At 41.5% G+C, this 144,179-nt stretch overlaps 6 protein-coding genes and 8 pseudogenes across 17 annotated transcripts; 7 read left to right on the top strand and 7 right to left on the bottom strand.

The window, feature by feature from the left end:
- Positions 1-33,277: 33,277 nt before the first annotated feature.
- Positions 33,278-38,907, bottom strand: LOC311133441 (annotated as a pseudogene). Its single transcript has 5 exons — positions 38,663-38,907; positions 38,109-38,536; positions 34,013-34,199; positions 33,823-33,898; positions 33,278-33,700 (listed from the first exon to the last, which is right to left on the bottom strand). The product of its transcript is annotated as an uncharacterized misc_RNA (transcript).
- Positions 38,908-45,332: 6,425 nt separating this feature from the next.
- Positions 45,333-46,009, bottom strand: LOC311133270 (transcription factor HES-5-like; annotated as a pseudogene). The gene is made up of 2 exons: positions 45,887-46,009; positions 45,333-45,764 (listed from the first exon to the last, which is right to left on the bottom strand). The product of its transcript is annotated as a transcription factor HES-5-like (transcript).
- Positions 46,010-49,775: 3,766 nt separating this feature from the next.
- Positions 49,776-50,454, bottom strand: LOC311134199 (transcription factor HES-5-like; annotated as a pseudogene). Its single transcript has 2 exons — positions 50,330-50,454; positions 49,776-50,207 (listed from the first exon to the last, which is right to left on the bottom strand). The product of its transcript is annotated as a transcription factor HES-5-like (transcript).
- A 3,572-nt stretch (positions 50,455-54,026) lies between these two features.
- LOC311134201 (transcription factor HES-5-like) lies at positions 54,027-55,191 on the bottom strand (annotated as a pseudogene). The gene is made up of 2 exons: positions 55,067-55,191; positions 54,027-54,450 (listed from the first exon to the last, which is right to left on the bottom strand). The product of its transcript is annotated as a transcription factor HES-5-like (transcript).
- Positions 55,192-67,584: 12,393 nt separating this feature from the next.
- Positions 67,585-68,254, top strand: LOC311133541 (transcription factor HES-5-like; annotated as a pseudogene). Its single transcript has 2 exons — positions 67,585-67,709; positions 67,832-68,254. The product of its transcript is annotated as a transcription factor HES-5-like (transcript).
- A 4,058-nt stretch (positions 68,255-72,312) lies between these two features.
- Positions 72,313-72,991, top strand: LOC311133375 (transcription factor HES-5-like; annotated as a pseudogene). Its single transcript has 2 exons — positions 72,313-72,437; positions 72,560-72,991. The product of its transcript is annotated as a transcription factor HES-5-like (transcript).
- A 4,036-nt stretch (positions 72,992-77,027) lies between these two features.
- LOC311133339 (transcription factor HES-5-like) lies at positions 77,028-77,706 on the top strand (annotated as a pseudogene). The gene is made up of 2 exons: positions 77,028-77,152; positions 77,275-77,706. The product of its transcript is annotated as a transcription factor HES-5-like (transcript).
- A 4,094-nt stretch (positions 77,707-81,800) lies between these two features.
- LOC311133340 (transcription factor HES-5-like) lies at positions 81,801-82,470 on the top strand (annotated as a pseudogene). The gene is made up of 2 exons: positions 81,801-81,925; positions 82,039-82,470. The product of its transcript is annotated as a transcription factor HES-5-like (transcript).
- A 4,051-nt stretch (positions 82,471-86,521) lies between these two features.
- Positions 86,522-98,593, top strand: LOC311133728 (bactericidal permeability-increasing protein-like). Its single transcript, XM_084167268.1, has 16 exons — positions 86,522-86,568; positions 91,303-91,420; positions 91,514-91,628; positions 91,810-91,941; positions 92,278-92,433; positions 92,583-92,646; positions 92,784-92,844; positions 92,939-93,030; positions 93,158-93,334; positions 93,426-93,485; positions 93,681-93,848; positions 93,951-94,018; positions 94,110-94,152; positions 94,239-94,302; positions 96,610-96,686; positions 96,811-98,593. Exons 2-16 carry the CDS (start codon positions 91,318-91,320, stop codon positions 96,850-96,852), a joined length of 1,422 nt encoding a protein of 473 aa, XP_084023394.1. The 5' UTR covers positions 86,522-86,568; positions 91,303-91,317; the 3' UTR covers positions 96,853-98,593.
- Positions 98,594-98,598: 5 nt separating this feature from the next.
- On the bottom strand, positions 98,599-102,943 carry cdk5rap1 (CDK5 regulatory subunit associated protein 1). The gene is made up of 13 exons (XM_084167267.1): positions 102,307-102,943; positions 102,112-102,215; positions 101,977-102,011; positions 101,785-101,885; positions 101,455-101,665; positions 101,108-101,228; positions 100,763-100,993; positions 100,427-100,524; positions 100,258-100,313; positions 99,925-100,055; positions 99,581-99,730; positions 99,037-99,189; positions 98,599-98,959 (listed from the first exon to the last, which is right to left on the bottom strand). Exons 1-13 carry the CDS (start codon positions 102,593-102,595, stop codon positions 98,828-98,830), a joined length of 1,812 nt encoding a protein of 603 aa, XP_084023393.1. The 5' UTR covers positions 102,596-102,943; the 3' UTR covers positions 98,599-98,827.
- A 1,022-nt stretch (positions 102,944-103,965) lies between these two features.
- On the top strand, positions 103,966-107,351 carry LOC311133440 (VIP peptides-like; the record flags this gene model as incomplete). Its single annotated transcript, XM_084166929.1, has 5 exons — positions 103,966-104,045; positions 106,558-106,644; positions 106,731-106,835; positions 106,978-107,106; positions 107,291-107,351. 5 exons carry the CDS (start codon positions 103,966-103,968, stop codon positions 107,349-107,351), a joined length of 462 nt encoding a protein of 153 aa, XP_084023055.1.
- Positions 107,352-107,678: 327 nt separating this feature from the next.
- Positions 107,679-117,497, bottom strand: rpn2 (ribophorin II; the record flags this gene model as incomplete). 2 transcript variants are annotated; one of them, XM_084166874.1, is made up of 16 exons in its annotated part: positions 107,679-108,306; positions 110,370-110,499; positions 110,612-110,687; positions 111,045-111,140; positions 111,521-111,802; positions 111,913-112,027; positions 112,188-112,279; positions 114,164-114,269; positions 114,417-114,535; positions 114,914-115,090; positions 115,305-115,439; positions 115,580-115,655; positions 115,894-116,069; positions 116,239-116,334; positions 116,538-116,725; positions 117,411-117,497. In XM_084166874.1, 16 exons carry the CDS (start codon positions 117,421-117,423, stop codon positions 108,291-108,293), a joined length of 1,893 nt encoding a protein of 630 aa, XP_084023000.1. In that variant the 3' UTR covers positions 107,679-108,290. The 2 variants fall into 2 exon arrangements, with proteins under 2 accessions (XP_084023000.1, XP_084022999.1); XM_084166873.1 differs by lacking the exon at positions 117,411-117,497 and having other exon boundaries at positions 116,538-116,741.
- A 541-nt stretch (positions 117,498-118,038) lies between these two features.
- On the bottom strand, positions 118,039-127,973 carry LOC311133698 (myb-related protein B-like; the record flags this gene model as incomplete). The annotated part of the gene is made up of 15 exons (XM_084167235.1): positions 118,039-119,541; positions 119,641-119,772; positions 119,859-119,975; positions 120,101-120,208; positions 120,314-120,413; positions 120,531-120,703; positions 123,757-124,029; positions 124,229-124,435; positions 124,675-124,728; positions 124,831-124,975; positions 125,202-125,422; positions 126,883-126,975; positions 127,142-127,213; positions 127,317-127,413; positions 127,954-127,973. 15 exons carry the CDS (start codon positions 127,971-127,973, stop codon positions 119,413-119,415), a joined length of 1,941 nt encoding a protein of 646 aa, XP_084023361.1. The 3' UTR covers positions 118,039-119,412.
- A 9,634-nt stretch (positions 127,974-137,607) lies between these two features.
- LOC311133269 (intraflagellar transport protein 52 homolog) lies at positions 137,608-143,161 on the top strand. Of its 3 annotated transcripts, none has more exons than XM_084166758.1 (14): positions 137,608-137,693; positions 138,442-138,573; positions 138,709-138,796; positions 139,044-139,173; positions 139,289-139,364; positions 139,552-139,623; positions 139,894-140,020; positions 140,138-140,221; positions 140,620-140,688; positions 140,771-140,925; positions 141,954-142,041; positions 142,275-142,383; positions 142,494-142,639; positions 142,756-143,161. In XM_084166758.1, exons 2-14 carry the CDS (start codon positions 138,455-138,457, stop codon positions 142,795-142,797), a joined length of 1,305 nt encoding a protein of 434 aa, XP_084022884.1. In that variant the 5' UTR covers positions 137,608-137,693; positions 138,442-138,454; the 3' UTR covers positions 142,798-143,161. The 3 variants fall into 3 exon arrangements, with proteins under 3 accessions (XP_084022884.1, XP_084022883.1, XP_084022882.1); XM_084166757.1 differs by lacking the exon at positions 137,608-137,693 and adding an exon at positions 138,130-138,332; XM_084166756.1 differs by lacking the exon at positions 137,608-137,693 and adding an exon at positions 138,133-138,168.
- Positions 143,162-144,179: the final 1,018 nt, after the last annotated feature.

Here is a 144,179-nt window from a genome sequence, read left to right as displayed (position 1 = left end):
GTATCATTTTACTGCAAGAAATGATTAATTATGCAGGAGTTAATATTAAGGCTATGTGAGAGGTTATAGACCTACAGTCAGTGTCTAAATTTCAGTTTCCATTTTAACCCATCTGAACAGTAAGCTACAGTTCCCTTGATGTGCCATAGGCCTATTTAAAGTCCCCCTCTTGTAACTGTCAAATTTGTATAAAGCCTCATAATCATCACACATACAGTGCATTCGGTAAGTATTCAGACCCCTTGACTTGTTCCACATTTTGTTATGTTACAGCCTTATTCTAAAATGGATTTATTTATTTATTCCCTCATCAATCTACACACAATACCCCATAATGACAAAGCAAAAACAGGTTTGTAGACATTTTAGCAAATGTATAAAAAATATTAAACGGAAATATTACATTTACATAAGTATTCAGACCCTTTACTCAGTACTTTGTTGAAGCACCTTTGGCAGCGATTACAGCCTTGAGTCTTCTTGTGTATGACGCTACAAGCTTGGCACGCCTGTATTTGGGGAGTTTCTCCCATTCTTCTCTGCAGATCCTCTCAAGCTCTATCAGGTTGGATGGGGAGCGTCACTGCACAGCTATTTTCAGGTCTCTCCAGAGATGTTCGATCGGGTTTAAGTCCAGGCTCTGGCTGGGCCACTCAAGGACATTCAGAGACTTGTTCGAAGCCACTCCTGTGTTGTCTTGGCTGTGTGATTAGGGTTGTTGTCCTGTTTGAAGGTGAACCTTCGCCCCAGTCTGAGGTCCTGAGCGCTCTGGAGCACGTTTTCATCAATAATCTCTCTGTACTTTGCTCTGTTAATCTTTCCCTCGATCCTGACTAGTCTCCCAATCCCTGCCGCTGAAAAACATCCCCACATTATGATGCTGCCACCACCATGCTTCACCATAGGGATGGTGCCAGGTTTTCTCCAGACGTGACGCTTGGCATTCAGGCCAAAGAGTTCAATCTTGGTTTCATCAAACCAGAGAATCTTGTTTCTCATGGTCTGAGAGTCCTTTAGGTGCCTTTTGGCAAACTCCAAGCGGGCTGTCATGTGCCTTTTACTGAGGAGTGGCTTCCGTCTGGCCACTCTACCATAAAGGCCTGATTGGTGGAGTGCTGCAGAGATGGTTGTCCTTTTGGAAGGTTCTCCCAGCTCCACAGAGAAACTCTGGAGCTCTGTCAAAGTGGCCATCGGGTTCTTGGTCACCTCCCTGACCAAGGCCCTTCTCCCCCGATTGCTAAATTTGGCCGGGCGGCCAGCTCTAGGAAGAGTCTTGGTGGTTCCAAACTTCTTCCATTTAAGAATGATGGAGGGGACCTTCAATGCTGCAGAAATATTTTGGTACCCTTCCCCAGATCTGTGCCTCGACACAATCATGTCTCGGAGCTGTACAGACAATTCCTTCGATCTCATGGCTTGGATTTTGCTCTGACATGCACTGTCAACTGCGGGACCTTATATAGATAGGTGTGTGCCTTTCCAAATCATGTCCAATCAATTGAATTTACCACAGGTGGACTCCAATCAAGTTGTAGAAACATCTCAAGGATGATTCATGGAAACAGGATGCACCTGAGCGCAATTTTGAGTCTCATTGCAAAGGGTCTGAATACTTAAGGTATTTCCGTACGATTATTTTTTTATACATTTGCAAACATTTGTAAAAACCTGTTTTCACTTTGTCATTATGGGGTATTGTGTGTAGATTGATGAGCTTGTTGATGAGGAAAAACATTTATTTAATCCATTTTAGAATAAGGCGTAACAAAATGTGGAAAAAGTCAAGGGGTCTGAATACTTTCCAAATGCACTGCTATCATCCTCTTTTACCACTTCACCAAACTTTTCTGGCCCTCCCTTCTCTTTATTTTCATCTCTCCATTTCACAGCTTTTCTCTTATTGAATTAAACTCTGGCATTGTCCTTTATGCCTCTGTGAATTGAGGTTAACATTTTCTGCCTGTTCCCAAAAGCATTTGTCAATTAGCGTGTAGGCTATTTGACACGCGTACAGCTAGGCCCTAAAATGTAGGCTTATGCACTAATGCCAGATAGCTTAAAATAATGAAAGAAAAACTTCAATGTAGCCTATAGATATAAATTGCACAAGAATTATACATTTATGGATTTTTTAAGGTAGGCTATTATTTTCTCTTTATTTAACTCTCCAGCCACCCACCCGCCCTTCATCCACACAATATTGAATGACCCTAAACCTGTCCACCCCTATTTCCACAGGGATGTGGGTTATGAGTTGACCCATGCATCACTAGTAGACGTAACATAGTAAATGTAAATCTGTCTCCCTCAATTTAGTATGATATGTTATGTTTCATATGGTATGTATTAATTTCTGGATGTCCATCATCTATTTTGTATGATATGTTCGAATTCCAATTTGTTGTGGCTAACACTAGCTAGGGTGCTAGGTGGCTAACGTTAACATTAGCTAGGTGGCTAACGTTAGCTAGGCTAGGGGTTAGGGTTAAGGTTAGGTTAAAGGGTTGAGGTTAGGGTTAGGGGAAGGGGAAGGATTAGCTAACATGCTAAGTAGTTGCATTGTAGCTAAAAAGTAGTAAGTAGTTGCAAAGTTGCTAATCAGCTAAAATGCTTAAGTTGTCTGATGAGATTCAAACATGCAACCTTTGGGTTATTAGACGTTTGCGTTATATGCCGACCCAACCACCCTGCTTTGTTTTTGACTTAAGTAACCTTCTGTCTTATGTAACCATACCAAACGTAACATATCATATTAATTTCAGTCTGCCGGATTTATATTTACTATGTTACGTCTAGTCTATAAGACCAGGCTAGTCTATTGTTAGGCCTATCAAATCCAGTGTATTTTAGGAAAATAAACTATTTCATGCCATGCAGGATGTTCTCATGTAGCGTAGCAGTAATGATGAAAACAGAGCAGACACTTACAGTAGGCCTGTCATAGCCTACTCACTGGTTTAGATCATTTCCTACTTTCCCCTCTTTCTCTGGGCTGTAGATAATGTAAATAATGATTTACTGCCTTCTTAGAAGCACTGATCTATGCTTAGAACTCCCCTTGCCCTACAAACATTAATAAGCATGCGTCACTGAGTGTGTTTACCTTCAAACAGACCAGTACCACTGTGGAAAAGTACAGCGTCTGTCCACTCAGTGTAGCTGCGAGGGAGTAAGGACACACTTGCAGTCAGCAGCCAGCAGGATGATGAAATCACTAGCTGTATACCACTGCACATCAATATGTATCAATATGTTAAGCATGCAGTCAGTGAGAGGCCTGTCACTCTCAATCTGTGATTTAGACCATCCATGTTTCAGATTAGCACTGTTTCTGTTGGACTATACAGGAGTATAAAGTCAGCACACAACTCCCATCCCCCCTGCCTACCCTTACGAAAGCAGATTGCAGTCAGAGCGCGTGTTTAACTGAAGTACACTGCAGTATAACTGCAGTATGCAGCAAATACTGCGTCCAAAATAACACCGTTTTTTTTTAGTGCTGTAATTTTGCAGTGTAACCGCAGTTCAACTGCAGTACACTACCGTTATTCTGCAATTGCTGCATCCAAAATACCACAGTCGACTGCAGTTACTGCACTTTTACTACAGTTTCAAAACTGCAATCTTTTTTTGTAAGGGTAACCTCTATAGGGGGCAGTAATGTGACCCTGCCTCTTGTGAAGGCGTTTGGGAATGAGTGGTGGCTGGCTACCACATAAATCACCAGGTTCTAAAATTCTAAAACAAAGACATGTTCAAGGACACATCAGACCTCCCTCAGTTGAAGGAATTCGGTTTTGACTCAGAGATTTACGTTGACATTTTTCAACATGGCAAGTCCCAATCAGCCTGCTATGAAGCACGTCATCCGGGTTAGGTTAAGGCTAGGGTTTGGTACTCTGTATCAGAATTCTTTGGTAAAATGATGTAGTATCAGAAATGTAGATGCAGCCCCTCTGCTGCTGCTAGCCTTAGTGGAGTGTTTTTAGAGTGCTCTTCAAAACCTTTGAAATCTTCTCATCCAGAGCTGCCAACTCTCACGTATTGGCCGTGAGACACACGCATTTATATATCACACACGCATTTATACATCACGCATTGGAAATTACAGCGCGTTAACTTTTCAACTGTGCTCCAAAACTTTTTGAAATCGGAGCATCTGCGCCTGCAATTTAACATCACGAGCAGAACTTATTGTCCTGTCTTGCCGCTGCACTGTGAACAGTGACACATTGAGTATATGTTTGGTCTAGACTAGTTATGTAAGGGATCGAGGGAATTGGATGCAGGATTTAAAGAAACGCCCCTCAAGATTAAAGTGGAGTTGAATGGAGAGAGAGAACATTCTCTGCTGAGTTTATAAAACTGTAAATAGAGTAGCATGGTAGCGCTGTTTTCTGTACAATTGTCAGCAAAATTAGGTTGCTGTTACTCCCGTCCATAAATATATTGCAGAATGCAGCCTTTTGACAGCATGTACTAAAATCGATGTAATCCACACTTGCATTAGTCCCCTCATTTGGTGATTGGCATTTAGGCTGTGACAACAAAAAGGCAGCAGACAGACCTACAATATGTTTTAGCAGGGTTTGGTAGGGTAACCTGATTTGTAACTATGACAATAATTTTGTCAAACAGATTATGTGAACCCAAAAGTGTCAATTTGATTCTAGAGGGGGGACAATAAATATAACAATAATTTGGTTAGGGTGTTGGATTAGATTTATGTAATCTTGTTTTCAGGAGATTTTATTATCTATTTACTTGATTTAGTCTGATCATTGGATAATTCTCATTCTTAACAATGGGCTAAAATATAAGGTAATTCTTGTGCTTGTCAGCAAGAACACTACTGTTATTCCCCACACTTATTTTATTATTCCACTTCTTCCCAATTTTGCCAGTGTAATCACATATTTGAAATCTAATATGCCTACTTGTGTCTTTGAAAATGAATTACATGAGGCTATGTATTTTTGCAGCTATTCATGGACAGTTTTGAATAAGTCATACAAATAAGCATTGGATATTAAATGCTCCAGGAATCAAATATAATTTGACATTTTAGCATTGTGCACATGCTAGGCAACTCATAAAGACATCATATTTTCTCTATGTAGAGTAAGATGATGGCAAGGAACTTCAACTAGTAGGCATAAACCACCTGAATATTGATATTCATTAGATTTTTCTTGAAGGTTTGGTGATTTTGAGAAATTAATTGTTACAACAATAAAATGTTCAAACACCCAGCACTTGAGAAAAAATGTGATTTTAATGCAGGAAAACTAAAATCAGTTTTACCTCATTTCTACCAGCATGCAGTGGTGTAAAATCATTTAAAGTACTACTTAAGTAGTTTTTTGGGGGGTATCTGTACTTCATTATTTATATTTTTTGCAACTTTTACTTCACTCCTTAAAAATAAAAAACTTTTCATGATATCCATCGCTGCAACTCCCGTATGAGAGAGAGGCGAAGGTCAAGAGCCATGTGTCCTTCCAAAACACAACCCCGCCAAGCTGCACACTGCTTGCTTAACCCGGAAGTTAGCCGCACTAATATGTCAGAGGAACACTGTACAACTGGCAACCGAAGTCAGCATGCATGTGCCCGGCCCGCCACAAGGAGTCGCAAGAGCGCGATGGGACAAGGACATCCCGGCAGGCAAAACCCTCCCTTAACCTGGACGACACTGGGCCAATTGTGTGCCGCCTCATTGCCAGCTGCGACACAGCCTGGGATTGAACACGGGTCTGTAGTGACACCTCAAGCACTGTGATGCAGTGCCTTAGACTGCTGTGCCACTCGGGAGGCTACTGCACTACATTCCTAAAGAACATAATGTACTTTTTACTCCATACATTTTCCCTGACACCCAAAAGTACTCGTTACATTTTGAATGCTTAGCAAGACAGGAAAATGGTCCAATTCACGCACTTGTCAAGAGAACATCCCGGGTCATCCCTACAGCTTCTGATCTGGCGGACTCACTAAACATAAATGCTTTGTTTGTAAATGATGTCTGAGTGATGGAGTGTGCCCCTGGCTATCCATAAATAACAAATAAAAAATGTATAAAAATGTTCCTTCTTGTATGCTTAATATAAGCAATATAAGTATATTTTTGCAATTACATTTACTTTTGATACTAAACTATATTTCAAACCAAATACTTTTAGACTTTTACTCAAGTAGTATATTACTGGGTGACTTTCCCTTTTAATTGAGTCATTTTCTATTAAGGTATCTTTACTTTTACTCAAGTATGACAATTGGGTACTATTTCCACCAATGCCAGCATGTCACCTCTGCAACTAGAGGGAAAACAACTCTAGATCACCTTTACCCCACACAAAGAGACGCATACAAAGCTCTCCCTCGCCCTTCGTTTGGAAAATATGACCATAACTCTATCCTCCTGATTCCTGCTTACAAGCAAAAACTCAAACAGGAAGTACCATGGACGCGCTCAATACAGAAATGGTCAGATGAAGCGGATGCTAAGCTAAAGGACTGTTTCGCTAGCACAAACTGGAATATGTTCCGGGATTCATTCGATGGCACTGAGGAGTTTACCACATTAGTCACCGGCGCCATTAATAAGTGCATCGACAACGTCATTCCCATAGTGACCGTATGTACATATCCCAACCAAAAGCCATGGATTAAAGGCAACATCCGCACTGAGCTAAAGGCTAGAGCTGCCGCTTATAAGAAATCCCGCTGTGCCCTCAGACAAAGTGTCAATACAGGACTATGATCGAATCCTACTACACCGGCTCTCACGCTCATTGGATGTGGCAGGGCTATCACAGATTACAAAGGGAAACCCAGCTGAGAGCTGCCCAGAGATGCAAGCCTACCAGATAGCTAAATGCCTTCTATGCTCACTTCGAGGCAAGCAACACTGAACCATGCGTGAGTAAGACCTTTAAACAGCTTAATATTCACAAGGCCGCAGGGCCAGACAAATTACCAGGACGCATACTCAGAGCATGCGCTGACCAGCTGGCAAGTGTCTTCACTGACATTTTCAACCTCTCCTTGACCCAGTCTGTAATACGTACATGTTTCAAGCCAACCACCATAGTCCCTGTGCCCAAGAACGCCAAGGTAACCTGTCTAAATGACTACTGCCCCATAGCACTCACATCTTTATCCATGAAATGCTTTGAATGGCTGGTCATGGCTCACATCAACACCATCATCCCAGAAACCCTGGACCCACTCCAATTCGCATACCGCCCCAACAGATCCACAGATGACGCAATTTCTATTGCATTCCACACTGCCCTTCCCACACTTCCTACACTGCCCTTTTTTTTAAGATGGCGGTGCAGTGGGGTTGTGTTTTTTTCTGTGTCCCTGTGTAAATAGCCCGTTTTTTAGTTTTTTGTCTATTTTGTGTATATTTCTCAAAATCACTTTTCATTCTTTAACTAAATATACTTTCCTGCAACCCGCCTCACACAACGTGGAAAGGATTATATTATTTCTTTATAACTTTTATCAAGAACCTTCAGCTGAAACTAGTCTAGCTGCAACCAAATGGCTACTTGCTATTAGCCACCGTTAGCGTCTTCACCATTGTCAGTGGCCTGCACTACCCACCAGCCAGCTCTAGCTCTAGCCTGGAAAGTTTGTCGGCCAGTCTGCAGGAATCACTGGACCCTAGCGCCGGATCATCGCAACCAGCTATCTGCAACCAAATGGCTGTTGTCGTTGGCTAATTATCATTGCCCCTTAGCAAGCACCAGTTAGCCTTGAGCTAGCCTCGAGCCAGGCCCATCTCCCGGCTATCTACCTCTCTGTCAACCGGACGGGACCTCCTAGTGTTGACACGGAGCCCCGCCGATCCAACACGACTGGTTTGCCGACGAAATCGTCTGATGTGGTTTCAACAGGCTTCCCGTTACGACGTCGACCACGAAGCTGGGCCTCTTGCTCGCCAGTGCTGTAGCAGCCCCCGAACTACTTCCGAACTCTCCTATTGCTGTTCACCGGACCTTATGATAACTCAGCTACACAGCTGATGCCTGCTGGACTGTTCCTTTACATGGTACCGCATCCTGTTTATGTTTAGCCTCAGCCCAAACATTGTTGCCATTACCAGCTGTTGTCTTAGCTCTCTCGAATAACAACTGTGATTGCTTTATGGCTCTCTCCCATGTCAATATGCCTTGCTTATTGCTGTTTTGGTTATTTCTTATTGTACTATTTCACTGTAGAGCCCCCAGCCCAGCTCAACCTGCCTTAGACAGCTCCTTTGTCCCACCCGCCATACACGCGGAGACTGACTCAATCGGTGCCTCCAGTGATGCTATCTCTTTCATCGTTACCCAATGCTTAGGTTTACCTCCACTGTACTCATATCCTTCCATATCCTTGTCTGTACATAATGCCCTGAATCTTTTCTACAACGCCCGGAAATCTGCCCCTTTTTTTCTCTGTACCAAACGCACTAGAAGACCAGTTCTTAAAGCCTTTAGCCGTATCCTTATTCTACTCCTCCTCTGTTCCTCTGGTGATGTAGAGGTTAACTCAGGCCCTGTAGCCCCCTGTATCACTCCTACTCCCCAGGCGTTATCATTTGTTGACTTCTGTAACCGTAAAAGCCTTGTTTTTTTGCATGTTAACATCTGAAGCCTCCTCCCTAAGTTTGAGTTATTCACTGCCTTTAGCAAACTCCGCCAACCCTGATGTTCTAGCAGTGCCTGAATCCTGGCTTAGGAAGGCCACCAAAAATTCAGAAATGTCCATCCCCAACTACAACATTTTCCATCTCGATAGAACTGCCAAAGGGGGTGGGGTTGCAATCTACTGTAGAGATAGATATCCTCAGAGTTTGTACTGCTTGGTGACCTAAACTGGGATATGCTTAACACCCCGGCCAACCTACAATCTAAACTAGATGCCCTCAATCTCACACAAATTATCAACGAACCTACCAGGTACAACCCAAAATCTGTAAACATGGGCACCCTCATAGATATCATCCTGACAAATGTACTCTCTAAATACACCTCCGCTGTCTTCAACAAGGATCTCAGCGATCACTGCCTTATTGCCTGCGTCCGTAATGGGTCGCGGTCAAACGACCACCCCTCATCACTGTCAAACGCTCCCTAAAACACTTTAGCAAGCAGGTCTTTCTAATTGACCTGGCCCGGGTATCCTGGATGGATATTGAACTCATTACGTCAGTAGAGGATGCCTGGTTGTTCTTTAAAAGTGCTTTCCTCTCAATCTTAAATAAGCATGCCCCATTCAAAAAAATCAGAACTAAGAACAGATATAGTCCCTGGTTCTCCTCAGACTTGACTGCCCTTGACCAGCACAAAAACATCCTGTGGCGTACTGCATTAGCATCGAACAGACCCCGCGATATGCAACTTTTCAGGGAAGTCAGGAACCAATATACACAATCAGTTAGGAAAGCAAAGGCTAGCTTTTTCAAACAGAAATTTGCATCCTGTAGCACTACCTCCAAAAAGTTTTGGGACACTGTAAAGTCCATGGAGAATAAGAGCACCTCCTCCCAACTGCCCACTGCACTGAGGCTTGGAAACACTGTCACCACCGATAAATCTACAGTAATCGAGAATTTCAACAAGCATTTTGCAACAGCTGGCCATGCTTTCCACCTGGCTACCCCTACCCCGGCCACCAGCTCTGCACCCTCCGCTGCAACTTGCCCATGTCAAATCGGAGGGCCTGTTGTCTGGACCTCTGGCAGTCTCTATGGGGGTGCCACAGGGTTCAAATCTCGGGCCGACTCTATTCTCTGTGTATATCAATGATGTCACTCTTGCTGCTGGTGACGCTCAGATCCACCTCTATGCGGACGACACCATTTTGTATACATCTGGCCCTTCATTGGACACTGTGTTAACAAACCTCCAAATGAGCTTCAACGCCATACAACACTCCTTCCGTAGCCTCCAACTGCTCTTAAACACTAGTAAAACTAAATGCATGCTCTTCAACCGAACGCTGCTTGCACCCACCCACCCGACTAGAATCACTACTCTCGGCGGGTCTGACCTAGAGTATGTGGACAACTACAAATACCTAGGTGTCTGGTTAGACTGTAAACTCTCCTTCCAGACTCACATTAAGCATCTCCAATCAAAAGTTAGATCTAGAATCGGCTTCCTATTTCGCAACAAAGCCTCCTTCACTCATGCTGCCAAACATGCCCTCGTAAAACGGACTATCCTACCGATCCTTGACTTCGGCGATGTCATTTACAAAATAGCCTCCAACACTCTACTCAGTAAATTGGATGTAGTCTATCACAGTGCCATCCGTTTTGTCACCAAAGCCCCATATACTACCCACCATTGTGACCTGTACGCTCTTGTTGGCTGGCCCTCAATACATATTCGTCGCCAAACCCACTGGCTCCAGGTCATCTATAAATCACTGCTAGGCAAATCCCCGTCTTATCTTAGCTCACTGGTCACCATAGCAACACCCACCCGTAGTCTGCGCTCCAGCAGGTATATCTCACTGGTCATCCCCAAAGCCAACACCTCCTTTGGCCGCCATTCCTTCCAGTTCTCTGCTGCCAATGACTGGAACGAACTGCAAAAATCTCTGAAGCTGGAGACTCTTATCTCCCTCACAAACTTTAGGCGTCAGTTGTCAGAGCAGCTTACCGATCACTGCACCTGTACACAGCCCATCTGTAATTAGCCCATTGAACTACCTCATCCCCATATTGTTATTTATTTTGCTCATTTGCACCCCAGTATCTCTATTTGCACATCATCTTTTGCACATCTATCATTCCAGTGTTAATACGAAATTGTAACTATTTTGCACTATGGCCTATTAATTGCCTTACCTCCATAATTTACTACATTCGCACACACTGTATATATATATTTTCTGTTGTATTTTTGACTTTATGTTTTGTTTATCCCATATGTAACTGTGTTGTTGTTTTTATCGCACTGTTTGCTTTATCTTGGCCAGGTCGCAGTTGTAAATGAGAACTTGTTCTCAACTGGCTTACCTGGTTAAATAAAGGTGAAATAAAAATAAATGTAAAAAAAATAAAAAAACATAGGGCCCTCCAAGCTCATCACTAAGATAAGGATCCTGGGACTGAACACCTCCCTCTGCAAATGGATCCTGGACGTCCTGACGGACCGCCTCCAGGTATTGGGGTAGGAAACAACACATCCACCACTCTGACCCTCAACACGGGGGCCCCTCAGTTTTGCGTGCTCAGTCCCCTCTTGTACTCCCTGGATGCTGCAGAGCACTTCAAAACTGAAAAGCCATTCAGAAAGTGTAAAAGATTCACATCTATCAATACTTTTTATCAATACTTTTTATCCCTTGATTTCTTCGCTTTGAAGTTCTGATCAGAGCCTGAAGGTACGGAGGTGCCGTTCCCCTCACAGCTCCGTAGGCAAGCACCATGGTCTTGTAGCAGATGCGAGCTTCAACTGGAAGCCAGTGGAGTGTGCAGAGGAGCGGGGTGACGTGAGAGAACTTGGGAAGGTTGAACACCAGACGGGCTGTGGCATTCTGGATGAGTTGTAGGGGTTTAATGGCACAGGCAGGGAGCCCAGCCATCAGCGAGTTGCAGTAATCCAGACGGGAGATGACAAGTGCCTGGATTAGGACCTGTGCCGCTTCCTGTGTAAGGCAGGGTCGTACTCTCCGAATGTTGTAGAGCATGAACCTACAGGATCGGGTCATCGCCTTGATGTTAGCGGAGAACGACAGGGTGTTGTCCAGGGTCACGCCAAGGCTCTTTGCACTCTGGGAGGAGGACACAATGGAGTTGTCAACCATGATGGCGAGATTATGGAACGGGCAGTCCTTCCCCGGGAGGAAGAGCAGCTCCGTCTTGCCGAGGTTCGGCTTGAGGTGGTGATCCGTCATCCACACTGATATGTCTTCCAGACATGCAGAGATGCGATTCGCCACCTGGTTATCAGAAGGGGGAAGTTGTGTGTCGTCTGCGTAGCAATGATAGGAGAGGCCATGTGAGGATATGACAGAGCCAAGTGACTTGGTGTATAGCGAGAATAGGAGAGGGCCTAGAACTGAGCCCTGGGGGACACCAGTGGTGAGAGCACGTGGTGCGGAGACAGATTCTCGCCACGCCACTTGGTAGGAGCGACCTGTCAGATAGAACGCAATCCAAGAGTGAGCCGCGCCGGAGACGCCCAACTCGGAGAGGGTGGAGAGGAGGATCTGATGGTTCACAGTATCAAAGGCAGCAGACAGGTCTAGAAGGACAAGAGCAGAGGAGAGAGAGTTAGCTTTAGCAGTGCGGAGAGCCTCCGTGACACAGAGAAGAGCAGACTCAGTTGAATGACCAGTCTTGAAACCTGACTGGTTTGGATCAAGAAAGTCATTCTGAGAGAGATAGCAAGAGAGTTGGCTAAAGATGGCACGCTCAAGAGTTTTGGAGAGAAAAGAAAGAAGGCATACTGGTCTGTAGTTGTTGACATTGGAGGGATCGAGTGTAGGTTTTTTGAGAAGGGGTGCAACTCTCGCTCTCTTGAAGACGGAAGGGACATAGCCAGCAGTCAAGGATGAGTTGATGAGCGAGGTGAGGTAAGGGAGAAGGTCTCCGGAAATGGTCTGGAGAAGAGAGGAGGGGATAGGGTCAAGCGGGCAGGTTGTTGGGCGGCCAGCCGTCACAAGTCGCAAGATTTCATCTGGAGAGAGAGGGGAGAAAGAAGTCAAAGCATAGGGTAGGGCAGTGTGAGCAGGACCAGCAGTGTCTTTTGACTTAACAAACGAGGATCGGATGTCGTCAACCTTCTTTTCAAAATGGTTGACGAAGTCATCCACAGAGAGGGGGTGGGGGGGGGGGGGGTGGGGGGGGGGAGGATTCAGCAGGGAGGAGAAGGTGGCAAAGAGCTTCCTAGGGTTAGAGGCAGATGCTTGGAATTTAGAGTGGTAGAAAGTGGCTTTAGCAGCAGAAACAGAGGAAGAAAATGTAGAGAGGAGGGAGTGAAAAGATGCCAGGTCCGCAGGGAGTCTAGTTTTCCTCCATTTCCGCTCGGCTGCCCGGAGCCCTGTTCTGTGAGCTCGCAATGAGTCGTCAAGCCACGGAGCAGGAGGGGAGGACCGAGCCGGCCGGGAGGATAGGGGACATAGAGAGTCAAAGGATGCAAAAAGAGAGGAGGGTTGAGGAGGCAGAATCAGGAGATTGGAGGGAGAAGGATTGAGCAGAGGGAAGAGATGATAGGATGGAAGAGGAGAGAGTAGCAGGAGAGAGAGAGCGAAGGTTGCGACGGCGCATTACCATCTGAGTAGGGGCAAAGTGAGTAGTGTTAGAGAAGAGCGAGAGAGAAAAGGATACAAAGTAGTGGTCAGAGACATGGAGGGGAGCTGCAGTGAGATTAGTAGAAGAACAGCATCTAGTAAAGATTAGGTCAAGCGTATTGCCTGCCTTGTGAGTAGGGGGGGACGGTGAGAGGGTGAGGTCAAAAGAGGAGAGGAGTGGAAAGAAGGAGGCAGAGAGAAATAAGTCAAAGGTAGACGTAGGGAGGTTAAAGTCACCCAGAACTGTGAGGGGTGAGCCATCCTCAGGAAAGGAACTTATCAAGGCGTCAAGCTCATTGATGAACTCTCCAAGGGAACCTGGAGGGCGATAAATGATATGGATGTTAAGCTTGAATGGGCTAGTGACTGTGACAGCATGGAATTCAAATGAGGAGATAGACAGATGGGTCAGGGGAAAAAGAGAGAATGTCCACTTGGGAGAGATGAGGATTCCTGTGCCACCACCCCGCTGACCAGATGCTCTCGGGGTATGCGTGAACACATGGTCAGACGAGGAGAGAGCAGTAGGAGTAGCAGTGTTTTCAGTGGTAATCCATGTTTCTGTCAGCGCCAAGAAGTCGAGGGACTGGAGGGTAGCATAGGCTGAGATGAACTCTGCCTTGTTGGTCGCAGAACGGCAGTTCCAGAGGCTGCCGGAGACCTGGAACTCCACGTGGGTCGTGCGCGCAGGGACCACCAGGTTAGAGTGGCAGCAGCCACGCAGCAGCCAGGCGTTTGTATAGCCTGTGCGGAGAGGAGAGAACACGGATAGACAGACGCATAGTTGACAGGCTACAGAAAATGGCTACAATAATGCAAAGGAGATCGGAATGAAATGAACTAAACATCTGGGAAAGCGAGAGAGCGGGGCCTCCCTCACTTACGTTTCACTGAAACACCCAAATATAACTCTCCCAACTTCCACCTCAGAAACTATAATTGTTGTAAACTACAGCGGTTCAATGTTTTCTAGGAATAGACTAACTTTGTTTATTCAGCTAGCTAACTTGGTATAGTATTCTTCAGTGAAAACCGTCCAGGGCACTGAATCCTATGACGCCACAGCCAACTAGCATGCCAGCCTCCAACAACACAGTTTAGCACCAATACTCGGCCACAACAAACCACCAGTGTGTCAACACGCCAAGCAGATAATTAGTGTCCGTGTCTAACGTTGTGGGTTAGTCCCGACAGCTTGAGCGAGTCCGTCGTCAACTTATTCAGCCAGTTAGTTAGCTAGAATAGTTAGCATACTAGCTAGCCATTGCTTTCTGCCAATGAAAAAACCCCTCCTCCCACGGCATGAACACACAGAGAGAGCCAAGCTAACGTTAACTAGTCACCCATGTCCCGAATTCCCTTGAACGACTCTGGTTACCAGTATGTAAAAACAAAACACAAATGTAGGTTATAACTTACCCCTAGCAGCTACTGTTAGCTAGCCAAGTGCAAAGCTAGCCACTGAATCGACTCAGCCAGTTCGCGTCTGTTCGCTAGGTCGTTCCAGCTATTGTTTAGTAGCTATCCAGGTAGCAACAAGCTAGCTATATTTCGAGCACAGTAGCTACTAACTACCTAACGTTAACGCTTCAGACAATGAGGTTAGAAAAACAGCTGAATAGTAGGCAGCTAGCTGGCGTAATTACAGGTACTCTCAAGCGTAAAACAACTATCCACAGTTGCTAATAGTTACCAGTAGCTACCCGCTAGCTTGTCCAGGTAATATAAACATTATATTGTTAGATTATAAGAGTAACTCTGGTAGGCCTAGAACATTCTTCCACACCTCAAGTTCAACTGTCGGAGTCATTTGGAGCGCCTGTGCGCACTGCCGTCCTACCATAGGCCTGCAGTATAAGGCAGGTAAGTAGGTAAGTAGTACAAGGCAAGTAGGTAGCTATAGCGGTAAAGCGCATTGGGTCAGAAACCGAAACATCACTGGTTCAAATCCCAGAGCCGACTATGTGAAAAATCTGTCGATGTGCCCTTGAGCAAGGCACTTAACCCTAATTGCTCATGTAAGTCGCTCTAGATAAGAGTGTCTGCAAAAAAATAAAAATGTAATAGCCAAACCTTAATGAAAGTTTGTAAACTTTATCAGAGTAAGTCAAGCCATAGTTTATATAGAAAATACGAGCAGGATATTATATTGCAGAAAACACAACATTAGAGTTGGAACTTAATTTGGCCAAAAAAAATGGCTTAACAGAATGAAACAAAACACTTGCGAACTGGTTTAAACCTTCACAAAAGAAAATGTCTCAAACAAATGAAACACGTTTTTCATATTTAAAGAACTTAAAAAACTGGTTTGGATTAATAAATAGGCCTACAATAATACCAATGATATGCAATAATAATAATGATAAAACATATGATTATAAATACTAAATAAATAATAAATAAAACTTTGACAATTGCATCCTACCTGAATAGCGAGTTGCACAATAGCATGCTTTGCCACGCCAACATTCTTCTCATCTTTGTCCACTACAATATTACAACTTTTCCATACGGAGGACATTCCCCTTGTAACTGGGCTCCAGACTAACATTTTCCCGTGCTGGCACTGGTGCCGCTAAGTTTTTCAGTTGGTGACACCAGCCCATGATTTGGTCGCATCCATTTTTTTCTTTGCACCATCACGCAATAGAAAAAATTTGTAGGCCTATCATCTTATAGCTTTGTTAAAAAGTTTAATAGACTACTGAGATGGTATTGAAGAAATAGGTTATTTCATTATCTTGTGATGTTGTGATTCTAAATATTTTAATGCACAACCTAATCCAGTGATTGTCATGCATTTTGGGTAGACAATTGCTATTGTTGTTATATTTTACTGTTGAAATAGGGCTCCAGAATTTTCTGATTTGTTCAATAGAGAAGAATTTGCATCCGTCTTTATGTGCTCTAATATCATAGGCTAATTTATTTGGGTCTAATTCGCCACCTGAGTAAGTGGAAACTCAAAACACATTAGCTAGATCACTAACTCTAAAGATAATACCCACTCATATTAGCCATGTATTTTTTTATTTTTTTATTTGCAGTTGTAGCCTACCATCCAATGAGGCCTATGCACTTGCATTGGCCAATGTGCATTTCGTGCGCTCTGTATCTCAAAGCCATTTCAAATATCTTTGTAAAATAATTGCTACTGAGCTCATAATTGAGAGTTGAGAAATTAAAAATATACCTACAGAAAGATGAGAACATCCTCTCTCCATCTGTAACAACAGGATAGCTGTGTTCTCCCAGCAATTGGATTTTAAATCAGAACACTTTTCTTTCTCCAGAAGCATTTTTTCCCCCTGGGAAAGGAGAAAGAGTGTGGCTGGCTGGACTCAGCAGCAGGCCCCATGCAGCAAGACAGGTACAGGGGCAGGCAGGCAGACACTTTCATTATAGGAATCATGAGGATAATGTACTTTACTGTTTGACCAAATCATGGTTTTAGCCTCCTTTCTAGTGAGGTGAATGAATGTCCAGCCCGCATCAATGCATTTTTTAATTCCCACAGCCAGTTGTCAAAGGGTCACAAAATGTGACTAAATCGTTTCAGACTGGAGCCCTGCCTTGTAGGTTTTTTACTGTATGCATACTCTCTAACTTTCATTTTACTTCAATGAAAAAGGCCTCCATCTTCGCAATCAACAGTAGCCTAGGCCAAGACTCCTCCCTCGCTTTCTCTCTCTCCTCAGCAGCAGGGCAGTTCCAGACAATTTGGCCAGCTTGAATTGTATTTACTAGCTTTTCATTTATTTTATTGGCCAAAAGCTGTCAATTGCCTGCTAATGGAAACCCTGAGCCCCAGTGGCTTTCCATAGCCCCACTACACACACCGCAGCATGTTCTGTCCATTGTGCTGACAGCGCAACGGAAATACAGGTTTTGCGCCAACCTGTCACTATAGGGACATAAAACTAAAACTGAGGGGGCACAAGTTTCAGTTTTGACCCCTCGTGGAGCCGGGTAAGCCCACAGCATTATCGAACCTCCCCTATAAGTATTTTCTTTGAAAGCTTAATTTGGTCATTGGCAAACACAGGAAGACCCCAGTGCTAAAGGAGACACAAGAACCCCTGATTGAACTTCTCAAAAACCCACCTAAACAAGCTTAAATACTGGGGGAAAATATTTTGTGGACCAACAAAACACAATTAGAGCTCTTTGGAAAGACAGATCAGCGCTGTGTTTATTGACGACCAAATTAATTAAAATAACACCCTCCCTAAAATCAAAGATGGGGGAGGTTTGTTAATGCTGTGGGGTCGCTTTGCTGCCTATAGTACTGGGGACCTTGTATGTGCGCAAGGTATCATGAAATCAGCAGATTATCAGGTGTTTTGTAGTCCATTGTTCAACCCAGTGTCTGAAAATTGGGCCTCCATTGAAGGTTGTGGGACTTCCAACAGGACAACAACCCCAAACACACATAAAAAAGCACACAGGAAGGGTTAAGATATGCTGGACTGTTCTGGAGTGACCAGTGAAGAGTCCAGATCTGAATCACATCCAAAACGCGAGATCTGAATACAGTAATTGGTGGGGGGCACCCCTTAAATATAGAAGAATTAGAGCAGTTTGCTGCTGAAAAGTGGGCCAAATTGTCAGTAGAAATGTGCAGCACGCTCATTGATGGCTACAAGAAGCGCGTGTCTGCAGTTATCTTGGCCAAAGGCTGTGCAACCAAGTACTAGCTCCGGGGTGACAATAATGTTGTCCATGCCACTTTTTTTCCTAAATTAGTTTACAAATATATAAAACTGGTTCTGCAATGTTGAAAATCCAAAAGCCTAACAAGGTGTGGTGACCTTTTTTTCCCCCAACTTATTTGAGAAGAAATAGGGAATTATTTAAAAAAGTACAAGGGTGCCAATATATTTGGCCGCATCTGAATGCTCACTGTGTGTGTGCATCTTTGTACCCATATACTGTATGTACGTGTGGATATAATTATGTGCCTACTCTGGTAGATGTGTATTTTTTTTTTAGTCATTTAGCAGTCGCTCTTATCCAGAGCAACTTACAGTTAGTGAGTGCATACATGATATATATATTTTATTTTTTTCATATCCCAGTGGGAATTGAACCCACAACCCTGGCATTGCAAACACCATGCTCTACCAACTGAGCTACATCCCTGCCGGCCATTCCCTCCCCTACCCTAGACAACGCTGGGCCAATTGTGCGCCACCCCATGGGTCTCCCGGTCACGGCCAGCTACGACAGAGCCTGGATTCGAACCAGGATCTCTAGTGGCACAGCTAGCACTGCGATGCAGTGCCTTAGACCACTGCGCCACTCGGGAGACACGTGTATGTGGGTGTTTGCACACGGACATATCCAGGGTTGTTTTGAGTACCTGTTTGTGGTTGTTTTGGGTTGTAATGGGTACTTTTGGGTTGTTTTGTGTACATGTGTGAGGTTGTTTGAGGTTGTTCAGGGTTGTTTTGAGTACTTTGGGGTTTTTGGGGCACATGTTTGGGGTTGTATGGGGTTGTTCTGGGTACTTTTGGGTTGTTTTGGGTACTTTGGGGTTATTTCGGGTACTTTTGGGTTTGGGGTTTGGGTTTGGTGTTGTTTTGGGTTGTTTGGGGCAGTGGTGTCATTAGTCCTGGACTTCCGGCGCTTCAGCCCCGGATGTTTTTGATCCAGCCCCGAACCTTTTGATGGTCTATGAGTTTCCATAACCACACATCACTTCTGCTGTGCAGTATTAATATATTTTTTTACTGACACATTTCTATGAAAAAAAGAAACAAAACAATATATATACAGCGCAAGGCAGTAGCAGGCACTACAATAATCCACTGGAGTGACACGGGATGCTGTGATTTGTTGAGATTTCATAACGCAGTGGACCGCTCACGTCACTTGACCGCTTCCTCACGCCTTACAGCACCGTTTAGATGTCAATGCCGTCACTCAGAAAAACGCCTGTCATTCAGTCAGTCTGCAGCATAGCACAGAGCAAATATGGATATTCAGAACTTTTTCCAAAAGAGTGTCAAAAAAAGCTAGCAAGTTGAGGCAGCCGGGAATGAGGTGGAGAGGGCCGAACAGCCAGAAAGTCAAAGTGCAGCAGCAGCAGCATAAGGGTTGGCTAATGCTAATAAGCTAGCATTAGCACTCAGCATCCTTAATCTATTGGGTGACAGACAAGAGTTATTTAACATTGTATTTTGTGAATATGCAAGCTAAGGATGTTGATATAAGTCATGATATTAGGAAAAGTGTTTATTTCCAGTGAGTGTATTTGATGGGTTTCGTTTCTGTAGCTAGCTTGGCTGGCTAGCCACTTCATTAGCTACTGGCTGGCTAGCTAGCTGAGACTGAAGAGATGAGAGAAAGTTTCTGACTGAAGCACTTATCTTCTGACAGTGACAAAGTGCTCCCCTGTGGACTGAAGCTGAACTTTGCTACAACATTATATTTAACCCTGTTTAAAATTAGCAATGTTGAGGTGGTAAAACGGACTAAATGAAATTATTCTTATAAGCTATTCCATTCTACAGGTAAACATCATTGGCTCATGTCTGTTATTTCCTATGTAACTATTTGTAAAAAAAAAAAAAAAAAAATGCCCATTATTAAATTGGTGAAATTATTTAATTGAGCTTTTATTTCTTATTACTCTTTTTATTCACTTAGCTACTTACTTGTTCTATTGTGGTTGCATTGTTGGGAGCTTAACCTGCAAGTAAGCATATCATTGCACTGTTTACTCCATGTATATCATGTGGTCCTCTGTAGCTCAGCTGGTAGAGCACGGCGCTTAGCTCAGCTGGTAGAGCACGGCGCTTGAAACGCCAAGGTAGTGGGTTCGATCCCCGGGACCACCCATACACAAAAATGTATGCACGCATGACTGTAAGTCGCTTTGGATAAAAGCGTCTGCTAAATGGCATATTATTATTATTATTATGTGTATATGACAAATAAACAAACTTGAACTTAGAAGGGAAGTGGGAGGGCAGCCACAAAGAGAGGGGAAAAGATGTCCAGGTTTGTGTTAAGATTGTAGGTGAACAAAACATTGAAAATACATAGGCCCTGAAGTTAGGTGTCCTCAAATGTTATGTAATGTACAAATCTCACATTAGCTGGTAGAACTGATTAAATGAATCATAGACGTCTTATAACTTATTACGTTCTACAGTTATGTTTTTGAGCTCATGTCTCTTATATTCATATATCCTAGGGAGCTTCTTATCTGTCATGTTTGGAGTTGTGTTGCGCTGTTATGCGGACACTTGAATTTTTCTTTACAGTTGAGTTGCCCTAGTCGTGTCAGTATACAGTAACGTTAAAGAGCAACTGCCCCTAATAACCAACTTCTCGTTTAGAAAACAGCCTATGTAGCATCAATATAAGTCAGAAACATTTATTCTACTGTCAAAATTGACAACAAAGTGTAAATAGGATAATTTAGTCATAAATTCAGTTTCGTCCAGAACTCAGTTTTGTGAGACGTGGTCGTGACTGCATCAAAACGTAAATCAAGGTTGGGTTTGTTTCAATCCTGCCCACAGCACACAAGTAATCCGCAATTCGGAGTGCAGCTGCACACGACCTGAGCGTAATGCGTCTGATAAATGTGGGTTAACTTTGGATATCCCTATGGGGCTAGTTAGGGACCATCGGTAAATTACAATATGTAACAATTCATATACAAATATTGAAAGCATTTAATGAGAAATAAAAGGTATACAACATGAAAATATTGTCTCATTTACATTGTGTAATTTATTGACGGGCCCTAACTAGCCCCAGAGATAGGCTATCCAAAGTCAAAGTCAGGTTGCACACCAGCCGGCTGAAGCTTATTGGTTAAATAATTTGGCTAACTCTTCGCACCTGTGAACACATGAGCTGCCCACATCAAACCACACCCTGAAAATAACTCACGTTTAATTTCAGTCATGGCCACTAGCATTTCTTAAACAAATCCAAATCAGAAAGTGCAGTTGTCACAGCTGTGACTGAATTGCATGTTCAACCTAACAAGCATTTCTATTGGTTAATTGCCTGGTCATGTGACTTGAGCTGCATATATTTAAACCCCCCTGTTTTGTGTTTCTTGGTGGCTGCCAACAAGAAGAGAATGCAGTCTGGAGGCATGGTGCAGTCTAGGTTTTGCCAGCGCATGTGATTACTTTTTTTGGTAAAAGCATGTAGCTAATGGAGTTGTTTGAGCTGAAGTGATATCTTTAAGAAACTGGATGCCTGCCTGCTGGGCTGCATTGCTTTCTGTGGCCCTTTTTGTTTCTTTGGTTTGCATGTCTGATTTTAACTAGCATGGTTTTTAGAATTAAATTATATTTATGAAATGTTTGGAAACAAAGCAAATGACTGCAAAGGAGAAACTGGAGTGTGTTGAAATGGTACGATGGAAAACCATGCCTTAAAATGTGTTAAACTGTATTTTGTCTTCTGCCTCTGCCTCATGCTGCCTGCTCAGTACCACACCTAGAACCTGTCACCTTTCCACCTCTTTACACAATCACTCTTTAAAACTAATGGCATGTTGCACCTCTACCTTGCTACCTCTCAGATGAGCCAAGGAGGAGGAAAGATGAGAACAGCAGGCCAGTGGAGTACTTAGAACAGCAGCAGCCAGGGGCAAATGGTAGGGAAGAGGAGGTTTTGGTGACCCCGACACAGGCCCAAAACAAGTTAACCTACCCCAGTATCCCCTGGACCGTTTTGGATTGAAAAACTAAAGCGACACACCAGACAAGACACAGAGACAGCAACAGAAGAATAGGATATGATGGAGAGAGACACCAGAAGAACAGAACAGGCCATAACATAAGAGGATAGACAAAGGAGACCGTAAACAAACAAGAACCTGCAACAGACAAGAAACAGAAAGTGACAGAAGACTGCAGATGGAGAGAGAACAGAGTCAGATTGAGCACACAATAGACTATCACAACAAGCTGCTTATAGATTCCAATTAGATTGATTTATTTCCAGTGGTGTAAAGTACTTAAGTAAAAATACTTGAAAGTACTATTTGAGTAGTTTTATGGGGTATCTTTACTATTTCTATTTTTGACTACTTTTACTTTTACTTCACTACATTCGTAAAGAAAATTATGTACTTTTTACTCCATACATTTTTCCTGACACTCAAAAGTACTCATTGCATTTTGAATAGTAAGCAGGACAGAAATATTTTCTAATTCACACACTTATCAAGAAAACATCCCTGGTCATCTCTACTGCCTCTGATCTGGTGGACTCACTAAACACATTCTTTGTTTGTAAATTATGTCTGAGTGTTGGAGCATGACCCTGGCTATTGGTAAATAAAAAAATAAAATGGTGCCGCCTGGTTTGCTTTATATACGGAATTTGAAAATATTTATACTTCTACTTTTACTTTTGATAGTTAAGTATATTTTAGCAATTACATTTACTTTTGATACTTAAGTATATTTAAAAACAAATACTTTTACTCAAGTAGAATTTCACTGGGTGACTTTCACTTTTACTTGAGTCATTTTCTATTAAGGTATCTTTACTTTTACTCAAGTATGACAATTGGGTACTTTTTCCACCACTGTTTATTTGCACAAATTATAAGAGGTGAAATACAGACAGTGAAAAGTAAAACATGGTTTACAAAGAACTTGCAGGTGAGGTGAAAAAGGCGTGAAATTACTAAATAAATGTGAAATTACTATTAAAACAATTGTTTACTTTTACACTTTTTACAACCAGGACAGGTTGAGAGAGGAGGGTAGACAAGAGACAGCAACATAGTGTTTGGGTACTGTTGGATTGTTTAATCAGTTTGGTTCATTGGACAGGTCAAAGTCTATGTTTGAAGTTGTTGAGTGGTTTTTGGCAATACACTGTAGATGTACAGTGGGGAGAACAAGTATTTGATACACTGCCGATTTTGCAGGTTTTCCTACTTACAAAGCATGTAGAGGTCTGTAATTTTTATCATAGGTACACTTCACCTGTGAGAGACGGAATCTAAAACAAAAATCCAGAAAATCACATTGTATGATTTTTAAGTAATTAATTTGCATTTTATTGCATGACATGAGTATTTGATACATCAGAAAAGCAGAACTTAATATTTGGTACAGAAACCTTTGTTTGCAGTTACAGAGATCATACGTTTCCTGTAGGTCTTGACCAGGTTTGCACACACTGCAGCAGGGATTTTGGCCCACTCCTCCATACAGACCTTCTCCAGATCCTTCAGGTTTCGGGGCTGTCGCTGGGCAATACAGACTTTCAGCTCCCTCCAAAGATTTTCTATTGGGTTCAGGTCTGGAGACTGGCTAGGCCACTCCAGGACCTTGAGATGCTTCTTACGGAGCCACTCCTTAGTTGCCCTGGCTGTGTGTTTTGGGTCGTTGTCATGCTGGAAGACCCAGCCACGACCCATCTTCAATGCTCTTACTGAGGGAAGGAGGTTGTTGGCCAAGATCTCGCAATACATGGCCCCATCCATCCTCCCCTCAATACGGTGCAGTCGTCCTGTCCCCTTTGCAGAAAAGCATCCCCAAAGAATGATGTTTCCACCTCCATGCTTCACGGTTGGGATGGTGTTCTTGGGGTTGTACTCATCCTTCTTCTTCCTCCAAACACGGCGAGTGGATTTTAGACCAAAAAGCTCTATTTTTGTCTCATCAGACCACATGACCTTCTCCCATTCCTCCTCTGGATCATACAGATGGTCATTGGCAAACTTCAGATGGGCCTGGACATGCGCTGGCTTGAGCAGGGGGACCTTGCGTGCGCTGCAGGATTTTAATCCATGATGGCGTAATGTGTTAATAATGATTTTCTTTGAGACTGTGGTCCCAGCTCTCTTCAGGTCATTGACCAGGTCCTGCCGTGTAGTTCCTTACACAGCTCTCTGGTCTTGGCCATTGTGGAGAGGTTGGAGTCTGTTTGATTGAGTGTGTGGACAGGTGTCTTTTATACAGGTAACGAGTTCAAACAGGTGCAGTTAATACAGGTAATGAGTGGAGAACAGGAGGGCTTCTTAAAGAAAAACTAACAGGTCTGTGAGAGCCGGAATTCTTATTGGTTGGTAGGTGACCAAATACTTATGTCATGCAATAAAATGCAAATTAATTACATAAAAATCATACAATGTGATTTTCTGGATTTTTGTTTTAGATTCCGTCTCTCACAGTTGAAGTGTACCTATGATAAAAATGACAGACCTCTACATGCTTTGTAAGTAGGAAAACCTGCAAAATCGGCAGTGTATCAAATACATGTTCTCCCCACTGTATGTGTTCCAGAGTAGAGAATAAAGGGTGTTCCCAAGTAGAAAGACCCACAATAGCCACTGTATTTGAGTATTGGCAGTGTCTGCTGTGGGAAGGTGCAAGCTACCTGAAAAATATCTAATCTCTCGATGTTCATCTCAAAGTGCACCAAATTCATGCATCTAGCTGTAGAAATTCCTTCCTTTTTTGCCAGGGGAGAATGCCCCCGGAGCCCCCTACTGGCTTTGGGCTTCATTCTAAAACTGCTATTTACTTTGTAACTCTTCATCAGAAGCACACTTTTTGTAAGTAGTTACGCCTTATTGTCCTCTCCAAGTTTATCTGGAATAGTCCGCCACAGTGGATGGGTCATAATAGCCATAAAAACATGGAAATGGTTCCAATGGTTTTTCCGCCATTCATTTTTCACATAAAACAAATTGAATTAATTGTGCATTTGGTGTAGGCTTACCTTGGCGTGACATTTTGTTAGCTGTGTAATTCTCTCTCGGACAAGGTGAGTTTTATCAATATATTCGCCTCAATTTACTATCAAGAGTTCGCAATGCTAATTATTGATAAAAGTTACCTTGTCCGAGAGAGATTTGCACAGTTATCAAAACATCACGCCAAGGTAAGCCTACACGAAACACAGACGTTATGATGCAGTTCTAAAATCCCAGATGGAAAAATGAATGGTGAAAAAACATTTGGAACCATTTCCGTGTTTTATGACTCATACTGTGGTACTCAATTTAGTCCGAAAGGATTTCAGAATTATGATTGGTTGACGATAGGCCTATGACATTGGCCTACGCCTCGTCTTGCGCTGCTCATAATATCAGATCTCAACAACGATTGAAGAAGTGTTTATCATCACCAGTTGGCTTATGCTACCACATCCTTACGATATACTGTATATCTTTTCATAAACACAACGTGACGGCAAGAGAGGTTGGAATGTCTGACTGAAATAAAGGGCAAATCTACCTTTTTTTATTAGGGGTGGTGTTTGAATTTGATGCCAAGCCATTTCAGGCTATCAATCTAGTTAGAGTAGCTTGTCTAACTATCTTAGCTGGCATGCCTGCTGGCAAGGTTGCTATACTTTAGAAAATAATCAAATTGCTTTAATTCTTCATCACCCATCTTAATGGAGCAGGCATCTCCAGTAACACTAATAATCCTAACCTCACCTGTGAACATCATTACACCAATCCTCTGAGCAGCACCATAAGTCAAGTCAGCTTTCTGTAGGTCAGAATCACAACTCTCCCTCCTCCTGGTGCTGTGAGGTCTCAGCAGGACCAAAGCAGAGCCCAGGCCTCAGCCCCCAGCACCTATCCCTCCAGCCCCCAGACCCCAGGGTGGAGCAGAGAGGGGAGCATCAGTCAAACCCACAGTGAGATATGACACCCTGAGGGCTGCCTGCATGTTGCTCTGAGCAAAGACCTGATTGGCAGGCAGGTGGGTGCACTGCAGACCACGGATCTGCTGAAACCACGTAAATTGTGCTTAGACCATTTCAGAAAACCATTTCAGATGCAGGCTCATCTGCTGATGTAAGGCCGATCATACCCAGAACCATGTTCCTCCCACTGTGTCAAAGCCTTGGTGTTAAACGATAAGGAGAGCTTTACCAAATGATTTACAGTGTTTTGAAGAGACTTAAAGGAGACCTCCAGTATCCTCTCTCTTTACTGTCTGATCCCTGTGCTCTCCTCTCCCACTCATATGTGTAGGCCGGGGCAGGAGTATTTCCCTTTCTTAATTTGTTCCATGGCAGCTTGATATCCTCCATGACTACAGCCAGGAGTGTTTCCCGTACATGTGACCTAGCAAGGAAACACTAAGGCCTAGATTTTTCCCCTGGTCCGGTCAGGAAAACCCCTGGCCATACCCATGACAATTGACAAAGAGGAAAGGGAAAGGTACAGTAGTTTACAAGCTTCACTCGGTCAACATTAGAATTCCTAGATCCACCCCTAGGCGTATGACTAAGCCAACAGAACAGACAGCTCTCCATCAGTCAGAGCATGTCAGCCCCAAGGTGCCCGTCAGGGGAGTAGTAACCTCGTACCCAGGCTCATTGCTACCAGTTCAACAGAGAGAGAGACGAATGGAGGAAGAGACTAGGGGGGTAGGGTTAGAGGGGACACGCCCTGTCAAGCTCCACCAGGCATGTGTGTCCATCCGGCCCTGGATGCTGTTCAGTTGTCACATGGCAGAACCAGTGGCCTCCTCACCGCCTCCTCACAGCTGCACAGGAAGTGAGCCCCAGCAGGAGGGAGACAGTGTCCCACATCTGGCCCACAACAACAACAACAGCAACGCCTAGACTGCTTGGGTTCTTATTAAGACCTCTTTCTCCTCCTTCGCCTCCTCAGTCCACTGTCTCTACATGTGGTCTGTAAATGGAATTCCTACTGCAGCGTTGTTGGTGTTTGTTCTTAGAATCTAAAAGAATATCAAAAGGATTTGGTCATAGCAATTTGACTAGGATCCTTATAGACGACCACCATTGTATCTCACTTTTCTTAATGTTCAATAAACCTGCAGTGCATAGTGTATGGGTGAGCTATTTGATTTGCATAATGTTTGAAATGATTTGTTATAGCGAGTCATACCTTAACTGCGGGAAACATAATTTAAAGAGCTTTGATGTTTTCAGATACAGAGATAAGGAAAAAAATACGATGATATCATAAATATGTGGATGAAAAATTTTAAAAGATCTAAAACACTGAGGCCTATGCATTCCTCTCCAGCCATGGAGGATCAATAGTTTGCACTACTCACTGCAGTAATTGGGAAAGATATCAGCTTTACCATGAATTATTACTGACCATTGGTAGAATCCCATCCTTTTAATCATAGCAGCTATTTTCTGTTAAGTTTTACATGCTGATGCAACAGAGTCCATCCCTGTACGGTCTACCCAAGGGTGGAGATGATGCTTGGGATTGGTGGCTACTTTTCCATTCCAACTTTTCCACACTGGTATCAAATTGTCTCATGTCTGACAGGGGTGGGCGAGAGTTCCACAGATTCCAGCATAACATGTACATTCATATTTGTTGTTCCCTGAGAACTGTCTAAAATAATCCAACATTGCTTTACAGGAACGTGTGCAATTAAGTCACTGGCTTTGTTTCAGGACTATGTGACAATTGTACTTTATGCACTCACCACAGTGGTCAAACCGATGATGCCCCTCCTCCCAACTAGTCCATGACAGCTGGTCCAGAGAGGGAGAACTACAGACAAGCTCCTCCTCTTCAACTCCACACCCTGGGGCCTGGATATCCCAGGGGACAGGAGGATTATTTCCTGACTATGTGACCAGAACAGGAAGAACCAGTGACAGCTAGTTATTCCTAGTCAAGTCGCGTATTCAGTAAACCTCTTGTGCCTGTTCATATCTGCAAGTGCAGGGATACAGGATGTCTGAATGAGTGTCACCCTTGACTGTAGTGGATGTAGCAGGGGCTGTGGATCTGTGCCCGGTGGTGGGTCCCCCAGCCATCTGCATGGAGAAGGGGCACAAACAGACATGCCTTCTCTCAGGCACATTTCTCCTTTTATACCACACACTAAAGAATTGATCTAGGGTGCCTGTCTCAGCAACGCAGATCTGTATGGACTACTGCTATACTTTTAGATTAGCAAAATATCCCTTACAAAGACATTTGCATAATACAAATGATTAATGTCAACGTAATGTAGAGAATATTATATTCTTAAGTATCCATCAGCAGACAATCACTAGGCACAAAGTATGAAAATATTGGGGGGAAATTACACAATGTTCCCATTTCTCCATTGTGTCTTTGAAACCACTGTTTTAGCCCTAGACACTTGGCAATTCCAGTCAGGAAGTTCCCTGCAGGCGCAGTGGAGTTTGGATGGAGCACTAGTTTAGGCCTACTCTTTCCATCAGTGGGCTATGTCTCCAGCAGTGGGCTATGTCTCCAGCAGTGGGCTATGTCTCCAGCAGTGAGGCTGTAATGACACTGGTGGGATTGTGTTGTGTATATAGTGGTATATTGTAACAGAGTCTAAGAGTGAGAGTGAACAGGGAGCCTCTTCTAGCTCTCTCAGTCACTCTGGGGCTCCGGCCAGTTATCACTATCAGCCCAGTTCTGCCTGCTTGATATTCACTGCACTCCTCCTGTCCTGTCCTGTCGCTGAAGAACTGCCCAGTGCCCAGTTTGCACTCTGAGAGAGATGAGGGAACGTCTATGTGAGGCCGTAGCCTGGTCGTGCCAGATCGGTTTGGGATCTGGCATGACCAATCTGACCACGGGTAGTTGAGGCCATCTCAACCATCACAGGACTGCCAAACCATTTGAAAGCATCCTGTTTCCTATGACTTCAGTGCCCTTGGTTTCCCCTGGCTCAATTTGTATTTGTAACTATTTACTTAAATATTCATCAGTCATTTTGAGGCACTGCAATGAAAGCATTTTTGTCCCCCCACAGTTTTATCATTGGAATGTGATACAAAACAAGGCAACGGTGTGCTTTAGGACCATGCGGACGCCTCCGAGCAGTCGGTTACGCTGTTTGGAGTGTTTATCCAACTGGATTTAAAAAATATTTATACATATACACTACCGGTCAAAAGTTTGGACACACCTACTCATTCAAGGGTTTTTCTTTATTTTCACTATTTTCTACATTTTAGAATAATAGTGAAGACATCAAAACTATGAAATAACACATATGGAATCATGTAGTAACTAAAAAAGTGTTAAACAAATCAAAATATATTTTAGATTTTAGATTCTTCATAGTAGCCACCCTTTGCCTTGATGACAGCTTTGCACACAATTGGCATTCTCTCAACCAGCTACACAAGGAATGCTTTTCCAACAGTCTTGAAGGAGTTCCCACATATTCTGAGCACTTGTTGGCTGTTTTTCCTTCACTCTGCGGTCCAACTCGTCCCAAACCATCTCAATTGGGTTGAGGTCGGGTGATTGTGGAGGCCAGGTCATCTGATGCAGCACTCCATCACTCTCCTTCTTGGTCAAATAACCCTTACACAGCCTGGAGGTGTGTTATGGGTCATTGTCCTGTTGAAAAACAAATGATAGTCCCACTAAGCGCAAACCAGATGGGATGGCGTATCGCTGCGGAATGCTGTGGTAGCCATGCTGGTTAAATGTGCCTTGAATTCTAAATGAATCACTGACAGTGTCACCTGCAAAGCACCCCCACACCATCACACCTCCTCCTCCAAGCTTCACGGTGGGAACCACACATGCGGAGATCATCCGTTCCCCTACTCGGCGTCTCACAAAGACATGGCGGTTGGAACCAAAAATCGCAAATTTGGACTCATCAGACCAAAGGACAGATTTCCACCAGTCTAATGTCCATTGCTCGTGTTTCTTGGCCCAAGCAAGTCTCTTCTTATTATTGGTGTCCTTTAGTAGTGGTTTCTTTGCAGCAATTCAACCATGAAGGCCTGATTCATGCAGTCTCCTCTGAACAGTTGATGTTGAGATGTGTCTGTTACTTGAACTCTGTGAAGCATTTATTTGGGCTGCAATTTCTGAGGCCGGTAACTCTAATTATCTTATCCTCTGCAGCAGAGGTAACTCTGGGTCTTCCTTTCTTGTGGCGGTCCTCATGAGAGCCAGTTTCATCATAGCGCTTGGTGGTTTTTGCGACGCACTTGAAGAAACTGTCAAAGTTCTTGAAATTTTAAGTAATGATGGACTGTCGTTTCTCTTTGCTTATTTGAGCTGTTCTTGCCATAATATGGACCTGGTCTTTTACCAAACAGGGCTATCTTCTGTATACCACCCCTACCTTGTCACAACACAACTGATTGGCTCAAACGCATTAAGAAGGAAAGAAAATCCACAAATTAACTTTTAACAAGGCACACCTGTTAATTGAAATGCATTCCATGTGACTACCTCATGAAGCTGGTTGAGAGAATGCCAAGAGTGTGCAAAGCTGTCATCAAGGCAAAGGGTGGCTACTTTGAAGAATCTCAAATATAAAATATATTTTGATTTGTTTAACACTTTGTTGGTTACTATATGATTCCATATGTGTTATTTCATAGTTTTGATGTCTTCACTATTACTCTACAATGTAGAAAATAGTAAAAATAAAGGAAAACCCTGGAATGAGTGAGGTAACAAGAAAGTCAAGATTAATATTTACAAATAACGTATTCTATTATCTATTAGGCTAAAGCAATCATTTGTGATTAAGAGCACATATACCTAATGGTTTAATTGTTTTACAAATGGTACTCTGGACACCAGAGATGGACTTGATGTGGAGGTAGGCTCAGAAATTATGGACCGATGTTGCAAATAAAAAATTATAATTAGAAATGTAATAACCTTTAATTTGATGTTATTCATTATTACAATCAAAAGCATATAACCAAAATATCAATCTCACTTCATAAAGCCTTTTTTCAGAACTATGGGAACAGCCCAGCAGAGTATTAGCAAAGAGAGGAGTCGAGTCAACATTGCCCTCTGGAGGCCCTGGTAGAGTCCTACAGACTGGAGCTCCACTCAGACAAACACAATGGACCATGTTGGTCTTACATTAATGTGAAGGACATTAATGAGAATAGGAAGATATCTTCTCCATCTTTTGTTTTTGCAGGAGGTTTTCAAAGTCTGTTTGTGACTGAGACTATTCATTTCAGTTGTGCTGAATAAATGTTTCTAAGAAAATAATTGTATCTATGAAATCTAAAAAAAAATTGTGTTATAATTCAAGTCGGAATCTTGTGAAACGTGTTGATTATGTTGATCATCAATACATTTAATGATCTGCCATGAGGACTTTTAACCTAAAATAGGTATTATATAATCAATCTGTTTGTGATTGTCTATTACCAACAACATTTCTAAGAGAGAAAAAAAAATGTACGACTACATTTGTGCAGTGATATGTTCTTGTTGTGATGTTTAATCACTTTATTTGTCTTGAAATGTTTACCTTAAATGAAGGACATTCCTTACTCCTGAAGTAAATTTGAATAAATCATGAAATTAAGCAAAATGCTCTGGATCTTATTTTCTTCCTTTTTTATATCTTATTTACAGGTAACTCAGACTTCCAAATATGCATGCATAGGCCTACTACGTGTTTCTTCAACATAGTGCCCTGTGCTAATAATTTTGGTTACTTTTAACTTGCAAAATGATTGTTTTCTGCCACGTCCAACAACAAGTAGCAGCCATGTTTGGTTTTATCTCATTGTTCAAGATCAGTTAGTAAGCAATTTGTTCTTTAAATGGCACTAGTTCTTAAGAAAAATGTTTTTTTGTGCCCACACCAGTGTAAATGGTGATCTACTACCATTCTTTAAATGACACTAGTTCTTAAGAAAATGTGTTTTTGTGCCCACACCAGTGTAAATGGAGATGTACTACCATAGCTTCATTCGAATGAGAAAATATGTCTCAATTGGCATTCACTTTCACTAACATCACATATGATGTTACCATAACATACATAGTAATTGTGATGGTGTAGTTATATTTCAGGTAGGCCTACACATTATGAGATAGTACTTAAATAACATCATAAATCCCCTGCACATGCTGATGATGAATATATCTTCACACAGTCTTGATAATTACTGCTCAATATATTGATCTTAGACCAAAATGTAACATTTTAAGCATTTGACATGTTGTTGAGCTGGAATGTTATCATAGTAATGAGAGGAAAGGGCAAAGTAATTTTTTGTATTCAAATTGACTCAATGAGTCACATTATAGAGAACACCTTAGCTTATGGTGCAAATAGAGAGAGTAAACAGCACAACCACAACAACCAAGATATACTTTATGATATTCTAACAGTCTGGCTTAGTTCATTTGGTAGAGCATGGTGCTTGCAATGCCAGGGTTATGGGTTCAATCCCCATAGATGCACAGTATGAAAATGTATGCACTTGCTACTGTAAGTTGCTCTGGATAAGAGCGTCTGTAAAATCTGACAAGAGTATTGGATTTATAAAGACTCAAAGAATTGTCTGAAATAAACATGGGTTTTAGAATGAGAAAAATGTGTTCTCCCATCTGCAGTTTACATGTTGTTCAGGTAATGTAAGCAACATTTTCACACATAAAGTCTGATCTTAAAACATATCAAATATTACTAATCACAGAGTGATGATAACAGGTATAATACCCAGTTTGGGTAAATAATCCTCCTGGAGGAACATTGATGCTGTAGCTCAAGTTGATCAATATCAAATATATAACTGATACATACTTCACAGAAGATGCTCAATAGAATGACTATATCACTACACAAATGTAGTGGTAAAACATTTGTATCTTATACAGTTTGACTTTAAAACAGATCAATCAAAGACAATCACAAGTATATTGATGATATAATACCCATTTGGGTTAAAAGTCCTCTAAGAGGACCATTGCAGCTGATGTTGATCATGAATAAACACATGATCAACATAATCAACACGTTTCACAAAACATAAATGATTATGATTTAAATTTTAACACTACAAATATTTTGTTTTCATAGAGCAGATCATTTTCTCAGAAAAATGCTTCAACTTCAGTATAACTGAAATAAAAAGTCTCAATCTCAGTAAGACTTTTTAAACATCCTGCATGAGCAAAATATGGATTCTTATTACATTACATTAATGTTAGACGACAATTGTCCATTGTGTTTGTCTGAGTGGAGCTCCAGTCTGTAGGACTCTAAAAGGGCCTCCAGAGGGCGATGTTGACTGGACTCTTCTCTTTGCTGATGCTGTGCTGGGCTGGGGAGCTCAGCTGAGGCAGGTCAATCTCCCTGCTGTTCTTATCAGAGGATGGCTGCAGGCTCTGGAAGTGGCTCAGCAGTCTTCTCTGGGACTATGTCCTCACCTCATTTTTAGACAGGAAGTGAACAATCTCTGGAACACACCTGGAGTAACCCTGATTGACAGGTGCTGAGCAGGAGGAGGAGCTGATTGGCTGGTTCTATTGTCATCTCAGGAAGCAAACTGTCATCTCCAGGATGTCGACATTCTCCAGCTTGGAGGCAGGCTGCTGGTTGAGGATCTCTGGAACCAGAAAAGACTGCTCAATGCTGTTGCTGATACCATCTCTGCATAACTTCTCCACCACTGGCTTTCTTAGCTGCAAGAAGAGACGAGGAGAGGCATTAATAACCTCATTCTGGAGTATGACATTATTGAAGCAAATAAACAATCAATCAACATAATTGAATAAATGTCATTGAGTTTGAATCTTCAATTTACCTTGTTTGTCAGACAGGTGCTACTTAGAGTAGATCATACATTAAGCGATTGTAGGTGCCATGGCTGGATCTCTGTGCTGTAGAGGTCTCAGTGTTGAGAGAATCTGATTTCTACTGACTTCATCTCTCCTATATATAGTCCCAAATCTGCATATTAATATGTGGGTCTTGGGCTTGTTGGAGTTTCTCACAGTCTGTAGCCAATGGGTGAGCTTGGAGGACAATGAAGAGTGTGGAGCTGCTACATGCTCAGTGTTCTTATTGCTGGGCGACAATGGTAACGTCTCAGGGGAACAGGTGGTGGGGTGGGAGGTGATGGAGAGTGACTCACAGAACACTGTGGGAATCTGGGAAAGTGGTGACCCACAGATCTGCTGCCTGATGTTGGGATCGATGACAGAGCACACACTCATTATTACAACTTACATGTGTGAGACTGACATAGATTCTCTAATAAAATGTAGATTGTTATTAATCCCCACCTATAAGGACATTGTTGAATGTAGTATTCATGTTATGTTTTTTACCCCCAATTTTGTGATATCCAAATGCAATCCAGTCTCATCGCTGCAACTCCACAACAGGCTCAGGAGAGGCGAAGGTCGAGTCATGCGTCCTCTGAAAATGTATCCACCAAACCACGCTTCTTAACACCCTCCCGCTTAACCAGCTGCACCAATGTGTCACAGGAAACACTGTTCAACAGGCAACTGAAGTCAGCCTGCAGCCCGCCACAAGAGCACAATGAGCTGGGTAAAGCCCCTCCCCCCCGGCCAAACCCTCCTTCCCCTAACCCGGACAACTTGTGCCCTATGGGACTCCCGGTCACAGCCTGGGATCGAACCCGGGTCTGTAGGGTCGCCTCAAGCACTGCGATGCAGTGCCTAAAACCGCTGCGCCACTCGGGAGGACCTGTACCCATGCTGTATCACAATTTAGACACATTTTATTATTTCACCATGGATATGACCTCTGATATTAATGAATGACTCTGCAATATGGTTTTACATTGCACATACCGGTAGTTATATTTAACAATATGATGATATATGACAATGTGTCATCATTTTAATTCCTGTTTAGTTTCATGCATGTTTGTCTTACCAGTTAGTCAGAATGTTTTGGAATATATACGATTTTAGTCAACATTAACAGGTGAGTGTATTTGTATTTGTATTTATTAAGGATCCCCATTAGCTGCTGCCAAGGGAACAGCTACTCTTCCTGGGGTCCTGCAACATTAAGGCAATACAATTTAAAATATTACATGACATTATATTTCATTACACTTTACCCAATACATTTAGTGTGTTCCCTCAAGCCACTACTCCACTATCACATATTTACAATACAACATCCATGTGTACGTGTGTGTAGAGTGAGAGTCTATATGGATGTGTGTATGTGCCTGTGTGTGTGTCTCTTCATAGTCCCCGCTGTTCCACAAGGTGTATTTTTACCTGTTTTCTAAATCTGATTATACTGCTTGCATCAGTTACCTGATGTGGAATAGAGTACCATGTAGTCATGGCTCTATGTAGTTTTGTGCGCCTCCCATAGTCCGTTCTGGACTTAGGGACTGTGAAGAGACCTCTGGCGGCATGTCGCTGGGCAATACGGACTTTCAGCTCCCTCCAAAGATTTTCTATTGGGTTCAGGTCTGGAGACTGGCTAGGCCACTCCAGGACCTTGAGATGCTTCTTACGGAGCCACTCCTTAGTTGCCCTGGCTGTGTGTTTCGGGTTGTTGTCATGCTGGAAGACCCAGCCACGACCCATCTTCAATGCTCTTACTGAGGGAAGGAGGTTGTTGGCCAAGATCTCGCGATACATGGCCCCATCCATCCTCCCCTCAATACTGTGCAGTCGTCCTGTCCCCTTTGCAGAAAAGCATCCCCAAAGAATGATGTTTCCACCTCAATGCTTCACGGTTGGGATGGTGTTCTTGGGGTTGTACTCATCCTTCTTCTTCCTCCAAACACGGCGAGTGGAGTTTAGACCAAAAAGCTCTATTTTTGTCTCATCAGACAACATGACCTTCTCCCTTTCCTCCTCTGGATCATCCAGATGGTCATTGGCAAACTTCAGACGGGCCTGGACATGCGCTGGCTTGAGCAGGGGGACCTTGCATGCGCTGCAGAATTTTAATCCATGACGGCGTAGTGTGTTACTAATGGTTTTCTTTGAGACTGTGGTCCCAGCTCTCTTCAGGTCATTGACCAGGTCCTGCCGTGTAGTTCTGGGCTGATCCCTCACCTTCCTCATGATCATTGATGCCCCACGAGGTGAGATCTTGCATGGAGCCCCAGACCGAGGGTGATTGACCGTCATCTTGAACTTCTTCCATTTTCTAATAATTGCGCCAACAGTTGTTGCCTTCTCACCAAGCTGCTTGCCTATTGTCCTGTAGCCCATCCCAGCCTTGTGCAGGTCTACAATTGTATCCCTGATGTCCTTACACAGCTCTCTGGTCATTGTGGAGAGGTTGGAGTCTCATTGAGTGTGTGGACAGGTGTCTTTTATACAGGTAACGAGTTAAAACAGGTGCAGTTAATACAGGTAATGAGTGGAGAACAGGAGGGCTTCTTAAAGAAAAACTAACAGGTCTGTGAGAGCCGGAATTCTTACTGGTTGGTAAGTGATCAAATACTTATGTCATGCAATAAAATGCACATTAATTACTTAAAAATCATACAATGTGATTTTCTGGATTTTTGTTTTAGATTCCGTCTCTCACAGTTGAAGTGTACCTATGATAAAAAAATTACAGACCTCTACATGCTTTGTAAGTAGGAAAACCTGCAAAATCGGCAGTGTATCAAATATTTGTTCTCCCCACTGTATATTCATCCTATAATGGCATAGAACACATGATTTTGAGTACTCTTTTGAAAATTGTTGTGTGTGAGTTTCATTATAAATCGACAAAGGGTTATCTTTTGTATGCCTAACTGGAATTGAGAGCTGTTCACTGTTTATCACACAAACAACTGAACTACATGAATGTACTGAATACAACTCTGTCCATCATCAACGTAGAGAAAGCATGTAATAACTTTACACAAAAACAATGACTGTAAAATAATAACATTTAAGTAGAACATTCCCTTAACATTTATCTTACAATGTAGATTTTGAATAAAGCACTTAGAGGTATAAATTAAATTATTGATTGAATTGAGTGTTATTTTCTAATGCAACCAAAATCATTCTGTATAGTCTAGGGACATAATTTGTTTTGTTTTTGCATCAGCCACTTAATCTATGTGGAATTTCATAAATCAGTCATTTAACCATGTAATGTTGTTGGATGATTGTCTTTGTCAAGAAAATAATAAAGCAACAGACAAGAATATTTCATTTGATGATTTGTGTATTTATTCAGACTGACTCAATGAGTCACAATTAATACCTTAATTTAAGGTAAATATTTCAAGAGAAAAAAAGTGATTAAACATCACAAAAAGAACTTCAACAAATCTCCAATACATGATAATCTATCAGAGTATAGGATACAAAGTTACTGTCTTTATAAAAGACAACAGAATTATTTAAAATTAACGAGGGTTTTTCTATTATACATTTTTTCTCCTATTTGCAATAAACACATTATTCAAATAATGTGAGTGACAATTTCACAAATAAAGTCTCATCTTAAAACAGATCAAATATTGCTAATCACAGAGTGATGATAACAGGTATAAAACCCAGTTTGGGTAAATAATCCTCCTGGAGGAACATTGATGCTGTAGCTCGTTGATCAATATCAAATATATAACTGATACATGCTTCACAGAAGATCTTCAATACAATGTCAATATGACTATATCACTACATAAATGTAGTGGTAAAAAAATAGATATAATATTTTGACCTTAAAAACAGATCAGTCATAGATTATCACAAAAAGATTGATGATACAACATCCATTTAGGTTTAAAGGTTCTCATGGAGGACAATTAAAGTTATTGTTGATCATGAATATAAACACATGATCGATATAATCAACACGTTTCACAAAACATAAAGGTTGTGATGATTTCAATTAACACTACAAAAATGTAGTTTTCATAGATCAGATTGTTTTCTTGGAAAAACTTTTTAACTTCACTTTAACAACTGAAATGAAGTGTCTCAACCACAGCAAGACTTTTAAAAACTCCTGCATAAGCAGAAGATGAAGAACATGTTTTTTTTATACTCATTACTGTCCATGAAATTAATCTTGGACCAACATTGTCCATCCATTGTGCAAGTCTGAGTGGAGCTCCAGTCTGTAGGACTCTACCAGGGCCTCCAGAGGGAGCTGTTGACAGGACACTTCTCTTTGCTGATGCTGTGCTGGGCTGGGGAGCTCAGCGGAGGCAGGTCAATCTCCCTCCTGTTCTTATCAGAGGATGGCTGCAGGCTCTGGAAGTGGCACAGCAGTCTTCTCTGGGACTGTGTCTTCACCTCATCCTTTGACAGGAAGTGAACAATCTCTTGGACACACCTGGAGTAACCCTGATTGACAGGTGCTGAGCAGGAGGAGGAGCTCACTGGCTGGTTCTGATGCTGTTGTCTCAGGAAGCTAACTGTCATCTCCAGGATGTCGGCTTTGTCCAGCTTGGAGTCGGGCTGCTGGTTGAGGATCTCTGGAACCAGGAGAGACTTGAGCTGCTCAATGCTGTTGTTGATACGATCTCTGCGAAACTTCTCCACCACTGGCTTTCTTAGCTGCAAGAAGAGACGAGGAGAGGCATTAACAACCTTATACTGGTGTATGACATTATTGAAACAAATAAACAATCAATCAAAACAATTGAATGAATGAATGTCATTGAATTTGAATTTTCAATTTACCTTGTTTGTCAGAGTCAGGTGCTGCTTAGAATAGATCATAGCTGAAGTGATTGCAGGTGCCATGGATCTCTGTGCTGTAGAGGTCTCAGTGTTGAGATAATCTGATTTCTACTGACTTCATCACTCCTATATATAGTCCCAAATCTGCATATGAATGTGTGGGTCTTGGGCTTGTTGGAGTTTCTCACAGTTTGTAGCCAATGGGTGAGCTTGGGAGGACAATGAGGAGTGTGGAGCTGCCACATGCTCAGTATTCTTATTGCTGGGGGACAATGGTCACGTCTCAGGGGAACAGGTGGTGGGGTGGGGGTGATGGAGAGAGACTCACAGAGCGCTGTGTGAATCTGGGAAAGTGGTGACCCACAGATCTGCTGCCTGATGTTGGGATTAATGACACTGACAGAGCACACGCTCATCATTACAACTTACACGTGTGAGACGGACCCAGATTCTTGAATAAAACATACAGCGTTATTAATCCCTACCTATAAGGACATTGTTGAATGTAGTATTCTGTATCCACGCTTCATCACTGATTTAGACACATTTTATTCTCTCACCATGGATATGACCTCTGATATTAATGAATGACTCTGCAATATGGTTTTGCATTGCCCATACTGGTACCAGTAGTTACATTTACAATATGATGATATATGACAATGTGTCATAATTTTAATTCCTGTTTAATTTCATACGTGTCTTTTCAATTAGTCCGAATGTTTTGTAATATATACGATTTTAGTCAACATTAACAGGTGAGTGGATAGATACCAGGATAATGTATAGCTTGGTTTCAGTATTTTAGGGGTAATCCATATCAATATCAAGGGGTTTCTTCTGGAGTTCAAAGGTAGCAGATGTGTCCTCTGTCTTGAGTCTACTGGTCAGTGTGAGTAGAGAGCTGTTCTGAGTTTCCCACACTGAGTCCTGTGTGCTGTGATCAATGCATTACAAAAGCTGCTCAGTGGACCATTAGTGACGGCTGTTGGCTCTGTGTTGTACTATAGACAGAGGCTGACATCACAGACCTTCTAGGTTTTGGAGGGAAAGATCAGCCCTGGCAAGATTATACTAACAAGACACACCTTTATAAATACAAATTCATCCTAGAATGGCATAGAACACATTATGTTGAGTACTCTTTTAAAATGATTGTCTGTGATTTGTTACGTTATAAATCGACCAAGGGTTAACTTTTGTATGCCTAACTAGAATTGAGAGCTGTTCACTGTTTATCACAAAAACAAGTGAACTACATGAATGTACTGAATAAAACTCTGTCCATCATTAAAAGATAGAAAAAGCCATTCATAACTTGGGTAAGTAAATTAGTTTTCTTTATTTAATATTTATTGTATTTTGCTCATAAGATAGTGTAAGAAATAACCCAAAATACCCCCTCCCACCCATTCTATCCACTGAACAATAGAAGTGTGCATATTACCCATAGAGACTCACAGGTGCTGGTGGGACTGATGATCCTGATGACACTAAACTGTGAATCTTCTCTCCAGAGCTTTCCCACACTTTGCCCATTGAGAGAGTTTCCACTAAACAATAGAAGTGTGCCTTGTTAAATGATAATTAATCTCTACACAAGCAGTTCCTATCAAGCCCTTGGGGGTGAAGCTCATTACAAAAAAGATTTATCTTAAGCCACTGATAAAGACTCACTGTTACAGAGAATCAATTCAAGCTGTAGGTGTATGTGTACACAAACAAATATAATGTTGTCAACCATGCCCCACATACAAACAGAATAAAAACGGCATTAATTGCATTAATCTTGAAGAAGGTGCAAGTACTGCCTAAAAGTCCTATAAAAATGCAAATGCAAAAAAATGATATCTTGAACTTTTATTAGAAACACATGCAGATTTCTAAATTCAAGACCCAAATTCTGAGCATTAAATGTTGTGGGATTATCAGAAATATATTGATTAAATTCCCCATAGGGACCCAAACCCCCTCTCTAACTTCTGACAGTCCAGGGTAGAGGTCCCAGTCTATTGTCCCAAAGGGGCTCTGTGAGTGAGTTCTCCTCGGTTTCCCACACTCTCTCTCCATTCACTGCTTTCAATAGAGGAACAATAGAAGTGTGTCTTATTACACATCACATTAGCTATTGAGTTTGAGGGGCACAGCTGCCGTAAACGTTTAAAGCACTAAAATGACAGTACTAGTTTTGGCCCAACACCTGGAATCACTGATATATTATGACCAAACTAAAATAATTTAATAGATTCTGAACACTGAAAATACATTTATTTAAAACAGGTGCCTCAGTAAAAAAAACATCCGTCATGCCTCCAAAGGAACTCAGATTGATGATCACTTATCTCTCTATGGTTCATTACACCTTTACTCCATCAAGATATAATATGAATGTTATGTTTTACTTAAAAACAATTATTGTAAAATAAAAGTATGTGACTAGAAATGTCTCAACATTTATCTTACTCTGTAGATTTTTTATGAAGCACCTAGGCAAGGGGGGGCAAAGTACGACCCGCCTGGCACTTCAATCCGGCTCGCGAGACATTTTTTAAATGTTTTAAATATTATTATATTTGAGTTACGATTTTTGGCATAAAATTACTAATTCCATGATATACAAACAACCTCCAATAGATGGCGCTGTAGCCTGGCAGCGCGCTCTGTATTTGGGCCTACATTCAGATTCAGAATGCGCTCAGTCATTATAGCCACTTCATTGCTTGACGACTTTTGATATGAAAAATGAGTGCTATGAAAATGAGAAAAGTGGACTCTGAATGTCGTGTGTTTAAAGAAAAATGGACAGCAAAATACTTTTTTCCTGATATTGGACATAAGGCTGAGATGCCAAGAAAGTGTTGCCGTTTTTAAGGAATATAATCTCAATCGTCATTTTTCAAGCAAGCATGCTAACTACGCTAGCAATCTGTCCTCTCAGGAAAAGGCAAGGAAGGCCTCAAAACTTGCCACAAACTTAAAAGCCCAACAGAATATGTTTACTAAACGGTGCTCTACTCAAGACTCCATAACTACGGCAATCTACTAGTGGCACATAAAATCACAAAGCATAGCAAGCCTTTTGCTGAAGGGGAGTTTGTGAAAGAGTGTATTGTGGAGACCGGTCGGAAAACTTTGTCCTGAGAGTAAAAGACAATTCCAGAAAATTTGCTTATCACGCGAATCATCACCAGGCGTGTGGAAGTGATAGGTGAGGAGCTAATCTTTGAGTTGAAGAAAAAGCAGATGGCTTCTGTCTTTTTTCTATTGCACTGGATGAGAGGACTGACATCAGAGACACCGCTCAACTTTTAATTTTTGTCAGAGGAATAAATGAGAACTTTTAAATAACAGAGGAACTTCTTGCGATGGACTCAATGATGGGAACAATCAGGGGGCTCTGACTTATATGACAGGGTGTCTGCCTGCTTGGGAAAAACAAATCTACCGTGGAGCAAACTGACAAACGTCACAACAGATGGATCACCAAATCTAACCGGTGAAAACATTGGCCTACTAAAAAGATTACAAGACAAAGTAAAAGAAGAAAGCCCTAACTCGGAATAATTGATATTTCTTCACTGTATTATTCATCGGGAAGCCCTGTGTAAAAGTGTGTTAAAGCTGGAAAATGTTGTCAAAGTGGTTGTAAAACTTGTCAACTTTATATGGACAAGTGGGATTAACCATCGTCAGTTCATCCAGCTACTCAATGACACAGAGGCAGAGCACCAGGACTTGTTGTACCATTCAAATGTGAGCTGGCTAAGCCTGGGGAACGTATTTCGCTGTGTTTGGGAACTGAGAGGGGAGATAGGTATGTTCCTTGATACGGTTGGTGAAGCTGACTCCGAGTTGAAAGACACAGACTGGCTTGGCGACTTTGCTTTTGGTGTGGACATATTGGGGCATCTGAACGATCTAAATGTGAAACTGCAGGGAAATTGTTTTTTTGTGCATGAACTGTATTCCAACGTGAAAGCATTCAAGGCCAAACTTATGTTGTTCTCCAGACAAATGAGCAGCCAGTCTCTCGCTCATTTTACGACACTGGCCGCACTGAACGCGCCCACATCGCAGTGGGGCACTGAGACATACATTAGCACTTTGATCGACCTGCATGCTGAGTTTTCCTGCTGCTTCTCAGACTTCACCAAGATTGATACTGACCTGGAGCTTGTATCATGCCTCCTGTCTTTCGACAGTGAGAAAGCAGCACCAGACACACAATTGGAGCTCATCGACATCCAATGTGACAGTGCTTTGAAGGAGAAGTACAAAACAGCAACAATAGACCAGTTCTATGGCTCACTGAATGAAACAATGTTCCAAACATTAAAAAGCACGCCCAAAGGATGCTTGTTTTATTCGGGTCCACAAATGTGTGTGAAAAAATGTTCTCAGTCATGAATTACAACAAATCCCGTCACAGGTCAAATTTAACAAATGACCACTTGTCAGCTGTTCTGAGAATCTCTACAACAAAGATGACACCAGACTTTGATGCCATTGCCAAGAGAGGTGACCAGACCCATTTTTCACATTAAGACTCAAATAACCGTGACTGGGGTAGGCAAGAATTTTGCTTTTTCATGGTGATGGTTATGCAGTGAGAATGATCCAGCAATGCACTTGGACACAGGTAATAACTAATCAGTCAGATTTGGGCTGAGGTGATTGGATAACTGTAAATATGGCTCACAATGGAGATGAGAATTGTTCCTTAATATGCTTTAAAAAACAGACCATTCCGAATTAAACGTATGTTTCACTCAAATTTTAGAATTTTTTTTTTTTTTTACACATCTGCTGTTACATTTTGCATGTCTACAGTCATATAATACAGTGAGGGAAAAAAGTATTTGATCCCCTGCTGATTTTGTATGTTTGCCCACTGACAAGGAAATGATCAGTCTATAATTTTAATGGTAGGTTTATTTGAACAGTGAGAGACAGAATGACAACAAAAAAATCCAGAAAAACACATGTCAAAAATGTTATAAATTGATTTGTATTTTAATGAGGGAAATAAGTATTTGACCCCTCTGCAAAACATGACTTAGTACTTGGTGGCAAAACACTTGTTAGCAATCACAGAGGTCAGACGTTTCTTGTAGTTGGCCACCAGGTTTGCACACATCTCAGGAGGGATTTTTTCCCACTCCTCTTTGCAGATCTTCTCCAAGTCAAGGTTTCGAGGCTGACGTTTGGCAACTCGAACCTTCAGCTCCCTCCACAGATTTTCTATGGGATTAAGGTCTGGAGACTGGCTAGGCCACTCCAGGACCTTAATGTGCTTCTTCTTGAGCCACTCCTTTGTTGCCTTGGCCGTGTGTTTTGGGTCATTGTCATGCTGGAATACCCATCCACGACCCATTTTCAATGCCCTGGCTGAGGGAAGGAGGTTCTCACCCTAGATTTGACGGTACATGGCCCCATCCATCATCCCTTTGATGTGGTGAAGTTGTCCTGTCCCCTTAGCAGAAAAACACCCCCAAAGCATAATGTTTCCACCTCCATGTTTGACGATGGGGATGGTGTTCTTGGGGTCATAGGCAGCATTCCACCTCCTCCAAACACGGCGAGTTGAGTTGATGCCAAAGAGCTCCGTTTTGGTCTCATCTGACCACAACACTTTATAATTTTGTTTTGTTTTTGCATCAGCCACAATCTATGTGGAATTTCATAAATCAGTCATTTAACCATGTAATGTTGTTGGAGGATTGTCTTTGTCAATAAAATAATAAAGCAACAGACAATAATAATTAATTTGATGATTTGTGTATTCATTCAGACTGACTCAATGAGTCACACCATCAATACCGTAATTTAAGGTAAATATTTCAAGAGAAAAAAAGTGATTAAACATCACAACAAGAACTTGAACAAATCTCCACGACATGATACTCTATCAGAGTATAGGATACACAGTTACTGTCTTTATAAAAGAAAACATAATTGTTTAAAATAAACAAGGGTTTTTCAATTATAAATGTTTTTCTCCCATTTACAATAAACACATTATTCAAATAATGTGAGCAACAATTTCACAAATAAAGTCTGATCTTAAAACATATTAAGTATTACTAATCACAGAGTGATGATAACAGGTATAATACCCAGTTTGGGTAAATAATCCTCCTGGAGGAACATTGATGCTGTAGCTCAAGTTGATCAATACCAAATATATAACTGATACATACTTCACAGAAGATGCTCAATACAATGTTAATATGACTATATCACTACACAAATGTAGTGGTAACAAAAATAACTCTCATATTTTGACCTTAAAAACAGATCAGTCATAGATAATCACAAACAGATTGATGATATAACATCAATTTTGGGTTAAAGTTTCTCATGGAGGACCATTAAAGTTATTGTTGATCATAAATATAAAGACATGACCAATGTAACCAACACGTTTCACAAAACAAAGGTTATCATGATTTTAATTAACACTACAAAAATATTGTTTTTATCGATCAGATTATTTTCTTGGAAAAACGTACTACAACTGAAATGAAATGTCTCAATCACACCAAACCTTTAAAAACTCCTGCAGAAGCAGAAGAAGATCTCTTTTATTCTTATTACTGTCCATGAAAAGAATCTTAGACCAACATGGTCTATCCATTGTGTTTTGAGTGGAGCTCCAGTCTGTAGGACTCTACCAGGGCCTCCAGAGGGAGCTGTTGACAGGACTCTTCTCTTTGCTGATGCTGTGCTGGGCTGGGGAGCTCAGCGGAGGCAGGTCACCCTCCCTCCTGTTCTTATCAGAGGATGGCTGCAGGCTCTGGAAGTGGCTCAGCAGTCTTCTCTGGGACTATGTCGTCACCTCATCCTTTGACAGGAAGTGAACAATCTCTTGGACACACCTGGAGTAAACATAATTGACAGGTGCTGAGCTGGAGGAGGAGCTCACTGGCTGGTTCTGATGCTGTTGTCTCAGGAAGCAAACTGTCATCTCCAGGATGTCGGCTTTGTCTAGCTTGGAGTCGGGCTGCTGGTTGAGGATCTCTGGAACCAGGAGAGACTTGAGTTGCTCAATGCTGTTGTTGATACGATCTCTGCGAAACTTCTCCACCACTGGCTTTCTTAGCTGCAAGAAGAGACGAGGAGAGGCATTAATAACCTTATTCTGGTGTATGACATTATTGAAGCAAATAAATAATCAATCAATACTACTGAATAAATGTCATTGAATTTGAATCTTCAATTTACCTTGTTTGTCAGAGTCAGGTGCTCCTTACAGTTATTAATCTCTGAAGTGATTGTAGGTGCCATAGCTGGATCTCTGTGCTGTAAAGGTCTGTGTAGAGAGAATCTGATCTCTACTGGCTTCATCTCCCCTATATATAGTCCCAAATCTGCATATGGTGTGGTCCTCTGTAGCTCAGCTGGTAGAGCACGGCGCTTGTAACGCCAAGGTAGTGGGTTCGATCCCCGGGACCACCCATACACAAAAATGTATGCACGCATGACTGTAAGTCGCTTTGGATAAAAGCGTCTGCTAAATGGCATATTATTATTATATGAGTGTGTGGGTCTTGGGCTTGTTGGAGTTTCTCACAGTCTGTAGCCAATGGGTGAGCTTGGGAGGACAATGGGGAGTGTGGAGCTGCCACATGCTCAGTGTTCTTATTGCTGGGGGACAATGGTCACGTCTCAGGGGAACAGGTGGAGGGGTGGGGGGTGATGGAGAGAGACTCACAGAGCGCTGTGTGAATCTGGGAAAGTGGTGACCCACAGATCTGCTGCCTGATGTTGGGATCAATGACACTGACAGAGCACACGCTCATTATTACAACTTACACGTGTCAGACTGACACAGATTCTCTAATTAAACGTACAGTGTTATTAATCCCCACCTATAAGGACATTGTTGAATGTAGTATTCTGTATCCACGCTTCATCACTGATTTAGGCATATTTTATTATTTCACCATGGATATGACCTCTGATATTAATGAATGACTCTGCAATATGGTTTTACATTGCACATACCGGTAGTTATATTTAACAATATGATGATATATGACAATGTGTCACCATTTTCATTCCTGTTTAATTTCATGCATGTTTGTCTTTTCAGTTAGTCAGAATGTTTTGGAATATATACGATTTTAGTCAACATTAACACGTGAGTGGATAATGAATATCTTTATTTTCAGTATTTTAGAGAAAATCCACATCAATAGAAACAGGTCTCTTAACTCAGTAGTAGAAGTTATATGGTCAAGCATTCTGGTTCAAAGGTAGCAGATGTGTCCTCTGTCTTGAGGCTACTGGTCAGTGTGAGTAGAGAGCTGATCTGAGTTTCCCACACTGAGTCCTGTGTGCTGTGATCAATGCACTACAAAAGCTGCTCAGTGGACCATTGGCTCTGTGTTGTACTATAGACAGAGGCTGACATCACAGACCTTCTGGGTTTTGGAGGGAAAGATCAGCCCTGGCAAGACTATACTAACAAGATACACCTTTATACATACAAATTCATCCTATAACGGCATAGAACACATAATAATATGCCATTTAGCAGAAACTTTTATCCAAAGCATCTTACAGACATGCGTGCATACATTATTTTTTTTGTGTGTGGGTGGTCCTGGGGATCAAACCCACTACCTTGGCTTTACAAGAACCGTGCTCTACCAGCTGAGCTACAGAGGACCACATGATTATGAGAACTCTTTGAAAATTATTGTCTGTGATTTGTTACGTTATAAATCGACACAGGGTTATCTTTTGTATGCCTAAGTGGAATTGAGAGCTGTTCACTGTTTGTCACACAAACAACTGAACTACATGAATGTACTGAATAAAACTCTGTCCATCACCAAGATAGAAAAAGCCTATCATAACTTGGGTATTTAATAATTATTGAATTTCCCTCATAAGAAAGTGTAAGAAATAACCCAAAATACCCCCTCCCACCCATTCTATCCACTGAACAATAGAAGTGTGCATATTACCCATAGAGACTCACAGGTGCTGGTGGGACTGATGATCCTGATGACACTAAACTGTGAATCTTCTCTCCAGAGGTTTCACACACTTTGCCCATTGAGAGAGTTTCCACTAAACAATAGAAGTGTGCCTTGTTAAATGATCATTAATCTCTACACAAGCAGTTCCTATCAAGCAGTTGGGGGTGAAGCTCATTACAAAAATATTTATCTTAAGCAACAGATAAATACTCATTGTTACAGCGAATCAATTGAAGCTCTATGTGTTTGTGCACACAAACAAATAGCATGTTTTCAACCATGCCCCACAAACAAACAGAATAAAAACTGCATTAATTGCATTAATCTTGAAGAAGATGCAAGTACTGCCTAAAAGTGCATTAAAAATGCAAGTACAAAAAAATTGATATCTTGAACTTTTATTAGAAAAATATGTTTTAGCAGATTTCTAATTTCAAGATCCAAATACTGAACATTAAATGTTGTGGGATTATCAGAAAGATATTGATTAAATTCCCCATAGAGACCCAGACCCCCGCTCTAACCTCTGACAGTCCAGGTAGAGGTCCCAGTCTATTGTCCCAAAGGGGCTCTGTGAGTGAGTTCTCCTCGGTTTCCCACACTCTCCCTCCATTCACTGCTTTCAATAGAGGAACAATAGAAGTGTGTCTTATTACACATAATATTATGCGGCACGGCAGCCCTAAACTTTTAGAGCACTAAGATGACGGCAGCAGTTTTGGCCTAACACCTTGAATCACTGGTATATCATGTACAAACTAAAAATCATGGAATGCAAATGCTATTGCAATACGTTCTGATATACCTAAAATGAATGAATGTAAATCAGGTGTTTCAGTAAAAACAACACAGCCATGTCTCTGGGAACTCATATGACCAATTATAAACAGCCAAATCGTTAGTTAGTCATTTCTGACTCCATCAAACTAATCATGTGAATTAATAAATTATGGCTAGAAAGGTATTTTATTTTACTCTGTAGATTTTGAACGAAGTACCAAGAGGTGAATGATATACCTGTATAGTGTCATTCTTTCAAGATAATTTTTTACAGTCTTGGCTCAAAGTAGGCTTTTTCTTATTTTTCCCTATATACTGTAGTCTAGCTAGTAGCTATATGTGGAATATCATAAGTCAGCAATGTAACTCTATTGGAAGCGTATTTCAGTGGAGAAAAGAGTGAAGTAACAGACAATAATATTTCATTTGATGATTTGTGTATTTATTTTGACTGACTCAATGAGTCACACCATCAATACCTTAACGTAAAGTAAATATTTCAAGAGGAATAGTGATTAAACATCACAACAAGAACTTGAACAAATGTCCAAGACATGATACTCTATCAGAGAATAGGATACAAAGTTACTGTCTTTATAAAAGAAAACATAATTGTTTAAAATAAACGAGGGTTTTTCAATTAGACATTTGTTCTCCCATTTGCAATAAACACATCATTCAAATAATGTAAGTGAAAATTTCACAAATTAGGTATAATCTTAAAACAGATCAAATATTGCTAATCACAGAGTGATGATAACAGGTATAATACCCAGTTTGGGTAAATAATCCTCCTGGAGGAACATTGATGCTGTAGCTCAAGTTGATCCATATCAAATTTATAACTGATACATGCTTCACAGAAGATGCTCAATACAATGTTAATATGACTATATCACTACACAAATGTAGTGGTAAAACAAATGACTGATATTTTGACCTTAAAAACAGATCAATCATAGACAATCACAAACCGATTGATGATATAACACCCATTTTGGTTTAAAGGATCTCATGGAGGACAATTAAAGTTATTGTTGATCATGAATATAAACACATGATCAATATAATCAACACGTTTCACAAAACATAAAGGTTATGATGATTTCAATTAACACTACAAAAATGTAGTTTTCATAGATCCAATTGTTTTCTTGGAAAACCTTTTAACTTCAGTACAACTGAAATGAAGTGTCTCAATCACAGCAAGACTTTTAAAAACTCCTGCATAAGCAGAGGATGAAGAAGACATTTTTCTTATACTCATTACTGTCCATTAAATTAATCATAGACCAACATGGTCTATCCATTGTGTTTTGAGTGGAGCTCCAGTCTGTAGGACTCTACCAGGGCCTCCAGAGGGAGCTGTTGACAGGACTCTTCTCTTTGCTGATGCTGTGCTGGGCTGGGGAGCTCAGCGGAGGCAGGTCAATCTCCCTGCTGTTCTTATCAGAGGATGGCTGCAGGCTCTGGAAGTGGCTCAGTAGTCTTCTCTGGGACTGTGTATTCAGCTCATCTTTAGACAGGAAGTGAACAATCTCTTGGACACACCTGGAGTAACCCTGATTGACAGGTGCTGAGCAGGAGGAGGAGCTCACTGGCTGGTTCTGTTGCTGTTGTCTCAGGAAGGTAACTGTCATCTCCAGGATGTCGGCTTTGTCCAGCTTGGAGTCGGGCTGCTGGTTGAGGATCTCTGGAACCAGGAGAGACTTGAGTTGCTCAATGCTGTTGTTGATACGATCTCTGCGTAACTTCTCCACTACTGGCTTTCTTAGCTGCAAGAAGAGACGAGGAGAGGCATTAATAACCTTATTCTGGTGTATGACATTATTGAAACAAATAAGCAATCAATCAATGCAATTGAATAAATGTCATTGAATTTGAATCTTCAATTTACCTTGTTTTTCAGAGTCAGGTTCTCCTTAGAGTAGATCATATCTGAAGTGATTGTAGGTGCCATGGCTGGATCTCTGTGCTGTAGAGGTCTCAGTGTTGAGAGAATCTGATCTCTACTGGCTTCATCTCCCCTATATATAGTCCCAAATCTGCATATGAATGTGTGGGTCTTGGGCTTGTTGGAGTTTCTCACAGTCTTTAGCCAATGGGTGAGCTCGGGAGGACAATGAGGAGTGTGGAGCTGCCACATGCTCAGTGTTCTTATTGCTGGGGGACAATGGTCACGTCTCAGGGGAACAGGTGGAGGGGTGGGGGTGATGGAGAGAGACTCACAGAGCGCTGTGTGAATCTGGGAAAGTGGTGACCCACAGATCTGCTGCCTGATGTTGAGGTCAATGACATTGACAGAGCACACGCTCATCATTACAACTTACACGTGTGAGACGGACACAGATTCTCGAAAAAAACGAACAGTGTTATTAATCCCCACCTATAAGGACATTGTTGAATGTAGTATTCTGTATCCACGCTTCATCACTGATTTAGGCATATTTTATTCTTTCACCATTTATATTAACTCTGATATTAATGAATGACTCTGCAATATGGTTTTACATTGCACATACCGGTAGTTATATTTAACAATATGATGATATATGACAATGTGTCACCATTTTTATTGCTGTTTAATTTCATGCATGTTTGTCTTTTCAGTTAGTCAGAATGTTTTGGAATATATACGATTTTAGTCAACATTAACACGTGAGTGGATAATGAATATCTTTATTTTCAGTATTTTAGAGAAAATCCACATCAATAGAAACAGGTCTCTTAACTCAGTAGTAGAAGTTATATGGTCAAGCATTCTGGTTCAAAGGTAGCAGATGTGTTCTCTGTCTTGAGGCTACTGGTCAGTGTGAGTAGAGAGCTGATCTGAGTTTCCCACACTGAGTCCTGTGTGCTGTGATCAATGCACTACAAAAGCTGCTCAGTGGACCATTAGTGACGGCTGTTGGCTCTGTGTTGTACTATAGATAGAGGCTGACATCACAGACCTTCTGGGTTTTGGAGGGAAAGATCAGCCCTGGCAAGATTATACTAACAAGACACACCTTTATAAATACAAATTCATCCTAGAATGGCATAGAACACATGATTATGAGAACTCTTTTAAAAATGTTGTCTGTGATTTGTTTCATTATAATCAACAAAGGGTTAACTTTTGTATGCCTAAGTGGAATTGAGAGCTGTTCACTGTTTATCACAAAAACAACTGAACTACATGAATGTACTGAATAAAACTCTGTCCATCATTAAGATAGAAAAAGCCATTAATAACTTGGGTAAGTAAATTAGTTTTCTTTATTTAATATTTATTGTATTTACCTCATAAGAAAGTGCAAGAAATAACCCAAAATACCCCCTCCCACCCATTCTATCCACTGAACAATAGAAGTGTGCATATTACCCATAGAGACTCACAGGTGCTGGTGGGACTGATGATCCTGATGACACTAAACTGTGAATCTTCTCTCCAGAGGTTTCACACACTTTGCCCATTGAGAGAGTTTCCACTAAACAATAGAAGTGTGCCTTGTTAAATGATAATTCATCTCTACACAAGCAGTTCCTATCAAGCCCTTGGGGGTGAAGTTCATTCCAGAAATATTTATCTTAAGGCACAGATAAAGACTCACTGTTACAGAGAATCAATTCAAGCTGTTTATGTATGTGTACACAAACAAATATAATGTTTTCAACCATGCCCCACATACAAACAGAATAAAAACTGCATTAATTGCATTAATCTTGAAGAAGGTGCAAGTACTGCCTAAAAGTGCATTTAAAATGCAAGAAAATGATATCTTGAACTTTTATTAGAAACATATGTTTTAGCAGATTTCTAAATTCAAGACCCAAATACTAAACATGAAATGTTGTGGGATTATCAGAAATATATTGATTAAATTCCCCATAGAGACCCAGACCCCCTCTCTAACCTCTGACAGTCCAGGGTAGAGGTCCCAGTCTATTGTCCCAAAGGGGCTCTGTGAGTGAGTTCTCCTCGGTTTCCCACACTCTCTCTCCATTCACTGCTTTCAATAGAGGAACAATAGAAGTGTGTCTTATTACACATCACATTAGCTATTGAGTTTGAGGGGCACAGCTGCCCTAAACGTTTAAAGCACTAAAATGACAGTACTAGTTTTGGCCCAACACCTGGAATCACTGATATATTATGACCAAACTAAAGTCATTGAATAGATTCTGAAACGCTGAAAATAGATTTATTTAAAACAGGTGCATCAGTAAAAAAAAAAAACATCCGTCATGCCTCCTAAAGAACTCAGATTGATGTTCACTTATCTCTACATGGTTCACTACACCTTTGCTCAATCAATATATGATATGAATGTTATGTTTTACACAAAAACAATTATCGTAAAATAATAATGTATGACTACAAATGTCTCTTAACATTTATCTGACTCTGTAGATTTTGAATAAAGCACCCAGAGGTGCAAATAAATATATTGATTCGATTGAGTGTTGCATTCTAATGCAGTCAATATCATTCTGTACATTCTTGGGATTTATTTTTTATTTTTTTTATCAGCCACAATCTATGTGGATTTCATTAATCAGTAATTTCTTAATGTAATGTTGTTGGAGGATTGTCTTTGTCAAGAAAAGAATAAAGCAACAGACAAGAATATTTCATTTAATGATTTGTGTATTTATTCATACTGACTCAATGAGTCACACCATCAATACCTTAATTTAAGGTAAATATTTCAAGAGAAATAAAGTGATTAAACATCACAACAAGAACTTGAACAAATCTCCAAGACATGATACTCTATCAGAGTATAGGATACACAGTTACTGTCTTTGTAAAAGCCAACAGAATTGTTTAAAATAAACAAGGGTTTTTCAATTAGACATTTGTCCTCCCATTTGCAATAAAAACATTATTCAAATAATGTAAGCGACAATTTCACAAATAAGGTATCATCTTAAAACAGATCAAATATTGCTAGTCACAGAGTGATGATAACAGGTATACATTTTAGTCATTTAGCAGACGCTCTTATCAAGAGCGACTTACAGGAGCAATTAGGGTTAAGTGCCTTGTTTAAAGGCACAGACAGATTTTTCACCTAGTCGGCTCAGGGATTAGAACCAGCGACCTTTCGGTTACTGGCACAACGCTCTTAACTACTAAGATACCTGCCGCCCACTTTACCCAGTTTAGGTAAATAATCCTCCTGGAGGAACATTGATGCTGTAGCTCAAGTTGATCAATACCAAATATATAACTGATACATGCTTCACAGAAGATGCTCAATACAATGTTAATATGACTATATCACTACACAAATGTAGGACAATTCAAGTTATTGTTGATCATGAATATAAACACATGATCAATATAATCAACCTGTTTCACAAAACATAAAGGTTATGATGATTTCAATTAACACTACAAAAACGTAGTTTTCATAGATAAGATTGTTTTCTTGGAAAAACCTTTTAACTTCAGTACAACTGAAATGGAATGTCTCAATCCCAGCAAGACTTTTAAACATGGATGAAGATGATATCTTCTTATTCTCATTACTTTCCATGAAATTAATCTTGGACCAATATGGTCCATCCATTGTGTTTGTCTGATTGGAGCTCCAGTCTGTAGGACTCTACCAGGGCCTCCAGAGGGCGCTGGGGTACTGGACTTCTCTTTGCTGATGCTGTGCTGGGCTGGGGAGGCGGGTCAATCTCTCTCCTGTTCTTATCAGAGGATGGCTGCAGGCTCTGGAAGTGGCATAGCAGTCTTCTCTGGGACTGTGTCTTCATCTCATCCTTAGACAGGAAGTGAACAATCTCTTGGACACACCTGGAGTAACCCTGATTGACAGGTGCTGAGCAGCAGGAGGAGGAGCTCACTGGCTGGTTCTGTTGCTGTCGTCTCAGGAAGCAAACTGTCATCTCCAGGATGTCGGCTTTGTCCAGCTTGGAGTCGGGCTGCTGTTTGAGGATCTCTGGAACCAGGAGAGACTTGAGATGCTCAATGCTGTTGTTGATACGATATCTGCGTAACTTCTTCACCACTGGCTTTCTTAGCTGCAAGAAGAGACGAAGAGTCATTAATAACCTTATTCTGGTGTATGACATTATTGAAACAAATAAACAATCAATCAATACAAAAAAAAAATAAGAAAATTGCTAAAATCTCTGAAGCTGGAGACTCTTATCTCCCTCACTAACTTTAAGCATCAGTTGTCAGAGCACCTTACCGATCACTGCACCTGTACACAGCCCATCTGAAATTAGCCCACCCAACTACCTCATCCCTATATTGTTATTTATTTTGCTAATTTGTACCCCAGTATCTCTATTTGCACATAATCTCTTGCGCATCTATCATTCCAGTGTTAATACTAATTGTAATTATTTTGCACTATAGCCTATTTATTGCCTTACCTCCATAACTTGCTACATTTGCACACACTGTATATATATTTTCTGTTGTCTTTTTTGACTTTATGTTTTGTTTTACCCCACATAACTCTGTGTTGTTGTTTTTAATCGCACTGCTTTGCTTTATCTTGGCCAGGTCGCAGTTGTAAATGAGAACTTGTTCTCAACTGGCTTACCTGGTTAAATAAAGGTGAAATAAAAAATGTAAAATTAAAAAGACAACTGAATAAATGTCATTGAATTTGAATCTTCAATTTACCTTGTTTTTCAGAGACAGGTGCTCCTTAGAGTAGATCATAGCTGAAGTGATAGTAGGTACCATGGATGGATCTCTGTGCTGTAGAGGTCTCAGTGTTGAGAGAATCTGATCTCTACTGGCTTCATTTCTCCTATATACAGTCCCAAATCTGCATATGAATGTGTGGGTCTTGGGCTTGTTGGAGTTTCTCACAGTCTTTAGCCAATGGGTGAGCTTGGGAGGACAATGAGGAGTGTGAAGCTGCCACATGCTCAGTGTTCTTAATGCTGGGGGACAATGGTCACGTCTCAGGGGAACAGGTGGAGGGGTGGGGGTGATGGAGAGAGACTCACAGAGCGCTGTGTGAATCTGGGAAAGTGGTGACCCCCAGATCTGCTGCCTGATGTTGGGATCAAAGACACTGACAGAGCACACGCTCAACATTACTACTTACACGTGTGGGACTGACACGTCTCTAAAATGACGACAGCACATTATATAAATTGCTGTTAGGATTCTAAAATTGTATTTCATTTTTCTAAAAGTTTTTACAGACAGAAATGGTATTAATCAGATTTGAGTCATTTCAGACTGATCTGTCTCTAGCAGATGACCTCCGAGGTTATGTGACTCCATCAAAGTGCAGCAGCTCTGAGATGATGATGATGATCTTCAGTCTGTCTACAGGCTCAGGTTTCATAGAAGCCCCAGGCAGCAAACTTCCCTCCTCTGAGCTCCACAGCACAGCTGGCTCCCTGCACAATGCTGAGCGTGCCCCAGTCACACACCCTCCTCTCCCTGGAGCTGGGAGCCAAAGGGACACACGGCTTCCCACACTTCTGCATGCAGTCTGCTGAGCCCTGACTCACAAAGCCTGACTGGCTGTGCCCATGCACAGCAAGCCATGCAGGGAGAGGGATTGGTTTATAGGGTAGGCTAGTACCTATAGGCAGTAGTGTAAATACTTAAGTAAAAATACTTTAAAGTGCTACTGTTTTTTGGGGGTATCTGTACTTTACTTTACTATTTATATTTTTGACTACTTTTACTTATTCCTAAAGAAAATAATGTACTTTTTACTCCATACATTTTCCCTGACACCCAAAGTACTCGTTACATTTTGAATGCTTAACAGCACAGGAAAATTGTCAAATTCACGCACTTCTCAAGAGAACATCCCTGCTCATTCCTACTGCCTCTGATTTGGCGGACTCACTAAACACAAATGCTTAATTTGTAAATGATATCTAAGTGTTGGAGTGTGCCCCTGACTATACGTACATTTAAAAAACAAGTTTGCCTAATATAAGGAATTTGAAATTATTTATACTTTTACTTTTGATACTTAAGTATATTTTAAAGTGAAATACTTTTAGATTTTTACTCAAGTAGTATTTAACTGGGTGACTTTCACTTTTACTTGAGTCATTTTCTATTAAGGTATCTTTACTTTTACTCAAATATGACAATGGGTACATTTTCCACCACTGCCTACAGGGATCTGGATCTACCATCTGGATCCCATATTACTTAATTTGGGAACACTTTAAGGAATTGCACAATATTTTGACAAGATCTTTACCAAAGAAACTCTTAAAATATATATTGAAGAGAAAGTTTACAAATTGACCCCATATTATGGAAAGTTGCTTATGTATCTCAACCGTCAGCGAAAAAAGATTTCCAGATTAATATAATACTACGTTATCTATTAGACTCTTGCCATGACCAAGTTACTGTAAAAAGGCCATATCGGAAATATAGTACACAAGTATATCATTGTAATCTATTGGCTAGGAGCAGAAAGACTTGTGAAACTAGCATTTGTGTCATATTTGCATTTTGTTGATTTGTATCACAACTTGACATGGGAACAGGATTTTTCGGAGTACTCATGGGCATAGACATGTTCCCAGGGACTAATGTGGCCGACCTCTTTGGCATATGGCGTAAAAAAAAAACATCCCACCTGTCCTGTGAGGAATCAGCTATTATTCCCACTGACTATTGTCCCACCATCGGAGCCCTCTGATTGGCTGCAGAGCATGAGACAGCGCAGAAGGAGGCACATAAATACAACGTGGAGATGCAGAGCTCACTTATGTAGACTCTCTAAGCATCAGCTGACCCAAGACCAGCAGAACAGAGGAGCTACCATAACACAAACTCTAGACCCTAACCAAGACCTGCCAACAACAACATCTCTACTTTATTGACGAGCTGCAAACTCAAGGCCAACATCTGAAAATGCCTGCCTACTTGGACATCGCTCTTCAGGACAGCATGAACGTGAAAGATCAGCACATTAGGTAAGCTCATGATAAATTATATTGAAATACTTCAGGTCATAAGTGTTATAAATTAATATAAACTCTGTGCGTGAGAAGAGGTGTTCATGATTGTCTTGTTTTTCAGGTGTAAACTCTCTCTGTTGGAGAGGAAGTGCAGCAGTGGTGTGGAGAAACTGAAGATAGTTATTGGAGAACACCTCCAGAACGGGATCCCTACATCTCCCATATCTCCTATTCTGGAGAAAACGGTGTCCTTTTTCACTCCGAAGAAAGCCTTGCTGTCACCCACCGGCTATTCCAAATATTCCAGGGACATACTACGTCTCTTTCCCGCTCCAGAGGAGGACATTGTACCACTCTGCTTTGAACAATGAACGGAAAAATAATGGACGTGGAGGTTACAGTTCAGAGGTCAAGGACCCTGCTGACATTTACTGTGGCGTTGGCTTAATGTATTCCCTTGTGATGCTGCTATAGACGTAGACTGCAACTGATTGGCCGACACTGGATTGCAACTGACAGAGAGACATAGTTAAATTAATAATAAGTATAAAATATGTGTTGTCTAAAATTACAATGATTGTGTGCAGCTTAGTTTGTGTATATTATAAATTCTGTAGAAATTATTTGGAAATGCATTGCATGCATTGTTATAAGCAGTTGTACTGCTCTATCCTAAGTCAACTTTGGATGTGTCTGTTGATCTATGTTACCTGAAAGAGAGCAGAGCCGGTTACTCTGATTGTAAACACTTGTCCTCAGAGTTTGAATTAACGAGTGCTGGCCACTCTTGTTACAATGTAGAAGTATTGAAAATGTGACCATTGGTTCATCCCACTTTCTTAGGGTATGTGAGTCAATGTATAATTTGAACCCTGCTGTCCTTTATACTAAGAGGAAATGTTATGATTGTTATCTTAAATCATATTGTTTATTTTGTTTTCAATTACTAATGAATGGCTTCACACAAAGACAAATGTGCCTAATACACAAATGTGCCTAATGTGCTTTTAAATGTGCCTAAAGTGTTTCATTCAAAGACTAAATAAATATTTTCATAATATATTTCACTTATCTTTTCGTATTGTATTCAAAACACAGCTCTCCATTGGCAAACCCCAGAGGGAGGAGGAATATGGCATTATCCTTGAAATCATTAGATGCATACTTTATGTATTATCTCATGGAGAAATTATTTCTTCTCTCAGTTTTATGCTCCTGACATGAAATTACAGAAAACCTGATTGATACAGAACTGATGAATATACACTAAAGGGCCATTCATACCTCTACAGTAGCTTGTGAACTTGGACAGTCAACAAGCCAACATTTGGTCAATTATATTGCACAAGAAAGCATAAAATGGAAGGTAAGAAATCAAAAAGTGAATACATGTACAGTACAGGCCACGCGTGTTAAAGAAAAACTGACATGGGCTTATCTGAAAACCTCATATTAATTTATAAAAAAGATTTTCGGGTGTAAACACTTAAAATGCAGAACGTATAACTTGTACATGACATAAGTGAATAACTTACTCAGATAATGCATGAATAAACACACAACATGCTGTACTTAGAATGTTATACACCTTGAACAGTTCCACATGCCACAGAAAACCTTTTACTGTCTAGCAAGCTTGTTAGTGGAATGTGTTCAAGCATCAATGACAGTATAAGGCTAAAACCATTATATCCCCATAAGGAAACATTTAGTCCTGACTTACTGCAATACAACTACTGTTAAGATGTGTATCAGATTTACCAGATGTTGTCGTGGCTAAAGTCAAGTCAGTAACATGCTCAACTTCTGATAAATCACAACATTGCAGTAATTGGTTTTCTGATTAAAAAATTAGGTGATAATTGATCATGGTTGTTGCATGGCTGTTGTTTCACTCTTATGCCTAGCACACTTGCAGTTCAGTCATATTGAAATGGAGTCATATTTAACTAACAAGCCACTCACCAGGCACTTTTGGGGAATTGGTTGTATAAAGAGATAAATTAGCATTTAACAAGGCACACTTCTATTGTTCAAAGGTATTTCCGTCAATGGACAAAGTGTGGGAAAGCTCTGGAGAGCAGATTCATAGTTTAGAGTCATTGGCAGCTTCATTCTTTACATCAATATAACCATTAATAACAATATAATTGTCCACGAAAAAGATAGGGTATGATATTCAGTAATGTAGTCTGAAAAATGTTAATACCTGAATAAAATGAACTAAATATATGAAACAGTATGTAAGGAGCCAGTGGTAGTTTCCCTTCAGAATCCAGATGGTCTGTGACGTCAGCCTATGTCTATAGTTCAACATAGAGCCAATAGCCGTCACTAAAGGTCCACTGAGCAGCTTTTGGAATGCATTGATCACAGCACACAGGACTCAGTGTGGGAAACTCAGATCAGTTCTCTACTTACACTGACCAGTAGCCTCAAGACAGAGGACACATCTGCTACCTTTGAACTCTACTCTGGCATTAGTCTGTCAAATCTTTGAATAAACAGACACAAGAGCAGTATTGCAACGCAACATACAGGTAACTGCCAAAATAATGGAAACACTTGAGTAAATGAGGGATACAAAGTATATTGAAAGCAGTTAATTGAGTTAATTACGCAATTAACATCTCATCATGCTTAGGGTCATGTATAGAAATGCTGGGCAGGCCATTATTTTGGCTACCATGGCTATGGCCTCAAAGGATGACAATGCCCCCGTCTGCAGGGCACGAGTGGTCACTGAATGGTTTGATGAGCATAAAAACGATGTAAACCATAAGCCATGGGTGTCTCAGTCACCAGATCTCAACCCAATTGAACACTTATGGGAGATTCTGGGGCGGTGACTGAAACAGCGTTTTCCACCAGCATCAACAAAACACCAAATGATGGAATTTCTAGTGGAAGAATGGTGTCACATCCCTCCAATAGAGTTCCAGACACTTGTAGAATCTATGCCAATGTGCATTGAAGCTGTTCTGGCTCATGGTGGCCCAACGCCCTATTAAGATGCTTTATGTTGGTGTTTCCTTTATTTTGGCAGTTACCTGTATATATACATTTTAGTCATTTAGCAGACGCTCTTATCCAGAGCGACTTACAGTTAGTGAGTGCATACATTTTCCATACTCCCCAAATATGTAAAGTGGAAGTTTCACAAACAAACTAGATTAAAAAGTGGTTTACTTTGTACAGTTGAAGTCGGAAGTTTACATACACCTTAACCAAATACATTTAAACTCAGTTTTTCACAATTCCTGACATTTAATCCTAGTAAAAATTCCCTGTCTTAGGTCAGTTAGGATCACCACTTTATTTTAAGAATGTGAAATATCAGAATGATAGTAGAGAGAATGATTTATTTCAGCTTTTATTTATTTCATCACATTCCCAGTGGGCCAGAAGTTTACATACACTCAATTAGTATTTGGTAGCATTGCCTTTAAATTGTTTAACTTGGGTCAAACGTTTCGGGTAGCCTTCCACAAGCTTCCCACAATAAGTTGGGTGAATTTTGGCCCATTCCTCCTGACAGAGCTGGTGTAACTGAGTCAGGTTTGTAGGCCTCCTTGCTCGCACACGCTTTTTCAGTTCTGCCCACAACTTTTCTATAGGTTGAGGTCAGGGATTTGTGATGGCCACTCCAACACCTTGACTTTGTTGTCCTTAACCCATTTTGCCACAACTTTGAAGTATGCTTGGGGTCATTGTCCATTTGGAAGACCCATTTGCAACCAAGCTTTAACTTCCTGACTGATGTCTTGAGATGTTGCTTCAATATATCCACATAATTTCCCTTCCTCATGATGCCATCTATTTTGTGAAGTGCACCAGTCCCTCCTGCAGCAAAGCACCCACACAGCATGATGCTGCCACCCCCGTTCTTCACGGTTGGGATGGTGTTCTTCGGGCTGCAAGCTACCTCCTTTTTCCTCCAAATATAACGATGGTCATTATGGCCAAACAGTTCTATTTTTGTGTCATCAGACCAGAGGACATTTCTCCCAAAAAGTAAAATCTTTGTCCCCATGTGCAGTTGCAAAACGTAGTCTGGCTTTCTTATGGTGGTTTTGGAGCAGTGGCTTCTTCCTTGCTGAGCGGCCTTTCAGGTTTTGTCGATATAGGACTTGTTTTACTCTGGATATAGATGCTTTTGTACCTGTTTCCTCCAGCATCTTCACAAGGTCCTTTCCTGTTGTTCTGGGATTGATTTGCACTTTTCGCACCAAAGTACATTAATCTCAAGGAGACAGAACGCGTCTCCTTCCTGAGCGGTATGACGGCTGCGTGTCCCATGGTATTTATATGTGCGTACTATTGTTTGTACAGATGAACGTGGTACCTTCAGGCGTTTGGAAATTGCTCCCAGGGATGAACCAGACTTGTGGAGGTCTACCATTTTTTTCTGAGGTATTGGCTGATTTCTTTTGATTTTCCCATGATGTCAAAGAGGCACTGAGTTTGAAGGTAGGCCTTGAAATACATCCACAGGTACACCTCCAATTGACTCAAATTATGTCAATTAGCCTATCAGAAACTTCTAAAGCCTGACATCATTTTCTGGAATTTTCCAAGCTGTTTAAAGGCACAGTCAACTTAGTGTATGTAAACTTCTGACCCACTGGAATTGTGATACAATGAATTATAAGTGAAATAATCTGTCTGTAAACAATAATTTTTGGAAAAAGTACTTGTGTCATGCACAATGTAGATGTCCTAACCGACTTGCCAAAACTATAGTTTGTTAACATGAAATTTGTGGAGTGGTTGAAAAACAAGTTTTATTGACTCCAACCTAAGTGTATGTAAACTTCCGACTTCAACTGTACATCACAAAAGCAACCTCATAACACAGCAGTGGTTTCTATTCATTGTTTGCCATATTCCACAAACACCAGAGGCCACGGGGTGTCTAATGCTTGTACGTTATTTTCTAATCTAACAAAATGTAAACACATGCATAAATGATGCTGAGAACTCCTAGCTATCGTGACCTTCTGTTTCAGCAAATCAAACACAAAGGCTAAACATTTACAAATAAATATGTATTCACTCCAGCTGAGCTGAGACCCAGAGAGCATGTCTGACACAGGGTGCTTTGCGCCGATTTATTGACAAAAATATCAAACATTGAGTGATGGAGGCGCGCTGAGAACATGACCTGAGGGGCAATGAGCTGCAAAACAAATACAAACGTAAAGAACTATCTGCTTTAAGAAAGAAACGCCGTTCCACGCCGTGCATTTTCTATTCTCGTCCAGATGCACAGCCTGTGTAATCACTTCTTTCTCCTTTTCCCCATGACCACTCCGTGGAATATGATACAGTAACTAATCAATCGCTCTGCTCACATGTTGAGGCAGGTCCACTGAGTTACGGAAATACTATGGAAATGTGGCAGCACATATTGATTCGGGCCACAGCCCTAAAGCAGGACACTAAGGAGAATAACATAGCAGTATCACCAAGGCTCCTGTTCACAATCTGTCTGACTCAACAACACCACCCAAATTAAAGATGCAGAATTGGAGGGAGTATATTCCAGGGTGTGAGAGGAGTACACTAAACAGAATACTGCTGGTGATAATAAGCTCTCACCTTTTCCCCCTCTCCTTCTCTCAACCACTAACTCACACACACTCACACGCACACACGTGCACACACAAACAAACACACACACATACAGAAGCCACTGTATAGCGGCTGACTGAGATTAGAGAGTAAATCATAACATGGGTGACTCATAAGGTACAGTGGGGAAAAAAAGTATTTAGTCAGCCATCAATTGTGCAAGTTCTCCCACTTAAAAAGATGAGAGAGGCCTGTAATTGTCATCATAGGTACACGTCAACTATGACAGACAAAATGAGAAAAATAAATCCAGTAAATCACATTGTAGGATTTTTTATGTGATTTTTGTGGTCCTCTGTAGCTCAGCTGGTAGAGCACGGCGCTTGTACCGCCAAGGTAGTGGGTTCGATCCCCGGGACCACCCATACACAAAAAAATGTATGCACGCATGACTGTAAGTCGCTTTGGATAAAAGCGTCTGCTAAATGGCATATTATTATTTATTATTTAATGAATTTATTTGCAAATTATGGTGGAAAATAAGTATTTGGTCAATAACAAAAGTTTCTCAATACTTTGTTTATATACCCTTTGTTGGCAATGACACAGGTCAAACGTTTTCTGTAAGTCTTCACAAGGTTTTCACACACTGTTGCTGGTATTTTGGACCATTCCTCCATGCAGATCTCCTCTAGAGCAGTGATGTTTTGGGGCTGTCGCTGGGCAACACGGACTTTCAACTCCCTCCAAAGATTTTCTATTGGGTTGAGATCTGGAGACTGGCTAGGCCACTCCAGGACCTTGAAATGCTTCTTACAAAGCCACTCCTTCGTTGCCCGGGCGGTGTGTTTGGGATCATTGTCATGCTGAAAGACCCAGCCACGTTTCATCTTCAATGCCCTTGCTGATGGAAGGAGGTTTTTACTCAAAATCTCATGATTCATGGCCCCATTCATTCTTTCCTTTACACGGATCAGTCGTCCTGGTCCCTTTGCAGGAAAACAGCCCCAAAGCATGATGTTTCCACCCCCATGCTTCACAGTAGGTATGGTGTTCTTTGGATGCAACTCAGCATTCTTTGTCCTCCAAACACGACGAGTTGAGTTTTTACCAAAAAGTTATATTTTGGTTTCATCTGACCATATGACATTCTCCCAATCCTCTTCTGGATCATCCAAATGCACTCTAGCAAACTTCAGACGGGCCTGGACATGTACTGGCTTAAGCAGGGGGACACATCTGGCACTGCAGGATTTGAGTCCCTGGCGGCGTAGTGTGTTACTGATGGTAGGCTTTGTTACTTTGGTCCCAGCTCTCTGCAGGTCATTCACTAGGTCCCCCCGTGTGGTTCTGGGATTTTTGCTCACCATTCTTGTGATCATTTTGACCCCACGGGGTGAGATCTTGCGTGGAGCCCCAGATCGAGGGAGATTATCAGTGGTCTTGTATGTCTTCCATTTCCTAATAATTGCTCCCATAGTTGATTTCTTCAAACCAAGCTGCTTACCTATTGCAGATTCAGTCTTCCCAGCCTGGTGCAGGTCTACAATTTTGTTTCTGGTGTCCTTTGACAGCTCTTTGGTCTTGGCCATAGTGGAGTTTGGAGTGTGACTGTTTGAGGTTGTGGACAGGTGTCTTTTATACTGATAACAAGTTCAAACAGGTGCCATTAATACAGGTAACGAGTGGAGGACAGAGGAGCCTCTTAAAGAAGAAGTTACAGGTCTGTGAGAGCCAGAAATCTTGCTTGTTTGTAGGTGACCAAATACTTATTTTCCACCATAATTTGCTAATAAATTCATGAAAAATCATACAATGTGATTTTCTGGAAAAGAAATTCTCAATTTGTCTGTCATAGTTGACGTGTACCTATGATGAAAATTACAGGCCTCTCTCATCTTTTTAAGTGGGAGAACTTGCACAATTGGTGGCTGACTCACCAACGTGGCTGACTCACCAACGTTGGTGAATTGGTGTCCACATCACCAACGAACTATCATGGTCCAAACACACCAAGACAGTCGTGAAGAGGGCACGACAAAGCCTATTCCCCCTCAGGAGACTAAAAAGATTTGGCATGGGTCCTCAGATCCTCAAAAAATTCTACAGCTGCACCATCGAGAGCATCCTGACTGGTTGCATCACCGCCTGGTATGGCAACTGCTTGGCCTCCGACCGCAAGGCACTACAGAGGGTAGTGCGTACGGCCCAGTACATCACTGGGGCAAAGCTTCCTGCCATCCAGGACCTCTATACCAGGCGGTGTCAGAGGAAGGCCCTCAAAATTGTCAAAGACTCCAGCCACCCTAGTCATAGACTGTTCTCTCTGCTACCGCACGGCAAGCGGTACCGGAGTGCCAAGTCTAGGTCCAAAAGACTTCTCAACAGCTTCTACCCCCAAGCCATAAGACTCCTGAACAGCTAATCATGGCTACCCAGACTATTTGCACTGCCCCCCCACCCCATCCTTTTTACGCTGCTGCTACTCTGTTAAGTATTTATGCATAGTCACTTTAACTCTACCCACATGTACATATTACCTCAACTACCTCAACTAGCCGGTGCCCCCGCACATTGACTCTGCAACGGTACCCCCCTGTATATATAGCCTCCCTACTGTCACTTTATTTTACTTCTGCTCTTTTTTTTCTCAACACTTTTTTTGTTGTTGTTGTTTTATTTTTACTTTTTTTGTTTAAAATAAATGCACTGTTGGTTAAGGGCTGTAAGTAAGCATTTCACTGTAATGTCTGCACCTGTTGTATTCGGCGCATGTGACCAATAAAATTTGATTTGATTTGATTTGACTAAATACTTTTTTCCCCCACTGTAGGCGGTAGTATACTGGACATACACTGAGTATACCAAACATTAAGAACACCTTCCTAATATTGAGTTGCACGCGGAACAGCCTCAATTCGTCGGGGCATGGACTCTACAAGTTGTCGAAAGCGTTCCACAGGGATGCTGGCCCATGTTGACTCCAATGCTTCCCACAGTTGTGTCAAGTTGGCTGTATGTCCTTTGGGTGGTGGACCATTCTTGATACACACGGGAAACTGTTGAGCGTGAAAAATCCAGCAGCGTTGCAGTTCTTGACACAAACCGGTGTGCCTGGCACCTACTACCATACCCCGTTCAAAGGCACTTAAAATATTTTGTCTTGCCCATTCACCCTCTGAATGGCACACATACACAAGGCTTAAAAATCCTTATTTAATCTGTCTCCTCCCCTTCATCTACACTGATTGAAGTGGATTGAACAAGTGACATCAATTAAGGGATCATAGCTTTCACCTGAATTCACCTGGTCAGTCTTTGTCATGGAAAGAGCAGGTGTTCTTGATGTTTTGTATACTCAGTGTATTATTCTCCAGCCCAGGCCTCTCCAACCCTGTTCCTGGAGAGCTACCCTCCTGCAGGTCCTCACTTCAAACCCAGTTGCAACTAACCTGGCTCAGCTTATCAACCAGCTAATTACTACAATCAGGTGCGCTAGATTAGGGTTGGAGCGAAAACCTACAGGACGGTAGCTCTCCAGGAACAGGGCTGTAGAGGCCTGCTCCAGCCATTGGTCCACAGCGTACTCTTGGCGGAGCCTTTCTCCCAGACGACTGCAGGGCCACATACAGTACAGTAATTGACATTAGGTTAGCGTATCTTCAGCTGCAGGGCCATGCAGCAGTGACACTGTCCACACAACCCTTCTGGGGCTATGACCAGTACCTCAAATTAACTTGTGAGCTGTGAACCTGTGTAGCTGTGAGGCTTGCATGAGCGGTTACAAGGAAGCATCTATAGCCACTGCTGAATACAACATTGAAAGACCAAGGTCATGATCAACATAAAGCCCCTACCATAACTGTCATGGTGTTGTACAGAACAACCCTGAATGCAGAGACATACAGAGAGCGATAAAGGCAAGGTATTTGACATCTCTATTGAACTTCAAGCAAAAGAGAGGGTGTTAGCAAAAAAAATACTCACCACAGCAACGTCAGTCCCCTTAAGTAGAGACATAGCGTTGAGTCCTAGAGACTAGCTCGGCCCCAGGAGAAGGGCCCTTTTGCAAGTGCCATCAATGGCATGAGCAGTGATGCGTACGGTTACTACGACTGTTACTGTACCTCTTGCTGTCCTTCAGAAACTCTCCCCCTCTCCGCCAGGAGATAGAGGCCCTAGGGGACGCATGGGGACGGCACTCCATGATCACCTCCCCCCATCTCTGGATCACAGGACTGTATTATGTCAGTTTGCTTACTACTATACAATATTAGGTTTCAAAGGTGACAATGTTCTTAAAGTCTCTGTTTATTATAGCTAGAATGTTATATAAAAAATATATATTAAAAGATTTTACTGTCAAATAATACTGAAGCGTTAATTCACTAAGCAATGCAACAATCAAAAGGGATTAAGTGTCACAACATTCTCATGTAGAGAATCTGGGTCCATCTCACACGTGTAAATTGTAATGTTGAGCGTGTGCTCCTCCAACTGTTCCCCTGAGACATGACCATTGTCCCCCAGCAATAAGAACACTGAGCATGTGGCAGCTCCACACTCCTCATTGTCCTCCCAAGCTCACCCATTGGCTACAGACTGTGAGAAACCCCAACAAGCCCAAGACCCACACATTCATATGCAAATGTGGGAATATATATAGGAGAGATGAAGCCAGCAGAAATCAGATACTCTCTATACAGAGACCTTTACAGCACAGAGATCCAGCCATGGCACCTGCAATCACTTCAGCTATGATCTACTCTAAGGAGAAATTGACTCTGATCAACAAGGTGAACTGAAGATTCAGATTCAATGACATTTATTCAATTTGATTAATTAATTGTTTATTTGCTTCAGTAATTCCGTATTCCAGAATAAGGTTATTAATGCCTCTCCTCGTCTCTTCTTGCAGCTAAGAAAGCCAGTGGTGGAAAGGTTACGCAGAGATCGTATCAACAACAGCATTGAGCAGCTCAAGTCTCTCCTGGTTCCAGAGATCCTCAACCAGCAGCCCGACTCCAAGCTGGACAAAGCCGACATCCTGGAGATGACAGTTTGCTTCCTGAGACGACAGCAACAGAACCAGCCAGTGAGCTCCTCCTCCTGCTCAGCACCTGTCAATCAGGGTTACTCCAGGTGTGTCCAAGAGATTGTTCACTTCCTGTCGAAGGTTGAGGTGAAGACACAGTCCCAGAGAAGACTACTGAGCCACTTCCAGAGCCTGCAGCCATCCTCTGATAAGAACAGGAGGGAGGGTGACCTGAGCTCCCCAGCCCAGCAGAGCATCAGCAAAGAGAAGAGTCCAGTCAACTGCGCCCTCTGGAGGCCCTGGTAGAGTCCTACAGACTGGAGCTCCAATCAGACAAACACAATGGACCATGTTGGTCTAAGATTAATTTCATGGACAGTAACAAGAATAATAAGAGATCATCTTCTGCTTCTGCAGGAGTTTTTAAAAGTATTGCTGTGATTGAGACTTTTAATCTCAGTTGTACTGAAATTAAAACGTTGTTCCAAGAAAACAATCTGATTGATGAATGCTACATTTTTGTAGTGTTAATTTAAATCATGATAACCTTTATGTTTTGTGAAATAGGTTGATTATATTGATCATGTGTTTGTATTCATGATCAACAATAAGTTGAATTGTCCTTCATCAGAACCTTTAAACCAAAGTGGGTGTTATATCATCAATCTGTTTGTGATTGTCTATGACTGATCTGTTTTTAAGGTCAACATTTGAGAGTAATTTTTTTTCCCCACTACATTTGTGTAGTGATATAGTCATATTGACATTGTATTGAGCATCTTCTGTGAAGCATGTATCAGTTATAAATTTGGTATTGATCAACTTGAGCTACAGCATCAATGTTCCTCCAGGAGGATTATTTACCCAAACTGGGTATTATACCTGTTATCATCACTCTGTGATTAGCAATGTTTGATCCGTTTTAAGATCAGACTTGTGTTTGGAGGAGGAGGAATGCTGCCTATGACCCCAAGAACACCATCCCCACCTTCAAACATGGAGGTGGAAACATTATGCTTTGGGGGTGTTTTTCTGCTAAGGGGCCATGTACCGTCAAATCTTGGGTGAGAACCTCCACTAGCCAGGGCATTGAAAATGGGTCGTGGATGGGTATTCCAGCATGACAATGACCCAAAACGCACGGCCAAGGCAACAAAGGATTGGCTCAAGAAGAAGCACATTAAGGTCCTGGAGTGGCCTAGCCAGTCTCCAGACCTTAATCCCATAGAACATCTGTGGAGGGAGCTGAAGGTTCGAGTTGCCAAACGTCAGCCTCATAACCTTAATGACTTGGAGAAGATCTGCAAAGAGGAGTGGGACAAAAACCCTCCTGAGATGTGTGCAAACCTGGTGGCCAACTACAAGAAACGTCTGACCTCTGTGATTGCCAACAAGGGTTTTGCCACCAAGTACTAAGTCATGTTTTGCAGAGGGGTCAAATACTTATTTCCCTCATTAAAATGCAAATCAATTTATAACATTTTTGACATGCGTTTTTCTGGTTCTCTCACTGTTCAAATAAACCTACCATTAAAATTATAGACTGATCATTTCTTTGTCAGTGGGCAAACGTACAAAATCAGCAGGGGATCAAATACTTTTTCCCTCACTGTATATACTCTGATAGAGTATTATGTCTTGGAGATTTGTTCAAGTTCTTGCTGTTATGTTTAATCACTTTATTTCTCTTGAAATATTTACCTTAAATTAAGGTATTAAATGATGTGACTCATTAAGACAGTCTGAATAAATACACAAATCATCAAATTAAATATTCTTGTCTGTTGCTTTATTATTTTCTTGACAAAGACAATCCTCCAACAACATTACATGGTTAAATGACGTATTTATGAAATTCCACATAGATTAAGTGGCTGATGCAAAAACAAAACAAATTATGTCCCAAGACTATACAGAATGATATTGACTGCATTAGAATGCAACACTGAACTTAATTAATATATTCATTTGTACATCTGGGTGCTTCAAACAAAATCTACAGAGTGAGATAAATGTTAAGAGACATTTCAAGTCATACATTATTATTTTACAGTAATTGTTTTTATGTAAAACATAACATTCATATTATATATTTTATTATTATATCTTGATGGAGTAAAGGTGTGATGAACCATAGAGAGATAAGTGATCATCAATCTGAGTTCCTTTGGAGGCATGACGGATGTTTTTTTTACTGAGGCACCTGTTTTAAATAAATGTATTTTCAGTGTTTCAGAATGTATTAAATTATTTTAGTTTGGTCATAATATATCAGTGATTCCAGGTGTTGGGCCAAAACTAGTACTGTCATTTCAGTGCTTTAAACGTTTAGGGCAGCTGTGCCCCTCAAACTCAATAGCTAATGTGATGTGTAATAAGACACACTTCTATTGTTCCTCTATTGAAAGCAGTGAATGGAGAGAGAGTGTGGGAAACCGAGGAGAACTCACTCACAGAGCCCCTTTGGGACAATTAGACTGGGATCTCTACCTGGACTGTCAGAGGTTAGAGCGGGGGTCTGGGTCTCTATGGGGAATTTAATCAATATATTTCTGATAATCCCACAACATTTAATGTTCAGTATTTGGGTCTTGAAATTAGAAATCTGCTAAAACATATGTTTCTAATAAAAGTTAAAGATATCATTTTTTTTGTACTTACATTTTTATTGCACTTTTAGGCAGTACTTGCATCTTCTTCAAGATTAATGCAATTAATGCATTTTTTATTCTGTTTGTTTGTGGGGCATGGTTGAAAACATGCTATTTGTTTGTGTGCACAAACACATAGAGCTTCAATTGATTCTCGGTAACAATTAGTATTTATCTGTTGCTTAAGATAAATATTTTTGTAATGAGCTTCAACCCCAACGGCTTGATAGGAACTGCTTGTGTAGAGATTAATGATCATTTAACAAGGCACACTTCTATTGTTTAGTGGAAACTCTCTCAATGGGCAAAGTGTGGGAAAGCTCTGAAGAGAAGATTCACAGTTTAGTGTCATCAGGATCATCAGTCCCACCAGCACCTGTGAGTCTCTATGGGTAATATGCACACTTCTATTGTTCAGTGGATAGAATGGGTGGGAGGGGGTATTTGAGGTTATTTCTTACACTTTCGTATGAGGGAAATTCTATAATTATTAAATACCCAAGTTATGATAGGCTTTTTCTATCTTGATGATGGACAGAGTTTTATTCAGTACATTCATGTAGGTCAGTTGTTTGTGTGATAAACAGCGAACAGCTCTCAATTCCAGTTAGGCATACAAAAGATAACCCTGATTTATAATGAAATAAATCACAGACAATAATTTTCAAAGAGTTCTCATAATCATGTGTTCTATGCCAATATAGGATGAATTTGTATTTATAAAGGTGTGTCTTGTTAGTATAGTCTTGCCAGGGCTGATCTTTCCCTCCAAAACCCAGAAGGTCTGTGATGTCAGCCTCTATCTATAGTACAACACAGAGCCAACAGCCGTCACTAATGGTCCACTGAGCAGCTTTTGAAGTGCATTGATCACAGCACACAGGACTCAGTGTGGGAAACTCAGATCAGCTCTCTACTCACACTGACCAGTAGACTCAAGACAGAGGACACATCTGCTACCTTTGAACTCCAGAATGCTTGACCATATAACTTCTACTACTGAGTTAAGAGACCCCTTGCTATTGATATGGATTACCTCTAAAATACTGAAAACAAAGATATTCATTATCCACTCACGTGTTAATGTTGAATAAAATCGTATATATTCCAAAACATTCTGACTAACTGAAAAGACAAACATGCATGAAATTAAACAGCAATGAAAATGGTGACACATTGTCATATATCATCATATTGTTAAATATAACTACCGGTATGTGCAATGTAAAACCATATTACAGAGTCATTCATTAATATCAGAGTTAATATAAATGGTGAAAGAATAAAATATGCCTAAATCAGTGATGAAGCGTGGATACAGAATACTACATTCAACAATGTCCTTATAGGTGGGGATTAATAACACTGTTCGTTTTATTCGAGAATCTGTGTCCGTCTCACACGTATAAGTTGTAATGATGAGCGTGTGCTCTGTCAGTGTCATTGATCCCAACATCAGGCAGCAGATCTGTGGGTCACCACTTTCCCAGATTCACACAGCGCTCTGTGAGTCTCTCTCCATCACCCCCACCCCTCCACCTGTTCCCCTGAGACGTGACCATTGTCCCCCAGCAATAAGAACACTGAGCATGTGGCAGCTCCACACTCCCCATTGTCCTCCCAAGCTCACCCATTGGCTAAAGAATGTGAGAAACTCCAACAAGCCCAAGACCCACACATTCATATGCAGATTTTGGACTATATATAGGAGAGATGAAGCCAGTAGAGATCAGATTCTCTCAACACTGAGACCTCTACAGCACAGAGATCCAGCCATGGCACCTACAATCACTTCAGATATGATCTACTCTAAGGAGCACCTGACTCTGACAAACAAGGTAAATTGAAGATTCAAATTCAATGACATTTATTCAATTGCATTGATTGATTGCTTATTTGTTTCAATAATGTCATAGACCAGAATAAGGTTATTAATGCCTCTCCTCGTCTCTTCTTGCAGCTAAGAAAGCCAGTGGTGGAGAAGTTACGCAGAGATCGTATCAACAACAGCATTGAGCAACTCAAGTCTCTCCTGGTTCCAGAGATCCTCAACCAGCAGCCCGACTCCAAGCTGGACAAAGCCGACATCCTGGAGATGACAGTTTGCTTCCTGAGACAACAGCAACAGAACCAGCCAGTGAGCTCCTCCTCCAGCTCAGCACCTGTCAATCAGGGTTACTCCAGGTGTGTCCAAGAGATTGTTCACTTCCTGTCTAAAGATGAGCTGAATACACAGTTCCAGAGAAGACTACTGAGCCACTTCCAGAGCCCGCAGCCATCCTCTGATAAGAACAGGAGGGAGATTGACCTGCCTCCGCTGAGCTCCCCAGCCCAGCACAGCATCAGCAAAGAGAAGAGTCCAGTCAACAGCTCCCTCTGGAGGCCCTGGTAGAGTCCTACAGACTGGAGCTCCACTCAAAACACAATGGATAGACCATGTTGGTCTAAGATTAATTTAATGGACAGTAATGAGTATAAGAAAAATGTCTTCTTCATCCTCTGCTTATGCAGGAGTTTTTAAAAGTCTTGCTGTGATTGAGACACTTCATTTCAGTTGAACTGAAGTTAAAAAGGTTTTCCAAGAAAACAATTGGATCTATGAAAACTACATTTTTGTAGTGTTAATTGAAATCATCATAACCTTTATGTTTTGTGAAACGTGTTGATTATATTGATCATGTGTTTATATTCATGATCAACAATAACTTTAATTGTCCTCCATGAGATCCTTTAAACCAAAATGGGTGTTATATCATCAATCGGTTTGTGATTGTCTATGATTGATCTGTTTTTAAGGTCAAAATATCAGTCATTTGTTTTACCACTACATTTGTGTAGTGATATAGTCATATTAACATTGTATTGAGCATCTTCTGTGAAGCATGTATCAGTTATATATTTGATATGGATCAACTTGAGCTACAGCATCAATGTTCCTCCAGGAGGATTATTTACCCAAACTGGGTATTATACCTGTTATCATCACTCTGTGATTAGTAATATTTGATCTGTTTTAAGATTATACCTAATTTGTGAAATTGTCACTTACATTATTTGAATAATGTGTTTATTGCAAATGGGAGAACAAATGTCTAATTGAAAAACCCTCGTTTATTTTAAACAATTATGTTTTCTTTTATAAAGACAGTAACTTTGTATCCTATTCTCTGATAGAGTATCATGTCTTGGACATTTGTTCAAGTTCTTGTTGTGATGTTTAATCACTATTCCTCTTGAAATATTTACTTTACGTTAAGGTATTGATGGTGTGACTCATTGAGTCAGTCAAAATAAATACACAAATCATCAAATGAAATATTATTGTCTGTTACTTCACTCTTTTCTCCACTGAAATACGCTTCCAATAGAGTTACATTGCTGACTTATGATATTCCACATATAGCTACTAGCTAGACTACAGTATATAGGGAAAAATAAGAAAAAGCCTACTTTGAGCCAAGACTGTAAAAAATTATCTTGAAAGAATGACACTATACAGGTATATCATTCACCTCTTGGTGCTTCGTTCAAAATCTACAGAGTAAAATAAAATACATTTCTAGCCATAATTTATTAATTCACATGATTAGTTTGATGGAGTCAGAAATGACTAACTAACGATTTGGCTGTTTATAATTGGTCATATGAGTTCCCAGAGACATGGCTGTGTTGTTTTTACTGAAACACCTGATTTACATTCATTCATTTTAGGTATATCAGAACGTATTGCAAAAGCATTTGCATTCCATGATTTTTAGTTTGTACATGATATACCAGTGATTCAAGGTGTTAGGCCAAAACTGCTGCCGTCATCTTAGTGCTCTAAAAGTTTAGGGCTGCCGTGCCGCATAATATTATGTGTAATAAGACACACTTCTATTGTTCCTCTATTGAAAGCAGTGAATGGAGAGAGAGTGTGGGAAACCGAGGAGAACTCACTCACAGAGCCCCTTTGGGACAATAGACTGGGACCTCTACCTGAACTGTCAGAGGTTAGAGAGGGGGTCTGGGTCTCTATGGGGAATTTAATCAATATATTTCTGATAATCCCACAACATTTAATGTTCAGTATTTGGATCTTGAAATTAGAAATCTGCTAAAGCATATTTTTCTAATAAAAGTTCAAGATATCAATTTTTTTGTACTTTTAGGCAGTACTTGCATCTTCTTCAAGATTAATGCAATTAATGCAGTTTTTATTCTGTTTGTTTGTGGGGCATGGTTGAAAACATGCTATTTGTTTGTGTGCACAAACACATAGAGCTTCAATTGATTCGCTGTAACAATGAGTATTTATCTGTTGCTTAAGATAAATATTTTTGTAATGAGCTTCATCCCCAACTGCTTGATAGGAACTGCTTGTGTAGAGATTAATTATCATTTAACAAGGCACACTTCTATTGTTTAGTGGAAACTCTCTCAATGGGCAAAGTGTGGGAAAGCTCTGAAGAGAAGATTCACAGTTTAGTGTCATCAGGATCATCAGTCCCACCAGCACCTGTGAGTCTCTATGGGTAATATGCACACTTCTATTATTCAGTGGATAGAATGGGTGGGAGGGGGTATTTTGGGTTATTTCTTACACTTTCTTATGAGGGAAATTCAATAATTATTAAATATCCAAGTTATGATAGGCTTTTTCTATCTTGATGATGGACAGAGTTTTATTCAGTACATTCATGTAGTTCAGTTGTTTGTGTGATAAACAGTGAACAGCTCTCAATTCCACTTAGGCATACAAAAGTTAACCCTGTGTCGATTTATAACGTGACAAATCACAGACAATAATTTTCAAAGAGTGCTCATAATCATGTGGTCCTCTGTAGCTCAGCTGGTAGAGCACGGTTCTTGTAACGCCAAGGTAGTGGGTTCGATCCCAAGGACCACCCACACACAAAAAAAATTATGTATGCACGCATGAATGTAAGATGCTTTTTTTTTTTTTTTTTTTTTTACCTTTATTTAACCAGGTAAGCCAGTTGAGAACAAGTTCTCATTTACAACTGCGACCTGGCCAAGATAAAGCAAAGCAGTGCGATAAAAACAACACAGAGTTACATATGGGGTAAAAAACATAAAGTCAAAAATAAAACAGAAAATATATATACAGTGTGTGCAAATGTGGCAAGTTATGGAGGTAAGGCAATAAATAGGCTATAGTGCAAAATAATAACAATAGTATTAACACTGGAATGCTAGATGTGCAAGAGATTATGTGCAAATAGAGATACTGGGGTGCAAAAGAGCAAAATAAATAACAATATAGGGATGAGGTAGTTGGGTGGGCTAATTTCAGATGGGCTGTGTACAGGTGCAGTGATCGGTAAGGTGCTCTGGTAAGGTGCTCTGGATCGGTAAGGTGCTTTGGATAAAAGTGTCTGCTAAATGGCATATTATTATGTGTTCTATGCCATTGTAGGATGAATTTGTATGTATAAAGGTGTGTCTTGTTAGTATATTCTTGCCAGGGCTGATCTTTCCCTCCAAAACCCAGAAGGTCTGTGATGTCAGCCTCTGTCTATAGTACAACACAGAGCCAACAGTCGTCACTAATGGTCCACTGAGCAGCTTTTGTAGTGCATTGATCACAGCACACAGGACTCAGTGTGGGAAACTCAGATCAGCTCTCTACTCACACTGACCAGTAGCCTCAAGACAGAGAACACATCTGCTACATTTGAACTCCAGAATGCTTGACCATATAACTTCTACTATTGAGTTAAGAGACCCCTTGCTATTGATATGGATTACCTCTAAAATACTGAAAATAAAGATATTCATTATCCACTCACGTGTTAATGTTGAATAAAATCGTATATATTCCAAAACATTCTGACTAACTGAAAGGACAAACATGCATGAAATTAAACAGGAATGAAAATGGTGACACATTGTCATATATCATCATATTGTTAAATATAACTACCGGTATGTGCAATGTAAAACCATATTGCAGAGTCATTCATTAATATCAGAGTTAAAATAAATAGTGAAAGAATAAAATATGCCTAAATCAGTGATGAAGCGTGGATACAGAATACTACATTCAACAATGTCCTTATAGGTGGGGATTAATAACACTGTTCGTTTTATTCGAGAATCTGTGTCCGTCTCACACGTGTAAGTTGTAATGATGAGCGTGTGCTCTGTCAATGTCATTGATCCCAACATCAGGCAGCAGATCTGTGGGTCACCACTTTCCCAGATTCACACAGCGCTCTGTGAGTCTCTCTCCATCACCCCCACCCCTCCACCTGTTCCCCTGAGACGTGACCATTGTCCCCCAGCAATAAGAACACTGAGCATGTGGCAGCTCCACACTCTTCATTGTCCTCCCAAGCTCACCCATTGGCTACAGACTGTGAGAAACTCCAACAAGCCCAAGACCCACACATTCATATGCAGATTTGGGACTATATATAGGAGAGATGAAGCCAGTAGAGATCAGATTCTCTCAACACTGAGACCTGTACAGCACAGAGATCCAGCCATGGCACCTACAATCACTTCAGATATGATCTACTCTAAGGAGCACCTGACTCTGACAAACAAGGTAAATTGAAGATTCAAATTCAATGACATTTATTCAATTGCATTGATTGATTGCTTATTTGTTTCAATAATGTCATACACCAGAATAAGGTTATTAATGACTCTCCTCGTCTCTTCTTGCAGCTAAGAAAGCCAGTGGTGGAGAAGTTACGCAGAGATCGTATCAACAACAGCATTGAGCAACTCAAGTCTCTCCTGGTTCCAGAGATCCTCAACCAGCAGCCCGACTCCAAGCTGGACAAAGCCGACATCCTGGAGATGACAGTTTGCTTCCTGAGACAACAGCAACAGAACCAGCCAGTGAGCTCCTCCTCCAGCTCAGCACCTGTCAATCAGGGTTACTCCAGGTGTGTCCAAGAGATTGTTCACTTCCTGTCTAAAGATGAGCTGAATACACAGTCCCAGAGAAGACTGCTGAGCCACTTCCAGAGCCCGCAGCCATCCTCTGATAAGAACAGCAGGGAGATTGACCTGCCTCCGCTGAGCTCCCCAGCCCAGCACAGCATCAGCAAAGAGAAGAGTCCTGTCAACAGCTCCCTCTGGAGGCCCTGGTAGAGTCCTACAGACTGGAGCTCCACTCAAAACACAATGGATAGACCATGTTGGTCTAAGATTAATTTAATGGACAGTAATGAGTATAAGAAAAATGTCTTCTTCATCCTCTGCTTATGCAGGAGTTTTTAAAAGTCTTGCTGTGATTGAGACACTTCATTTCAGTTGAACTGAAGTTAAAAAGGTTTTCTAAGAAAACAATTGGATCTATGAAAACTACATTTTTGTAGTGTTAATTGAAATCATCATAACCTTTATGTTTTGTGAAACGTGTTGATTATATTGATCATGTGTTTATATTCATGATCAACAATAACTTTAATTGTCCTCCATGAGATCCTTTAAACCAAAATGGGTGTTATATCATCAATCGGTTTGTGATTGTCTATGATTGATCTGTTTTTAAGGTCAAAATATCAGTCATTTGTTTTACCACTACATTTGTGTAGTGATATAGTCATATTAACATTGTATTGAGCATCTTCTGTGAAGCATGTATCAGTTATATATTTGATATGGATCAACTTGAGCTACAGCATCAATGTTCCTCCAGGAGGATTATTTACCCAAACTGGGTTTTATACCTGTTATCATCACTCTGTGATTAGCAATATTTGATCTGTTTTAAGATTATACCTAATTTGTGAAATTGTCACTTACATTATTTGAATAATGTGTTTATTGCAAATGGGAGAACAAATGTCTAATTGAAAAACCCTTGTTTATTTTAAACAATTATGTTTTCTTTTATAAAGACAGTAACTTTGTATCCTATTCTCTGATAGAGTATCATGTCTTGGAGATTTGTTCAAGTTCTTGTTGTGATGTTTAATCACTATTTCTCTTGAAATATTTACCTTACGTTAAGGTATTGATGGTGTGACTCATTGAGTCAGTCAAAATAAATACACAAATCATCAAATGAAATATTATTGTCTGTTACTTCACTCTTTTCTCCACTGAAATACGCTTCCAATAGAGTTACATTGCTGACTTATGATATTCCACATATAGCTACTAGCTAGACTACAGTATATAGGGAAAAATAAGAAAAAGCCTACTTTGAGCCAAGACTGTAAAAAATTATCTTGAAAGAATGACACTATACAGGTATATCATTCACCTCTTGGTGCTTCGTTCAAAATCTACAGAGTAAAATAAAATACATTTCTAGCCATAATTTATTAATTCACATGATTAGTTTGATGGAGTCAGAAATGACTAACTAACGATTTGGCTGTTTATAATTGGTCATATGAGTTCCCAGAGACATGGCTGTGTTGTTTTAACTGAAACACCTGTTTTACATAAATTCATTTTAAGTATATCAGAACGTATTGCAATAGCATTTGCATTCCATGATTTTTAGTTTGTACATGATATACCAGTGATTCCAGGTGTTGGGCCAAAACTAGTACTGTCATTTCAGTGCTTTAAACGTTTAGGGCAGCTGTGCCCCTCAAACTCAATAGCTAATGTGATGTGTAATAAGACACACTTCTATTGTTCCTCTATTGAAAGCAGTGAATGGAGAGAGAGTGTGGGAAACCGAGGAGAACTCACTCACAGAGCCCCTTTGGGACAATAGACTGGGACCTCTACCCTGGACTGTCAGAGGTTAGAGTCTGGGTCTCTATAGGGAAATAAATGGATCTCTCTCTAATGATCCCATAAATGCCCTGCATTTTGTTTCTTGCAGGAAGATATCTGATCAAATATACAATGTATACATTTTCCCAAAAGGTTCAAGACATCATATTTCATTAGCTTTTTTGGAGCACATTTGAGCAGTACCAACACCTCATTTGGCCGCCATTCCTTCCAGTTCTCTGCTGCCAATGACTGGAACGAACTGCAAAAATCTCTGAAGCTGGAGACTCTTATCTCCCTCACTAACTTTAAGCGTCAGTTGTCAGAGCAGCTTACCGATCACTGCACCTGTACACAGCCATTCTGAAATTAGCCCACCCAACTACCTCATTCCCATATTGTTATTTATTTTTGCTAATTTGCACCCCAGTATCTCTATTTGCACATCATCTTTTGCACATCTATCATTCCAGTGTTAATACGAAATTGTAACTATTTTGCACTATGGCCTATTTATTGCCTTACCTCCATAACTTACTACATTCGCACACACTGTATATATATATTCTGTTTGTATTTTTGACATTATGTTTTGTTTACCCCATATGTAACTCTGTGTTGTTGTTTTTATCGCACTGCTTTGCTTTATCTTGGCCAGGTCGCAGTTGTAAATGAGAAGTTGTTCTTACTTACTTGTTGTAATCCAGTTTTTATTAATTTGTTTGTGTACATAAACACACTTACAGGTTGAATTGATTCTCTGTAACAGTGAGTCTATCTGTTTCTTATGAGATATATTTAAGTCATTCCCTTTTTACCCCCAAGGGCTTGATGGGAAGATTAATGATCATTTAACAAGGCACACTTCGATTGTTTAGTGGAAACTCTCTCAATGGGCAAAGTGTGGGAAAGCTCTGGAGAGCAGAGTCACAGTTGAGTGTCATCATCATCAGTCCCACCAGCACCTGGCTGTCTGGGGAACACCCAGAGCCACTGGGGAATAGGCACACTAATAGAAGGGAATTAAAAAATAGCTGAATACATCAGTTTTCCCAGGATATAAAAGGTATCTTTCTTCTTCCATCTATTCTGTCTTCCTATGATGTGATAGCTGAATGAAGACATATCTATAACCACATTTGTGTGGAACTGTGCATATAACCAAAAATGTTGTAATTTGAATATGAAGCTTCTGCAAAATCACAATCTGAAAGTAAACATATAAAGCAAGTTGAACATAAACATGAACATAAAAGCCAAAATCATTGTAAATTAAATAAAACATGTTCTAAATGTACACAGATACAGTATATGTTTTGCAGCACATTTTAAAGATTAAAGCCAGTGTTATGGTGTTTCCCTCCAGAATCCAGATGGTCTGTGATGTCAGCCTCTGTCTATAATTCAAAACAGAGCCAATAGCTGTCAGTAATGGTCCACTGAGCAGCTTTTGTAATGCATTGATCACCGCACACAGGACTCAGTGTGGGAAACTCAGATCAGCTCTGTACTCACACTGACCAGTAGCCTTAAGACAGAGGACACATCTGTTACCTCTGGACTCCCTCCACTCTCAAAATACAGAAGTAGTGAATGTGTGCTGATACTTGTTCTCTCTAATGAGAAAATCACATGAGGCTGCTGAGGGGAGAACGGCTCATAACAATGGCCAGAACAGAGCAAATGGAATGGCATCAAACACCTGGAAACCATGTGTTGGATGTATTTGATACCATTCCACTGATTCCGCTCCTGTCATTACCATGAGCCCGTCCTCCCCAATTAAGGTTCCACCAACCTCCTGTGCAGAAAACCAATAATCGATCAGTTCAATCCTTATCAATTGGAAGCCACTTAAATGGTCTTATAATTTATCTTCAATAGTCGGAGTACTATGATTGGGGGGGATTTTGTATTTAACACACATTTGTAAAAGGAATGAAGCCAATTTGACCAAGGATAGCCTGTGAACTGTGATTCAAACAGGATTTGATAAGCACCCCTACCTTGAAATGAAACTGGAGCAGACCACAACACATTATTAACAGTGCAATCAGAGAGGTCAAACTCATCTTCAAGTGTTTAAATTTGACTGAACCTGCAATGTAACAGAAACAATGGTATTCAACAACAACAATCAAAAGGACTTGGGCAACAGCATCTGTTTTACTTTAGAGGATCACTGTCCGTCTCACACGTGTAAGTTGTAATGTTGAGCGTGTGCTCTGTCAGTGTCATTGATCCCAACATCAGGCAGCAGATCTGGGGGTCACCACTTTCCCAGATTCACACAGCGCTCTGTGAGTCTCTCTCCATCACCCCCACCCCTCCACCTGTTCCCCTGAGACGTGACCATTGTCCCCCAGCAATAAGAACACTGAGGATGTGGCAGCTTCACACTCCTCATTGTCCTCCCAAGCTCACCCATTGGCTAAAGACTGTGAGAAACCCCAACAAGCCCAAGACCCACACATTCATATGCAGATTTGGGACTATATATAGGAGAAATGAAGCCAGTAGAGATCAGATTCTCTCAACATTGAGACCTCTACAGCACAGAGATCCAGCCATGGCACCTACTATCACTTCAGCTATGATCTACTCTAAGGAGCACCTGACTCTGACAAACAAGGTAAATTGAAGATTCAATGGAAATGTATTACATTTGATTGATTGTTTATCTGTTTCAGTAATGTCAAACACCAGAATAAGGTTATTAATGCCTCTCCTCGTCTCTTCTTGCAGCTAAGAAAGCCAGTGGTGAAGAAGTTACGCAGATATCGTATCAGCAACAGCATTGAGCAGCTCAAGTCTCTCCTGGGTCCAGAGATCCTCAACCAGCAGCCCGACTCCAAGCTGGACAAAGCCGACATCCTGGAGATGACAGTTTGCTTCCTGAGATGACAGCAACAGAACCAGCCAGTGAGCTCCTCCTCCTGCTCAGCACCTGTCAATCAGGGTTACTCCAGGTGTGTCCAAGATATTGTTTACTTCCTGTCTAAAGATTAGCTGAATACACAGTCCCAGAGAAGAATGCTGAGCCACTTCCAGAGCCTGCAGCCATCCTCTGATAAGAACAGGAGGGAGAGTGACCTTCCTCAGCTGAGCTCCCCAGCCCAGCACAGCATCAGCAAAGAGAAAGGTCCAGTCAACATCGCCCTCTGGAGGCCCTGGTAGAGTCCTACATACTGGAGCTTCACTCTAAGACAATCACAATGGACAATTATTGTCTGACATGAATGTCATGGACAGTAATGAGAATAGGAAGATATTTTATTCTTCTTCTTCTTTTGCAGAAGGTTTTTAAAGTCTTGCAGTGAGCCGTTTAATTAAAGTTGTAATGAACAAGTTAAAACGTTTTTCTAAGAAAATGATCAAATCGATAATTGAAATAATAACATTAATGTTTTGTGAAACATGTTGATTATATTGATAATGTGTTTATATAACTTGAATTGTCCTTCATGACAACCGTTTAACCAAAATAGGTGTTATATCATCAATCGGTTTGTGATTGTCTATGATTGATCTGTTTTTAAGGTCAAAATATGAGTCTTTTCTTTTAACCACCACATTTGTGTAGTGATATAGTCATATTAACATTGTATTGAGCATCTTCTGTGAAGCATGTATTAGTTATATATTTGATATGGATCAACTTGAGCTACAGCATCAATGTTCCTCCAGGAGGATTATTTACCCAAACTGGGTATTATACCTGTTATCATCACTCTCTGATTAGTAATATTTGATCTGTTTTAAGATCAGACTTTATTTCAGAAAATGTTGCTCACATTAGTTGAATATTTTGTATATTGCATTGAAAAACCCTTGTTTATTTTAAACAATTATGTTGTCTTTTATAAAGACAGTACCTGTGTATCCTATACTCTGATAGAGTATCATGTCTTGGAGACTTGTTCAAGTTCTTGTTGTGATGTTTAATCACTTCATTTCTGTTGAAATATTAACCTTAAATTAAGGTATTCAATGATGTTACTCAGTGAGTGTCTGAATAAATACACAATATTTCAGAGAAGAGTTTCCAACATGGATACAATACTGATTTATGAAATTCCACATGTAGAAGCAAAAAAGCCTATTTTGACCCAAAACTGTACACAATGATCTAGAAAGCATACCTCTGGGTGCTTCATTCAAAATCTTCCAAGTAAGCAGTGTTGGAAAAAGTACAAAATTGTCATATTTGAGTAAAAGTAAAGATACCTTAATAGGAAATGACTCAAGTAAAAGTGAAAGTCACCCAGTAAAATCCTACTTGAGTAAAAGTCTAAAAGTATCTGGTTTTAAATATACTTAAGTACAGTTGTGGAAAAAAGTACTCCAAGTAAATGCTATACATCAAATTCGTTATATTAAGCAAACCATAAGGAACGATGTTCTTGTTTTTTAAATTATGGACAGACGGGCACACTCCAACACTCAGACATAATTTACAAACACAGTATGTGTTAAGTGAGTCCGCCAGATCAGAGGCAGTAGGGATGACAACATGTTATATTGATAGGTGCTTGAATTGGACCATATTGCTGTCCTGCCTGAGCATTCAAAATGTTACTAGTACTTTGGATGTCAGGGAAAATTTATGGGAGTAAAAAGTACATATTTCTTTAGGAATGTAGTGGAGTAAAAGTAAAAGTTTTAGTACTTTAGTACTGTGAAATTAATTATAGAGCGATAATTATTCCTAATTATGAGTTTCCCTGGAGACATGACTGTCTTTTAGTTTGTTGCTGATATCCCTATTTTACATATACACTGCTCAAAAAAATAAAGGGAACACTTAAACAACACAATGTAACTCCAAGTCAATCACACTTCTGTGAAATCAAACTGTCCACTTAGGAAGCAACACTGATTGACAATACATTTCACATGCTGTTGTGCAAATGGAATAGACAACAGGTGGAAATTATAGGCAATTAGCAAGACACCCCCAATAAAGAAGTGGTTCTGCAGGTGGTGACCATAGACCACTTCTCAGTTCCTATGCTTCCTGGCTGATGCTTTGGTCACTTTTGAATGCTGGCGGTGCTTTCACTCTAGTGGTAGCATGAGACGGAGTCTACAACCCACACAAGTGGCTCAGGTAGTGCAGATCATCCAGGATGGCACATCAATGCGAGCTGTGGCAAGAAGGTTTGCTGTGTCTGTCAGCGTAGTTTCCAGAGCATGGAGGCGCTACCAGGAGACAGGCCAGTACATCAGCAGACGTGAAGGAGGCCGTAGGAGGGCAACAACCCAGCAGCAGGACCGCTACCTCCGCCTTTGTGCAAGGAGGAGCAGGAGGAGCACTGCCAGAGCCCTGCAAAATGACCTCCAGCAGGCCACAAATGTGCATGTGTCTGCTCAAACGGTCAGAAACAGACTCCATGAGGGTGGTATGAGGGCCCGACGTCCACAGGTGGGGGTTGTGCTTACAGCCCAACACCGTGCAGGACATTTGGCATTTGCCAGAGAACACCAAGATTGGCAAATTCGCCACCGGCGCCCTGTGCTCTTCACAGATGAAAGCAGGTTCACACTGAGCACATGTGACAGACGTGACAGAGTCTGGAGACGCCGTGGAGAACATTCTGCTGCCTGCAACATCCTCCAGCATGACCGGTTTGGCGGTGGGTCAGTCATGGTGTGGGGTGGCATTTCATTGGGGGGCCGCACAGCCCTCCATGTACTCGCCAGAGGTAGCCTGACTGCCATTAGGTACCGAGATGACATCCTCAGACCCCTTGTGAGACCATATGCTGGTGCGGTTGGCCCTGGGTTCCTCCTAATGCAAGACAATGCTAGACCTCATGTGGCTGGAGTGTGTCAGCAGTTCCTGCAAGAGGAAGGCATTGATGCTATGGACTGGCCCGCCCGTTCCCCAGACCTGAATCCAATTGAGCACATCTGGGACATCATGTCTCGCTCCATCCACCAACGCCACGTTGCACCACAGACTGTCCAGGAGTTGGCGGATGCTTTAGTCCAGGTCTGGGAGGAGATCCCTCAGGAGACCATCCGCCACCTCATCAGGAGCATGCCCAGGCGTTGTAGGGAGGTCATACAGGCACGTGGAGGCCACACACACTACTGAGCCTCATTTTGACTTGTTTTAAGGACATTACATCAAAGTTGGATCAGCCTGTAGTGTGGTTTTCCACTTTAATTTTGAGGGTGACTCCAAATCCAGACCTCCATACATTTGATTTCCATTGATAATTTTTGTGTGATTTTGTTGTCAGCTCATTCAACTATAAAAAGTATTTAATAAGATTATTTCATTCATTCAGATCTAGGATGTGTTGTTTAAGTGTTCCCTTTATTTTTTTGAGCAGTGTATTTTCAGTCATCATTTCGGTCATCTTGATGTTTGCTTAGTATGATATTTTCATTGAATTAAAACCTGATACTCTGAAATAATCTCATACCATACATATTGTTACCATTGTCACCCAGACCACCAGTCCTTCAATGTGCTGATGTACCTGGTGGGCACATTAGTGAGGTAACAAGAAAGTCAAGATTAATATTTACAAATAACGTATTCTATTATCTATTAGGCTAAAGCAATCATGTGTGATTAAGAGCACATATACCTAATGGTTTAATTGTTTTACAAATGGTACTCCGGACACCAGAGATGGACTCAGAAATGATGGGCAGATAGTGTTAGACTGTCATCTACTGTAACCAAAATAAGCCATTTTTACATCCTGAAAATATCTCATTTCCACAAGCCAGTTTTGGTTGCTTGGATGGTTATTCATTATCACAATCAAAAGCTTAGGGTATTGCAAAAATACCAGTCTTCCTTCAAAAAGCCAGACCACAGTAATTCTTATGTTCTTGATAAGAGTCGATGACCGAATGATACACTACAAAACATTACTACTGCAATTATTGGTTGGATTTGCATCAAACCATGTTACCAATTTTTCATTGGCACTCATAAACATTCCATTATTTACACTCTCTTTACTGTATATCCTGAACAAATCACGCCCTGAATGGTATGAATTATAGTCTGTTAACATAACTAAGGGAACAGCTAACATTCACTAGATTGTCCTTCTTTGCACAATATTCGCTCCATGCTCTCCATTATCTACAGAATGGGTAGTATCAGTAATTCCTTCTCAAGCAACTCTTCCTGGTTCAGAGAAGTGAATTAAAGGCCATGTGCCTCTCTTCCCCTTTCACTTTGCCCTTCCGCCAGCCAGGGTGCAACAACAACAGAAGTTCTTCACCACTTTCTTACCAGTGCATAAGGTAGGTAACTACAGAGTTGTGCATGACTAATAATGTGTTTTCTAATACAATGTAACTCATATATGTAATGAATGGTACTGAATACCAAATAGACTGACCTATGTTTCTCTCATTTTAAAAGTTCTCTCTCTTTTAGAGAAGTGTCAGGGTATGAGAGAACCCATGTTGGTGTGTTTTGCAGGTTTTTATGGAAAATGTATTGCAGAGTGCCGTGGGGTTATTTTATGAAAGTTGTCACTCCTCAATCACCACTGAGTAAGCAAGCTAGATGGTGAGTGACATACAGTGTGGTATATTTTACAGTATGTCAAAAGCAGTGTTGGGGAGTAGTGAACTACAAGTAATTAAACTACATTTTGCAGTAGCTTGGTGGTAGTTTAACTAAATTAAAATCTAGGTAGTGTTTTCAGTAGATAATAACTTTTCTGCCATGTAGTGGTGTAGCTAACTACTGGAACTACACAATACTTTTTTGCAAAAATAAAATATAGGTGAAGTTGGCAATAATGTCCTTTCATTTTTGGCATCAGACCTGCTTAACTTTCACTTGAAACATTGTTTTTGTGTTTAATAGGCTAAATTACACATTCTGTTAGCATCTGACTCCAGAGTGATCGGTTCTTGCAATTTGATTTCTATGAAATTTCAGATTTAGATATGATAATTTTCCACAAAGTAGTTTGGATGTAGTGAACTACTTTCTCAAAGTAACTTCAGTTAAGCAAACTATATTTTTCTTAAGGGTAGCTTTAGCATAGCGTAAAGGAAAATTTCACCCAAAAAACGATATTTTCATATTTGTTTCATTAGTCCATTGTTGACATAGTCCCAAACTGTTTTGCTTGTCAGCAATCAAGTTTTCAAAATACAGAACTCCTCCCCATATAATGCATTTAGCAAAACACAGCATCATATGGGGATGATTTCTGTATTTTGAAAGTTACATCTTGAAAACGTTTTCCATTAACTTATATTTTCCAAGTAGCTTCCCCAACACTGGTCAAAAGTGCTCTCTTTGTCTCTGGGTAGTTGAGGAACTGTCTATATGAGGAGTGATGAGAATTTCTTCAACATTCTCAATTTGAAAAACCACCTAAAACTGATTCCAGAGGGGAGGACCTTCAATAAACAGCCAACTCTCTACAGAGAGATCCTTCAAACGCACTAGTCACATGTCTGTGATTTAGCAAGCCAGCTCTGTCTACTTTATTTTCCTTGCCTCTGTTAATGTCAGGCAAAGCATAATTCAATATATGCCCAGCTCACGCTAACTCCTCACAGGTCATGTGGCTTTATCTGCAGCACTGACAGAAACACTCAGCTCTTTCAGAGCTCTAAAGTGAATCAAGTCTGGATTGTACCATTTGGGTTTCTTCCCCATCCCCCAGGGCTCCAATCGGGACCTGTTAGGCCACAGTCGTGGCTAATTACCTTGTCTGATATTCAGAATCAGTTGCCAGTCAACAGAAAGAGGTTATCATTTCCAAAGTGATGATCACTGGGGTACTAAGCATTAGCATCTGTTGGTCTGTTAAAAGTGTGTTTTTAGAATCAATTATGATGATCAGATAATGATAGCAGTTCAGGTTCGTTTCATTTTTTGCCCTTCTGACTGGCAAGCCCAAGAATGTGCAATTCCTCTTTAAAAGGATTTGAAATATGGGACTTTGTTTCCCCAAGTGTTGATGGTGTCAGGGAAGCTGTGTGCAACAAAACAGCAAGTATTTGTCAGATCAGTCATGAGATCGTGGCAAATTATGGATTCATTATTGGCAGGTTAATGTTTATTGAGTCTTGTCCTGGAGGCAGAACTGAGCGTTTTCCCCTTAGATAGGTCATCTGCAAAGTCAAAATTAACTGTATTGTAAAAATTCATGAAAACAAACATTTGCTTTTTGGTCTTAATTTAAGGTTAGGGTTAGGCATTTTGGTTATCAGTGTGGTTAATGTTAGGGTTACAATCAGATTTGATGGCTTTGTGGCATTTACCTTCAGACGAGTCCCGTGACACGGACAACACCATTCTATAGTGGTCATATTAGTTTGTAGGCCAAACCGTTTTCGTTAGAAGACCAATTTTCGGGATGTCTCATGGTCTGACAACACCCTAGCTAGGCCACCTTCCACCGCAGATTTTGATGGGGATTTTTTTCATGTTACTTAGATTGCACCGGTGCGTCAATAGACTATAGGGGGTTTTAACCTACGTCTGGCTTAGTTTCTATTTACCAATAATGAGAAGGTTAGCGTTTTTCGTCATGAATCTTGTTCTGGAGGCAGCTCTGCAGAGTGGTCACTAGCACAGCCACAAAGGCTCCTGTCTCAGCCTCCAGTATTTATGCTGCAGTAGTTTATGTGTCGGGGGGCTGGGGTTAGTTGGTTATACCTGGAGTACTTCTCCTGTCTTATCCAGTGTCCTGTGTGAATTTAAGTATGCTCTCTCTAATTCTCTCGTTCTCTCTTTCTCTCTGAGAACCTGAGCCCTAGGACCATACGTCAGGACTACCGGGCATGATGACATCTTGCTGTCCCCAGTCCGCCTGGCCTTGCTGCTATTCCAGTTTCAACTGTTCTGCCTGCGGTTACGAAACCCCTACCTGTCCCAGACCTGCTGTTTTCAACTCTTAATGATCGGCTATGAAAAGCCAACTGAGAGACCTGAGCCCTAGGACCATACGTCGGGACTACCGGCCGTGGTGACTCCTTGCTGTCCCCAGTCCGCCTGGCCTTGCTGCTATTCCAGTTTCAACTGTTCTGCCTGCGGTTATGGAACCCCTACCTGTCCCAGACCTGCTGTTTTCAACTCTTAATGATCGGCTATGAAAAGCCAACTGAGATTTATTCCTGATTATTATTTGACCATGCTTGTCACTTATGAACATTTTTGAACATCTTGGCATGGTTCTGTTATAATCTTCACCCGGCACAGCCAGAAGAGGACTGGCCACCCCTCATAGCCTGGTTCCTCTCTAGGTTTCTTCCTAGGTTTTCGCCTTTCTAGGGAGTTTTTCCTAGCCACCGTGCTTCTACACCTGCATTACTAGCTGTTTGGGGTTTTAGGCTGGGTTTCTGTACAGCACTTCGAGATATTAGCTGATGTAAGAAGGGCTATATAAAATAAAATTGATTGATTGATTGATATGGAGGTAGTTTTGTGGCTACCCAAAAAAAACTTTAATAAAATATTAAATATGTAAAGTATGTGGACACCTGCTCGTCGAACATCTCATTTCAAAATCATGGGCATTAATATGGAGTTGGTCCCCCCTTTGCTGCTATAACAGCCTCCACTCTTCTGGGAAGGCTTTCTGCTAGATGTTGGAACATTACTGCGGGGACTTGCTTCCATTCAGCCACAAGAGCATTAGTGAGGTCGGGCACTGATGTTGGGCGATTAGGCCTGGCTCGCAGTCGGTGTTCCAATTAATCTCAAAGGTGTTCGATGGGGTTGAGGTCAGGGCTCTGTGCAGGCCAGTCAAGTTCTTCCACACCGATCTCGACAAACCATTTCTGTATGGACCTCGCTTTGTGCACGAGGGCATTGTCATGCTGAAAGAGGAAAGGGCCTTCCCCAAAGTTGGAAGCACAGAATCGTCTAGAATGTCATTGTTTGCTGTAGCGTTAAGATTTCCCTCCACTGGAATTAAGGGGCCTAGCCCGAACCATGAAAAACAGCCCCAGACCATTACTCCTCATCCACCAAACTTTACAGTTGGCACTATGCATTGGGGCAGGTAGCATTCTACTGGCATCCACCAAACCAAGATTCGGCCGTCGGAATGCCAGATGGTGAAGCGTAATTCATCACTCCAGAGAACGCGTTTCCAATGCTCCAGAGTCCAATGGCGGTGAGCTTTACAACACTCCAGCCGATGCTTGGCATTGCGCATGGTGATCTTAAGCTTGTGTGCAGCTGCTTGGCCATGGAAACCCATTTCATGAAGCTCCCGACGACAGCTCCCACTGACGTTGCTTCCAGAGGCAGTTTGGAACTCGGTAGTGAGTGCTGCAACCGAGGACAGACGTTTTTTATACGCTATGCACTTCAGCACTCACCGGTCCCGTTCTGTGAGCTTGTGTGGCCTACCACTTTGCAGCTGAGCCGTTGTTGCTCCTAGACTTTTCCACTTAAACAGCACTTACAGTTGACAGGGGCAGCTCTAGCAGGGCAGAAATTTGACAAACTGACTTGTTGGAAAGGTGGCATCCTTTGACGGTGCCATGTTGAAAGTCACTGAGCTCTTCAGTAAGGCCATTCTACTGCCAATGTTTGTCTATGGAGATTGCATGGCGGTGTGCTCGATTTTATACACCTGTCAGCAACGGGTGTGGCTGAAATAGCCGAATCCACTAATTTGAAGGGGTGTCCACATACTTTTGTAAATACATATTTTTCCTGAGCTTATTTTTATCTCCTAGACATAGGAGACACTTCAAAACATTATTCCTTATGGTACATTTTTTTGACTGTTTCTATGGGCTATAATATATAGTAAAGGCCAAATTCTATATTTGATCAAATACATTTATTTTTATTTTATTTTATACCTAAAGGGGTCCTAAAATTCAAAATCAAATAGCTAAATGATCCATGAAATGACCATATTAAAACCCACATTCCGACTTTGAAAGGGGAAGCCCAAATGTCTGAAGGATGTTCCCATTTCTATTATGCCAAACAATTCACCTTCATTGTAGAATATATATATTATTGTTGGTTTGTGCTCCATACAGGTGACTGCAGTCAAGATGTCTCCATGCTGTTGGCTGGCTCTGTTGGCTCTTGTCCCCTTAACTCTGGCCACCAACCCTGGAGTCAAGGTCAAACTCACAGAGAAGGGCATTGAATATGGTAAGTGTAAGAAAGGGCAATAGAGCTAAATGAGTCTGTCTGTGTGTTGAGATCATTCTGTCCCAATCCCCCGCTATCCTGTCTTGTCCACAGGCAAACAGATTGGGATGGCATCTCTGCAGCAGAAACTCAAGACCATGAAGGTCCCAGACCTCTCTGGGACTGAGAGAGTGGCTCCCATTGGCAAGGTCAAGTACAGTTTGACAGGGTAAGGGAGAAAATCCAATATATTTTCCCCCAAAATACATTGCAGTCAAATACATTTGCAATGATCTGCATATCTCATGTAAATTGTTGTAGATATAGTCAACTGTGCTTACAAATGCTAGTGTTCACAACACTCCCCTATCAACCAACTCTGTCTCTGAGTACTCGGTTTTATCCTCCAGAATGACGATAGTGAATATGGGACTGCCGAAGTCTGCTCTGGTACTGGTGCCAAGTACTGGAATCAGCCTGACCATTACTAATGCCTTCATCAGCCTGCATGGGAACTGGAAGATCCGATACCTTAGCTTCATGTAAGTGCATCCTCGGGACCAGCTGGATTGTTCCAAGCAAGCTGGAACTAAAGACTGCACACCAGTGGAGGCTGCTGAGGGGAGGACGGTTCATAATAATGGCTGGAATGGAGTCAATGGAAAGGTATCAAACACATCAAAGACGTGGTTTCCATCTGGTCGATACCATTCCATTGACTCCATTCCAGCCATTATTATGAGCCGTCCTCCCCTCAGCAGCTTCCACTGCTGCACACCCAGTACATCCCCAGGACAACACTGCACAATGTTCTCTTGGGTCTGTCCATAAAACTAAGGACTCAATCAACAATCCTTATTTTCTCATTAACAATCTAGAAAAGATAGTGGATCCTTCGACCTGGAGGTGAATGGACTCACCATCACTGACAGTATTACAATGAAGAGTGATGAGACTGGCAGGCCAACGGTCAGCAGTGTCAACTGTGTGGCCAACGTGGGCAGTGCTAGCATCAAGTTCCATGGTGGAGCCAGGTAACTAGACTATAAAGTTGCACGAAACACTATAGTCCACTAAAAACTTTGTGAGTATGCATGTTACCGACTAAGGAAGCCTAATCAAACCATAATGTCATAAAATGATTACAATGTGGATTTATCGTGCTTTGGTTCCTGTTTCCCAGCTGGCTGTACAACCTTTTCAGTGCCTACATTGACAAGGCCCTGCGCAGTGCTCTGCAGAAACAGGTGAGAGGCAGTGTAATGCCAGACTACAAACTCAACCAAAGACTCACTTCCTCTCTGACTCAACACTTCAACAATCACAACAGGTTATTCTTCTTCTGTTCTCTTGACAATAACAATCGCTCTGTTCATTGTTACAGATCTGTCCCCTAGTGGCTGATGCTATTACTGACATGAACCCACACCTCAAAACTCTCAATGGTAAAACACAACTTGTACATAAGAATGTACGATAATGAATTGATTAGTTCATTATTGATACTAAAAAATATATGTTTTCTGCCATCTTGTCCAGTTCTAGCCAAAGTGGACAAGTATGCTGAAGTTCAATATTCCATGGTGACATCACCCACCATTTCAAATTCCTCCATTGATTTCAGCTTGAAGGTGAGAACTCCAGATTTCAAACTACCAATGTATCTGTTCAAAGATGTAAACAAGCAAGAGGCATAAAGGTCAAACCTCTCTCTATTTCTCTCTTTGCTCCCCCCCATCTCTCTCTCTCTCTCTGCAGGGTGAGTTCTACAACATTGGGAAGCACCAGGAGCCTCCATTCTCCCCCACACCCTTCTCACTGCCTCCTCAGGTCAACAACATTCTCTACATCGGGATCTCTGCCTTCACCATCAACTCTGCAGGATTCGTGTACAACAATGCTGGCGCACTTAGCTTCTATATCACTGATGATATGGTGAGGATCCCTTCACAACTGCAAACCTGTTTGTTCTAGACAGGCTCATCCACAGAGTGACACAGTCCTCCTCTCCATTTTCTCCTGACAGATCCCTCCAAGCTCTCCCATCCGGCTGAACACCAGAACGTTTGGGGCCCTCATTCCAGAGGTGATAAACAACACACCATTGTCTTCATTTTACCTCACGATATTCAGAGTAGTACAGAATATGACATTACTGTCCCTCTAGAGATGGAAACCTGCCTTTGTTCAAATATTTACTCTGTATTTGTATCTAAGATAGAGGATACCATGAGTGTTCTCCTCAGGTCAGAAGAGTGAATATGTTATTCTGTGCTTTCAGATAGCCAAGCGTTTCCCTGGCATGATGATGAAGCTGCTGGTGAAGACGGTGAAAGAGCCCACCATCTTCTTTGAGCCCAACAACGTGACTGTCCAGGCCAGCGGCACCGTGACGGCTTACGCCATCCAGACCAACACCACCCTCTCTCCCCTCTTCATCCTCAACATGGTCAGTCAGTTTGTCAGTCACTCAATCAGGAGGAGGTAGAATGCTGTAGGTCAGACTGTAAGAGTGATACATAACTCTACAAGCTCTCCGTTCTCACTACAGGAGGGTAGTGTCAGCGCTCGACTGTACGTGACCGGGATGAAGTTGGCTGGGGCTGTCACTCTGAACAAGTGAGTATGATTGTCTACACGGGTGCAAAAGGGGAAGAAAGTATTTTTCAGAAACTGACCAAAGGAAATGAATGCGGTCTACTTTTCACAGAATTGAGATGACTCTGGAAACTACTTATGTGGGACAGTTTCAGGTAAGAATTACATATTCAGAGCTTATAACTTGCATATAACTTGCTTTTTAAACACTTAAACACACTGAATCTAAACACTAAAACAGGTTCGATCTCTTGACAACATCTTCCTGATGGTTCTGAAAGTGGCTGTGATACCAAAGGTCAATGGTGAGTGCTTTCTTTCCTTGATTATTTATATTTGGGTCGTTCCATGAAAATAGTGGCTTGCGAAAGTATTCACCCCCCTTGGCATTTTTCCTATTTTGTTGCCTTACAACCTGGAATTAAAATGGATTTTGGGGGGGTTCGTATCATTTGATTTACACAACATGCCTACCACTTTGAAGATGCAAAATATTTGTTATTGTAAAACAAACAAGAAAGTCAATACTTTGTAGAGCCACCTTCTGCAGAAATAACAGCTGCAAGTCTATTGGGGTATGTCTCTATAAGCTTGGCACATCAAGCCACTGCGATTTTTGCCCATTCTTCAAGGCAAAACTGCTCCAGCTCCTTCAAGTTGGATGGGTTCCGCTGGTGTACAGCAATTTTTAAGTCATACCACAGATTCTCAATTGGATTGAGGTCTGGGCTTTGACTAGGCCATTCCAAAACATTTAAATGTTTCCCCTTAAACCACTCGAGTGTTGCTTTAGCAGTATGCTTAGGGTCATTGTCCTGCTGAAAGGTGAACCTCCGTCCCAGTCTCAAATCTCTGAAAGACTGAAACAGGTTTCCCTCAAGAATTTCCCTGTATTTAGCGCCATCCATCATCATTCTTTCAATTCTGACCAGTTTCCCAGTCCCTGCCGATGAAAAACATCCCCACAGTGAAGCATGGTGGTGGCAGCATCATGCTGTGGTGTTCTCGGGGTGATGAGAGGTGTTGGGTTTGCGCCAGACATAGCGTTTTCCTTGATGGCCAAAAACTCAATTTTAGTCTAATCTGACCAGAGTACCTTCTTCCATATGTTTGGGGAGTCTCCCACATGGCTTTTGGCGAACACCAAACATGTTTGCTTATTTTATTCTTTAAGCAATGGCTTTTTTCTCTCCACTCTTCCGTAAAGCTCAGCTCTGTGGAGTGTACAGCTTAAAGTGGTCCTATGGACAGATACTCTAATCTCCACTGTGGAGCTTTGCAGCTCCTTCAGGGTTATCGTTGGTCTCTTTGTTGCCTCTCTGATTAATGCCTTCCTCGCCTGGTGGGCAGCCCTCTCTTGGCAGGTTTGTTGTGGTGCCATATTCTTTCCATTTTTTTATAATGGATTTAATGGTGCTCCGTGGGATGTTCAAAGTTTCTGATATTTTTTTTATAACCCAACCCTGATCTGTACTTCTCCACAACTTTGTCCCTGCCCTGTTTGGAGAGCTCCTTGGTCTTCATGGTGCTGCTTGCTTGGTGGTGCCCCTTGCTTAGTTGTGTTGCACTCTGGGGCCTTTCAGAACAGGTGTATATATTCTGAGATCATGTGACAGATCATGTGACACTTAGATTGCACACAGGTGGACTTATTTAACTCGTTATGTGACTTCTGAAGGTAATTGGTTGCACCAGATCTTATATAGGAGCTTCATAGCAAAGGGGGTGAATACAAATGCACGCACCACTTTTCCGTTATTTATTTTTTATTTAAAAAATATATTATTTATTATTATTATTTTCATTTCACTTCACCAATTTGGACTATTTTGTGTATGTCTATTACATGAAATCCAAATAAAAATCCATTTAATTTACAGGTTGTAATGCAACAAAATAGGAAAAACACCAAGGGGGCTGAATACTTTTGCAAGGCACTGTATTTTGTTGCTTTGACAAAGTCATTTTTGAATATTATTCTTTATTTGTGAGTAGTGATTCATCTACATCTGTCTCTCATTTTAAGGTCAACCGTGTTACGTGAACTGAATTCTCATTTTAATATGGTGAAACTACTCCTTTTTAAATATTAAAAAAAAACATTGAACATCTAATAGTAAAATCATAGAGTAAAAGCAGGTGAGCTGGTTCTACACTTTTTGGCCATTTTCTGGTGTTTTACGGTGGAAAACTGAGTGGGTCGAGCATAACATGTCAACCCTGTTACCCATAGATAGACAGGCAAGAACGTTTTTAACAATTTCATTTTTTTTGTGAAGCTTGCATTCAATTGCCCCTCCATGTTGCACACAACAAGCTTCTAATCCCCCTGTCACTAGGGGAATTATGGCTGATTTAAGATGAAGTCCTCAACCCTGTTACAGTCAACCCTGTTACTTTAGTTGGCACTTAATTTTTTTATTTAATCTTGAGGTTGGAAAACATGTTTTTTTGTTTTTTGTTGAACATGTGCTCTTTATGACAGAATGTTAAAATTTGTTTAAATCGAAAGTATTTTTGGACCAAGTTACACTTCTCAAAAGGCACCGAATTGGTGGAAGGACACATTCATTGTTTCTGCACTGATTGACCACTGTGTTTTTATCCTATAGCTCGCCTAGAGAAGGGTTTTCCTCTTCCCTCTATTGGAAAGATGAACCTTGTTAACACTCAGCTACAGGTCCTGAAGGTACATTACAATATATCTAAGAGCTCAGTGCTACCAACATCTATCATTTACAATATCTCCTATACTATAAACAGTGTGTATGTGTCCTATATTTGACAAACTACTGTTCCTTTTCTCTCTCCAGGACTACATGCTGATTGGGACAGACGTTCAGTTCACAGGATAAGTGCCATGTAAATCCCACTACAAATGAACAATCAAATCAAACCAACGAGACATGCAATTAATGTTTGAAAATCTAAATGTATTATACATATACACTTTCAATCAATACACCACATTCTTAAATGCTTAATTATCTTCCAATCGTTTCAGTATTCCACTTTCATCCAATTTATAATGAATACAGTGAGGGAAAAAAGTATTTGATCCCCTGCTGATTTTGTACGTTTGCCCACTGACAAAGACATGATCAGTCTATAATTTTAATGGTAGGTTTATTTGAACAGTGAGAGACAGAATAACAAAAAGAAAATCCAGAAAAATGCATGTCAAAAATGTTATAAATTGATTTGCATTTTAATGAGGGAAATAAGTATTTGACCCCTCTGCAAAACATGACTTAGTACTTGGTGGCAAAACCCTTGTTGGCAATCACAGAGGTCAGACGTTTCTTGTAGTTGGCCACCAGGTTTGCACACATCTCGGGAGGGATTTTGTCCCACTCCTCTTTGCAGATCTTCTCCAAGTCGTTAAGGTTTCGAGCCTGACGTTTGGCAACTCGAACCTTCAGCTCCCTCCACAGATCTTCTATGGGATTAAGGTCTGGAGACTGGCTAGGCCACTCCATGACATTAATGTGCTTCTTCTTGAGCCACTCCTTTGTTGCCTTGGCCGTGTGTTTTGGGTCATTGTCATGCTGGAATACCCTTCCACAACCCATTTTCAATGCCCTGGCTGAGGGAAGGAGGTTCTCACCCAAGATTTGACGGTACATGGCCCCGTCCATCGTCCCTTTGATGCGGTGAAGTTGTCCTGTCCCCTTAGCAGAAAAACACCCCCAAAGCATAATGTTTCCACCTCCATGTTTGACGGTGGGGGTGGTGTTCTTGGGGTCATAGGCAGCATTCCTCCTCCTCCAAACACGGCGAGTTGAGTTGATGCGAAAGAGCTCGATTTTGGTCTCATCTGACCACAACACTTTCACCCAGTTCTCCTCTGAATCATTCAGATGTTAATTGGCATACTTCAGACGGCCCTGTATATGTGCTTTCTTGAGCAGGGGGACCTTGCGGGCGCTGCAGGATTTCAGTCCTTCACGGCGTAGTGTGTTACCAATTGTTTTCTTGGTGACTATGGTCCCAGCTGCCTTGAGATCATTGACAAGATCCTCCCGTGTAGTTCTGGGCTGATTCCTCACCGTTCTCATGATCATTGCAACTCCACGAGGTGAGATCTTGCATGGAGCCCCAGGCCGAGGGAGATTGACAGTTATTTTGTGTTTCATCCATTTGCGAATAATCGCACCAACTGTTGTCACCTTCTCACCAAGCTGCTTGGCGATGGTCTTGTAGCCCATTCCAGCCTTGTGTAGGTCTACAATCTTGTCCCTGACATCCTTGGAGAGCTCTTTGGTCTTGGCCATGGTGGAGAGTTTGGAATCTGATTGATTGATTGTTCTGTGGACCGGTGTCTTTTATACAGGTAACAAGCTGAGATTAGGAGCACTCCCTTTATGAGCTCCTAATCTCAGCTCGTTACCTGTATAAAAGACACCTGGGAGCCAGAAATCTTTCTGATTGAGAGGGGGTCAAATACTTATTTCCCTCATTAAAATGCAAATCAATTTATAACATTTTTTACATGCGTTTTTCTGGATTTTTTTGTTGTTATTCTGTCTTTCACTGTTCAAATAAACCTACCATTAAAATTATAGACTGATAATTTCTTTGTCAGTGGGCAAACGTACAGAATCAGCAGGGGATCAAATACTTTTTTCCCTCACTGTATATTTGTATAATTAAAACAAATAACAATAAAGCTTAATTTTTTTGTTGTTGACAAAAGTCTTCTTCAGTCAGTTGTCTCTGGTTTGAGCTAACATCTTTGTCGATGTTACCTCTGCGTTGTGGTGCCACAGAGGACGTCCACTCCACACTCACTTTCAGGGTACAGAGGACGAAGGACCAGAGGACAGAGGACTAGACACCGTGTCTAGAGACTGAAGCCAGTTGTCTGTCATGGCAGTGGTCAGGTAAACGTGTTGCTGTGTCACTCAGAGAGGTGTGGCTGAGGGCGTGTCCTCTCAGGCTCTGGGAGTTGGCTGATGTTATCTGTATGGGAGACAGGCCAGTCAGTCACAGGGCAGGAACAGAGCAGTTGAAACAGCTATGGCAGAATGAAAGTGTACCTTGACCAGGACATAGTCTCCCGGGTTGATGGGGGCAGTGTGTGTGTCAGTGCGTGTGTCAGTGGGCTGACCAGCCACTTCCTGCCGAGGGAAGATCACCTTCACGTTCCCATCGTTCCTCCCACACAGGTCCTGAGCTGATCTCTTACTCTCCTGAGGGGACGTGAAAACAAGGTCAATTTAAATTGGGACGATTAAGTACCATTGCCTATATGTGAATTAGAGCGGGTTTTACCCGATTCGCCCGGTGAATATTGAATCCTCGTTGGCTCGACCTGCTATAATGCTATGTTTGCACGCCACGGGTAAAGTTGAATCGGTCCAGTCTAAATTGCTAGTCTGCCCATGCAGGGTAAGTCTGAGGTGTTGGGAGCAGGGGCTCATGGCTCAATACATTTGTATTTAGAGATGTACACTATGCTACTAGTAACCATATGAGTAGGGATAGGAGTTTCTCCCCATCAGGTCAGGTGGAAAGGCCAAGCATTGGGCCCAAGATATGGGGAGAGCATTCTATTTCAAGAACAGAAGAAATGGTACTCACTCCCTCCACTAGGACAAGCTGTGTACTGCCGATGAGGGCAGCGTTGACCTTGGTGGCCTCCTCTCTGAACACAGTGATGAGCTCCTCTAGCCGCCGCTGCTTCACCTCCGCTGGCACGTCGTCCTGAAGACGATGGAACGCATGGGTTTTCTGGGAGAGAGGACACAGCACAGTGTACACAGGATATACGGCATTAACACAATAAATGACATTTAATTTACTCTTGAAAATATTGTCTAATTTAGAGGGGCCTGGATTTCGTAACACAAACTGTATGGGCCTCCGAAAAAAAAACAGTTGCAAATGTGGAATCATTTCCAGTATGTTAATCGAGTTGAACTGACCTTCCGCATACTGTAGGCAAACAGGAAGCCCACGTTGTAGCGCACCTCCCTGATCAGAGACAGGGTCTGCAGGTGGTCCTCCTCTGTCTCCCCACAGAACCCTGAGATGAAGTCACTGCTCAGGCTCACCACTGACACAGACAGACACAGGATTGAACCATCACTGACCCACTGCCACTGGCAATAAGACAGTCAGTCCTTTCAAAAGCCCATTACACAACATGCTGTTGGCATGCAGCCAATGTGCATAGCAGAACCGGTCTGCAACTGTTACCTGAATTCACAGCAACTATTAATCACAAAGAAACGTATAAACAAATTGTGGTGGTCTACCTGGGATTATTCTCTTGATGTTATCCACAAGCTCCAGGTAAGCCTCCCTAGTATAGCTGAAATGTTCCAAATGGACACAAGACAATTAACATATTTGAATCTGTTCCATGAACCTGCTTACATTTCTATTTGAGACCCAAGTAAAAGCTGAACTAGAGGAGTGTGTTACCCCCGGCGCATGGCCTGTAGGACTGTGCTGCTGCCACTCTGAGCCGGGAGGTGGATCTGCTTACAGATGTTCCCCCTCTCTTTTATCAGCTGCAACACCTACACACAAACACCAGGTTCACAATGTCCACAACAACTTTCAATGCAGAGAACAATCTACTGTATATCCGTCAATGGTCAAATGTTTACCTTACATTTATGCTTGAGATTAGTGTGTGTGTAGCAGTGAACAGAATAAGAAAAAAGTGCCTTCTTTACAATCTTACAGACTATTAGAACAACAATATATATTCACAATACTATTAACATCAGTTTGCCTTTTGGACTCCATTTGTACCTCATCAGGGAAGTCCTTGGGATGAGGGGAGGTGAACCTGATTCTCATGTCCGGGTCTATGAGGGACACTCTGTCCAACAGGTCAGCAAAGCGCAGGCCCCCGGGCCGGGCTCGGTACACCGTCCTAAAGCCCCGGCTCAGCTGGCCTGGCTCTGAACTACAGAACTGTTCCTCTGATGTGTCCCTGTAGCTGTTCACATTCTGACCCAACAGGGTCACCTCCTTCACGCCCTGGTACAGAACAAAAGCGCAGTAATGCTAAGAATAGCTTAAGCCTGCATACAGTCCATTAAGACACAAACAAGAGCAGTGACTGCACACCTGTGAGACATTTAAAACACTGACCTGCTCCGACAGGATACGGACTTCCTCAAGGATAGAGGACACTGGTCGACTCCTCTCTCGACCTCGAGTGAACGGGACAATGCAGTAGCTGCACATGTTATCACACCCTCGCATGATGGACCTACAGAGCAGGGAGGGAGGTACACGAGGATGCATGATCAAGGCCAATGTCCTGTACACAGAGATCCTATTCAATTATATATGTAATTCTAGGGTCCTGTGTTTCAGATGCAATTCCCTAACTCATCTGATTGTAAATGGTAGAATGCACCAGAGTACATTCAACGTGACGAATAAACACTTGCCTAGCTGTACAAGATGTGACAGACAGTCAGAGAGACACTCACACAAAAGCGCTGTAACCCTGGGGTGAGTGGTGGACAGGCATGACATCAGCGTATGTCTCCTCTAGAGACAGCAGCACGTTGCTAGCCTGCTGACCACCATGGGCCACAGACAGGAGGCGAGGAAGGTCCCGGTATGCATCTGGACCAGCCAGAACATCCAACAGCTTCTCCCTCTCCAGCAGCTCAGACTTCAGCCTCTCGGCCATGCAACCTGGGGCCACAAACATACTGGGGATCAGAGCCAGCATGAATGTTGTGTTGATCCTACACTGTTGGTTCAGACAGAGACATCAAATGTATCATAGTCACAGGTCGGACTAACTCATTCACCTAAGACTCCAATTTTCATGGGTATCCGGGTCTTTAAGCGTCTTTTCTTCATTGCTGTGAGTTGCCGTAGTCTGTTCCAGATGGTTTGTTCTGCTTTTTCTCTGTGCGAAGCAGAGCAGGGAAAACCTTGCTTGAGTATGTTAAACTTAAGTGAAAATGCCTCCCTCTGTCCCAAAAAGACTTGAACTTTACCTTATAGAGCATGTAACAAGGAGGACAACATCAGCCTGAAAGAGATCAACTGTATATTTAATCACAGGCTTCTGTCAATACAAATATTTGGTAATACACATTTTAATCCTACTAAAAAGTGAATGTCATCTGTACCTCATCGACATCACTTGTGCGTTGATATCCCTTCTTCTGCAATATTGACCAGGCAATTTCTGTGTCGTTGACGTTCATCTGACAGCCATAGGTTTCAAAACATACTGTAAAAAAATCAACATGCATTATTTCAACAGTCATTAATAGAAGACAATTTGTTTTTTTATTAGTGATGTGAAAGTGCAGTGTGCAAACCTGTCCTAGAATTCCCCATTTCTGAGTCCTCAGGAAGATAGGCATGCTTGTCAGTGTTTATCAAATCATCAGTGATAACTGGTTGTTGTTTGTTGAAGGAAGCTCCCTTGACAAATTCATGAAATGTTGGACCTGTGGCTATTTGAGTTTTGAATTTATCTACCCTGCTCTCCTCGTTAGAATGAACGCTGACTGGCTTTGAACAACACAACCTGTGTTGCAAGCTCCATCTAGGTAACCATTGTTGAAAAGTAAGAAAAATAGGTCTTAAACGGTTGGTGTTTCTCATATTTGTCAAATACGACTATAACGTAAATTACTGCGACATTTTGCAATGGGTGAAAATTAGAAAACAATGTTCAAAATAGCTAACGTTAGTCAGCTACTGTTAGTGGCTTGACATCATCAGAAAAAGAGCCCTCTGAATTTGTATTCAGCAGGTGATGCAGCTCTCGTATGTCATCATTCTTCTTTCTGCACATTAACTGTCGGTTGAAGACTACATTTGCCGTATTGAAGTAGTTTTAATTCCGTACACAACAAAGTAATTTGCTAGCGTGATCCTTCACGTATCATGTGTAAACAACTGCCCGTCTATCAAACGCGTCCTCAAGGACGTCCAATATTGCGGTCCGTCTTGAACCACTTCATTTACAAAAGGTTCCACTGTGACCGTGCCATCGTTGTGCACTTCGGAAGGAATCTGTACAAAACTACAGAAAAACTGTACCATAAATATAAATTATATTCTATATATTGCAGATGTATTTAAACAAATAAAACATATGAAACCTACAAAGAAAGTTGTGCTATGTTGTAGAAACATAAATAATTTAATGAAAGGACTGTGTGAGGAGAATATATAGATAGATGACCAATGAAAGAGAAGGGAGATGGAGAGAAATCTAAAGCATACCTCAACAAGTATGGTGAAAGGGAGAAAGAGAGCAACATCAGAGGTGATGTCACTGGAGTCTTTGATTGGTTGGTTTAAAAGGTTTATTCAGAGAGGAGAGTGATATCCACACAAAGCTGTTCCAGCATTTCTTCTGAGATGATGACCTGAACTGACATCAAGGACTGCAGGAGAAGAACCCAATAGAATTAACGCACAAAGGATTAATCCAGGTAACTAACTTTATGTTTCAGATGTTATAGTTTTTGTGTGTCAAGAATACCATTTGATGATATGGTTACATACATTGATATTGTTACCCTTTCAAGTATATGTCAATCACGTTTTTGTAAAGATTACATTTCCATTGTTAACATCAATCATACATGGATGTTTAGTTTTCAAATGCAATCACTACACGTTTGTGCTTTAATTATATATTGGTTGGAATGTCAATCAAAAAATATTACCTGAGTAAAGTTACCCATTTAGTGGATAAAGACTAATTTCACATAATAGCAAATATTTACATATATTTGGTTACATATTGCAACACTGAATAATCCATACTTTATCTTGGTCAAAGTAATCATCAGAACAATTTAGCAAGTCTTCAAGTCTACCTCTCCTAGAGAACTCAATGTCTACTGCAGTGATATCAGATCAGGGGCCAAGTGAGGAAAACTGGCTTCAGCGTTTTTTCTAATGTAATTTTAACACTGCCATTTCTTCTTGCTGTCCATTGTTTTCCAGAACTAGCCATGATGATGGATAGAGCTGCACTGCTGGTGTTCTGCTGTCTGGTGATGTCTGTATCAGGCGCCCCACTCTACCCATCTATTAGGTAAGAATCCAATCAATCTGCATGAGAACAATTTTGTTTAAACATTTAATGTCATTTTAATAGCGTTAAAATGTTTGGCAAAAATATAAACATGTTAATTTGACAAATACTGTATCTAACAGGCATTATATGACATATGACAAAATATTGCTTATTTTACTTTCCCAATGTGACTTAAAAAAACTAAAATCTTAGAAATTGTCTTATTGAATTATTATTTAGAAAATGTTTCTGATAATAAATGTTTTAAGTTTGCTATCTAAAAAAGCATTCTGATACTATTTATGTTAAACAATTAAATATGAATATGAGTGCAACTGTTAAAGCTCACTAACCATAATGAAATTTAATACGAAAGAGTGATTTATGATTCTAATTGATTACTGCTAGAGCATCAAAAACAATGCTGTCATCTGTCATCTGATGATGTCATCTAATTAAATTACATTTTGAATCAATTAGCTTTTCATGAACCCCTAGTAGCTATGTCAGTAGTGGTGTGCATTGCCTTTTGAGTGACATTTACAACACTCAAATGTGTAAGTGTTCTAATACCAATCTCTGGGGAACAGCAACTAAACCTCCCCAGTAAAATATGTTACTAACCCTCTTGTTAAACAGGCTAATGACACAGAGCTTGTTGAGTGGAATGATCCACACCTGAACTGCAGTTATCCCCCCTACTCTGCCCCCAGTCTCCTTGACCAGGGGCCAGTTATACACAATCCTCTCCGCTAGCTCCCTTTTCAAGAATTCAATTTTCACACTGTGCTGCTGAAAAATCTATGTATGCTTCATCCCAGTGATGGGCGGTGTAACAATGGGATGAACACGAGGTGTGGTTAGTAACAGACAAAGACTGGACTGCCAAGAGAGGGCAGAAAGAAACAGAGAATAACTGCAGCCAGCAGTCTGTCTGAACATGATGCACTAAATCTATCAGGGGTCACTCTACCTGTCAAAGTGTGCCCTGTCTTCTTGTTATGTTAACAAGGGTCAAGATGTCTGGATTAGTCACTAAAATGTGTAACGTTTGCACAGCACATTAATCACAGCATTCGGGGGCAAAGTATGAGACCATTGTTATGCATATGCGGAAAAACACATCTACTGATAATGGTCACTTGACCTAACTACAATTGAGATAATGGCATTTGAAATATAGTTGTTTTAGATAGCATGCAAAACAAACTGTCAATTTTTTAAAAATCTTTATAATTTACTTTATCATTGTTATAGAACTGACTATCCTACCGATCCTTGACTTCGGCGATGTCATTTACAAAATAGCCTCCAACACTCTACTCAGCAAATTGGATGTAGTCTATCACAGTGCCATCCATTTTGTCACCAAAGCCCCATATACTACCCACCACTGTGACCTGTACGCTCTTGTTGGCTGGTCCTCACTACATATTCGTCGCCAAACCCACTGGCTCCAGGCCATCTATAAATCACTGCTAGGCAAATCCCCGCCTTATCTTAGCTCAATGGTCACCATAGCAACACCCACCCGTAGTATGCGCTCCAGCAGGTATATCTCACTGGTCATCCCCAAAGCCAACACCTCCTTTGGCCGCCATTCCTTCCAGTTCTCTGCTGCCAATGACTGGAACGAACTGCAAAAATCTCTGAAACTGGAGACTCTTATCTCCCTCACTAACTTTAAGCATAAGTTGTCAGAGCACCTTACCGATCACTGCACCTGTACACAGCCCATCTGCAATTAGCCCACCCAACTACCTCATCCCCATATTGTTATTTATTTTGCTCATTTGCACCCCAGTATCTCTATTTGCACATCATATCTTGCACATCTACCATTCCAGTGTTAATACTAATTGTAATTATTTTGCACTATGGCCTATTTATTGCCACACTGTATATATATTTTCTGTTGTATTTTTTTGACTTTATGTTTTGTTTTACCCCATATGTAACTCTGTGTTGTTGTTTTTATCGCACTGCTTTGCTTTATCTTGGCCAGGTCGCAGTTGTAAATGAGAACTTGTTCTCAACTGGTTTACCGGGATAAATACAAATAAAATAGAGGTGTCAAGACACTTTTTTTTTTGCGATTAGACTTCGTTTTGAGAAAACCCAAATTTGTCCTTTTAGAAACGGAAACGCTCTCGGTATAGTGATGCAGGTCTTTAGATGTTATACTCATGAAATTGTCATGCTGAACAAGTGAAGTCGCACAAAAAGTGTCTGACTCTGCACACTGGGCACAGACGTCAGTTCAACGTCTAGTTTTGATTTACATTTGGTTGAGTTGTCAACTAACATGAATTCAACATTAAATCACCAAAAATGTCACCATTTAATTGGATGTAGGTTAAAAGTTTGGAAAATTTCCTTTTGACGAAATGACTTCCAATAAGTTCATTCAACGTCATCACATAGGTTTTTGGGGGGTTGAAATGTGGAAACAAGTTTGATTCAGTTTTTGCCCAGTGGGTGGACATCATAATAAACATCATACCATGTTTCTGTGATGTTTTTCTTCTAGGTTTGGTCAGAGGGACACATCCATCCTGATGACCTCCTCTATAGAGGAAGAGAACAGCACTCCCCTGAGACAAAAACCCGAACTACGGTCAGTGCCACCACAAAAGCTTCAGTACTAAATAATTGTATCAAGGCAATAAGGTTAACTGAACTTTCAAATTCTATACATCTCAGATCAGGAAGACATGCTGATGCTATCTTCACCAACAGCTACAGGAAAGTTCTAGGTCAAATCTCAGCCAGGAAGTTCCTACAGAGCATCATGGGAAAAAGGCTACAGTGAGTATTGGATGTTTAGGCACTCTGTCAGTTAATGATATACTATATTTAAGTATATATTAAGTGATAAAGTATAGAAGCACTGCAAATGTGTATACTGTACTTGTTATATTCTTTCTGTTTTCAATCTTTTCAAACCCAGAGTAGAAGGCCGGAGCTATAATGTGAAATGCCAGTCAGACATTTACGAGGGCACCTACAAACAGGATCTGACATCTGTTCAGAGAAAACAGAGTTACAGGGGACAGCAAAACAATGTCAAGAAGCCAAGGTACAGTACCCACCCAGTGCACGGTTTGGAAATCTCATGATCTTACTGCAGACAAGTTAAAACAAGTTATTTGTAAGCATTCAGGGCATACACGTACATTGCCAAATTGTAATTTGTGAAGTGTGTCATGTGGAAATGCTTAGTTGTGATTTAACTGACATTCCTACTTAATGTTCTCTTACAGACTTCTATGTAGTGAATGTAAGCGAGGACAAAGTGAAGACAAGAAGTGTCTCCGACTCTAAACACACTCTTTAATGACCTGAAAGTATGTCATAAGATACTGTTTTTGTTTTCAGAGGGAAAAAATGCTATTTTCCTATCAAAGCTTTGAGTCAAGAAAATCAACACGTCGCTCAGTTCATACACTGGCAAACAGAATTATACTAAATAATATGTAACCGCAGTTTTCACAATAAAGCAAAGAGATTTGATATGAGTCCAGTGCATTCATTTAGCTTCCTTCATCCAACTGAAACAAATGCTTAGTATAGGCACTATTATTTCAAGGGCTTTAGAATGATAGAATTACAGTGTGTATTGCACCGATAACAAAAAGCAGTACACTCAAATGAATCCCCATTTCTTTAATTACAAAAACATCAGATTTTCCAGGATTGCCCATCCACAATTTTGTTCTGGGGGGGTGGTGGGGGGTCTTTATTGTAATTCAGTGAGGAGACAAGCAAATATTACAGACTGATGATGAACATGTCAGTGAAGCCACCTCAATCAACTTATATCAAAAGGCCTTATAAAATCGAAGGCTAACTTCTTGACGCAAATTTTTATGATGCAGTGGTAAGATGGGCCTTGAGAAACAGGAATGTACAAAAAGAAAATCCATCCACATTTCATTATGAAACCACAAAATGATATCCCCAAGCCAATTGTGAAAGAAAATGTCATTTGCAAAACAAAGTCACAGAAAAATGAAGTGCAAGGATGGTTAGCGTTACACCCCTTAGGAGTATCTGTGTCAGTAAGCATCTGTCCAATCACTCTACTGGAGACATTTGACTTTAACATTTACTTTCAAGTGAAAAAAATCAGTCAAACTGCATTTCAACATTTCTATTGGATTCATGGAATAACATGCCTTTGATGACAGTCTGATGGTTGATGATGTGTCTTTAAATGAATCCTTAAACTAAGCATCTTTAGTCTTCTTCAATCTTCTGTCATCATTTACTTGCAATTCTGCCAGAGAAGAAAATACAGACATTAGTATGTTTGTTGTACATGTTAAATTATCAGACAAAGACCTTTAAACAATCATCCACAGTGAGCTCCAAAAGTATTGGGACAGTGACATTTGTTGTTGTTTTGGCTCTGTACTCCAGCACTTTGGATTTGAAATGATACTATGACTAGGAGGTTAAAGTGCAGACTGTCAGCTTTAATTTGAGGGTATTTTCATCTATAAAATCTGGTGACCCGCTAGAAATTACAGCACTTTTTGTACATAGTCTCTCTCCCCTCCACCCCATTTCAGGGAACCAAAAGTACTGGGACAAATTCACTTATGCGTATTAAAAAGTAGTCAAATGTTTAGTATTTGGTCCCATATTTCTAGAACGCAATGATTACATCAATCTTGTGACTCTACAAACTTGTTGGATGCATTCTGTTTGTTTTGGTTGTGTTTCAGATTATTTTGTGCCCAATAGAAATAGTGTATTATGTCATTTTGCTGTCACTTTTATTGTGAATCAGAATAGAATGTTTCTAAACACTTCTACGTTCATGTTGTGGATGATACCATGATTATGGATAGTCCTGAATGAATTGTGAATAATGATGAGTGAGAAAGTTACACGCACAAATATCATACCCCCAAAGACATGCTAACTTCTCACCATTACATTAACACAGGAGATTATCATTTTGGGGGGGGGGTATGATATTTATGCCTCTAACTTTCTCACTCATAATTATTCACGATTCATTCAGGATTATCCGTAATCATGGTAGCGTCCATATTAAACACAGTCTATTCTTATTTACATTAAAAAAGTGACTCCACAATGACAATACATTATTTACTATTCATTTCTATTGGGCACAAATTAATCTGAAATAAGATCACTGTAATTTAAAGCCTGCATGACAAGTCCTGGATACATTAAAACACATCTGATGTGTGAAACTTCTTCATGCATTTCTTTGCAGCATAAAGAGGAAGTGTAAAGGATTTCTCCGCAACAGAACAATGAGGATGATAGGACAATGCAGAGCTTAGCCAATGAGGAAACACCACACACGTTGCATCTTTAGAATAACCATGTACAATGGCAGGCAATATTAAGATTAATAAAATGGTGACATGGACAGGATGGAAAAGGTGAGCAAAGATGATTTTGTGGTGGGATGAGCAAGATGCTGGCCAAAACGCTAGACCGAGTGAGTGAGCACTGCACCACACAGCCATGCATTATACAGGGCAATGGGGATGCAGTCCATAGGGATGCCCTTACTTTAGCCTGGAAGACTGGCCCTTTGTTATTAGAAAACAGGCCTTTACCGCAGGCTCCTATACTTTGCCAACCTACTACTTTGTTCTGCGGCAATCCTGAAAGAGAGAAATGTAGCAAGGAGCAGACAGGAGAGTTAAGGAGACAGGTGGCACTATAGGAGACAGTGGCTAAAGACAGAAAGTCAGGCAAGCAGAACCTAGTCAAGTTTCATCAATTGTGAAATTAAATCCACTGACTCCACATCAACCAAAAGGATCATGAGACTAGCATATGGTTAAAAGGACCGGGTCAGAAAGGACAGGAGCAAGGTGCAGTAATTCCACAGTAACACTGGGCAATTAGAGCTTGACGTCTTCAGCCAGTGACATACTTATTACCGCTGTCTCTCTATGGCCTTTGGAGAGCTCTACATGTGGAAGGCTTGAGGGGAAATCACCCACACAGTTCACCACCCACACAGTTCAATCTGGCCAGGCCCTCTCATGGTCCCAGTGGACATACGCTCTACAGCAGAGGCTCCACTCTTCTGCTAGCCTGGCAAGGTGAGGGGCCCCTTGGAGACACACACTGAGGGGGCCGCGCGTCACAGTAGGCCCTTACACACGATCTCAAGGGCCCTGAGTGAACGTCCGGCAGCCACAATCTCTGAGAAGCACCAAGAGGTCCCAAAGCCCCAGAGTCCTTCTCATATGAAAGAGGTCAAACCTTCTCCCTGTGGTCAAGAGCTCTCTAGGCAGAAAATCTCTGACAGTCAGTCTGTGTTGCGAATGCTAACAGAAGCCATACCTCTTGACTGCTTTCTGGGCTAGCATGCGGTTTCCAGCCAGGAAGGTGAGACTGCCGATGATGGCCAGGTACTTGAGGGTCTGGAACATGTTGAGGTGAGTCCAGTAGACATACATCAGTCCCAGCATGCCTGAAACATCACAATAACAGAGTAAAAGTGATAAACTAGGAAAAATAGATATCGGTGAAGTGACAATGCCAGTATTTCCATTGTAATCCATGACTCAGAACTCCGTACTCACATGCGTGGCCCACATGGAAGAGGACAGAGCTGGGGGAGAAGCTGAAGTTTGAGATGTTGGCCCCGAGTTTGAACCACTTAACAGAGAGGGGGAGAGAAGAAGAGAATATTGTTCATGGACCACGGCAGTACAAAAGGTCTGAAAATGGATTAATTTACAATGCACTGATGCAAGCCTTTCGCAGTATGGACAATGTCATCACCCAAAACTGTAAATGTCATAGAAAACACAAATTACATACAGCATCGCTATTGTCATTTCAAATCAAAACAAGTGTTTTTAATCAAAAACCAAGGTTCATTCAGGAATTATCAAGGTTTTATTCTAAAGGGCCTGGTTAAACAGAAAAACAGTCACACTGAAGAGGCAGATTTGAAAATGTTCTAAAAAGGTGATCTTTGACCTTCAAACTTTGAGAAGTAAAGTGTCTCACCAGAATAAGCAGCAGCAGGAATGGTGAGAGGACGAGGGCTGTGAAGGCGTTGGACACCACTGTGGGTGGCTTCTTCTCAGGCTCCCGGAACAAGTGCTACACACGACAAGAACATCAGTCAAGTCCAGCTATTCATCTATTTGTTTCAGCGACCACGCACAACATGGACATTGGTGTAATCATTAGTCCAAACCGTAGCAAACTGAAAACATTTTGCAACGAAAACAAGAGTTTCAATTGGACAAATTCAGGTAGGTCCCTCACAGTTTTGATTAGTTACGTTTGGTTCCTAGTGAATAGAACCCAGCTATTCATCTATTTATTTGTCAACGACCACGGACAACACGGATATTGCACCAAAGGTAGCTTAGCTATATAGCTAATTTCCATCATGTCATTTCAAGCTATGACTAGCAACCAGAAGAGTAGATAAACACATTAACGTGTTAGATTTATATTCAAAACTTGTTGTTTACCTGGATATCTGGTTTGGGCATGTAAAGGGTCTTAGACTGAATGGCTGCTGGGGCCTCCTCATCAAGGAACTTCAGGACAACATCAGCCACGTTCCACAGAATGGGGTTCTCCAAGGTGGCATCTCCCACGATGAGGTGGAGGGCATATGTTCCAGACATCGAGTCAAACTCAGACTTCCGCTCTGCTGTGTCCAGCTCAAACTTGTAAAGGTTCTTACTGTCAGGCTCAGCAACAAACACAACCTCCTGGCCAGTTTTCGGATTGTGCAACCTCACAAAGGTCTGGAGAGAAAGACAAAATAACAACACTCAGAGATATAATAGCACAATGCTATGTTGACAGAATGAGTGTATGAATATAAAAATGTAGACACATAGGAACAGCTAAATACCTGGTGGGGGGTGAGCTCTACTCCAGTGTTGACATCCACTAACTGGAAAGTCATGGCAAAGTTCTGGTGGCTGTCTGCAGTAAAGGAACCCTTTGCCTTGAAGGGATAGTCCACCCTGGAAATGAAAAAAGACATACATTATTTTGTGTAGCTAATGGGTAGGGCCATGAGTTTTCCCTGACCATATAACCTGCAGGAAAAACTATGGGTCTTAGTTATGGGTCTCACAAGGGCAGTATTAAAAGGGCTTCATATACGAGGTTGGGCTCTCTAACCTGGATGTCTTGGTGCCGATGCTCTGGTCCTTATCCACTACAGACAGGTCCATATTTGTGATGGCCACCTCAGTGGACACCTTCACTTTTAGCTGAAGGCAGGTGGGAAGAAGGAGAGAGAGATGAAGGAAAATTATAAATTAAATGGAATTCAAATGATGAAATTCACATGCAAATTCCTGGGTGATTACTGTCACATTTATGGGGAATTGGGGTCAGAGAAAGTAAAAGTAAATGCTAGAGGTTAATAGCTTTGACACATGGTCAAGTAATACAAAAAGGTTTGCAAGCTAATGAAAGCGGCTACTAAGTAAGAATCCTCCTTGCTGAACATAATGAACTGCTAACCTTTTGGTAACAGCCAAAGAGAACTGACTTAACTTAAAATAACATTTAATTTATCGCCATTTTCTCCGAATTACAAATCCAAAACAATATACAGTGCATTCGGAAAGTATTCAGACCACTTCACTTTTTCCACATTTTGTTACATTACAGCCTTATTCTAAAGTGGATTAGTTTTTCCCCTCTCACCAATCTACACACAATACCCCATAACGACAAAGCAAACAGGTTTTAGAAATGTTGGCAATTGTACGGTATTAAAAACAAAACACTGAAATATAACATTTACATAAGTATTCAGACCCTTTACTCAGTACTTTGTTGAAATACCTTTGGCAGGGATTACAGCCTCGAGTCTTCTTCGCTATGATGCTACAAGCTTGGCACACCTGTATTTGGGGAGTTTCTCCCATTCTTCTCTGCAGACCCTCTCAAGCTGTCAGGTTGGATGGGGAGCCTCGCTGCACAGCTATTTTCAGGTCTCTCCAGAGATGTTCGATCTGGTTTTAGTCCGGGCTCTGGCTGGGCCACCCAAGGACATTCAGAAACTTGTCCCGAAGCCACTCCTGCGTTGTCTTGGCTGTGTGCTTAGGGTCGTTGTCCTGTTGGAAGGTGAACCTTCGCCCCAGTGTGAGGTCCTGAGCGCTGTGGAGCAGATTTTCTTCAAGGATCTCTCTGTACTTTTCTCTGTTCAACCCCACAGCATGATGATGCCACCACACTTCTCCAGACATTACGCTTGGCATTCAGGGCAAAGTGTTCAATCTTGGTTTCATCAGACCAGAGAATCTTGTTTCTCATGGTCCGAGAGTCCTTTAGGTGCCTTTTAGCTAACTCCAAGCGGGCTGTCATGTGCCTTTTACTGAGGAGTGGCTTTCGTCTGGCCACTCTACCATAAAGGCCTGATTGATGGAGTGATGCAGAGATGGTTGTCCTTCTGGAAGGTTCTTCCATCTCCACAGAGGTACTCCGGAGCTCTGTCAGAGTGCCCATCGGGTTCTTGGTCACCTCCCTGACCAAGGCCCTTCTCCCCCGATTGCTCAGTTTAGCCGGGTGGCCAGCTCTAGGAAGAGTCTTGGTGGTTCCAAACGTCTTGCATTTAAGAATGGAGGCCACGGTGTTCTTGGGGACCTTCAATGCTGCAGAAATGTTTTGGTACTTTCCCAGATCTGTGCCTCGACACAATCCTGTCTCGGAGCTCTACAGAGAATTATTTCGACCTCATGGCTTGGTTTTTCCTCTGACATGCACTGTCAACTGTGGGACCTTATAGACAGGTGTATGCCTTACCAAGTCTCAAGGGTCTGAATACTTACGTAAATTAGGTATTTCTGTTTTTTTCTGTTATTTGCCAACATTTCTAAAAACCTGTTTTCGCTTTGTCATTATGGGGTATTGTGTGTAGATGGATAAGATTTTTAGAATATGGCTGTAACGTAACAAAATTTGTAGAAAGTCGAGGGGTCAGAATACTTTCCGAATGCACTGTACCTTCCATACTTGGTGATGAGTGAACCATTTTGGAAAACTGGCATAAACTTCCAAATAGTATGGAAAATTCTGTTTATCTTCCATGTCAGTGGGTACAAAATGGTTCCTAATACATTCTCTTGAAAAGAAGGCCAGCTCACCTCAACCTGATTGGCAACCAATCGGGTGTCCCCGGTGACAGCCACAGAGAACTGGTAATATCCACTTGCTGGCTGGCTGGCCATGAAGTTCAGTTCAAAAATGCCACTGTAGAACAGGTAGAAATAATTATTACACACTACAAACACTGCAACACTGACAAACAAATGACATACACAAATCATCCATATTAAAAATCAACACAACTAGCAACATTATTGCCCAGACAAATTATAATCTTTCTTTCATACTTACTCTCTGAGGGAGAAAGGTGCCTGGTTGAGTATGACGCTCTTAGAGGCCACAGCTTGAGCAGATTCCACCACCACACTGGCTGAGACAAGAGGATTGGAGAGGACGTCAGTCACCAGAAGCTGTGGTAAAGACAAGGAGGCAGAAAGATGGTCAGTGAAAAGAAAAGCATAATGTGTGAGAGAACACCATAGCTCAGTGGTTGACTAGAGCAGGGTTTCCCAAACTCGGTCCTGGGCCCCCCCCCAGGGTGCACGTTTTGGTTTTTGACGATTACAGCTGATTAAAACATTTAAAGCTTGATGAGTTGGTTATTTGAATCAGCTGTCTAGAGCTTGGGCAAAAACAAAAACATGCACCCGGGTCCGAGTTTGGCAAACCCTCGACTAGAGTAGGGGCACTCACTCTTTTCCACTTCAAGATCCATGCGAAAACCTTCAAATGTGTCTCAAATTGATGACAACCAAGTCATGAGCATAAAAACATTTAGTGCAGCGTACCTGCAGGATTGGCTGGCTGTGGGAGACGGTGGCAGGCCCCTGGGCGCTGACGATGACTGGCACCTGAAAGCGGTTGTTGGAGAGGGCGGCAGCAGCACATGCTACGCTGAACGCCTCAGACAGGGAGTGCCAGGACTTCTTACTGAACACAGAGTTCACCAACTGGATCACCTGGTCCTGTGTGGAAAACAGCTCACATTAGTTCCACATGCGTAGTTATCTTTTTTTTAAAAAGAGGTAGGTGGGAGTTGTTTTTCTAGATTTCTATGACCAATTATTATAGAGAGGTCTAATCCAGGACATGTTCAGGAAAAATCCCTGTCCCTACTCATGCAGCCTGCAACTCCCCTGCATCAATCTACCACCCACATAAATGGTGAGAGCAGTTTACCTCTTTCAGAGGAGGCTCTGTGTCCACATGGTCTGAGAGAGTGTAGGCTGCTGTCACAAACAGGGCAGTTGCCTCAAGTCCCTCCTCGAACTGGAGGTACACTCCACCCAAGTCATCCAATCGTGCTGCAAGATCCTTAAGAGGGAGAGAAAGGTTAAAATGCAACACCTCTGCTTGAGAAACCAGTTTGCATGTGAGGAATTAGTAACTTTGCAAAGTAATTTACCCGACAAAACCTGTTGCACAGCACCACCTGGTGGACTTGTGAAACTTACCTCAATCTCCTCCAGGATTCCTCCGAGCTCAGCCTGCTGGGAGAGACGGGTGGCAGTCTGGAGTGCCGTGGTGATCCTGTACAGAGAGACAAGAAAATAACAGTCACTATACAATGACAAAACGGTGTCATAGCTTTAGATCCATGTCCATAGGAATACCTTCTGTTCAAAAGTAGACCTAGTTTGAAAGGATTCAAACAATGAAGTTCAGAAACCCATTTCTACCAGGAAAACATTGCAGATCTCCCAAACGATCAAAGAAATGATCCAGCAGCAAGTCTGTTCCACCTGCCAGGCCAGCAGGTATTACTCACGCCAAGACGTTGTCCTCCTTGGCAATACGCGCGACCAGGGCACCGACGACTTCCTGTGAAGCCAGAGGAAGCCCTAGGGAACTGAGGGCGCTGACAGCTCTGAAGATCTGTGTGACTGTAGAGTCCTCGCTGACTGCTGCCAGAAGGATGTCACGGGTCTCATTGGACACCGGGATCTAAAAGAGGATAAATAAAGAAGACAACAGAACCAATCTATTAGTGAAGAATTCACTGGCAGAGCATCCAAAACCACAAACATAAATGTTGTTCGCTGGTTCATCTTGCTGTGGGAGCAAATTACATGTTTTGGTAATATAGAATCAAGCACCCTATATGAGTACCTACCTCACAGTCTGAGATGGCCTGACTGGCCTCAGCAGCGAAGAAGAGGGAGTCGACACTCATGGGGTCCAGTTGGGCCTTCAGGAAATGACAGGCATCCTGCAAAAGGAAAAACAAGGATTTGATGTGGCAACAAACTGTACTAGTATCTCCCTAGGATTTTTTTCTGCAGTGGAAAATATTGTGGTCATTGTGGAAGTGAATAGCCTAAGGTGCAAACTTAACACTGGTGCAAACACTAAACATGCCATAGGATACATGTTTTGGGTACTCCAGTCAAGCCCCTTTCCTTCAATACTTACATTTTCATCAGCAACTGAGGCTCCAAGCTTGCTCAGACCAACAATCGAGTAGTATGCTGATGCCAGGTCTGTGAAGGGTTGGCTCAGGAGGGCTTGAAGTCTCGCAACGTCTGACAGGGAGAGGTGATGGGATGGGGTCAGAGCCTGGGCTCCGAGAGCCACTGTGAGGAGGACCAAGCTGAACAAACCTGTGGGCACATACATAATGGTTACAGGAAATATTGCAACCATTTAATTCCCCATCTTATACGTGTAGACTAGTGAAGTAGTTCGTAGACTCAATCATGCAGAACATCCCATTCCTTAACTAGAGGAACCACCTGATTAGCTAGCTAACTAACTTAGCTAACTAATTTAACAAGCTAGCTAATCAGCTAACGTAAGCGAGATATTTCAAACTCACTAGACATATTACAGACAACGCTAGTTTGTATACAATCCAATCGTCTTCATGATGATGTACCTGTAAAATACATTGCTAGCTAGATACAACCTTGTCAGGGATGTAGCTCAGTTGGTAGAGCATGGCGTTTGCAACGCCAGGGTTGTGGGTTTGATTCCCACGGGGGGCCAGTATGATTTTTTTTTACAAAAAATAATGTATGCACTCACTAACTGTAAGTCGCTCTGGATAAGAGCGTCTGCTAAATGACTAAAATGTAACATGTAAATGTTAGCTAGCTAACGTTAGTGACATCACCAATACCAATGGAAGCTAACTCCATTACATACCTGCACGCGCCATTTGTAGACTACGAAAACTCTGGCAATGTAAAATCACTGATATATTATATTACTAAATTATGATAGCAACCATTAATACGAAGTTTACTTATATGGTATTTAGGGCAAACAAAACCCTAAAATACTTACGAGGTTGGGCCATATCTTGTCGTCTAATGCAGCGTCACCAAACAGCCGGATTTGCTTCCGGGATCCAAGCCTTGGACACTACCATTTCAAAGACATGGGGTGGTAATTGCATTTTCAGATTTGGTATGTATTATTATGACAAACACCTTTCACATAACGTATTATGTGCAACTACACTACAATACAATAAAATGTTTAAATCGCATATCCTCAGATGCTTTGTTTTATTCCATGTTAAATCTAACAGCTAGTGTCGTTACTCCTATTCGTTTAATTGGTTACAACCAACTCCTGCAAATGAATGAACTTGTTCGGAATCAGAAGAGAGAGGTTTGTTGGACCATTTGAAATGTGGGTGAGAATAATTGGCGTTTTAAATATAAAATAATATCGTATAATATCCGCAAATATTGTACATTTAATACAAGTTCACATTTTATTTCAGTACCTTTCAAACGTTACCGGGCTCCTGTGCCCGCCCCTCAAAACAAAAAGTGCATTGTGTCCGTTTTTCATTGGTCCTCAACAAGAAACAAACCAGTCTCTCAAAATCCTAATCTGGCCCCATCTATAATTTATCAGAAAATCAATAGTTCACCAACCTACTAGGTCAATAAAAGGCAACTTCCAAGATGGCACCATACATTTATTATTTTTTTACATTAGTCAACAGATGATTTACTCATACATCTTGTTATCTGCATGCAGAGCATTAGCTGTTTTCAGCAGAAAAATCCTGTATTTCAAAGCACCATAATCTTATCAAAATTATACAATTTTGGACATGGGAATAGGGCAACCTGAGTGTATGATGATTATTCTACAGTGATGCATATTCACATCAAATACTTATTCTTAAAATAGTAGCCTATAATAAACCTTAGTGTCTTGTAGACTACATAACGTAAAAATAGATCATAGGAAACAAACATTTCAGCAACCACTCAACAACTGTTCACTTGTGTGAGTCAACTTGTTTCCATTCATTATTGATCAGGTAATCAAATGCATGAGACAATTACAACCAAAACTCAATACTGAGATGTAAGTGCAAAATGACATGTATATATTTTTTTAACATTTTAGTCATTTAGCAGACGCTCTTATCCAGAGCGACTTACAGTTAGTGCATATATTATTTTTCATACTGGCCCCCCGTGGGGGCTTGAGATATCAAAATGAAAACATTAAGATAGACCTTCACATTACTTTTGAGTAAGACAAACGTGATGCAAGTGTGGATTATTCAATTGTTGATGGACTGTGGTAAAATTTACTAGGAAATGGTGTGTGTAGATTCAAACAGTTTTACATTCAAAAAACTTGAAATAACATTATACAGTTGCCCTACAATAAACATTTTTTCCCATATTTACAAGTATCCAGGACTGAGAAAACACTACTTCAGTTCAGTTGAGCTTGCTCAACATAGCACGACATCATTATTATTTTATTTTTTTACAACACCTTTTATAAACATATAACAAACATATAACCTTGCTATGAAAGAATACCAACACAATAAAGTTTGGAATAGTCACATTAAACATGTTAAGCATGTTTAACACAATGAAAATGTCTGCACAGCAGAGCGTTAAGCCACATTCACGTGCTGGTCAGAACTTCCTATTTCTTACTTGTGATGACGGAAATACGACTTCATTCATGTACTTTTTGGTCAGGACAATTATTCAACCAAAGCTTGATAAGCTAGCTACGTTGCTAATAATAACCTTAGCTAGCTTGCTTAACATTGACAATATAGTCAAACTAGCTACATTCTCCATATTAATAAGGTTGTAGTTGTCAACTGATTTGTTGTCATCTTTTGGTTGAAAAGGTAAATGGGCACTGGTGAAACATCACAACATTTTCTCAGTTTCCCACTTGTAATTCAACTTAGAGGGTCGTTTAAGTGAAACTTCCCAGACAACTAGGAATTTCCCCAACTCTGATAGCATGTGAACACGGCATTAGTGAGAACTTGGTAGTGAGGGAGGGCTCAGGACAGGATGAGGGCCCGGTTGGGAGCGTGGGATTTTAGTGAGCGGAGGTAATATCTTGCTTTCTCTGTCATTATAAGTTGGTCCTTAGTCCGTCCACATACCACTGCTTCCCATGCCTGGGACATCTTAGGACACAACAACGCATATCAATAACTTCAGATACAAACAGACAAATGAGGGAAATACATATTATAAAATATGATACAAGACAGACGGATACTTACTGGGGTTGGTGGCACTGGGTTGGAATATGCACAACTCTCACCGGGTCTTAAACAGAAGCCCTGATCCAGAACATTCTCCTCTTTATATTCCCTCTTCATGCAAAAGGACGAGGAGTTGAGAGACGTCTCAGCCTATAACAAAGACAAGACAAAATACAAATCAATGACAACACTATCAAAAATAACATCAGAATTCCATCCATGTCTAATGAATGTACCTTAGGACAGGGTTGGGGCTCAAACTTAATGGACTGATGCCTGGCAGTGACCGTCTCTTTGCAGTCCATGACATCCAAGGCCAGAGATTTACGCACTTTCTTCATTGGAGGTCGATGCTGGGACCAAAGGAATGGACCACATATTCAGACCATTTCATAATACTGAGAAGCAGCATTGGTTGAAGTAAATTATGGTTCTTCTTAGATGTAAACTTCCTCCTGCCATCTTTCGTCATACTCACCACCTGCTTGCGTCGTTGCTCAAGTGGACTCTCATCCGTCACGATCAGCTCAATCCCAGTCTCTTTCAAGAGGACTTCTTTCAAGTCCTCCTCGTTCGGAGTCTGAGGCTTAGACATGAAGAAAGAAAATGCTTTCAGTGGGATATTGAATAGATTATCCACACAGACAATTAAGTTGCTTTCGTTGACATTTGTAGCGAATGAGGGACTCACCAGAGGTCGCAAAGGACCATACCTCTCCATGGCATTTTTGAATGGAGTTGGAGTACGCGGGATGGTGTAAAGATTTGACTTGTTGTTGGGTGTGATGAACCTTTATGAAAATAAACTAAATATCATTCTATTTTGCCACAAGAGTCATCATATCGCATGCTAATAATCACTTATTACATACAAGAAATGTGTCTGTCAATAATGACTTATTACATACCCTGAATTTGGGTAAAGCTTGGATGCAAACACAGAGTTTTCCTTCTGTGTGAGTGGAGTCTTGTCACGGTGTAGTGGTGTGGTACCCGCAGACTTCTGACTGCAGACTGGGGTGGAGGTGAGGGATGGATTCTCCAGTTCAAAGTTATCCTGTTTGGTCCACATGTTGAGGAACTGGAAACATATTCAGAGTAATGTGACCCCTAACATCCACTTGCAATCATCCCATATAAATACAAATATGGTATTTCATGTGAAGGATATAACAAATTGGTAGAATGTGTTTTTGGCAACATCATTCTGTAATATATGGCAAATGGAAATCCAAACTGGATGGTCTTCAGAGATAGATGGGAGGGGTTGTGGGTAGCTGAAGAATGGGACTAAAAACCAAACAAAAAGATAACTAATGTAACATATATGGTGGTCCTCTGTAGCTCAGCTGGTAGAGCACGGCGATTTTAACGCCAAGGTAGTGGGTTCGATCCCCGGGACCACCCATACACAAAAATGTATGCACGCATGACTGTAAGTCGCTTTGGATAAAAGCGTCTGCTAAATGGCATATTATATTATTATATACTGTGTCCGTAAAATGTACATAGTATGTATAAACTGGAAGTAGAAGCCTAAGTGTTGCTGTCCATTAGTTTACTCCAATTAGGAGAGGGGTGGTAGGGTTAGGGGAAAATAATAAAAGGAAATAATAATATACAGTGAGGGAAAAAAGTATTTGATCCCCTGCTGATTTTGTACGTTTTCCCACTGACAAAGAAATGATCAGTCTATAAGTTTATTTGAACAGTGAGAGACAGAATAACAACAAGAAAATCCAGAAAAACACATGTCAAAACGGTTATAAATTTGTTTTGCATTTTAATGAGGGAAATAAGTATTTGACCCCTCTGCAAAACATGACTTAGTACTTGGTGGCAAAACCCTTGTTGGCAATCACAGAGATCAGACGTTTCTTGTAGTTGGCCACCAGGTTTGTACACATCTCCAGAGGGATTTTGTTCCACTCCTCTTTGCAGATCTTCTCCAAGTCATTAAGGTTTCGAGGCTGACGTTTGGCAACTCAAACCTTCAGCTCCCTCCACAGAATTTCTATGGGATTAAGGTCTGGAGACTGGCTAGGCCACTCCAGGACCTTAATGTGCTTCTTCTTGAGCCACTCCTTTGTTGCCTTGGCCGTGTGTTTTGGGTCATTGTCATGCTGGAATACCCATCCACAACCCATTTTCAATGCCCTGGCTGAGGGAAGGAGGTTCACACCCAATATTTGACAGTACATGGCCCCGTCCATTGTCCCTTTGATGCGGTGAAGTTGTCCTGTCCCCTTAGCAGAAAAACACCCCCAAAGCATAATGTTTCCACCTCCATGTTTGACGGTGTGGATGGTGTTCTTGGGGTCATAGGCAGCATTCCTCCTCCTCCAAACACGGCGAGTTGAGTTGATGCCAAAGAGCTCCATTTTGGTCTCATCTGACCACAACACTTTCACCCAGTTCTCCTCTGAATCATTCAGATGTTCATTGGCAAACTTCAGACGGCCCTGTATATGTGCTTTCTTGAGCAGGGGGACCTTGCGGGCGCTGCAGGATTTCAGTCCTTCACGGCGTAGTGTGTTACCAATTGTTTTCTTGGTGACTATGGTCCCAGCTGCCTTGAGATCATTGACAAGATCCTCCCGTGTAGTTCTGGGCTGATTCCTCACCGTTCTCATGATCATTGCAACTCCACGAGGTGAGATCTTGCATGGAGCCCCAGGCCGAGGGAGATTGACAGTTATTTTGTGTTTCTTCCATTTGCGAATAATCGCACCAACTGTTGTCACCTTCTCACCAAGCTGCTTGGTGATGGTCTTGTAGCCCATTCCAGCCTTGTGTAGGTCTACAATCTTGTCCCTGACATCCTTGGAGAGCTCTTTGGTCTTGGCCATGGTGGAGAGTTTGGAATCTGATTGATTGATTGCTTCTGTGGACAGGTGTCTTTTATACAGGTAACAAACTGAGATTAGGAGCACTCCCTTTAAGAGTGTGCTCCTAATCTCAGCTCGTTACCTGTATAAAAGACACCTGGGAGCCAGAAATCTTTCTGATTGAGAGGGGGTCAAATACTTATTTCCCTCATTAAAATGCAAATCAATTTATAACATTTTTGACATGCATTTTTCTGGATTTTGTTGTTGTTATTCTGTCTCTCACTCAAAATCTCAAATTTGGACTCCAGACCAAAGGACACATTTCCACCGGTCTAATGTCCATTGCTCGTGTTTCTTGGCCCAAGCAAGTCTCTTCTTCTTATTGGTGTCCTTTAGTAGTGGTTTCTTTCCAGCAATTTGACCATGAAGGCCTGATTCACCGTATCCTCTGAACAGTTGATGTTGAGGTGTGTGTTACTTGAACTCTGAAGCATTTATTTGGGCTGCAATTTCTGAGGCTGGTAACTCTAATGAACTTATCCTCTGCAGCAGAGGTAACTCTGGGTCTTCCTTTCCTGTGGCGGTCCTCATGAGAGCCAGTTTCATCATAGCGCTTGATGGTTTTTGCGACTGCACTTGAAGAAACTTTCAAAGTTCTTGAAATGTTCCGTATTGACTGACCTTCATGTATTAAAGTAATGATGGACTGTCGTTTCTCTTTGCTTATTTGAGCTGTTCTTGCCATAATGTGGACTTGGTATTTTACCAAATAGGGCTATCTTCTGTATACCCCCCTACCTTGTCACAACACAACTGATTGGCTCAAACGCATTAAGAAGGAAATTAACTTTTAAGAAGGCACACCTGTTAATTGAAATGCATTCTAGGTGACTACCTCATGAAGCTGGTTGAGAGAATGCACAGTGTGCAAAGCTGTCATCAAAGCAAAGGGTGGCTATTTGAAGAATCTCAAATATAAAATATATTTTGATTTGTTTAACACTTTTTGGGTTACGACATGATGTCTTCACTATTATTCTACAATGTAGAAAATAGTAAAAATAAAGAAAAACCCTTGAATGAGTAGGTGTATCAACTTTTGACTGGTACTGTATATATTTATCCAAAAATATATGGGGGATTGGAAATGAGGTAGACAATTACATTGATAGAAGCCACAATCTATTTGCAATATTAAAACAGATCCACCCCCTAATAATTTTTTTATACATCATTCTGTACAAAGCAAAGGCACTGACGAGTCATCTCACTGTGTGTTAGTTCATGGTGGTCCAGCCATTACCTGTGAGGGAGAGAAGGGCAGGATCTTGACCGGGGTGCTCTTGGGGGTCCTGGAGTTGTTGGAGTCAGGGGACAGAGCGATGCGACGGCGGCTGCGCCGGGTCAGTATGAAGGGTGGGGTGATTCCTCCAGGGGAGATGGGGATCAGCTCTCCCCGGTTGCCCTTGCTCAGCTCCTGCAGGGCGCTGCCCTCCAGACGGAACTGGGTCCGCTCTGGGCTCTGGCTCTCCTCAGGCAGATCAAAGACAGACATGTTGCACCAGCCATCTTGGTCCTGGTGGAGGGCAAGAAACAGAAATGAAGGAAGAGTTTATGTAATATAAGTTTCCAAGCTAGGTCTGCCCCAAATCCACTCTTACTCTTGTTTTACATATCTGTTCAAATGTAACCTCTTTGGTGATGTATGCAAAGTAGAAGATGAACGTGGTAAAACTAAGAAGACTGAGGTATTACAACCCATCCAGAACTCTTACCCCAACCACCATTTCCATCACCTCCTTTAAGCCTGGGCCATTGGGAGAGAGGAAGCCTGAGCTGTCCACCACCCAGCTATTGGTATTCAGTTCACCTCCTGGGGTGTTTGGCTCACTTTTGGGGGTCTTTGACTGTTGAGGAGAGAGAGCCTTGTGGGAGCCTGCTTCCCTTGGTCCGCCTCTCACAGTGGATGTACTGGAATTCTCCTGTAGGGGTCAACATAAGTTTGAAAATCAGTATGAGAGAGAAGTATAGATGAACTGAATTTGAATGAACACAAACAGCTAGCAGAACAATGTGTTCTACCTTGAAGAATATTATAGGTTGGTGATATTTTAACATGCTCTGTATCTACTGCACTATATATTTATCACAAAAAACACTACAGTTTATCTGCTTTTTCCCCACATAGAAGGTGGCCGGCATCCAGTGTTTGAATTCTTACCAGCAGTGTGGTGTCTTGGTCTGGATCCCTCTCCATAGAACCATCATAGTCCATCTGTAGAGACATAATAAATCATGTTTCACAGCACAACATTCAATTGAGGATTACGGTGAGCATTGCACAGATGTTGTCAAACTGATTTCAAGCAGAACCTACCTGCTGATCTTTACTGTGGTGGTTCATGCCCTCCTCTGCTTCCACACGATGATGCTTCAGAGTAGGATCCACCCCACTAAAGAAGCCCATCTCAACCCTACGCTTGATGGTTGAGTTCCAGCGGTTCTTCACAGCATTATCTGTCCTGTAAGGGGAAATTTGAACATAATGTTGTAGTAATCAAGATGTAGAGTATGAAGGTGAACTAATGACGTGGAACAAAATGCTGTCCCTAAATGTCTCCAATCCATAAAAATTGCATTTATCACAAAATATGTGGAGACCAATAAGCTGTTCTGAGTGATCCTGATATTTCAGCACAGACATGATAGAGGGATTCTCTTAGCTGGAGTACCAGTCAAGACAGTTACCTTCCGGGCAGCAGTTTGGCAATCTCAGCCCAGCGGTTTCCCAGCATGCAGTGGGCCTTGTAGATAACGAGGTCTTCCTCTGTTGTCCAGGAGGACTTCTTCACATCCGGGTTGAGGTGGTTGTGCCAGCGTTCCCTGCACTGCTTCCCCAGCCGGCCCTTCAGGTGCTTAGCCACTATGGCCCATTGCTTGTTGCCATACCTTTTCACCAGTTGTATCACCTGTGGAGAGGAATGCAGGGTTGAGGGTTGTCTGAAAATGTGGCTCAGCTGAGTGGCTCTATGTCTGCAGTACAAGATAGGAGTCAAAGCAGCCAGTGGAAGGTATATTTTCCTCTTGTAGGACAATAAACATGATTCTGAGAACTGACTGGACGACGGTTGGTAAAACTCAACAAGTTTGCTGTTACGAAGAAGTCTAGTAGAACTGATTGCAGGGTTCGTACAGACAGTGGCAAGTCAAATTCAAGGTCTTTCAAGTACTTTTTCCAAGTACTAATATGTATTTAAGGACCATCAATTTGTAATAGTTCCTATTATGCAATTGTTTCTAGTCACCACCAGATGACAGTATATTGCCACATCCTCATGAAAAAAATCAACTTACTATTCATCACTACCTTACAGGTTCTACTCAATATATGAATGGTAAGTCAGTACTAATGATTTTGTAATTTGAGTAGTGATGAGCAGTTTTGGGACATGCCTACTGGTGAACACACATTTCCTATTCGCATTACTACACAATTCCAGCTTAATGACTGTATTGTAATTTTATTGGGCATTTGGGAATCTACTACTTAATAGCTATGAAAAAGCATCCTGCTTCCAACTGGCATCTTTAGTGTCGCCAGTCGGGAGAAGGGCGGGTGGGCTGTGTGAGGAAAACGGCATGTGAACGGCCACCAGAATGGCAGGAGCATGGCTGCCGCTTGATAAAGCAGAATATCGCGGGCGCCCTGTGAATGAGGCGATTGGTAAAAAAAAGCTCTGGAGGTTGTTGCAGAGAAAAAGCCATATAATGTAGAACTGGCGCCAGCGCAGGAAGCAGCGTTGTTTTCCTCCCTTCATGTGGCTCTTCAGGGCCATGATCACAATGTCAATGTCTGGCGCTTTTTTGCACCTTACACGATGTGGGTTGATTGGGTCTAGTGATGTAGTGGTAAAAAAAAAAAAAGGTGGGTAAACTATAATGAACAAAAATATAAAACACAACATGTAAAAAAAATTTCATGAGCTGAAATAAAAGATCCCAGAAATTCTCCATACGCACAACAGGCAGGGTTGAATCTTCATTTGCCCAACATTTTAGCTGTCGATGTGACGTTTGGTGGCGCCTAATCAGTCAGTTCTGTACCTGCCTGGCTGAGTGGCAGTGTGGGTGGAATGAGCGAGCTCGCCGGGCAACCAGAGTGCGAAACACGTGAGGAAATAAAACTGGGTAGTCTGCCTGGAAATCAATTTGCAAGACCAGCACATTTTTCTAATATTTTTCATAAACACATTTGATCATTTTCTGTTCTCCTCTTATTTTAATTCAAGTACTTTTCAAGTACCAACTTGAGAAAATGTCTGATTTTCAAGGTATTCCAGTACTTGAATTTCAGAGTGCCAAATTCAAGAACTTTAAGCACCTTGTGCGAACCCTGTGATTGTAAAATGATCGCCATCACACCACTAACCTTCTCGTCCTCCTCTTTGGTCCAGGGCCCTTTAACCAGATCTGGATCCAGAACCTTCAACCAGCGGTGCTGGCACTGTTGTTCTGAATGATTCTGTGCAGAAGGGTTACCTTACAGTTAATGATTTAATGCAATTGAAACCACACATGCCTTCAGACAGCAAATTGGAGTCTTTCCTATTTTAACGCTTCAGTTGTATTATTTGTATTGTCAACTGGATATTACAGAATAAATCCTGTAATCTGTCGATATAACTCACCAGTAAAAAACTGGCTATGTGTTTCCAGTCATTTGGTCCCAGGTTTTGGACCAATGCTTTCAGATTGTCATCCTGAGAAAAAAGGACAGCCATTTTATGATGAGCAATGTAGCCAACTCATCCCCACTTGTTGCAAATAACCAACCATTTATAGATCAGGGGGACATGAACTGACCTCCTCTTGTGTCCATTTCACTTTGACCTTTCCACAGTCTCTCTGTTCAGCCACATCTGAGTCTGTGTCCTGATACATAGCCTCCTCCCCATCCTCTCTGAAAAGACAAGCAACCAGTCAACAGGGTGTGATAGAGATCAAACCCATGCAAAGAGATTATCTAGAGCATTCTTTCTGAAACAGAAACTGACCAGCCCGCACATCTAGTATGCATGCATTCTATTCCCTGAAAAGTTGTTGGCATGGGTGGGTCGCATGCCTAAATTGTCACACATTACATTTTGACTCAATAGCTATATACTACAAACAGATTCAGGGAACTAACGTTTGTGGCGGACATTTCGGTGCTTTCCGTTTACTCCGGTATGAGAAAATTCGTTAGATACATTTATTGTTTGATGATGTTTGGCTAGCTGACGTTAAAAACATCTGACATCACCCGTGGTAGCGTTACAAAAACACTTTCAAATCACGTAAACGTGCAAAAAATAATCAGTGACATCCAGTAATCTCATAAATTATTAATGCTGCATAAATCCCTGTTCTATTGAAAATATAGGATGTGGAGTCGACATTGATATTTGTCCAACAGTTGCTGTAACCTTAACAATAACAAGGTTAGAATCCGATTACTTACCCGCGCAACCACCAGGACATTTCCCTTTGTTTTACCACCAAAACCCTTAGCTAAAATACAATTGTATATATTTGACACCCACGTCGTGCATACATTCACAAACTATATACCACGAGCAAATCTGTGTTTGTCGTATATAATCCACGTTCATGAAACTATATTTGTCGCCGAGCTGGGTACTCCACTTCTGGGTTGCTGACAACACCAACGTTAGTCCGCGCTCAAGTTTCTATCTCGCGCGGTTCTTTTTTTTCCTTCCCCCCCCCCCCCCCCCCCAAAAATTCTGCTTCTTCTTCTTTAATAGCATGGCGGTCCGCAAACAAACGTTTAAAGTGCATGCCGCCACCTACTGTGCTGGAATGTACGACCAGTCATGATCTTCCCAATTCTGTACTACCGTGAAAATCTAATTCAAAATCAAATAAATCCCTACTAACTTCTACGTTGTTAGCTTTCCACCTCCACTGTGGCGCCTAAATAAATCTGCACCATTGGAAAGCTGGAATTCCCTTCTATTAAACAGTAGCCATGTAATTGCGACAACGTTAAAAAATATTATAAGAATAGCTTAATTGACAAATAACTAGCTATGCATAGATCTCCCCGACACATTAATATTTGAGCCTTATATACTGAACAAAAATATGAATGCAACATGCAATAATTTCAAAGATTTTACTGAGTTACAGTTCATATAAGGAAATCAGTCAATTGAAATACATAAATTAGGCCATAATCTATGGATTTCACATGACTGGGCAGGGGTGCAGCCATGGGTGGGCCTGGGAGGGGCACACCCACTTGGCAGCCAGGCCTACCCACTGGGGAGCCAGGCCCAGCCAATCAGAATACATTTTTACCCACAAAAGAGCTTTATTACAGACAGAAATACTCCTCAGGTGAAGAAGCCGGATGTGGAGGTCCTGGGCTGGAGTGGTTACACATGGTCTGCGGTTGTCAGGCCGGTTGGACGTACTGCCAAATTCTCTAAAACGATGTTGGCAACAGCTCTGGTGGACATTCCTGCAGTCAGCATGCCAATTGCACACTCCCTCAAAACTTGAGACATCTGTGGGATTGTGTTGTGTGACAAAACTGCATATTTTAGAGTATACAAGCAATGCTCACTAACAGGGACGTAAACTAATTTGTGCATAACATTTGAGAGAAATAAGCTTTTTGTGCATATGGAACATTTCTGGGATCTTTTATTTCAGCTCATGAAACATGGGACCAACACTTTACATGTTGCATTTATATTTTCATTCAGTGTAGATCTCTCGGTGAGAGCATATGCCATCTCTAGAAAACCCTCCCTTGAGATCTTCTTTTGGAGTTCCCCCTGTTACTTTGGACTTCATCAGAGCAGATTCAGATTTTAACCTGCCGGAAACAGATGGTGCTGTTCACCATCAAAAGGTTGCGCAGTTGGTCGACTAAATTGTCAGTGTGAGGACGGAGAATGCCACAGGAGAGGAGGATCTCCAGGCTCCTCTCTGCCGATGCTGTATCCTCCCGGCTAAGCACCATCCTCTCCTTTAGCTCCAACACAGCCTTTTCTGTAGTACTTAATCCTTCTGCATCTGACCAAGTTGCAGGGCTGTTTCTGCTACTTTCAGCCACTCTTTTCTCTGAGGAGAAAGGGCTGTCCAGTCCACCTTCCTGGTGGTGCAGACTCTGCAGTGGGGTTTCTGGGGTAGTGATAATGCTAATACCCCTGTCACTTCCAGAAGTGGTCATAGTAGCGACAGTCTTCTGGGTCTCATCAATTGAGAAAGTGGTGCTAGTTGAAGAAGTTGTCCTGGAACAAGCCGTGGACATTCCTTCATCAACACGTCCTTCCTGCGGCATGAACCCAACGTTGTAGAGCATTGCCCCAATGGTCGCAAGTAGAGATTAGTCTGATTCCAACTGATAGCACTTCCCTGACCTCAGTGATCTCCTCCCTAGAGGGTTCAGAAACTGTACTAGATCCAGCTTCCTCTGCTGACTCTTGCCAGAAGAAGCTGCTCAAAACACTCCCCTGAGTTGTTACCCGTGTTTATGATAGATGTAAGGGAAACTAGAGCAAATACAGGAGATTAAATGTCTCACACTTATCTTACACATTGGACATCATAGTGTTATCATAGTGATACAATAAAGTCATCAAGTAGTGATTAGGCATTGGCACTGAGTCAAAGCTTGGCATAAATCCAAGTGAGCACCCAGCAGAGGACAAACCTAGGTTTCCCTGTTTTGAGACAATATTAAACTGCGTCAAATACACATTTTGGAAGGAAGCAATCAAATAACAATTGATTGCACATTGAGTTTACGAAGTATTGTAGATGATGAAATTCATCAATACATTGAGTAAAAAAGCAAGAGCTAAAAGCATTTGACGACAGTCCCATTGGCTTTTAAGGCAGGTCGGCAGGTTTTTTGTGAGAAATGCACCGATGGTAACAATAGATGAGTGTTACCTTTTGGGCTGACCCCATTTAGTCGACTTGTCGATTGTTTGGTCGATAGGCTGTTGGTCGACCAAGATTTTTTTAGTCGAGCAGTTGCAAATACACTACATGACCAAAAGTATGTGGACACCTGCTTGTCGAACATCTCATTCCAAAATCATGGGCATTAATATGGAGTTGGTCCCCCCTTTCCTGCTATAACAGTCTCCACTCTTCTGGGAAGGCTTTCCACTAGATGTTGGAACATTGCTGCGGGGACTTGCTTCCATTCAGCATTAGTGAGGTCGGACACTGATGTTGGGCGATTAGGCCTGGTTCGCAGTTGGAGTTCTAATTCATCCCAAAGGTGTCCGATGGGGTTGAGGTCAGGGCTCTGTGCAGGCCAGTCAAGTTCTTCCACACCAATCTCGACAAACCATTTCTGTATGGACCTCGCTTTGTGCACGTGGGCATTGTCATGCTGGAACAGGAAAGGGACTTCCCCAAACTGTTGCCACAAAGTTGGAAGCACAGAATCGTCTAGAATGTCATTGTTTGCTGTAGCGTTAAGCTTTCCCTTCACTGGAACTAAGGGGCCTAGCCCGAACCATGAAAAACAGCCCCAGACCCAGAGGTGTAGTCCAGGGTATACGCTGGTATACGGCGTATACCTACTTATTTTTCAGTCAGCATTGCGTATACCCACTTCTAAATCCCCCCTGATGCGCATCATTCAGTAATATCTGTGAGTCAGATTGCCTATTTTCTTCCTCGGGGATAGTGAAGCCATGACCCACCCTCCTCTGCCTCTAATTGGCTGGTACTCGCTGCTTTCACTGATTAGATTGGTTAACTTTAGGCATGAGGACTGATGAGCCAATCAGAGGCAGAGTAGGGCGGGTCATGCCGAGGAAAATATCGCTAATACCTCAGGTGCCAGTGAAAAAAAAAAAAAAAAAAACTCAGGTGCCGGTGCCACTTGACTACGATAACGGCAGCAGACCAAACAACGGATGAAGAAAGGACACAAGCGGCGGTGTGCCACCCCAGTTGATGGAAGACATCATTCTGAGGTAAGTTTTAAGGTGGTTTCCAAATGAATCATTATTTTAAACTACTGGCAAATTGCCAGTGACTGCACATTTAGAGGAGAAGAGATGTTGCCGCCAATAGTTAGTGCGAGTCGGCTAACGTTATGAAGCTAGCTACGTAGATTGGGATAATGTGGGGAAACCGGGGCATTGTTGGTTTTCAGTAAGTGTTTAATCAACCCAGTTCATAAGAATTTCATACCAGACTGATGAAACTGATTATCTCAATGTTTATGAAGCTTGTTTATTATTGTAAAGGTCTAAATTATAACGTTAGCCAAGTTACTAAGCCCTAAATTATAACATTAGCCAAGTTACTTAGCCCTAACTAACCTATATGATCTAGTTTAATTGCATAGTAGCTAAGCTGGTAGTTGATTTTTAAGTAAGTTAAAACACAAGAATGGGGACAAATAGTTTAAGATTCAGCCTAAAACAATATTGAGGTCTAATCAGGCTGTCTTATTTTGTATAGGGACAGGTAACCATGAAAAGGAAGGGAGATATTGCAGACTTTTTTGTAAAGAGGCACAAATCAGGCCCAGATCAGGCCCAGGCAGACCCCACCCCTAAAACCAGCAGCCCTGGCAGCTCTCAACCGGGAGCTAGCCAGGCAAGTCAGTGTGAGCATAGAGAAGGATCCAGTCTACCACCACCAGGTCAGAACACACAGGCAGTAAATTGCATCTCCAGTTTATTGAAAAGTGAAGCCTCACACTGTAACAAAAGGTGATTTTGACAGATTAAGCCTCATTTTGAATTTCTGTGTGATGTTATTTATTTTATTGCCCTTCTATTTATTTTGTCTGTATCCATGTTTGTTTTTTACAATGCTACTGTTATATAACATTTTGTACATTTTGTGTTAAATTTGTTGTTTTTTTGTTAAATAAACTCTCCCAAGTATTTCACTCACTAATCTCCTGTATGCTTCAGCTTCACTTGCTGAAAATATTTCCACTTGGTTATGCAGATTGTTAATGTAAAGAGGGGGACCCATGTCTTGCTGATGACTATTGTGATCACAGTAGTGTGTGTGTGTGTGTGTGTGTGTGTGTGTAAGTGTGTGAGAGAGAGAGAGACAGGGAGATGCATAATTAGTTTTGTTGTTGTCTGTAGACATCAATAATGACTGGCCAGACCTGTGGAGTGCTAAACAAACAGAAGACTTCAAATCCAAGAACCCCTGGTTGGGATCCAAAAACAAAAAATTGGGTAAGTTTAGGTAGATTGCTAGTTTGGGTAACTTCTGAAACAGTGGGCACAGATAACTTTGTGTGTGTGTGTGTGTGTGTGTGTGTGTGTGTGTAAAGGACCATGCACACGTACAGCTGTGGATACAGGAGTAGTTACATTGTTTGTTTATGCTTCGCAGGATGTCTGGTCTGTAGCAGTGTGAACTCCATTGGGATCGACAAGGAGCAAGGTGTATCGCTCTCAAGAGAATGGATGAACTTTGAAATTCAAGTGTCTGGCCAGGGAAGTAGAACAACAAGTTTGTCAATCTTGAGAAATAAGGTGAGGAAACATGCGTTGTCCAAGGCCCACACTCAGGCTGTGAAGGTGGCAGAGCAACAGAAAGAAGCTGCCATTGAGAATACAGTGGAGACTATGACTGAGTCCTACATGAAGGAAACTGAAGCTGTGTTTCGAACAGCCTACCATCTGGCCAAAAAGAACCGACCCTTTTCTGACCATGAGAGCCTCATTGAGCTGCAGGAACTGAATGGTGTAAAAATGGGCTCAATACTTCATTCACGTTACAGTGCAACACAAATAATACAACATGTTGCTAGTGAGATGCAGAGCAAAATCATCAGTAGCATTATAGCATCATCCAGTAAGTTAGCTGTCCTAATTGACGAGGCATCTTCTTTAAGTCACAAAGCTGTCATGACAGTTTCTATTAAAGCATCAATTCAAGAAGAAAGCCCTGAGTTCATATTCCTGGAACTTGTTGAACTGGAAAATCAGAGAGCAGATGGCATATTACAGGCGTTACTCACCTGTTTAACTAATGCTGGCTTTACAGAAGAGTGGCTTCATGAAAACTGGGTAACATTTGTATCTGATGGAGCCAGTGTCATGCTAGGAAAGAAGTCAGGAGTAGCAACCAGACTGACTTTGAGATTCCCAAAGCTTTTTGTATGGCACTGCATGAACCATAGACTTGAACTTGCTGTGTCAGATGCAGTTGATGAGGTAAACTCTGTCAATCACTTTAAAACTTTTATCCAGAAGCTATACTCTCTGTATAGTGTGTCAAACAAAAATGAACGTGAACTTGTTAATGCAGCAGCTGAAGTAGGCTCACAACTTCTTCGCATTGGCAGAATCTTGGATGTACGCTGGGTGGCCAGTAGCTTTCGGACTGTTCGTGCTGTTTGGACATCCCTGGGAGCTCTTGTGCAGCACTTTAAAAATGCTTGCAGTGATGAGATGAGGTCCACCAAAGAGAGGCAGATGTACAGAGGTTTGTTAGACCGTGTTCAAAGTCCAGAATTCATTTGTGACCTTGGCCTCATGTACGACACTCTCCATGAACTAAGTCTCCTGTCACAGGAGCTTCAGTCTCGTTCTATAACGCTCCTCAGAGCAGAGCATCTGCTGAAACGCTCAATCAGAGTGATCCAGTCATTCAAAGAGAGTCCAGGTGAGAAATATAGTGAGGCTTTAGAAGCAAAACAGACTGGGGAGTATCGGTCTATAGCCCTGAAAACAAATGCAAAGCTGAAGTCTATCAATCCAGGCCAGTTCTTACAAAGCCTTGTGAACAATCTGGAGAAACGCTTGTCTTTTGAAGATGAGACCATCATGGACCTCAGCATCCTTGATCAGAGTAAGTGGCCATCAAAGCCCAGCATCCGCCATGGTGAAGAACAAGTTAAGCGACTGTGCAAGCGATTTAACTTGTGCACAGACCAAGCACTGAATGGGATGCGGGACCTACTGGAAGAGCCCAGTAGTGAGCCCAAGGACCTAAAACCACTTATGAACTGTATGAAAACATTCCCTGTCGGTACAGCAGAGTGTGAGAGGAATTTTAGCCTTATGAACAATATAAGCTCAGACAAGAGGGCTGTCCTTCTGATCTCAAACATATCAAACTTGATGATGATTAATATCAACGGCCCACCAACTTCCAAGTTTGATCCTAGAAAATATACAAGGACCTGGTTGAAGAGCCATCGTGCTGCCTCTTCGGTGCGTTCTAGACAGTGCAGTGTGAAAGCTCCTGCAGAAAGCAAATTTGTCTGGAATATACTGTAGTATGAGCAAAGGTCAGAAACCCAGTGCTGGGTTGAGAGAGTATATCACTGTTGATGTGTTGTTAATGCATATATTTTTGTTAATTGTTAACTAAATATTGTTGTAACATATTTTGTTGAATGATTTACCGGTAAATGAACATGTTCAAAACAAAGCATATAGCAATATGAACAAGGATGCATTGTCACCTTCAGATTTGAAGTATTTTATTTAAATAAATGTGCAAAAAATAATCGAAACACCATTTCCTGTTTGCCTCATGATAAATACATTTTACATTCATCCAGGCTGCTCTTGTGACCAGTAGTAACTACAAACTGCTCCTAATCAAGTCATGATCATTTTATAATAGTGTGCAAGTAGAAATTACATATTTTTGGGTAAACTAAATCATAGTCTTACATGTCACTGTTTCTAAAACAGGGCTTTTTTCTGGACTACTTAAAAAAAAAAAAGGTGAATACTGAGAGTATACCCACTTCTCCAGGGACCACTACACCACTGCCCAGACCATTATTCCTCCTCTACCAAACTTTAAAGTTGGCACTATGCTTTCGGGCAGGTAGCGTTCTCCTGGCATCTGCCAAAACCAGATTCTTCTGTCGGACTGCCAGATGGTGAAGCGTGATTCATCACTCCAGAGAACACGTTTCCACTGCTCCAGAGTCCAATGGTGGCAAGCTTTACGGCTGAGCCGTTGTTCCTCCTAGACGTTTCCACTTCACAATAACAGCACTTACAGTTGACTGGGGCAGCTCTAGCAGGATATACATTAGGTGTAATATTAGCAATTATTGGTACCATGATTGTCTTCGAAATGTGTATTTATTTACACAAAGCTTGACCACGAAGATTGCCATTTCCCCCTCCACTATAATGGGGGATCCTGTTTTCTGCAAACATTGCCCGCAGGACCGCGGTCAACCTTGATCTTCGTGGCTTCAATGAGAGGGAGCAGTTGTTCTCCCCTGACATAAATGTACCTGGTGGATTAGGCTACTGGTGCATTCAAGACAACTGGTAACTTTGAAAAATATGAGGTCAAATCATGACGTCAGTGATCTTCAGGTCAGAAAGTCGAATTCCGAGTTGGATGACCGTTCAAAGTCGGAGAGTTCCGAGTTCCCAGTTGTTTTGAACACGGCATGAGCCGGTGTCCTTTCCTGGCTGATGTTACAGACTGACTGCTTACAGAGAGGAAGAGGCGTGGTTTTATACAAGACCACATGTTGGTCTTAGCCTGATTAAAGAAAAGAAACAGTGGTGTGAAGAAGATAATGTAGAAACAATAGTGGATCAATATATTAGTAATCAGTTTTATTCTTGCCTTGCAGTGTATACAGATGGTTCAAAGGATCCCATGAATGGGAAGACAGGAGCAGGTGTGTTTATTCCTGAGTTCGATGTTAATCTATGCAAGAGACTAACACATGATTTATCTGTATATTCAACAGAAATGGTTGCGATAATTATTGGATTTCAATGGATAGAGGAGGTACAACCAAGAAGAGTAGTAATATGTTTGGACACTGCATCAGTTTTGTGTAGTTTAAGATCTGGAAAGTCAGAATGTCAGGATTTATGGTTTGAAATAATGATGCTGTTGTTGGGCTTACAAAGAAATGGTATTGAAATCCAGTTCTGTTGGATTCAGGCTCATACAGGAGTTTATGGAAATGATGTAGTAGATATAATAGCAAAAAAAGCAGTGAAAAATAATATTGTGGATATACAGGTGCAGTTGGGTAGAGGGGAAATTAAAACATTGATTTGGAAAAATGGGTTAGATTGCTGGCAGAGACACTGGGATGAAAGTACTAAGGGCAGACATTTTTATAGCACAAGGAAATCTATACGGGAGATAGTGTCATATAATGGGAACAGAGGGGAGGAAGTTATGTTGAGTAGAATGAGATTAGGGCATACACGATTGAATTCCTCTTTGAAATTGATAGGGAAACATGGTACTGGAATGTGTAATGGCTGTATGGTTGAGGAAATGGTTGAACATGTATTATTCTTTTGTGGAATGTATGATGTAGACAGGGAGAGGTTGTTTGACAGAGTCAGATAGGTTGAACGGGATTGGGGAGTGGGTGGTATTTTGGGTGATGGGAGTAGTGAAGTTTGTAGGGAATTATTTTATTTTATTAGAAATTCAGGGTTAATTAAGAGAATATAGTGGTATAGATAGGTCGTGACCAGCCTCACACTCCAGTACAGTAGGTGGCTGTGTATGCACCTGCCAGTTGGTTGTGATTTGCCAATAAAATAATAAGAAGAGAGAGGCCCAACTAGGCAGAAAGATGGGACACAGCTGGTTAAATAAGACTTTAAATGTGATTAATATGGATTTTAATAAAAGGAAAGCATCCAACCGGAAAGTGTGATTATTGCCAGGAAAAAGAGACAGTGGAGCATGTATTGCTACAGTGTGGGCAGTATCAGAGGGAAAGAGAGAGGCTGAGATCTAGTATGAGGGAGAAGGGGATACAGGAAATGAGTTTAAATAGTATATTGAGTAGAATGTCATCATATTTTCTTATATTTTTTAAGAGCAACAGGGCTGGCAGCGGGGGATTTAGTTTCTCCCTGTCTCTGGCCCACACTCCAGTACAGTAGGTGGCGGTAATGCACCATAACGTTGGATGCCAACCGCCGATAAACCCCACCGAAGAAGAACTCGGTGGAACATGTATCCCTCCAGCAGGTGGCGTTTTTTCGTTGTTTCGCCCACCAAGCAATTCGTTTTTTTATGGAGGGCAATGAGAGTTTCGAATTTGGGCAACAAAAAGACGAATGGCTTATTTGCTACGTGAGGTTTATTTGATAGAATAGAAATATACGTTTCGTAATGCTTGAGTTGTTAGGAGTGTACGGATATAAGTAGAACATGTGACATCCCGGCAACTTTTAGAAGAAGAAAAAACATTCGACGTGGAAGGTGTGTTGAACAACGCTAGCGTAGTTGCAATATTTTCCAGAGAACGCATAGAGCCCCACCTTGATTATTCCTTTTATACCATGTCTATAACACATTTAACGTTAGAAATGAGTTCATTTTCCGGTAGAAATGTGTTCAACATCCACTGAAGTACCTAGCACGTTTACTAGATAGCTACAAACAGACTTGCTAGTTTAGCTAGCCAAACTATCAGTCTTAGCTTGCCATTATGAACATCGAATTCAACAATGTTCATAATGTTTACGTGTAAATCGGCAACAAAAGTGGGAAAGGTTGCTATGGGTTTTTACCATTTCTGCTTAAATCATATAACACTTCACTATCGATATGTTTTATACCTATGTCTGTGATCCCCTCTCCCGTTGCTATGCAGGTAGCGCCCATGGTTACTCTTGTGGATCAGTTTTGTACCCACAATGCGCCATTTTGAGCCACTGGAAGATGGTTTCTAGAGGTATTTAGCTCGCCAGCTAACTTCGCGTACAACGATTATTATCATATTTATATAAATCCGCGAACATTTTAATATGTATTAGGGATCTAGCTAGTTTGTTCAAATATACAAAGAAACAGCAAATCATTGGTCCTTCAACACTTTGCTCGCCAGTAACGATTTGTGTAAGTTAGCTAGCTAACTTAGCTGCTAGCTAGCTAACGTTGAGTAGATCATCATATAGCTACGCAATGCAATAATGTAACAACGTGTTTGTCACATGTCTTTAAATAGAAGTTAACATACAATGGAGAAGGAGCAGCGCAACAGTGTTGTTTTTAACGCATCCAAGAGAGAACTGTTCACTGCCAACAATGGTTACAAGTCCCTGCAGAAGAGACTCAGGGCACAATGGAAGATTCAGAGGTAACGTTAGGAAGCTAGCTAGCTGGCTATATTGCTTGCTGTAACTACATAAGAACAATACATTGTAGTCACGTATTTGTCATCATAATAAGGTAACCTCTTCATATATGTGGTTTTATGTTTGTTCATACACAGCATAAAAGAGGAGCTCTCCTTGGAGAAGTTGAATGGTGTGAAGTTGTGGATTACTGCTGGCCCCAGGGAAAAGTTCACTGCTGCTGAGGTGTGTTGCTGGTCAGTTGTAGGAGGTCAAAGAACATGCCTTTGGATGGAGTTTTGGGCAGAGTAATCAGGATATTAAAATAACAGATTTAAAAGTTTAATATCAAAGTTTGATGTGTCCATGCATTGCGATTCTGAAGCAACACACTCCACTAATATAGAAAATGTTTGTGACAACCTAAACACTGTTAGGTATGTTGGTTGGTTTATGTTTTGAGTCAGACATTGATTAACTCTGTCTTGTTCAGTTGGAGGTCCTGAAGCAGTACTTGGATGGGGGAGGAGATGTCCTTGTGATGCTGGGTGAAGGAGGGGAGATGAAGTATGACACCAATATCAACTTCCTCCTTGAGGAGTTTGGGATAATGGTCAACAATGGTGAGTATTATATGAGTGGAATAGACCTTGTGACTCAGATTGTTGTCATCCAGATATTTCACTGTCAGTTTTATTGACGATGAGTGTTTTGTCTTCATTCTCATTTTTACTGAAGATGCTGTCGTGAGGAATGTTTACTACAAGTATTTCCATCCAAAAGAAGCACTTGTGTCCAATGGTGTTCTGAACAGGTTAGTTGATTAACCATTTAGATATTTTGATATTTGGTTTGTCCCAATGTAATAGTGCTTTTATCATTGCGTTCTTGTCAATGCCAATGAAGTAAATGTACCAGAAAAGGATAATGGGGTTGATAGTTCCACAAGCTATGAAAGACACATGCGCTACTGTGCAAGCATCTTGCTTTTAATCCTTTAGAGAGATCAGTCGGGCTGCAGGCAAGGTGGTGACAGGGATCATCGAAGATGAAAGTGCCGGGAACAATGCACAGTAGGTCTTCTCTGTTTTCATGTCATCATTGTCAAGTGTATGTTTGTTTTCATTTTCATAACTGTCAACAGTCTTACCAGAGAACAGAAAGATGATCACAGTTTCATGTCTAATCACATCATATGCCAAACATAAACAAACAGGCAGATTGGCCTAAAGGAGTTGGCCCTTGTTAAACAAACAAATGAATGAAACAGTGATTGTAGTTTGGCTTGTCAGTGCCCCCCTGGTAAAATATTGAACCTGTATTCTTAATGTGTACTTGAACAGGGCCCTCACATTTGTGTACCCGTATGGAGCTACACTGAGTGTGATGAAGCCTGCTGTGGCTGTTCTCTCCACTGGGTCTGTCTGCTTCCCCCTCAACAGGCCTGTCCTCGCCTTCTATCAGGTCAAGGTGAGTAGCTCCCGTTGACCTGCAAACACCACAACATGATTATACATTGTATTTCAAAGATACAGTATGTCAGTTATTTACTAGTTGTGTCAACTGTTTTTTTTTTGTGTAATTCAGGAGGCAGGCAAACTGGCAGTGATGGGTTCCTGTCACATGTTCAGTGACCAGTACCTAGACAAAGAGGAGAACAGTAAAATAATGGTGAGTGGAGTGTCTGTCTATAAACACTCAGGCTTGTTATGTTTGAGAGCCAATAATGTAGGCTATTTTACCCTTTTCACATGATCATGCCAACCCAACTGTAATGTGCTGGTTTGGAGATTTTTGTCCTTTCCAGAATGGTTCCAGCAACTATAATGGGTGCATAACCAGGCCAGGGCAGTACAGCATCGCTGGGCATATTTTGGCTTTGCTCAGTTGTGTGAAAAGGGTATTTGACGACTTCCTGATGGGAGGCTTCACAGTAACACAAGAAGAGTTGTGAAAGTGTTATCCCTATAGCACTGTAATGGTAATGGTGTAATGTTTGGTGATCCACTATTTGATCCCCTACTGACTCCATTTGGTTGTAATGTTCCCTTTCTCTTTTTGTTATACAGGATGTTGTTTTCCAGTGGCTCATGGGTGATAACATTAATCTGAACCAGATAGATGCAGAGGACCCCGAGGTGAGAAGCCAAGGCATGTTTTAGGATCTGCAGTTTTACCTTTGAGTACTAGAAGTGACACTTCTCATTCTGTTTGGCTCAGATCACAGATTACACCATGCTACCAGATACAGGCTGCCTGTCTGAGCGACTGCGAGTATGCTTGCAAGAGGGAGAGGAAAACCCAAGAGACTTTACCTCCCTGTTTGACATGTCTCTACTCAAACTATCAACAAACACGTTACCCCAAGTCATCAGGTGAGAACACATACTGCTTTATAAACTGGAGACATCAGTTTTCACTACAGTAGGCCATAGTTGAAGTGGCTACAGGTTGTTTTGTCTGCCATGCCTGCATGTTCAAATCATGAATAAAATAAAATTGTATTGGTCGCGTACACATAATTTCCAGATGTTATCACAGGTGCAGCAAAATGCTTATGTTTGTGTCTCCCGAGTGGCGCAGTGGTCTAAGGCACTGCATCGCAGTGCTAGCTGTGCCACTAGAGATCCTGGTTCGTATCCAGGCTCTGTCGTAGCTGGCCGTGACCGGGAGACCCATGGGGCGGCGCACAATTGGCCCAGCGTCGCCCAGGGTAGGGGAGGGAATGGCCAGCAGGGATGTAGCTCAGTTGGTAGAGCATGGCGTTTGCAACGCCAGGGTTGTGGGTTCGATTCCCACGGGGGGCCAGTATGAAATAAATAAATAATGTATGCACTCACTAACTGTAAGTCGCTCTGGATAAGAGCGTCTGCTAAATGACGTAAATGTAAATGTAGCTCCAACAGTGCAGTAATACCTAATAATACACACAAATCCCAAAATAAAAGAAAGGAATGAAGAAATATCAGAACGAGCAATGTCAGAGTCCGGAATATAAATATATATGTATATGATGCTGTGTATAGACAGTATATGAATAAAAAAGGTGTGTACAGTATTAGTTATATAGGAAGAGCCTTGACTAGAATACAGTATATACAAATGAAGTGGGTAAAACAGTATGTAAAGATTATTGAAGTGCCCTATGTTCGACTATGAACATAGGGCAGCAGTCTTTATGGTGCAGGGTTGAGTACCGGGTGGTAGCCGGCAAGTAAGAGTGACTAAGTTTAGGACAGTCTGATGGCCTGGAGATAGAAGCTGTTTTTCAGTCTCTCGGTCCCAGCTTAGATGCACCTGCCTTCTAGATGGTAGCGGGGTGAACAGGCCGTGGCTCGGGTGGCTGAGGTCCTTGATCGTACGGTATGTTTGTTGACAACGTGTTTGACTTGTCCTCCTGCAGTTCCTACAAGCAGATGAATGTCAAACATGAGCCTCTCCAGCTGATCACACCTCAGTTTGAGACTCCCCTTCCCCAGCTGGAGCCTGCTGTAAGTTTCCCCTCAGCACCCCTCTCTAGCTCTACACAATCTCCTCTAGCTCAACCATTGTGTGGGTTCTATACACTCAACTGAGAATGGCATGTGCATTAGTGATTGTATTCAAATCGAGCTTATTGACTGGGATTTCGTGATGTGACTATACACACTTGATCATTGTAGAAAATTACCAATTTGCCATCCCTCCAAGAGCTGTCTGTTTTCCTATGGGTTGCTTTGAGCAGGTCTTCCCGCCTGCCTTTAGGGATCTGCCTCCCCCCATGCTTGACCTATTTGACCTGGATGAAACCTTCTCTTCTGAGAAAGTGCGTTTGGCACAGCTCTCCAACAAATGTAAGTGTTTAACCACATCCTATTCTTGTTTTAGCTGATCTCCTACAATGTCAGTGATAACCCCAGGTTTTATTTGAATTAATGAAGTGTTTAATTTATTCTCCCTGCAGGCACAGACGATGATCTAGAGTTCTACGTGAGGAAGTGTGGGGACATCTTGGGGGTGACGGGGAAGTTGGATAAAGACCAGAGGGATGCCAAACACATCCTGGAGCACATCTTCTTCCAGGTCGTGGAGTTCAAGAAGCTCAATCAGGTGAGCCATATGAACATCAGACCCTCTGATATATGCACACAAGATTTGTTGATCTAGGCAATGATTGACATTGTGATTAATATATTTAAATGATTTATCCCATCGCTCCCATACAGGAACATGATATTGACACAGAGACCAGGTTTTCCCCATTCTGATGACTAGCAACCAATGAGTGTGCAATTTTGTATGTATTTTTCAAGGGCTTGTATATACACACACTCAATCTAGATGTATCCATATCGTTTTTCCAGTAACTATAAGAGAATGTAACTCCCTATCCTTCAAACTGAATGTATATAGTTGAGATTTGTTTCATGTACTAAATCTGACAAGTGAAACGAATATTGTATAAGGCTTTCCATATCTGATTGATTACTTTTGTGGTAAAGGATGACACATTTAGGCATTTACTGTGTAATAAAAAGTGTTCCATTTCCTAAATACTCAAAGCATGGTTGATTTAATAAATACAAAACTTTAATATAATAGATTGTAAAATAAACATTTTCTTCATACTTCTTCTTCTTGCTTGTGTCCCTTTGTCTGTAAAGGTGAAATTAGAGAACATGTCAATATACAAGCCATTAAACAACCTCTGAAGTCTTAGTTTCCCAGCCATAAAAAAATATACATACACTTTTAATTAGGAAATAGCATGCCAGGTGTGGTCCATTTCCACCAAAATGACTTTTTGCTTGCCAAGACACAGCAGCAGTTACTGAGCCTGAGAACCTTACCTCAGCTTTTCAGTACAGCACTGTCACATGCCCACTTTGGCTTGTTCAGCTTGCGGTCTGGCTCAGGCTGGAACCCATAGTCGCCTCTCTCCAGGACCTCTGGTTCTCCTATGTGTTATTGGCATATGGGGGTGTTCCTGACCAGATCAGGGAGATCTCAGCCAGGGACAGTGGTGCAGACTGGAACTTGGGACTCCAGGTCGACTCCAACGTGCTTGATTCAAGGATCGGTTTGGGACTGTTAGTCTCGGGTTTGATTAGCGAGACCTCCAAGGCAACCTGTGAGGCAGTCAGATCAACATAGGACAGGTCCAATGGGCAGGCTAGTTTGGGTTTCTGGAGGAGCACTGGCTCAGTGGGAGTAGAGGACTTGCTCTCCACAGGTATGGTGAGCCAAGGTGTTTGTGTGGCCTCCTTAGACAGCAAAGAGTTCAGGTTCAGGGCATGAGAGAGGGACTCATGGTTGGGAGGCCAGGATGGATGGTTTGGAGTCACAATACTCAACCACAATTCCATTGGGAGGCAGAAGTGATGTGGACTGTCCCTCCATTGACAGAGCAGACACAGACAAACTCTGGTTTACGAAGAAGCCTCTGTCAAACTGAGGGAGATGGGCACTGAAAGCTCCTGGACACATCTTTGAAGAACATTATTAAACTCTTGTAGAATGTCTCATCACCACATGATGATTTAAAAAGCAATTGTTAAACATGATGATTTAAAAAGCAATTGATTTTAAAAGCAATTGTGCTTCAACATCTTCATTGCTTGCTGTTTGGGTTTTTAGGCTGGGTTTCTGT

The sequence above is a fragment of the Coregonus lavaretus genome, assembly GCF_964263955.1.
Source record: "Coregonus lavaretus genome assembly, chromosome: 8".
Lineage (NCBI taxonomy): Eukaryota > Metazoa > Chordata > Actinopteri > Salmoniformes > Salmonidae > Coregonus > Coregonus lavaretus.
The sequence above is the reverse complement of the archived record's forward strand: the minus strand, read 5'-3'. Positions and strand labels throughout refer to the sequence as shown.

Coding starts and splice junctions, on each gene's coding strand:
- LOC311133728 (XM_084167268.1), top strand. CDS start 91,318: ATGTCTCCATGCTGTTGGCTGGCTCTGTTGGCTCTTGTCCCCTTAACT. Junction 92,434..92,582: donor AAGTTCCATGGTGGAGCCAG/GTAACTAGACTA, acceptor CCTGTTTCCCAG/CTGGCTGTACAACCTTTTCA. Junction 94,303..96,609: donor TGTGATACCAAAGGTCAATG/GTGAGTGCTTTC, acceptor TTTATCCTATAG/CTCGCCTAGAGAAGGGTTTT.
- cdk5rap1 (XM_084167267.1), bottom strand. CDS start 102,595: ATGAGAAACACCAACCGTTTAAGACCTATTTTTCTTACTTTTCAACAA. Junction 101,886..101,976: donor CTTGTTACATGCTCTATAAG/GTAAAGTTCAAG, acceptor TGCTTCGCACAG/AGAAAAAGCAGAACAAACCA. Junction 100,525..100,762: donor CCAAGGACTTCCCTGATGAG/GTACAAATGGAG, acceptor GTTTGTGTGTAG/GTGTTGCAGCTGATAAAAGA.
- LOC311133269 (XM_084166758.1), top strand. CDS start 138,455: ATGGAGAAGGAGCAGCGCAACAGTGTTGTTTTTAACGCATCCAAGAGA. Junction 139,174..139,288: donor TGGGATAATGGTCAACAATG/GTGAGTATTATA, acceptor TTTTTACTGAAG/ATGCTGTCGTGAGGAATGTT. Junction 140,926..141,953: donor ACGTTACCCCAAGTCATCAG/GTGAGAACACAT, acceptor GTCCTCCTGCAG/TTCCTACAAGCAGATGAATG.